The sequence below is a fragment of the Lytechinus pictus genome, chromosome 3, assembly GCF_037042905.1.
Source record: "Lytechinus pictus isolate F3 Inbred chromosome 3, Lp3.0, whole genome shotgun sequence".
Lineage (NCBI taxonomy): Eukaryota > Metazoa > Echinodermata > Echinoidea > Temnopleuroida > Toxopneustidae > Lytechinus > Lytechinus pictus.
This window is the reverse complement of record NC_087247.1, coordinates 3,504,276-3,648,454: the sequence shown is the minus strand read 5'-3', so window position 1 is coordinate 3,648,454 and position 144,179 is coordinate 3,504,276. Positions and strand designations below refer to the sequence as shown.

The window sequence follows — 144,179 nt, the reverse complement described above, 5'->3', positions numbered from 1 at the left end:
TGTTGTTGATGCCCATTGTTCAACACACTTGGAAGAACAGCAGTGCAGTGATGACATCGTCCAGATCGAAAAAATCGAAGTCGACAAAAGATTTGGCAAGGTAAGTTCTTGGCCACGTGTCTGCTTTAAAGAGGGGAATCAATTTACCTTGATAATGATATCTGTTTGAAAATTACATTAAATTAAAAACTTTGAATAATTGATGTAACACTGTAAGAGACAACTTTCACATTTACCCTTTTTATTGTTTTATTATAAAAGAGCCCCCTCCCCAATAGGGCAAGAAGCAAATAAAGAATATTTTGTAGGTTGTTATACAGGTGACACGACATTTGCTCCTGTCTTTTGGTTTATAATTAAAGATAAGGATTTATGTTTAGTTTTGAACTCAGGATAGGTTTTGTGTTTGGCTTAATTAGCGTGCATATTTTTCCGTCGGAGCAATTGTCGCCGGGAAAATGACATGGAACCGTTAATAACGTATTTTTTCTTAAAAGAAAAATAAATTCTGCAGAGTCTTAGAGCAGATATATAAAGGTTCCTTAACGCTTTACAGGTTTTTAATGAATAAGGTCCGACGTAACATAGAAAGGGTAAGACCTGACCCAGAAATTGTCGCATTGGTTACCAACAGCACTGGTTTCTGCGTCACACTGCCGCATGCTTTTTAGAGCGTTAAGGAAAATGCTCTCTGCTCCCTCCAAGACACTATATTATTAAGATTTAGAGTATATACCAACAGTACACCAACAATTACAATTTATTTTTACTAGACTCGTTCACTGGGTGCCATTTCGATGTCATCGTAAAATACATCAGAACAACAAAGTAACCATTGCCATTAAGAAAACACAAAAAACAGCAACAGCACAAGTGTTACCAGAGACTTTATTTAACATTTGTTAGTCTAATAATTTGATATGCACATCGTATGATCACAAGGCAAGATACTTAATGTGTGTATAATATACCTAGGTATGATTTAACAAATATAAAAACAGGTTCTTGTTGGAAAGCTGTTAGACCCGGTATCGGAGCATGTCATGGGTCCCTGTCGATTTTCAAAAGAAATGACATTTTCGTCATATACTACTATGGTCGAATCAGAATTTCAACGGCTTACACAACTGAAAACTCGCAGGTTTCCTCTGGTAAGTACCCTCCTCCGCCCACTAAATCTATTACCTGCTCTAACTGGGTGGTCCATGTACAGATGGCTCGGGAACTCTATGTGAATCAATCAATTGACACTATTAACGAATGTAAAAGTAACCTATAAACATGAAATGCAACCGTTGGAGGAAAAGAATACGAAACGTATGATTTTATAAATAATTAATGGTTATGAGTAGAATATGGAAACAAAATCTTTTAGTTAAAGAAAAGAAAATGGATATACACATGACAGAAATATCCTCTCTTTCATAAATACGAAGTAAGAAACACAATTAATTTGATCATGTATCCCCATAACTTGCTTGAAGTTCTCCATCGTTCACCTCGACATTTAACGTGCATTCTACACACATATTAATAATGAATATGTCTTTGATTTGAAATATATAGCGTGTCCGGATTCCAGACACGAGTCTTGGTCAGAGAAACAGGAAGGCCGAACAAGTCCTGCGACTTCTTGATTTCTCCGACGAGGAATGTGTCCTAGCAACAAGGAGCGGGGACAGCTATACCTACTGCTTACCCCTGTCCGCACCCTTCTCCCTGGAGAAAGCATCTTTGCCCGTCGAAGAGCAGATACCAGCTTTCGTATCACCTCTATACGCCAACATTAACAAGACATGGAATGTAGTCGATCCACTTCAAGCAGGGATGTCCTATCTTCTGGAAGAAATACCCCAACCTATAGAAGAAGTGCTGGAACACTGGCTTGCAAGTTGGGAAGGTATGATGCGTGAATTTATTAAAGTTACAAGAATTTTTCTTTAAAAATGTTACACTTCCATGGTTCGGGAAACAAAAGTAAAAGTCAGAGTTATGATTCCACATACAACATTTATGATATATGTTTTACTAGGCTCACTAATCATGCCAATACTTGGAAGACATATTATCCAACACTCTTTTCTTTACAGACACATCCATGTGTGTGTCAGATGTATGTTAATCAGCTCAAAAGCCGATTTTTTTTTCACTATAGAGAATACATATGATTGATATGAAGTATTATATTCATAAACGAAAAGCGGCAAACTAAGATAACAAATGAGACAGCGCTTTATGTACCCCCAAACGCCTGAAAAATGAAATTGTATATGTAAAGAAATAAACGCAGTTATATCTTATGAGTAATATGGCTACTAAGTTTGAATGAACCATGAATGTTACGAAAGAGGAAACATGCTGAAGACCGAATGGTCCATACAACATTTCACATGTTTTAATTTAAAAATAAACATGATATAACAATTTCGTAACTGTTCGCACGGATAAAATATAAAACGACTCTGTTTTTAATCCTTATACGCACCAACAGGGAAACACCGGATGAAATTGTTAGATAGAAAAAAGGATAAAGAGATCAAGCGACTGGGGTCGGCAGTTGAGTCCTACAAACGACAAGCGTGCCAAAAGGGCTCAATGGAAACTCTTCCACCTCGACCGCCTCGACCAGCTCGACGAAGTAGCGAGACAGTAGCACCAAGTATTCTAGACAGGCCGCTCAAAGATCCAGATATGATGCCAAAGGCAATCGACGTCCGGAAACGACTGTCCGAGCCGACATTTGATCACCAAACTAACCAATATGCTGATGACAACGGCAATAAGTAAATATCATGCAGAATGTCAAGATATGAACGATTATGAACGATTCAATAACTTATGGTCAAAATTATATAGTTTCCACCTTTTGATCAGAGCAATTGTTATCAACCTTGATCCTTCAGGAGTGTGCGAACTATACATACTGAGAAAACAAAATGTTAGGACTTAGTGCACAATAAAATCTACACTCTCATGCATTCAACACGTTCAAAATAATTAGATGGAGGCTCTGTCGGTTGCAAATTATATGTCTTATCATTAATCAGATTATATCATAGTCATTGATTTAAGCAAGTTCTCGTCAAATTCCGAGAACAAAATGTTTCAAATGACCAAAGAATATATTTGCACCCTGGGTTTTTTATCTATTTTTTTTCAACTAACTTCTATCGCTCACTTCCTCTAGTTCTAGTGACGAGGTATACATCGAAGTCTTCTCAGAGGACAAAGCTTCGAACAGCTGGGTATGTATTGAAGTTGAATATCATTAATATGATATTAAAAGCTACTTAATGTTCATCTTTATTTGACAATAACAAATATACATACCTTTACTCGCAATTTATGATAGTCCTGTAATTTTCTGATTTAAATACGCCTTTTCACAGTCCTGTATAATTTTCTTACCTTTTTTTTAATTCAAATAGTTTTTTTTTGAAGTACGTCAAGATTTAAGAATTTTTTCGAGCAAATGTTAGTTTCTGTCTTTTGAATCAAACCATTGTGCCAGAGTTGGAACATTGATTCTGCATGACATATTAATTATTCGAGATACCTCCAGGGCCTTGTTTCATAATGGTTACTATTATCATGATTATGGTAATTTTGCCATGCAATGGTAACTTCCATAGAATTCTTGATTCTTAATGGACATTGGAGTACTGTTCTCAATACCATTGGATGGCAAAGTTACCATAATAGTAACTTTTATGCAACGGGGCCCTGAAGTGGGGAGTATCTTTATGGTCGTTTGACAAAATGGCAATGACAGATGCGAACAAATTGTACTCATTTAAAGTACAATAACACCAAGAATGAAGTCATGCTTTATAAAGAGAAATATCGACATTACCTAAAAAAAAATATATATGCAACTTCAATTTCGTGTAGGATGTTCTTGTTACCTTTTAAAAAGGTCTGACTACCCCCTTTTCAACCCCCTCTCCCTCTTTCTCTCATTACAGACAGATGAAAAGAAAACTAAGTATGGCGAGCTCTTGAAAAAATACAATGTAAGTATAATAAATTGTATCTGCAATTTAAAAAAAAATTATTTATCGGGTGGGTGTAGTCTTTAAAGGTTGAACATGTATGTGGAAATTGTATGTTCTTGTCAAAATAGTACCTTCCTATAATTCTACTATTTTCTTTGGTCAGGAATTGATTAATTTGATTGAGATGAGTGAAATTGCGCCGGTCTTTCTGCTTGAACCTTAATTATTCTGTAACTATGAATCATACCTATTTTTTCCTTCAAGTATTAATGATACAAAATGAATAAAAACATGCAACGATTTTTAAGGCACTAATTCACGTTACCAATGCCTTAATAACAAACATCTTTTTTAATATTCAGGACATCAAAGAGGAAAACCTGATATTGAAAGATGAGAAGAAAAGACTACATGATAGAGTCCAGTGCCTTGAAGAAATTGTTGACGAAGGAGAAGAATATTCCATGATCGTCGATAGCTCGGAAATCCCAGCAAAACCCGATAATTACGCCAAAATCAAAGCAACGAAACACGTCCAGACCGAACTCGAAGTGTCCAACCAAGAGAAAGGGGCAGTCCCCGTCTCTCGTGCTGCATCCAACTCCTCCCCGCAGCCTGTTAAAGTAAAGAAGCCCCCGGTGCCAATTCGTACAGATTCGCGTAATTACATCCAATCGGCCAACCTTCCTGTCCCTTCTCCCAGAGTTTCACTGGACGACACGGCCAAACCTGCTCGTGTCGACAGCGACACCATCGTGTCCGATTCTCAAGGTAGCAAAGATGAGAATGCCACACCAACAATAACCCCGAAACCGCCAGCTCGCGTGCCGAAATTACCATCGCAACCGCCATCGGACCCCATCTCTCCAGCCTTAGACGCCAAACCAAACCTCGATGTGGGCCATTTACCGCCGATGGGGTTGCCTTTCGCTGTCCACAGTGGTCTCACGAAAGAAGAAGTAGTGTCCTTCTTGGAAGCGCGTAAACTTGGAAAGTATTCCGAATCCTTCATTCAAAATGACATCGATGGTGAGCTTCTCCTGGCATTAGATGAAGAGATAATGATCGATGAGTTAGGTCTGACGAAACTCGATGCTCGCAAACTCAGCCTCGTGTTGAAGAAGCATAAGAGTTCTGATTCAGTTTTTTTAGAAAGTTAAACCTGTAATGAAATATCATATTTCATGAAATTATGTATATACATATATATATATATATATATATATATATATATATATATATATATATATGGACCGTGACATCATGGAAAAAAAACTATTGTTTTGAAATATCTATTGTAAGACAAATCGTGCAGGTAAACAATGTTTATCAGTTAAAAAAAGTACTGATATAATCATTCATGCTACTTTTCTGCTGGGACAAGTTCATAAACTTTATTTCTCAGCTTATATCTAAAATAAAGTAAGAACAGCAAACAGGGGCAGGGTGCAGGTGATTATTCAGGCAATTCACAATGAGTATGCAACAAGCATCGATTAAATACATTAGATTCATGTGATCACGTTTGCCTACTCCGTCACTAGATAGTATATATAGATACCCATACAAGGTGTGGTCTTTAGATCTTGAACAGACATTATCTGGAAAATTCATATACCTGCAATGTTCATGATGTTGTGACCGAGTCATAACTACCAGTCCCGGCTTTCCAGAGTAAATTTGATTTTATTCCAATATGCAGTTCTGTTATACACTCAGTCCACTTACACACAATTTTTTTTGCCTGCTATATATTGTTTTAAAGGATCTTCTAGGTCTTATTCCATAAATTGAACCTTTCCATCATGGCAACTATATACCATGGTAAAAGGGCTCAGTAGCCAAACAAACAAATTTACATGGTATTTACCACGTACGCCGAAAGAGTTACGATCATAGTAGGACTTTGCCCAACTGCAAGAATCTGTATATCCATGCGTTCAGATCGAGTTTGGTGAGTTACTGAAAAAATATTTTGTAAGAATAGTTCATCGTGATACCAAATTTGTAGTCTACTATTTACGGATTATGTGATATTTCGGAGTGATATGTTCATCATTCTCTTCTTAATCTTATTTCGTCATCATTCCCTTCATCTTCCTCCTCCTACTCCTCCTTCTCCTCCTCCCTTCTTCTTCTCCCTTCATTTTTCTTCTTCTTCTCCCTTCCTTGTCTTCTACTACTCCCTTCCTTTTCTTCCTCTTTCTCCCTTCCTTTTCTCTTTTTCCTTTTTCTCTTCAACTTTTTAATATATATATTTCGCGTTTGTATTCGGGAAGTTGGTATATTTGCACTAATATCAATGGGTCAAGTAAATATGTGATATACTTCTCATGTAATTATTACCGATATCAGACACTGTACACCTCTTAAAATTATATTGTATATCCAATTCAGTATTTGTGATGCATGACCTAATAAATACCATACCATACCATACCATGAGTATCTATTATTATTTCCGCGTTGCTCATAGTCCTGTACAATCATGTTGTGCATTTCATGATTTTAGTAACTATGTTTATTATATTGATACCTCTTACCACCGTTGGTGTTTGCGGGATGCATTGTACTTTTTAATTGTCCGCCCCTTTTTAATTTGTTCTCATGATAACTAAAGAATCGTTTGAATGTTCGAATTTAACATGGTCCAAGTATGCATACGGCAGTAGAAGAGACGATTGTCCGATTACTTTTGAAGGGTATCAAGTTCAAAGATCGAAGTTCACTGAGCTGATTATATATCGACAGATATACGGTTCTCGCATTATTTTAAAAGCGCATTTTAACATCCACTTCGTAGTCGCTTTCTGCAACGTTCTGATCTATTGAAAATGCCCGTAAAATCACATTGGACAGATCAGAGGTCATTGTCGAAAGTTGGTGGACCGGGACAGCACATCATCATAACATTTGGACCGGACGAAAAATTGCGAATATGTCGTTTGTCTAGAGTCCAGGACGACACTGCTGTTTAGATTCACCGATTTTCTACAAATACTGCTTTGTTCTCTATGTTATAGAAAGCTTGTGCGAAGTGATTGCTAAAATGCCTTATTAACTGTGAATATATTGGGGTCATTAGGGCAAAGAGATCATTTTGAAATACCCTGTTATGTTAACAGAACAACCATTCTAAATATTGTATTAAATCATGGGTCATGCATGCATATCAAAGGGGTCAATGAAACTTTGTTTCACAGGACAACGGGGAGAAAATTTGAATATTTCATATTCTATATAATAAAATACAAAAATAAATAGAAAGTGAGTGAAGTCATCAGTACGCTCATTTGCATACCGATCTGGATGTGAATTTAACTGTTTCGTGAAAGTAAGCGAAACTTAAAAATATAATTTTGATGAAATTTTTTAGTGTTATGCTTGATAGATTTTTGTCTTTTTATTAAAATCTACTTTTTGTTGGGGTGGATTTATCCTTTAAGTTGTAAAATCAATATAGAGAATGAGATGAGCTTTGGATACAATTATCATTCAAGAAGGAAGTCACCGATTAATAAATCGACCTTTAAAATTGTAAGCTATGTTGCTATCTTATTCGAGTACTTTTGGGGAGAATGATATCTGATATTGAGAAAAAAGCATAACCGCAACTGTCACGGAAATACATCTAAATGAGTCATACAAACATTGCGCGAAGTATATTGATTTATATATATATATATAATAAAATACAAGTTCACACGGTTGACTGTAGGTTCATCAAATTTATTGCTACTCAGTTTCACGCAACCTACGCGAGGTGCGATGTTTAGGCAATCTTGCCAATTCGTCCAATTGCAAACTCGTCTCCTATCATCGGTCTACCATCAGTTCGTCCAATATACACATGGCAGGGGCGGATCCAGCTCCTGCCAATAGGGGGGGGGGCCGAAAATTTTTTCACCCATATTTTCCCCGAACGGTCGCTCAAAGTTAATTTTTGTTTGTTTCTTTGTAGGGGTTGTCTCAGTGGCGTATTGAGCCAAAAAAAATTGAGGGGGCTTGTTACGGCATTTCGTGTAAAATTGATAAGTTGCGAGCGAGCGAAGCGAGCGAGCAAAAATTTCGACATTTTAATTTAAAAAAATCAAAGTTTGTGATAGATTTTGACACAACATTTGAAAAATTATTAGGTCTATATATCAATTTCCTTTTAATTCTCCCCATTTTCTTGGTCGTGAAAAATTGGGGGGGGGGGGGGCATACACCGATGTCCTAACAGTCATTTCTCAGATTTATTTTTATAAAACAACATTAAAAAATTGTAATAATCTCATAAGCCCTATTTGAATAGTGCGAGCGCGAAGCGCGAGCTGAAATTTTTTGGAATTTCATGTATTTTGTCCTGAAAATTGAATATTCTGGGCAATGTTTGTGAACCTGAACAAGATGCGTATGTAACTAGATAATTACTGCGAGCGCAAAGCAGACATTTTTAATATGGGTTCTGGCTAGATCGAAAAGGGACCTGTTAAGGACGATTTGCAGTTAGCCATTAAGACGATACATATTTCAAGTTTTAGATAATGCGAGCGCGAACCGCGAGATGAAAATTTGTTGACATTCCGACCTATATGTAAAATTGACATTCTAAGCACTTTTTAAAATAAACGATATAGGTATAAAACTAAACAATTGATGCGAGCACGAAGCGCGAGCGGATAAAAAATGAGATTTGAGACCTAAAAATGGGACACTCTATTCATATTTTGTAAATTATGAAAAAGGATGGGTAATTTGGTATTTTCCTACATTAATAATGCGAGCGCAACTGGATAATTTTAGCCCGTTTTGAATAAAGATCAAGCTGCGTATATCTCAATAAACATGCCTGCGCGTGTTTTAGAGTTAGACAGAAACTGGGAATTCTGAATACATTTCATTATTTATTAAGAAAATTGATAATGCGAGCGCGAAGCGCGAGCGGAAAATATTTGATATTCCGGTATGAAAAGGGTGAATTTAAGCACTATCAAAATCACTGTGTAGGGAAATTGTGAAGTGTATGTGGATAACACTTAATGAATGACCCAGATAAATGATGCGATTGCGAAGCGCGCGCTGATATTTTTTTATCATTATTTTTACCTAGGATCTGGACATTCTAGGCCTAAGGACATTTTGTCACCATATGAAAAGGATGACTATCTTCCTATTCCTCTTCCTATTCACGATATGAAACTTGTCGATATTCCTTTCTGAAAAAGGGACAATTATAAGGAATTCATGAAAATTTTATTATCATATTTATTAATGTAATAAGCCTAATGAGTGAGTGAAATTTGTTGACATTTGAGGCCTGAAAACTGGATATTTAGGTAGACCATGTTAATGAGTGGACGAATTGGCAGAGGATGAATTAACAGTTAACATATCTATATGTGTGCATAGAGAGAGAGAGAGAGAGGGGGGGGGGGGGGCGAGAGTGAAATGTGATCTGCCATTCTCCGTTTTATTTTAAAATCTATCATTTTATTTGTCCATGGCATTCTTCTATACCAGTAATAATTTTTGTATAGCTAAGTATAGCTAAGTATATGGTTTTCCACCTCATCTCAAGAGCGTTGGTTAACTTGAACTTGGCATCACAATATAGCTTGACGAAGACTGGTATTGATCTTGCTACGGCCCTCTCCATACACTTAATATCAAATATAACTATGAAGGAGACCCATACACAAACACCACCAAGATAGATCACATTTTAATTACATAGGAATTAACACAAAATCATAATGCAAATTAGTGAACATGTACATTTCATATGATAAAAAGAATTAAGCCAAGTAAAGATAATAACAGAAATCTAGAGCAACAGGAAGGGAGGCTAGAAGTCAAGGTTGCTTGCTTGTCTAGCTTGGCTCTTAGCTGACCAGGTTCCCTTTGGGGATGACGACCCTAGCTTGCTTCCATACAGGCTGTGAAGGGGGAAGCCCTGTTTCAGTCCCAGGAGCAAGTGGCTTCGGCCCCTGGTTATATTTGGTTTGGGTTGACTGCCCATTCCATCTAATTACTTTTGTCACATTATTTAATTATAGTTTATTATGTGGCAGTCACGGGCCACTTTTCATCATTTCATGGCAACATCAAGCCCAAAGAACATTGTGAAATAAATGCAAAAAATTACAATTATTACTTTTAAAAAGTAGGGCAGGAAGAGATGTGTTTTCAGGAGAGATCTGAATAATTCAAGAGAGATGGACCGACGGATATGTAAGGGCAGATTATTCAAGAGAGTAGGAGCACTGACTGCGAAACACGTTGACCATAGCGAGTAAATGGACGAGGTGAAGGGGAAAGAGACGAGTGTGAAGAAGAAGATCTGAGATTTCGAGATTTAATTTTGGTAGGTTTACATTTCACGCAACGCATTTGATTATAGCTTTGGTTAATACCTTTGATGGTTTTGATAGATTTGGTGTAATAATTTGGATCACTCTATTCAGATATGTAACTGCCATTTACGGGGAGGGGTAGAAAAGGTGGGTCCATAATTATGCCAAGGGAGTGGAAGAGGTGCAGGAGAGAGAGGTATTTTTAACAATCTGAATGACTCATCACGTACAACTACGTTCTCCCCATTATTTCCATCCCTCTATCGGCATCTGTCTGTTTGTTTTTTTCCCCTTTTGTCTTCTTCTCGTAATCTACAAAATTCGATTATTGCCTACGAAGCCCTTAGAACCTTTTTACTCTACCGTTAATTCCATTACAAAATTATACTATTTCGACGGTTGGCGGGGATTCCCTTTTCTTTTCACATTACGTGATGTTGACATACACACTAGTCTGTGATACTGCTTTTGAATATTATTAACAATAGCAAATGAAAATAAGGAGGAAATAACCGGTGAGTTAGCAGAGATCGGCTCGCTTGGATGTAGGTTTCTCACCATTAAAGACCAATTCCACTCCAGTTAGATGTTGATTTGATCAATAGAGAAAAATAAAATGAGCATAATGCTAAAAACTTCATCAAAATCGGATAGGAGATAAGAAGGTTATGACATTTTAATGTTTCCCTCTTTTCACAAAAAAGTTACACCACAACTCAGTGGCATGCAGATGAGAGAATTCAGATGTACCTCACTCACTGTTTCCTTTGTATTTGTATTGTTTGAATCATACAATATTTCAATTTTACAGATTTGACAATAAAGACCAACATGACTAAACCATATAAAATATTAAAACAATAGTAATTCCACATGTTCCCAGGTTCCACAGTTGAAGAGATCATATGCTAAAACTCTCTGTACCGCAAGCAACGATTGATGTATACAACTTCTCATATCATCCCCGTACCATTCGTATTTTGAACCATCTACCAGCTACATCAGTTACTGCCCCATCAGTTGCTGTCTTCGAGGGGCTGCCCTTCCTGTCATCAGAGGGTTAAAGCCTCCTGTATAGGTTCCAGGATGCTGTAAGCTCTGGGAACATGATGTTTACTTGCACTTCACCTATTTTATTGTAAAGAAAGTTTGAATTAAAGTCTACCCAACCATGCCAACTGATCATGTTTGATCGAGTTGGTTGAAATCGTTGGTTTGAAATCACCCAGAGGTTGAAATATTTTTGACTAATTATTATATGTATAGTATGCTGCCCATCATTTTAAGAGAGAATAAAGTACATGATAACAATGAGAATGCTTTTTTGACATAATATTTTGAGGAAGGATTTTGAACATCTTTTCAAATATTGAAAAAGAACTCTTAAAGGGAAGATGATTTTCTGAGCTGGTGTATAAAATAAATAAGGCATTTGGAAAGAAGCGCCTGCCTCTTTATCATTGATGTTTTTTTGTTTTTTTGATTTATTTATTTTCACATTCCAAAAACAAAAGTATATACCAGTGAAATCATTTTTTTTCTTAGCATAACATAATACGCAAATGACATAATTAATAACATATGCATATATACAATCTAATTGAAATATATTTATACCTGATAAATTTATTTCTTTAATTATAAAAACAAATAGCAGATTTTTTATATATATATGCTTATATCGACATAATACATTTTGAAATGTGGGAGACCTTCATCTTAAGCTTAGAGCTTGAAATTGATAAAGGCTTCAAATGAAAGGGGAAGGAAAATCAGACAAACAGTGCAATAAAAGAGACTTATCTTTTATTGCACAAAATAGGAATATTACCAAAAAAGTAGATAGGGAAAGAAAAATTAAAATGAGGAAGTTATAATCATGTTGATAAAAGTGAAAGTGCAAGTGTGCGAGAGTGCAAGTGCGGGGGGGGGGGGTTGTAATATCGGTTGGTACGAAACACACAGCTATATTAGGTGTTATATTTTAGAGATGATTAAAACAAGAGAGTGGTACATTCCAGTTTTTGTATTTATGTTTCCGATATGGATGGAACTGAGGCAAATCATAGTTCTATACCTACAAAAGGAGACAAACATAACGCATCCATGCAATTTGAATATGAATATGACCGTTCAAGCATAGAGCTATTATGGTTCAAGTGTGGCCTAGCTTATGAAATGTTCAATGTAATCGCACACAGAGGATATTTGCACTTGTCTGCATTACAATACTGTCGACCCCTGAGAAGGTACTGAATTGCATTTATCCAACATAACAGTCACAAAGAGGTTAACATTATTAATTATCGGAATATTCGCTTCGTGAATATCACATTTCGCTATAGTTCTTTGTAAACATGGTGAAAAGGGTAATGGATTCTTCGATCACGTGTGCGGACCTTACACTTGATATTTGGATGAGCTGTAGATAATTACTTGAATACTGACGTAAGAGCTGAAGACAGGAAGAAGAGACCAGACCAGGAAATAGGTGAGATATTTTATATTTTAATCTTTGGGACGTGTTGATGCATTGCCATGGAAAAATCATTCTTAATGACTTTCGATCTTTAGCGCTGTCAGAATACTTGCGAATCGTCCAAATGACTGAGATATTAAAAGGTGCAGAGTCCTCGCGCGAGATATTTAAAATTGCTAAATAAAAAAAAATCTCCGAAATCGTTATTTTGAGCATCTTTTCTCTTAATTTAGCCTGGACAGCGAAAGCCTTCGATGGGTTCTGTAATACTAAGCACCTCATTCTCTTCACAATGTGCGTTTATATAATTAACCAATGCAAGAAATTGATTCGTTCTTTTTACGATAGTGGTAAGACCAAAATAATGATTGAGTTTATGATGCTGATGATGGTCTTATACTAATAATAATAATATCTTTATATTAAGTGGACATGAAAAAATGAAATAGATAATAGACATTTTACAAATTGACAAGATAATCAACACATTAAGTTATCTCTAAGTTGAAAGTCAAAGTAACAAGTAAGCCTGCTGCTGCTGCTACTACTACTACCACCAGTACTACTACTACTACTACTACTACTACTACTACTACTACTACTACTACTACTACTACTCCTACTACTACTACTCCTACTACTACTACTACTACTACTTCTACTACTACTACTACTACTACCACTACTACTACTACTACTACTACTACTACTACTGCTGCTGCTGCTGCTGCTACTGCTACCACCATTTCTACTAATATTACTACTACTATTACTACTACTACCAACACCACTACTACTACTACTCCTACCACTACATATATTATTTTCATTAATTAATTAGTTTTGGAGATTTGCTCATTCTTCCTTGAATATACATGTATTAGTCAAGAATTTTACAATTCTATTTCTAGACCTGACAGAAATAACCGCTTTCCTTCTTTTTCCATTTTGTGTTTGAGCTCGCCTTCCTCGAAGCAAATCGTAATGGTTGCACACAAGTCGCCTGCTGTTGCCATCTGAAACATTCTTCTAGGCATGTACATGTAGCTTTCAAGGACTGACTTTAAGGTCGACTCTTCAAGGAACTGCAAGAATGTCTGGAAACATCGGTTATCGAAAGCCCCTAGGTAAGTCGAAAGGGGAAAAGCCCTCGTATTTGAAGCTTTCTTCTGGAAATCCATCTAAAAATAAACCTCGTACTCCTCCTCGCCCTGGCCAACGTCCATCCTTATCGAATCTCGATGCAGAGCCCAAAACCTATCGCTGTCCGGAGGACTTCCCTCGGAAACTCACCTTGGACCTCCCTTCTGACCAAAGGAAAACTGACATGGAAATGCTGCTTGGTGATATGAAACTGCCCCAATGCGTCAAACTTACCGAGTCTTTTGCCGTCCCTGGATGCTGCACGGCACTCAATGAAGGAGATGTTTTCCTCTTGCATTTCTTCTATGACAACCCGACTGTTCATGCGACCATGGCAAGAGGGAAGAAGCTAAGACTGCCAATTTATGCCCAACAGAAATATGAACTACTGCCACTTGGTGAGTGTTTGAAGAAAAACATGAAGTTACTAATATAATAGTTTAACGTAAAACGTATTATGATGACTATGATGATGTTGAGAGTGATTGTATATAATAGTAATGATGGTAATAGTAAAATACAAACAACAGAAAAACATGATAATTATGATGAAGATGATTGCAGTGACTGTGTAAATAATAATTAACTGACAACAAATTTCGTTATTAGTATTTTAGTTTTTACTTGACTTTTATGTCATGTTAAGTGATGTTGCTTTAAGATTTATTGCTTAATGCTGATTATTATTCAATTATTTGCGCATACAGCAGATAAGCTCGAAGAAGGCCAGGTGCCAAGCTTGCAAGAGTGTATGATTTTGCTCATTCTCTCCATCTAACATGGTCAAACCATAGAGCTATACGGTCAAACCGTACACACATTCGCTATCCACACAAATGTTTTTTTTTCTTTACATATGTATATGTTATATATACATGCACACACACTCCATCACTTTTTTTTTTGCACACCTAGTTACCAATAATGCATATAGCATTTCCATTTATTTGAAAGCAGGATAAAAGAGCATCGTAGATTACATGCCTTGGTCACGGGCATAAGTGCCGCGGCCTGGGATCGAACCCCGGACTTTCCATGTATAGCCAGGCGCCTTAGACCACTCGGCCACGGCACCTCCACGGCATCACACACACACCTACCCTCACAAACACACACACCCACACCTCCTTCCCACACTTTTTTTTTTTTTTTTCAATATGTTTTTATTAAGGATTTCATTCAAATGAATTACATAAACTGCAGATGAATACAAAACAAAATACAAATCTTCATTTCATATCAACAAGGATATGCAAAAAAGTACATATATATTTACCAAGAACTGAAGCAAATAAGGACGGAATGAAACTCCTTAAAATTATACTTTTATATCTGAAAAAAAAAAATAACTCAACTGAGTCCCCAACCCTCTATGTATTTCAATAATAATTAATGTTAAATGGCTATATAAATGATTTGCAGGAAAACAGAAATCAACCTAAATGTATTATCATTGCATCCCATTTTAAATCAAGCTTCAACATAACTTTACATAATTATACACACATACACACCCACCTTAACACCCATACACACATGCACATACCACGCATACGTAAACAAATATAATATATACAAATCTGCATAATGAACGTTTAACATTTTGGCGCAATAGGATACAGAAAGAAAAAAAAAACCTGCAAATCATATTGATACAAGAGAAGGGGAAATTGAAAAGAACTAGTAAAAAGAAAAAAAAAAACACTGATACACACCAGGATTCACACTCGCACCACACTAGACACATCCCACCTGTTCACATTCAAATCCCTTTTCACCTTCAGTTCATCCCATTTCTGCAAATGTAAACTTAACTTGCCTGACTTCGTTGCCAGGCGTCTTTCTTCTTCTATACAACCCGTTATATATTTGTGTATTTTAATAAATGACGGTACCCGGCCTTCAGCTCTGGAATTAAAAATTGCATATTTAATAAAAAGAATAACAGAATTGACACATTTAATTCTACAAGAATTTCCAGGTAACCCTAAGAATATTTCCCTCCAATTCAAAGTTCTTAATTCAGCTAAACAAAAATGATCAATACAAAATTGCCAAAGAGGTTTAACTCTTATGCAATCCATGAGTATATGAAAGTACGATTCAGTTTTTGTACAACCAAACGAACAATAATTATCTCCCACGAAACCAAATCTCATCAAATGCTCTTTTGTATATATTGCTCCATGTAAAAGCATAAACTGAAATTCCCTTTGTTTTCTTATAAGAGTTGTACTCCTGATATATTCAAATAATTTACAAATTTCTACATCAGTAAAATCAAAATCACTGTGACCATCCTTAAGTGTTAACTTGTATAGCTCTTGTAGCTTAGTTATAAACAAGTTATAAATTGTTTTTGATTTAATTACTTCAAAAGCTGTTTCCTGTTTTCCAATATTCATACTTATCCCAAAGTCTACCAAATCAATTTTTTTAAACTTTATTAAACTATTAAAATTTTTCCAGCTTGCTGGTATAACGTGCACAATATCTATTATTTGGAGAAGTTGATTTGCGGTAATACCGAGATTTTGAAAAAAAGTCACAGGCTTCAAGTGGCCATTATCAAAGATTTGATCAACGCTAAATATTCCTTTATTAAAAAGATCATTGTCAAAAATTGTTTTACCTTTTATACAAATATGTTGATTATTGAATATAATAGGGTTAACCTCCTCTTCAGAATAACGAAATCTCCTTAAGTCTTGCCAAGCCTTCATCATTTCTGAATAAAATGGGGGCATTTTTATATTTAATTTTGAAGTGTCAAAGTCACATAGAAACAGAAATCTCCCCCCAACTGATCGAAAACAAAAATCAAAATACAATTTCCATCCTGCATCTCGTTCTCCGTAAATTAATCGCTTAAGCCACATTAAACGTTGAGACTTTACAAACAACTTAAAATTCATCATTTTTAAACCCCCTTGTGAGTAATCCTGGTACATTATAATTCTCTTTATCCGATCTTTTCCGGACCATAAAAATTCAAATGTGATCTTTTCAACCTCAGCATACAACCACTGAGGAACCACTATTAGTGACGAAACAAAGTTTAGCCTTGACAATGCATATGTTTTTAACAAGTGAATTTTCCCCATAAGTGTGAGATCCCTTTGTTTCCACCATCCCAACAGTCTTTTTATTTTACTAAGTATTTCTTTGTAATTCATGTCTTCTTTTATTATAACATTAAGAGAAAAGTAAACACCTAAAATTTTAATATGCTGAACAAAATTCCCAAACAACTGTGTCTGAGGTCTGTCATTATCCCGACCCATCCACAAAATATTAGTTTTTCCTTTGTTTATTTTTAGACCACTAATTTTCTCGAATTCTTCAAAAAGGTATTGAAGACGATCTAAAGAGTGTGTATTTTTAACAAACAATGATATATCATCAGCATACAAAATTTGCTTTATTTCACGGTTCTGAAATTGAATTCCTTCAACCTGTCTGTCTTTCCTTATTGCCAGAGCAAGTATTTCAATACAGAGCAGAAACAAATATGGGGAGAGGGGATCCCCCTGTCTTACCCCTCGCTTTATATTAAAATAACCGGAAGAAAACCCCCCATTCATAACACTACTAGTAATATCCGAGTATAAAACACGGACCCACGAACAGAATGAGTGCCCAAATCCAAATAGTTTAAGGATCTTAAAAAGAAAATCATGTGAAACAGAATCAAAGGCCTTTTCAAAATCAACAGTGATTAAATATCCAATATTTTTGAAATTAGATTGATATAACATATCATCTATTAATCTTACACCATCCCCAATGTTTCTATCGTTTACATAGCCAACTTGATCATTGTGAATTATCTCATTTAGTATACCTTTTAATCTTTTTGCTAAAACCTTTGACAATATTTTGTAATCCACATTTAAAAGTGTAATTGGTCTAAAATTTTGGACATATAATGGATCTTTATCTTTTTTTTCCAATAACGTTATCACACCTTGCTTTTGTGAGGTTGTCAGTTTTCCCCTTTCATATGTTTCATTTAAAACATCTACCAAAAGTCCCCCTAATAAATTCCAAAAAGTATAATAAAACTCTACCGTAAAACCATCGTTACCAGGGGATTTATTATATTTCATTTCTTTTAAAACATTTAAACATTCATGAATACTTATTCTACCTTCACATATATTACAACTTTCTTTACTTAATTGAGGAATATCCTTAAGGAACAAAGAATTTTCATTAACAATAGCTTCACTCAATGAGTATAAGTTTTCATAATACGTTCCAATCTTCTTCAATATTTCCTTTCTATCCTTAATGATGTGATCATCGTCATCATATAATTCTTTTATCACACTTTTCCGTTTATTAGACTTCAATAACTGTTCAAAATATTGTGTTTTTTGTTCTCCTTCCTCAAACCAAACTGCCCTTGACCGAATTTTTAAACCTTGTCGACTATAATCATATAACTTGTTCAAATTAGATTTTTTCTCATCAATGTCATCAATTATATTTCTCAATGGCTGAGACAAAAGTTTATTTTCTAATTCTTCTATTTCTTTCTCTATTTTTTTAATTTCATTTTTTCTGACCTTTGCCTTTTCTTTTGTATATGTATTAATAAACTGTCTCATTTTCATTTTCAAAAAATCCCATAACAGTAATTTGTCCTTTATTTTTGGAATCCATTCTGCTTTTAATGCAACTACTTTATCTTTAAACATCCTAACAAATTCTTGATCTACGCACAAACTGTTATTGAATTTCCAATAAGAATTTCCAAAGTCTGGAGCATTTACAAAGTTACGTAATTGAAGCAGTACACCTGAGTGATCTGGTGTAATTGATGTCAAAATATCACAACAGTTAACGGAATCCTGTAATGTAGAGGAAAGGAACCAATAATCCAACCGACTCTGAACGACCGGCCACTTTTGTCTAAATGTGAATTGTTTTTTTTCTGGATTCTTTTTTCTCCATATATCTACTAAAAATAATCTGTCCAGGAGGTCTTCGAACTTTTCGTTAAATTTGTTTTTTATAGACTTTCGAGGCCCCATATAATCCAAATCCCCATTCATTATCATATTAAAATCTCCTCCTAAAATTATTGTATCTCCGGAACTATAAAGCTTTGAAATACAATTTTCCAATTCATCTAAAAATTCAATTTGCATCTTTTCTTTATCCCTGGTGGGAAAGTAACAATTTACTAGTAAAAAAGTAGATTGCTGATATTCTAATTTCATTATAATATATCTTCCATTTTCGCCAATACTCACATTTTTTATTTTCATATTTATATTTGGAGAAATCAAAACTAAAACACCTTTACTATGATTTGTTCCGTGACTGAACAGTAATTGACCACTCCACTCTGATTTCCATTTTTCTTCCACCTCTACCGTACTATATGTTTCCTGTAAAAATACTATGTTACTGCCTTTATCTCTGCAAAATTCAAAAATGTTCTTCCTTTTAATTCTATCTCTTAGCCCTCTGACATTTAAAGTTAATAAAGTAAAATACGACCTACTATTGAAGCCTAAACACCCTTACAAACACCCTTACACACACCCTTACACACACACACACGCACACACACCCTCACATATATATATATATATATATCTATATGCAGCAATGGAGATACACACCTGAAAGTTGACCCTGAGTCAACCGACTTGAAGTCAATTTACTCAGAGTCATGTTCAGGACTTAGAATTTTTTTGAGCTCGGAGAGTGTACTACGGGCGGCAATGGAGTGCTTTCACGATGGGAAACACAGTTGGGGGGTGTGATCGCTTATTAGAACAGCCACTACGTACATTCATAGACCTGTTGTGTGTTCTGCGGAGCGAGAGCTGATTTTGTGAAATAGTGTAGTCTTATTCCAGGAACGAATAAATAACTAAAAAAAAAAGAGTACAATTTTGATTTTTTTTTTTTTTTGTAGTTGAATAATATGGTTCCAAGATTAATCACCAAAATATTTGTTCATTCAATTCAATTTGGATTGCATCCAATTAAGTGTACTGAGGCCTAGATTAGTAGGGTTTCCAGGGCTGCAGTTGGGGGGGGGGCAGTTGATATTTGAATTAACAATAAAAATGAAAACAAAGGTAGATCGACTTGATTTCGATGTATACATAACATACCATAGATCCTGTCCATGTCTCATTTTTTTTTTTTGGGGGGGGGATGCAGTTGATATATTAATATAGCATAATACTCAGTATTATGATTATATTTCTTGATATAATGGACTAAAAGTGATGGAATGTTTGTGTACGGTGACTGGAGGTCACTGTCTGTACTATTCACTTAACTTGATGTTGTTATGCCTCGCTTCATGGATTTGCATGTTGAGATAACATTACCTCATCCCATACCCTGTCTATGACTTTTTTTTCCAGCGGGGGGGATTGATATCATGATTTTGCATAAAACTGTTAATAAAACAACCTCAGTCGTGTGATTATATTCCTTCATGTAACTGACTAAAAGTGATGACATGTTTTTTTATTAGATGACTTGAGGGTTTTGTGGGTAGTATTAACTTTACTTGAAGTTTTGGGTCACTTTATGGTTTTCATGTATGTACATTGTCTAGAGACATTTAATTTATCCCGGCATGTCCGACATGCACGTATCATACCTACTCATACTATTTCTTCCCATTTATTCATTTATTTATTTATTATTTGGGGGGGGGGAGTTGATATTTAAAGACGCACATTCCTCGCCAGTAATTCTGCAGCATGGAGACTTAACGCAGCAATGCCCACGCGATTTCGTGCGAATGGGACTGTGTGTTGTTATGACTCTCTTTGTGGATTTTCAGGACTAGATAACATTACCTTATATCCCTTAATATAATCAACTCAAAGAGAATATATGTTTTAGTTTGCTGACTTGAGGTCAATAATGGTGGTATTCATCTTACCTGAAGTTGTTATGACTCTATTTGTGGATTTTCAGGAATAGATAACATTATCTTATATCCCTTAATATAATCGACTCAAAGTGATGATATATTTTACTTAGCTGACTTGAGGTCAATAATGGTGGTATTCATCTTACCTGAAGTTGTTATGACTCTCTTTGTGGATTTTCAGGACTAGATAACATTACCTTATATCCCTTAATATAATCAACTCAAAGAGAATATATGTTTTAGTTTGCTGACTTGAGGTCAATAATGGTGGTATTCATCTTACCTGAAGTTGTTATGACTCTATTTGTGGATTTTCAGGAATAGATAACATTATATTATATCCCTTAATATAATCGACTCAAAGTGATGATATATTTTACTTAGCTGACTTGAGGTCAATAATGGTGGTATTCATCTTACCTGAAGTTGTTATGACTCTCTTTTTGGATTTTCAGGAATAGATAACATTACGTTCTTCCCATATCCTGTCCATATCTTAATATAATGTTATTATTATTTTTTTTTTTTTTTGGTTGGGGGGGGGGGGATGGAGCAGTTGGTATCTTACTTTAGCGTGAAACTGACCTAAAATATATAAAGTATCTAAAGTAAGATATCCCTCATTAAAATCGACTCAAAGTGATGATATATTTTACTTAGCTGACTTGAGGTCATGGTGGTATTCATCTTACCTGAAGTTGTTATGACTCTCTTTGTGGATTTTCAGGAATAGATAACATTACGCTCTTCCCATATCCTCTCCATATCTTAATATAATAGGTTTTTTTTTTTTTTTTTTTTTTTTTGGGGGGGGGGGGTGGAGCAGTTGGTATCTTACTTTAGCGTGAAACTGACCTAAAATATATAAAGTATCTAAAGTAAGATATCCCTCATTAAAATCGACTCAAAGTGATGATATGTTTTAGTTTGCTGACTTGAGGGCAATAATGGTGGTATTCATCTTACCTGAAGTTGTTATGACTCTATTTGTGGATTTTCAGGAATAGATAACATTACCTTATATCCCTTAATATAATCGACTCAAAGTGATGATATATTTTACTTAGCTGATTTGAGGTCTATAATGGTGGTATTCATCTTACCTGAAGTTGTTATGACTCTATTTGTGGATTTTCAGCGCGCCCCACAAAGACACAAACCCTACCAGAAGTAGGCCTACGCCACTGTCAGTACACTTTATTGGATGTCAAAATTGACGAATCTTGGAAAATAAGCGTCGAACCATAATATCACACCACAGTTTGAACAACAAAAACAAAACCAAACAATTTAAGAGCATTGTTATAATTATTATTTTACTTATTTACCAATGCAATACAACTTCTTTTGAGATATGTATTGTTTTGACATATATGTATTATTTTGAAATATATGTATTGTTATACATTTTGAGATATAGGTATCATTATACATTTTGAGATATATGTATTATTATAAATTTTGAGATATATGTATTATACATAACCCAATATGTCTACGTACTTAAAAAAAATGTTTGTAATAGAAATCTGCGTAAACTTAATTGATTTTAATAGCTATTGGATAATCCTAATTAAACATTACCGATGTAAAAACATTTTCTTTTAAGATATACCTATGTTCAGTAAATTGATCCAAATATATGCATGGTACATGTAAAGCCATTATGTCTTTTACATCTTTAGATACCTGAAGAAGGCCGAACTAAATGGCCGAAAGCTTGTACTAATAAAAGTTGAAGAAATTCAGGCTACGTCTCTAGCTTCAATGCTTTTTGAGCTTCTTCGCCAATATATTACTCACTGAAGCACCCACGCAATGTTTAGGTCCTTGCTCATCACAATTATATATATATATATATATATATATATATATACATTCAGTATGGAGTACCCCTTTAAACGTGTTTAAATTTTAGAGTTTCAGATCAGCATGTCACAAATTTTCTGCTCGCGCTTCGCGCTCACATTATTAATGTAGGAAGATATCCAATTACCCATAATTTTCTTGATTTACAAAATATGTATATATATATATATATATATATGACAGTCACTTCTTAGCTTTATTCTTATTAAAGCACATAGATATATCATTAGATAATTCGAGTGCGAAGCGCGAGCTATTTTTTTGTTGGAAATTATCATGTATTTTGTCCTGAAAATTGAACATTTTGAGCAATGTTGCGTATGTAAGAAATAATAACTGCGAGCACGATCAGCGCGAGCAGATATTTTTTTATATACGCTCTGGCCTCATCGAAAGGGACGTGTTATAAGGACTGTTTGCAGTTACCCATGAATACGATACGTATATCAACAATCAAATAATGCGAGCGCGAAGCGCGAGCTGAAAAATTTGACATTCCAACCTAAATACTGGACATTCTAGGCACTTTTTGTAATCATGACCAGGATAGGTATATAACTATACAATTGATGCGAGCGCGAATCGTGAGCGAAAATAAAAATGAGATTTCAGACCTAAAAACGGGACATCTTAAGCACTTTTCTAATCATGAACAGGATAGGTATATAACTACATGTATACAATTATTGATGCGAGCGCAAAGCGCGAGCGGAAACAAAATTGAGATTTAAGACCTTAAAACGGGACATTCTTTTCTTATTTTGTAAATCAAGAAAATGATGGGTAATTGGATATCTTCCTACATTAATAATGTGAGCGCGAAGCGCCAGCAGAAATTTTTCGATATTCTGATCTGAAAGTCTATAATTTAAGCACGTTTAAAGGGGTACTCCATACTAAATGTAAGATGGTATGAACAGATAAAGAAAAATCAGACGAACAAAATGATAAAAATTTGTCAAAATCAGACAAGGAATATCAAAGTTATTGCATTTTAAAGATTAGCATTATTCCGTTGAAAGAGTTTTAGGCATGTTTTCATTAATATTCAATGAGCAAACTGATGATGTCATAACCCCATTTGTTCTTTTGTATTTTATTATGAAGAATTTAGGGTTATTCCATATTTTCCCTTCAAGAACCAAAATAGTTGAATTGACAACTCATTTAGTCCATATAGATATTCTTTGCTGAAACTTATTTCATTATAATGGAGACATATCATTCACACTGGTATGAAAAAAATGAAACAATTTTTATTCCATGTAAAAACATAAGAAAAAGGATAGTGCGAATGTGATATCATCAACCCAACTATCAAATATTCATGTCGACACGCATATCACCATTTTCCCAAAATGTTGTCAAACTTTAAAATTAAATAACTTAAATATTTGTTATCCGATTTTGATAAAATGTGTTTATTTTGATAAAATGTATTTTATATATTTTCAGCTCGGCCGGAGTACCCCCACCCCTGTAAAAAAACGTATCTGAATAAGGGTGAATTTAAACACTATTTCAAGTACTGTGTCGAAAAATTCTGAAGTTGGGGGGGGGGGGTTCTACAAAACGTCGTTCATTTTCATTACATTTCTGTCATTTATTATACCTACCAGATTTCCAGGAGGTGCTGCCTATGGAAAACAACACAAGCAGCACCCCCAAATTTTGGGGTGCTTTACCCCCAGCACCCCCGCTTCCCAGGGCCATGGGGCAGGGCGAAAAAGACTGTGAAATTAGATTTCTATTCTCTGACTTGTAATTGTTTATACAAAACATGGTCGGTCGGGCGCGCGCACACTCGCAGGGACATGGGAACGATTTTTTCAGTGGGGGTGCTGAAATCTCTCCTCGAAGGTGGGGGGACACAATTCAGTTTTCCATAATTACACACACACACACACACATCTAAGGGCACCACACACACACCCCCACACACACACCCTCACACACACAAACACACCCTCACACACAAATATATATATATATAAATATTTGACAGTCACTTCTTAGCTATCTTATAAAAGAAGATAGATATATAATTAGATAACTCGAGCGCGAAGCGCGAGCTTTTTTTTTTGGGGGGGGGGAATTTCATGTATTTTGTCCTGAAAATTGAACATTTTGAGCAATGTTTTGTGGTCCTGAACAAGATGCATATGTAACAAATAATAACTGCGAACGTGATCAGCGCGAGCAGATATTTTTTATATACGCTCTGGCCTGATCGAAAGGGACGTGTTATAAGGACTGTTTGCAGTTACCCATTTAGACGATACATATATCAATAATCAAATAATGCGAGCGCGAAGCGCGAGCTGAAAAAATTGACATTCAGACCTAAATACTGGACATTCTAAGCACTTTTTGTAATCATGAACAGGATAGGTATATAAATCATACAATTGATGCGAGCGCGAAGCGCGAGCGGAAAAAATATTGAGATTTCAGACCAAAAACGAGATATTCTAAGCACTTTTCTAATCATGAAGAGCATAGGTATATAACTATACAATTGATGCGAGCGCGAAGCGCGAGCTGAAACAAAATTGAGATTTCAGACCAAAAAACGAGACATTCTAAGCACTTTTCTAATCATTAAGAGGATAGGTATATAACTATATACAATTGATGCGAGCGCAAAGCGCGAGCGGAAACAAAATTGAGATTTCAGACCAAAAAACGAGACATTCTAAGCACTTTTCTAATCATGAAGAAGATAGTTATATAACTATACAATTGATGCGAGCGCGAAGCGCGAGCGGAAATAAAAATGAGATTTCAGACCTAAAAACAGGACATCTTAAGCACTTTTCTAATCATGAACAGGATAGGTATATAACTATACAATTGATGCGAGCGCAAAGCGCGAGCGGAAACAAAATTGAGATTCAGACCTATAAACGGGACATTCTATTCATGTTTTGTAAATCAAGAAAATGATGGGTAATTGGATATATTCTTACATTAATAATGTGAGCGCGAAGCGCGAGCAGAAATACTTGATATTCTGATCTGAAACTCCGCACTGAATGTAATATGGTTTGAATAGATAAAGAAAAATCAGACGAACATAAGAATAAAGATTTGATCAAAATCCGACAAAGAATATCAAAGTTATTGCATTTTAAAGATTAGCATTATTCCGGTGAAACAGTTTTAAGCATGTCTTCATTAATATTCAATGAGCAAACTGATGATGTCATATCCCCACTTGTTCTTTTGTATTTTATTATATATAATTAGGTTTATTCAATATTTTCCCTTCAAGAACCAAAAACAGTTGAATTGACAACTGATTTAGTCCATTAGATATTTTTTGCTGCATCTTATTTCATTATAAGGGAGACATATCATTCACACTGGTATGAAAAAAATGAAACAATTTTGATTCCATGTAATAACACAATAAACAGGATATAGTGGGATGTGACATCTTCAGCCCACATAGGCGGAAATCCCAGGGGGGACAGGGGGACGTGTCCCCCCTAACAAAAATAGTAGGGGGACACAATATCAAATGTCCCCCCTATTATTTTTGGTCTTTCGTGATGGAGAAAAATACATCAGTTCACAATCGAAATAATATACATGTATTTTGGACTAAATGGCCTTACATTTTGGGTGAAAACCTTCTTTTTTTTTTTTTTTTTGGGGGGGGGACTTGTCAAATTTTGTTAGGGTTAAAATGTAACCTTAAATTTAGGGTGATTACCTTTTTTTTTGCTTGTCAAATTTTACAGGCCCTGGTCCCCCTACCTTTGGGGAAAGATTTCCGCCCATTTTCATAAAACATTGCTAAACTTTAGAATTGAATAACTTAACTATTTGTTATCAGATTTTCATAAAATTTATTTATTTTGATAAAATGTATTTGATATATATATTTTCAGCCCGGAGTACCCCCAAAACAAGCTGCGTATCTGAATAAACATGCGTGCGCTTGTTTAGAGTTAGACCTAGTATCTGCATGGGCATTCTAAATACATTTTATTATTATAAAAGTCAAAAATGCGAGCGCGAAGCGCGAGCAGAAAATATTTGATATTCCGATCTGAAAAAGGGTGAAATTAAACCGGAAAATTCTGAAGGGGGTTTTTACAAAACGTCGTTCATTTTGATTACATTTCTGTCATTTACCATACCTACCACTAGCTTTCCAGGAGGTGCTGCCTATGAAAAAATAACACATGCAGCACCCCCAAATTTTGCGGTGCTTCACCCCCAGCACCCCCGCTACCCAGGGCCATGGGGCAGGGCGAAAAAGACTGTGAAATTTGATTTCTATTGTCTGACTTGTAATTGCTTATACAAAACATGGGCGGTCGGGCACGCGCACACTTGATTCGACATAAAACCTGGAAGTGTCATTGTGTCAAGTCCAACCACATCCTTATTATGTCCCTCCCTGCTATCGAGTAGTGTGTAAACTATGGTTATAACGTATCGCGTGCGACCATGTCTGTATCGGAATGCCGGAGCTTGATTGAGTCGCGTTATAGGAGGGATGTTATTGGAATATGTGAAAGACTATTATGTAAATGATTTGCGATTGTGTCGGATGTGCTAATTATGTACATTATAACATATTTTTAAAAATACAGGGGGGAACCTGATTTCGTGGGGGTGCTGCCTATGGAAAATAATACACGCAGCACCCCCAGGAAAATTTCTGGGGGTGCTTCAGCACCCCCAGCACCCCCGCTTCTCAGGTCCCTGCACACTCGATTCGACATAAAACTTGGAAGTTTCAAGTCACACCCATGTCCCTCCCTGTTATCATGTAGTCTGTATGGTTATCACGTATCGCGCGCGACCACGTCTGTATCGGAGTGTCGGAGCTTGATTGAGTCGCGTTAGGAGGGATATATATTATTGGAATAATGTGAAAGACAGTAGTAAATGATTTGTGATTGCCGGGTATGATGATTATGTACATTATAACATATTTAAAAAAAATACAGGGGGAACCTGATTTCGTGGGGGTGCTGCCTATGGAAAATAATACACACAGCAACCCCAGGAAAATATTAGGTTCACTACTCAAATACACCTTTCCATTGTATATTTTCCCTTATTACCGTAAAAGATTTTAAACCTTCTTCCTTCCAGTGTCTATCTATTCCTTTTGCAGCCCCTGCTTTCGGAATCATTCGTTTTTCCTGGTCATGTGTTACCTTAGTACATTCATTACGCTTAACGATACAATTGAATATTATCAAATGTCATTTCTATTCAATTGCGTCTAGACATGTAAATTCAAAAGACCACCAGCTGATTACGTGCAGCGTGCAGACTTGTTTGTATAGATTAACCTAGGTGAAATACGCGCTGCATAAAGAAATTAGGTAAACCAAAATGTGATTCACAAATAGTTCAACTGTAACTATTAATTTTTATCAGGAATTCATACGTCATTAATAATAATAATAATAATATAGGGTATTTATATTGCGCACATATCCACCTTGTTAGGTGCTCAAGGCGCTCCTATATTACCCGGCTAAGCTAGGCGTTCATAGCGCACACAGCTTTTTAAGGAATTACTTCCTACCGGTACTGAATAAATAAGTAAAATTACCTCTTACGAATATAGTTTGCAAAGACAAAAATCTCCTGTCAACTTAATGGGTAGTATTCTGATAATTAAACCTAGTTTTAGCCCTAGTCTAAACTCAAACTCTAAACGTCTATGGAATGCTCGGCTTTATAATATTTTTCCCATATTATGGCAATCATTATTTACCAATTAACTCATTAAAATTATAAATATTTTTGTATTTTCCTCTTCTTCCTATTTCACGGCTCAATTATTTTTGTTTAAAACTCTTTTGCAGCAGGATAAGAATAATGTTTAATTGATGAATGGGTTGACGACTGGCATTCCATAAACGTGTGATCTTTAACTAAACCATGGCTGTCAGAATACAACCAAAACTAGCAAATGTTCGTCATAATTATACATGCATCTTTTCTGGTTCCATGCCCTTTGTGTGTATTCATGAATGGCAGTGAGAAAATACCACAGAAAAAATGACGTTCCCTATTAACATTATTTGCACGTGTGTGTTTATGTCAAGGCCGTAAAGGGAGGGTGTGGGTGGAAGGGTGTGTATGTGTGTGTTGTTATGCAACTGATAGGACAAATCTTCAGGTGTCAAGCAGTAGTACCTAGATCAGATGTTCAACCATTAATTGGAGCCTGAGTTATAGAAGGGGGAAAGGTGTGCCCAAAAGACTGTAAAAATACGTCATCCGTGGGAGGATGAATAGCTAGCGTGTGGAAATATTTGTCTACCTGAGAATAATTAATGTATAATGATGGTACACTATTAAGACATAAATGATCTATCGGAAATATCTTGTTATGTGAATGGCCTTTTTAGCCCGTAAAACACAAACAGTTCTTGGCTGATCAACAGGGTTGTAATAATGATCGCAACAATACTGAACTGGAAAGGTGATTTACATTGTTTACATCATGGGCAAAATAACTTTAATCGAAGTTATAGAAAAAATGTACCAACATTTGATGCTTTGTTTCAGATCCAAGGCTAGACGATATGTCGTATTACGGAACACAAGAGCTGATGGACGCGGATCCACTTCCTGCGGCAGTCCGTGTTGTGGAAGCGCATTGCTCTATCAGGAAAGATGAAGATCAAGAAGCTGACGAAATCCTCGATCTTATTGGATTCGAGAAAGATGAAGAAAGAGGCAGGGTGTGTAACAAAATTCACTTCCATTGCGGCATCGCCCTTAGTAAGATTTCCAGTGGCGGATCCCGCCGGGGTGAACACAACATCATTTCAGGGGCTGTCAAGAAAATATTGTGTCCAATCCGGATCCGCACCTGATATCACACTTGATTTCCCCTCTTCCATGAGAAGCCGCGCTAAGAGTAACTTACAACTATGGATGGTTCGTGGTATTGTTAAAGAATATGTTAACCCAACGGATGATTGAGTCGGGGATGATTATCGATGTACTCCTAGGCCAAAATGCTCTACTTTTTATGAAATCGCCAATTCATATACATGAAATTCCTGCGGTAATGTTGAAATTAGATATTGATTGATTCACGTATATGTGCCTTGTGCTGTGGTATAAATAAGACTGCCAATGCTTTGCTTTCTATCAACTCAATATTGGCTCGAAAACAAATGATTAGGCCCTCATCAATTAAACATTTCCTATCGTTTCGTGTTGCTTGTGTTGGGGAAATTATATAAATGTTGCCATCTGGAATTGTGTGTGTGTTCCATTTAAAGACTAAGAATACACTGTCGTACGATGAGTGAGGAAAGGCACTTGTTGTTTCAGCAAACATTTGTTTCCTCCCACATTTACACAAATAACATAATGGCTGCAGGATATGTGTCACACCCCCAACAAATGTAGCTTCAACGTGGCGTTTTATATTTTCCCCTCTATAGCTTCTAGTTGGTATGTCTGGTTCATCACTGTTCAAGTACTCGACAGAATTGACAACAAGTAGGTACACTACGATGTTGTCTCCTGACTACCTTCGAATGTCTGAGATTGTTGAACGCAAGTTCCCTCAGGTAATGTGCCCATCGGATTCTGATCTGTATAAATTCAATGTGTACCAATGTCAACGATGAAAAGCACACCCTGACGCACACGCACATCCCACCTCACACACACACACACACACACACACACACACACACACACATTCTTTAAGACAAAAGGTTACCTTTCCACCCACACACCTTCACGCCATTCAACTCATCTAAATTCCTCCGCCTACCTCACGACTGGCCAACGAGCCGACTCTTTTTAACAAATTGAATTTAGCTTATATTTTCAGAATATGTGAATGAAAAGTATCCATTTATTTGAAATTCAAATTAACTCTTAAAATACAGATATAACAATTGTGTATGATTGCAAGTGTTTATTTTACAGTAAAGACCTAATTGGTTCATAGTCATAGCCAATCCTACGATTATTGTTACGTCATTATGACGATATATAAAATTCGCCTTTATTCTAAAAAGGATTCTAGCATAGTCACATATTTGAACATAAGTGTTCGGACGATGGATACTTTCAACAGTAAGATGTTCCATGTTTCAATATTCGCATCTATATTTTCTTTTACTACATTTTATTCCAAAATCGGATCGCAGACCAATCTTAAGGTGTGTCGTGGTCTTAACTGTCTTGGAGACGTATGTGCATGATGTGCAATATGTAGTACAATTGTTACTCAACATTCTCAATTTGTACAATTAACCCCAACAAGCATGAGCCTCGATAGCAACACAGTTCGACATTCTGTTGCACCTGAGGGTATAAGATATGCCAGTTTGCGTGTGCGCGTGTGGGTGGGTGTGTTTGTGTGAGAGGATGCATTATGTGTGAAAAGGCCTTGGTGTGTTTTGGGGAGGATACCCGTCCGATATTCATGAAGAAATGATTTTGGTCTACTTAGCTTCTATTTGTGGTCAGATAGCACGCAAAAGTAAATAATGAAAATGCCATGTCAAATGCGTAAATGATTAGTAACTATGTTACGCCTTGTATAGCGATGGTAGACATTATGACTCAACACACCCAGAAAAAAATCGTCGTTGTCAACGAATCACAACCACTCTTAACATAACCACCCCCCACAAAAAGAAATGCATGTAACTCTACTCGTTTTGTATTCTATAAAAAACACATTTCATCATTCCATTTATATCTTTGAAAAAAAAAAAAGCTTTCAAATGTTAATGATATTTTTACTTCCAGAGAGTAAGGATTCCGGATGAGAAGAAAGACTTCAGAGAAAGAAACTTCAAAGAGGAAAAGGTCTTACTCCTGGATAACTTCACCACTGATAATTGCGTGTTAGCAACCCGTGCTCTCGACAACCAGATCTACAGCATCCCCGTGTCGGCACCCATGAAGATGAAACATCTACCAATGGCTCCGAAGGACAATCACGCGTTAGATATTCTATCAGCTTTATACCCTCTTGTGAATACCACCTGGGGTTTAGTGGACCCAACTCAAGAAACCCTGACGTCATCAATGACGGCCATTCCACAACCAATACAGGCAATCATTGACGCCTGGTTTACCAGTGAAGAAGGTACAAACATTTATTTTGAAAGATTACTGCCACAGTCATACCTGCGTAACCGACTCCAGGGCTCCGTAACACAAAGGTTTGCGATGGATTGCAAATAAGAAAGAACCGCACTGATTGGTCCCTGGTCAGTATTTTTAAACCAAATGCGCGTGTAACATTGATATTGATCGGTCAGTTCATTTAGCGATTGATCGCTAACCTTTGTGTTACGGAGCCCAGACCTCCCAAATCTATTACGTTATTACCAATTATCTACCATCGGTCGGTTTGGAGTCGGTATCATTGGTGTGACTGTAGAATTAATTCCATGAATGATCACGAAACTCTGCCTTTAGAATAATGTTTTATGACTCCATTTCCCACATGGGGAGCAATGGGCAGGAGCGATTCGAGTCGCTGTAATCATGGAAGTGATTAAATGTTCACTTTTATCACTATATTCGTGTAGAATTGTTCACAAAAAAATCGACTTGAATTTTTTAGTTCCATTTTTGTTTTTTGTCTACAAAATCTTCCACATTTATATTTTAAGGCATTACTCATATTTTTTTTAAATATTCATCGTGTACCTTCACATTTCAGGGAAACGGAAGGCATGCGATGTAGCAGATCGGCGAGTTGATAACATGAAGGAAGAGCTCACTTCGGTGTACACCGAGATAAGAATACTCAAAGCAAATTTGGACTCCCATTCGAGCTCGCCCCTGGGCAGCCCTTCAGACCAACCTCCACCACCGCGCCCACCAAGAACTCCAACTCAAAATTCCCCCAAACAAGTCAAGCAATTGCCTTCCCTGCCCATGGAGTCGCTGAAGGGCGCGCCGCCCAGGTTACCTCCTCGACCTCCAAACGTTAGCTCTCCTGCAGAAGAGGAGTGAGTTTATTCCCATTTATTGTACCTTATATCAGCGAGATTAATAGTGTTCCAGATAGAAGTAGTGACGCAAAGAAGTGATTGAATTATAAAATTGTTTTCATCACCATTTGCCTTTACATTTCCAAAATATTTGGGTATCAGCTAACACTGCTTTGTTATCCCAATCAAATTTGTGATCAATATTAGATGTTTATTTTTATTGCTGAGTTAACAAGGAAGTTTTAAACGATTAATTCAGCTAATCTTTTTGATCTTTTGCTCACAACACATTAGACCTTAAGTGTACTTCATTATATACACTAAGAATACGCTTGGCCGGTACTGTGAGCTTTATTTATCTGTGGCGTTATTTAAATAATACATTTACATTGGTCAATGGTTTTCTTTCTTATTTCTTTTACCATGAAGAATTTAAAGTTTTGATGATGTTCTTTTGATATACATACCGGCTTTCTCTTCATCTTTTGAGAGTAACGTGGGAAAGTAGAAAGGTAAAGACTCTGAACGGGGTTCTTGACAGATGACGAAGCAAACTCGTGAGTCACAGCGTCGAAACCGACTTCACACCGACCAAATCCATAACCTTATTTCCATTGAAATGCCATGGATCAGTTTGCAGTTGGTTTCGTTGGTGTGACTGTACACCACAGAGGTGCCTTGATGCTCAGCTTTCCAATCGAATGTCTCTGTTTGTTTTGAGCAGGTACCAGACAGTGGAAGAAGCAACCAGTCCCATCTCTGCACAGTCGTCACAGAATATCAATGTAATGAACGAGGTTCGAGAGGTTTTGGCGAAGAAAGAGAGGGTAATATAAAATATATCAAGTATATCAACTTTTCAAATATACTTTTTCCATAAAAAATATGATCCCTCCCTTGGTTTTTATTTTTATTTTCCTCTCCTTCTTCTTCTTTTTTTTTTTTTTTCTTCTCCTTCTTCTTCTCCTATTCAACGAAATGATTTTTTCCCCTGTGAAGATGTGTCAGGGTGTGTGCATGAATGTCCCTCAATTCATTACAAAATGTTGTATTTTTCTCTTTTTTATACAATTTTCCGACCTCTTTCAACAACCAATAAATGATTGTGAAAATCCCCTCCTCCCTCAAATACAAAAAAAAGACACCTAACCCTCTTCCCTCCCTCTCCCAAACATGCCAAATATACCTACAGGAAAAGGTTAACATAAATTATGTTTGTCCAGTATGTAGTCTTTTGGCTAATTTCACTCTGTAGGTTTGTTCTCTTGTTTTGATATTCCTTACCATGCTTACAGGAGCTGCAGGAGAAAACCAACGAACTGAATCAATTGAAGAAACACTATAAGGTCAGAGCCAATTTCTGGCAAATTTAACATGTTTAAAGTGGCGCTGTTTCAATTCAATTTTTAGAGACTTCTGTGCATAATATAGTAGAATATTCTTTAAGTAAATATTTACATAATGACTTTGGTTATTGCACTACATGCATAATTTGCTCATAATATTTTCACATACTTGACTGAAGAATCTTTGAACTATTTTATTTTATTAAATGTTCATTTCCGTCATTAATACACTGTTTCATAAACTTTGAGGTGAATATAAAACCCGTCAATGACGATAATGATTATGTTAACATCATGTTTGGTTTGGATCAATATTTCATTGGCTTCACATGATGAGATCTAGCACTTCTGGGGATTTTCTTTTAGAGGTAATTTGTCTGGTTAAAGGGCTGTAAAATTGTGGCTCTATAGGGTAAACTTAAAAAAAATAATTTTCATGACTGATGAAGTTTCAAAACTGCTAAGGTAGAAAATAGATTTCCCTTACCCCCAAGAAATCACCCCTATAACATGCAGTGTCATATCGCAATGTTTTATCTTTTTCAGATATTGAAAGAGGAAAACGCGAGTTTGAAGGCGGCTTCCCCAATTCCGGTGTATGACGACATTCCAGACATTATTGTGCCAAAGACAGGCGTTAGCGATGGAGAATATCTGGAACCCAATCTACCGCCACGGTCGCGCAGTTTGAAAAAGTACTCCGTGGCGGAAGTGGGATTTTTTCTGCGGAAGCACGATCTTGGGAAATATGTCGATACCTTCCGAGTGAATTGCGTCGATGGGAGATTACTAGTGTCCCTAGAAGAAGAGCATTTGGTGGACTTACAAATGTCTCGACTTCACGCTCTCAAGTTGAAGCTTGAGATTGAAAACATGGAGTTACCTCCCTTGCCTCCATAAGAGGGATTTTTGTCAACGCCTTTTTTTTTATCATTAAACTTGCTTTTTAAAAATATTAATCAAAATTTTCTTTGATGTTTCATTTTCAAACCAAGTTGGTAAAAACACCCAGTCTGCCCTAGGTGTATTCACTGTGTGAAACACAATGTGAAACTATATTCACATTTACAAGTGCACATTGTAAATCCTATCCCAGCTAACAAATGGACGTTTATTGAACATTCTTGACACAGTCTAAGGTCGTTATTTAGACGTTTTAACAAAACGTTTTTAGGACGTCTATTTTGGGAAAGTTTTCGTACTTTTTAAAAAGTTTAAAATAGACGTTTAGCACATTTAAAATAAAAATACTAGAACAGCTATTATAATGTATTACTTAGAATTGTATGATATTAGGAAAACGAAAAGACTAAATCAACTATGTACACTCTAAAACATATTGGGTAAAAATGCTCCATGAGGGTAATTATGTGTCCAACCAACATTGGGGATTTCTTTGGGGCATTTTCGTTTATCCAGTGTGATGAAAATGTTGCACATTCTAAAGTAATTGCTGCTTATTTTTAACCTTACTAGACAATATACTTCCCGCATTGACCAAATTGGTTGGACACATAATTACCCCCGTGCTGGTTAAAATTCTACCAAATGTTTTTTTTACAGTGTACAGTGGAATTGAAAGGTAACTATTCCAGCCAAGATAGAGATATGGTTAAAATATTTGTGTATATAAATCATGCGATGTTTACATTGTCCTAGCAGGTCTAGTGCATCATGTAAAGTAGAATGTAACATAAAACTTCCAAGAACACTTAGATAAAAAAATCAAGAAATAACGAAATAAATGTAAGAAAAAAGGAGAGAGGATGGTTTCTAAAGAAGTGTAAAATCATATATACAATATTCTGTTGACGATTGCTCGAGATATTTTGTCACTTATTGATTCATTCATTATTGATGTAATAAGTGTTGATTATGTTGTCATTTTTACTATCATAATAATACTGATGGTCAATATTAATACCATCTTCTTCAATATTACAGTCATGATATTTGAACTTCCACTTGTTATACATATAGTATTGCATAATACTTCTGCTAATTCTAATATTATTTTTACTACTGATGCTGCTGCTGCTACTTCTACTACTACTACTACTACTACTACTACTACTACTACTACTACTACTACTACTACTATTACTAATACTACTACTACTACCACCACCACTTCTACTACCATTTCTGCCACTACTACTTCTACTACTACTGCTTATACTACGGCAACCAGTATCAGCACTACCACCAGCAATTTAAGATAAATACCAGTTGTGGTAATGATCTCAAAATGAGTTCGAACGTAATCGAATAAAATTACCACCCAAGTGTTTGTATATATGAATAACGAAAATATGTGAGAAGTGGCTCTGGAAGAAAATGCGTTATTGCTGAGAAATCAGCACAACAAAAGTAAAACACGGAATACCATCAAATGTCGGGTATTTTTCCGAGCAATATTAATAAATTGTCCCACATATGCTTATCTGTGTTAGTGATCATTTTGAGCTAAGATTTCATGATTTCCCAAATATAAGATTACTTTAATGTACCAGATCTAGATATATGATGATATTGTGACAATTAACCTTGATTTTAAAGACTTTCTCATGAAATAATTGTTTGCTGCAACTACTTACCTTTAAGACTATCACTAACAACACCACTTCCTCTGCTATTACTATTACTATTACTACTACTACTACTACTATTACTACTACTACTACTACTACTACTACTACTACTACTACTACTACTACCTCTACTACTTTCTATTTCCGATATATCAAATGTCATTCATATAAACATGCACATATGTATACACCCCCCACACACACACCGTATACAAAAACCGGCATGGAACCCCCCTTATCAAGATCTGTTAACGCCACGGACTCTTCTACTTTTCTACTACTTTTACTTTTACTACTACTACTACTACTACTACTTCTACTACTACCACTACCACTACAACTTCTTCTACTATTAATACGATTTTTTTTCGATTTTCAAGCACTACTCGTGTTTGCACCACTTCACATTAACACTAAAACGTTATCATCTTCCAATTTCTCTTGTGTACTTTATGCCAATAAAAACAATAATTACAATAGAAATGTGTCGGATTTTTTTTTCTATTTAAAGTGTGTGTTATGCATCAATCTCTTTCCAACAAGTTGAGTTATCTGCCGAAATAATGATTGATTTTGGTACATGATGTAAGCTGTACTAATTCAAATGCAGTCGATACCAGAAGGGTGTTTGAAAACAAACTGATGTACTCTTTGGAATCTTTGCCGCTGGCTATCAGCTAAGAGTACCCCGAAACGTTGCACTCGGGATATTGCTAGGAATATTAATGTCCCCATGAGTCCAAGAAGGATTGATCATTACTTTCTAATTACCTAATCCGAAGGAGTAATTATCCAATCTAATGTTCATTATGAACATTTTTTTATAGATGTGCGACAGTAGGATAACGGAGCAATGTGGAATCAATTTCTTGCTCACGGACATAGGTGCCGATGCCGGGATCGAACCCCAGACTTTCACGTGTCTATCAGGCGCCTTAGACCACTTGGCCACGGCACCTCCATTAAACAAATATGATTCAAAGATTCCCTAGTATACCGTAGCTATTGCACCGTTAACAAATACGTTATGTATGAATGATTGCCAACAGAACGGGGTATACATCTAGCCTGTGAAACATCTTCATTTTATGAAGTTATTAGAATTCAATTCAAATCAACATTTATTTAAAATTATTGTATTGTTAGTCAAGTTTCCATACATTTTCAAAAGCTTTTATCAAAAGATCATAGAACATAACTTGGAAATGATAGTGATATGCAATAACTATCAACATAATACAATGGTCATGATGGTATGGAAGAAACAAGACGGGGGGAATAAATCATCCACCATAATCCAGAATTAGTAGTACGGGGATCAGTGGTATTATTAATAATCATTACGAAACACCTTCTTTAATACATCATCATAGACATGACAGATCGATAAACATTGCCTTTAAAATTAGATGATTTACCCCGACCCCTCCCCCCGCAACATCAACATGGGGAAGAAGGGAGGGATACAACTATCCTAACGGGCAACGATTCGAAACAGAAACTAGGCTCTATTGTAACACCACAAGCATTCAAACTCATGCATTATTTTATCAATACTAATAATGATATTTCGTTTTTATAGTACGCTTTCCAAACGATGTCACGAAGCGCTTCACAGATATACTTTCGCCTCAGTCACATTTTCTCTACGGCGGCCAAACAGCGAGTCGAAAACAGCCGTTTTATTCATTTTCATTCAAACCACCTATTTGTAGCAATTACAAAAAAATGTTAAAACGGCTGTTTTCGACTCGCCGTTCGGCCGCCGTAGAGCAAATGTCACTGAGGTATGAATAATCAACTTGAAATTTTGAGGGCAAAGTGCGAATGTAGAAAAGATAAATAATGCCCCGTCTGAATATTGTGTTACGATATAAAATGTGATTCCAAGTCAACAGTTGAATCAACATGGTTCTCTTGGTTTATCATACATGTCGTGAAGGAAAATAAAGCCTGTTCAACAAAAGAATCTGGTAGGTATTCACAGTACAGGCGAGTATCCTATATTTTGAATTGTTCATAACTAATAGATGGCCATATTATTGATTATGAATATTCATCAGAAATATCCCATATCCTGTGATTACCCTGAATAATTGTCTTGCTTTTGGTAATCCGTTAATACTATAATTCACATCTGTATGTTGTAAATGTGCCGTATATCTATCTGGCCTTTAACCACTCTTCAAATGCACTCAATCTTTATTTAAGTTCCTGAATACTAATAACAATAAAAAACAAACTTGAGTACATTTGAAGAGTGGTTAAAGGACGAATAAACGGTACATTTACAACATACTGCGGTTTAGGAAAATATATTCATGAGTGTGTATACATGTACTCTGTTAAATGCTCTAGGTATCTTATTTTTTGTTTAGTTCTTGTTTTGTTTTTACATCCCATAATTGGGATAAATGTTCCGCATTACGATAGGCCCGAAGCTATTTTTATTTCAACACTTCAGATTTTCCGAATAAACCCTATTCCGTCAAGATAGGGTTTATTCCATCAAAATCTACACCTTTTATGAATATTCATAAACGTGAAATTGTAAAGCTATATGATGTATAAAAAATGACTCCAGCGACACGTCTGCATGGCGCAACGGGATAGGCCTGACCCTCGCCTTTGACTTACAATACAATGGTAAAGTTCTTGGTGCGCATTTGTCAAATATTTATACGTGTTTTTTAACACCTAGACCAGTATGGTTACAAATACCGTGTATGCAAATGTATATGTATATATTCCAAAAATACATTTTTCATCGGGTGTTTAAAGACAAATATTTTTCTTCAACGACACATGCATGCCTATTATCTTTTCTCCCTGTTTGGTAAATGCGCCATTACTAGAAACGCTACACCTTTAAAAGTTTTTATTTTTTATTTTAATTTCTGAGTTTTATTTATTGGTTTTAGAATCACAAACATAATCATAATATTTACCTATCATTGGTGTGATTAATGGGGGAAAACAAGGAAAAAAAGTAATAACAAGATAATAACAGCAGTAATAAAAAGCATGAAAAAAAAAAACACTAAGTGACAATGGTCACCCATCTGTACAGCGATGACAGGAGTGCTCTCCTTCGTGCCCTTTCTCTTTGACATTTATGGACCATTTACTTTCCATTGTTTGACCCTAATGTCTATTCCAGGCGAAAATCTTCGTGGTAGCCTACAAATAAGCAGGAAGATGTCGGGAACGATATCGTTTCAGAAAATAAATATTACAGGTACCAAAGATGTCCAGATGTCCGCCGTCCACAAAGATAAGAAGAAGCCACCATCTCCAATAGTGATCACACCCCGAGGACCGCCAAAACCAGAGGACTTTCCGCAGGCACTTACTCTTGACCTACCCCCTCACGAGAGAAAGAGTGACCTAGCGGCGTTCCTGTGTCGAGTGAAATTACCCCAACTGATCTCGATTACCGAATCTTTTATGGTACGAAACAGGCCAGTTGCTCACGGGCATTTTAGAAGAGGTGAAACTTTCTTGCTTCATTTCATCACCGATAACCCTACTGTGCATGCCACAACATCTGGGGGAAATGATGTCCGACTGCCAGTACACGCAGGACAGAAGTATGAAATTCTTCCTCTTGGTAAGTGGAACTGTTTTGGGAATACCCCCAGGGAGTGGAGAGAGAGTGTGTGTACTATGTGTTCAGGCTAGCCAGGATCCGGCAATATCTGTAAAGCGCTTAGTGGCGTCGTTCCGAAGTTTTAAGCCCTCTGTAAATCGTGTTGTTGTCAAATCATAGTTTTTCTTTTTTAGAAACGCGCCAACGTCGAACCATTCCACTTTTTAAAATGTTTCATGTGATTTCTAAAAAAACACACAGATCCTCGGTTTGATGATAAAGAGTATAACGGTACCGAGGAGCTCTTAGAGGCCAGCCCCCTTCCTCCTGCTGTTCGAGTCGTAGAAGCCTTCTACTCTGATGAAGATAGTGAAGATCAGGTGGTAGGAGACATCATAGAAATCAAAGGAATAGAACGTGATCCTGAGCGTGGTAAGGTGTGTATTCTATCAATTGCCTTTGTGGTTATCTCTACCCAAGCAATTGCCACTACTGGGATAAAGCAAAATACAAAGTATTTCAAAGATGCTCGAGCATTTGCATATATTGGAAGAGTTGGAGCGCTTTTCTGAGTTATCATCATTCGGGATGGATAGCTATCAATCACTGTGGCTGATCAGTAACATAGTATACATTTTGCAAGTTATCACCACTGCACTTACAATAGATTACAACAGGCGGTCAGTTGGGGGTCATCCAGACGGTCATCGTCACTACCGATAGGTAACATGTTGGTTCCTCATCGTTAGCATAGTTACCCATGATGCGTCACAATGCAAAATATTATCGCGCACTGTATACCATGGAGCTTAGCTCCATGGTATTACGCTACTTATGTTGCACCAGAAATTGTCGCCCCGCTTTAATTTGTTCAAAATTTGACACCACATATTGTCACCCTGTACAAACTGTCGCCTCATTTAGGCGACAATTTGTGGAGGAGGGGACACCACAAATTGCCGCCCCATTTCACTTAACACTCAACAAAAAATAGGTCATGTTGAGTTGCAAATGCAATGAGACCATTTGGCTATTAGACGAATTGGTCATTAGACCAAATGAGAATTAGACCAAATGTAAATTAGACCAAATGGGTAAAGCCCATATGTTATTAGACAAACGGAGAATTAGTCAAAACTGTTGTTAGACCATGTGGATAAAAACATAATTTTCCGCGGGCTCTGCTGCTGTTATCTATATTAGCCTCCCCAAAGGTAAATTGCCAGTTGGTCTAAACCTAATTTGACTCATGGCCGTTTAAAGCTTCATCCTATACATGGTCTAATTCCATTTCGTCTACAACCAGTTTACCTTTTTTCTATTTGTTATTTTGCCTATTTACCATTCCGTCTAATTTCGATTTGGTCTAATATATAATTGGTCTAATACTACTTTGTCAATTCCTGCAACAGACTGGAAATATTCATTTGGGATTTAGACGAAAATGCGATTAGACCATTCGGCTATTCGACGATTCGGCAATTATACCGACCAATTACATTCTACCAACTCCTATACATTAGACCAAATGGAAGTTAGACCAAACTGTTACTAGAGTAAATGGGTTTAGATCGTATGGTATTAGACGATCAGAGAGTTTGACCAACTGAAACTGCTAGACCTAGTGGATACTACCACTCAAATAAACTAATAATAATAAATAATAATAATAATACACATATACACACCCTCACACACCCACACCCCTGCCAACTCAACACTCACCTCTAACACAACGCACTCTACCTAACCACAAACAACGACATAGGACACCCTGACGCACATACACTACACACCAGACTGGTGGTTGAAGACAATTTGTGTAAGCTCCGCCCAGTTATATCCAACCGTGATAAGTAACATCTTTCAGCTCAGTTTAACACATAAAGCTAAGTAATTAATCGTGGGTCTGATTTCTTAAGATTGATCATACATTAGATTAATCGTAGAAATTAACCCCATGATTAATCGCAAAGCTTCTTGTATACACAGCCAATACGTGACTTGTTATCCATATCTCAATCGTGATCGAGAGGTAATAAGTTGCGATCGGAGATCAAAGACCACTTGCGATAACGAAACAATCAGACATGCACGTGGACTATCACAATTGGGCTTCATTTCATTAAAAAAAGTTGTTATGAAAGCAAGTCTTGTTAGAATGTGAACTACCATGAAAACAGTGAAAAACCTGCCTTTTGATTAGCGCTTCAAAATAATGAAAGGTGATAATAAAACAAGAATTTTTATCATATCAACTATTTATGATGGGGCCCTGGTGATCGAAACTGCTATCAATCGCGATTGGGTATAACGTATGAATAGGGGACGGTGGGGGGGGGGGGGGTCATAAAATCATTAGTACCTGTGTACGAGGATATTTTCAATCCTTGCATGTAATGGGTATAGATGATCAAGATTTACAAACAAAGCTTGTACATTCTGTTCAGATTCCAAATAAACAAATAGCATAATACATCTATTCATGGTCATGTCTGCTCTTTAATATTATTGCCCAAATAGGAAAATAGTAAAGGCTAATTTTCTCATAATATTTTTTTCTTTTAAGGAGATCATGTTAAAGATTTGTTTTTATTAATTCTATTTTATATCAGTTATTATTTTTTTATTATTATTCTCATATTGTTGTGTTATTCTGATAAATTTGTGGGGGGGGGGGTGTAACTGAATCTAAACATGATTCGTCTAGGTAGTATATGAAATGTATGTATTATTACATCGTATCTATACAGTTATGGATTTCTTAATCGCATTTTGTTTTTCAAGGCATACAAATATTAGGTTTGTTTAATGCTTGTTTATTGCTGAAGTATGTACAAACGTTTACAACACTTTATGAGGCATACATTGTATAGAGCGAGTTTCTATGTGCAGATGTACATGAACCTATACTGATTTATAGGATATAGAGATTGGGGTCTATACAAATATGATTTCAGCAATATTCTACTACTAAAAGGAATCATAATCCTTCATGTCTACTAAACGTCATAGCTTTGAACAAACATCGTTCAGTTCCGCATTACATTAGTGGTACACATACTGGAATTTCCTCTTTCATAATACATGTATATGTAGCCTGCAAGTTGATATGTATTATTGAATTAAGTTCCTTTTATCAGTCCTGTAGATGATGATACACATTGCATGAACGCGCTTCCCTGACCACGCTAAAGCTTTATATGACATTCATGAAAAATTATTCGAAGCTTCCCCAAATTATTATGGATCGTAGCATGCGTATAATCCCTACGTTTGGCCTGTAGATTGTATTTATCTCTAAACTGATGTCGAGAGGAGCACATCATTGATGCGCGATGTCCCCATCTCTGTTCAGTTTGTGCACAAGAGTGAAAGAGGAGAATTTTGTCAATTAACTCATTTCATTTATTTTCATTTATTTCGAAACGGTACACGTACATCAGCCACAGGCTGTTCTTCAGAACGTCCGTGTATAATAACAACTTATTACAGTATATACAATTCAGAAATACAAAATAATGTACAGGTAAGACATCGATACTACATAAAAAGAGAAAGTATTTTTAAAAAGTCCAAGATAATATATTCAGGTATTTTCTTTTAACAGCTCTTGGTCGGAACATGTGGATCAGCACAAATTAGGTACTCAAAGGCCATGAACTCTACCTTTACTACGATGTTGTTTCCAGAGCATCATCGCATGGCAGAACTCAAGGACCACAGGTTCCCTCAGGTAGACAAACAAAACTGTTATTTAGTCAACAGTTGGCTTTGTTAGTGGTCTGTTTCCCTCACCAACCATGACAATAATAGCGAGTTTTCGGAACGGTGACTCAAAAAGAATTCAAGAACACGGTAAATGTATTGAAAATACCCGTCAAATGTCAATGAACAGCTGGGAGGCCTTTGTCGAAAATTGGTCGAACACCGGAAGAGCAGTTTCGTTCTAAATTTCGTAGCTGACGGAAAAAAACAAATAAGTCTCTTGTCCACAGCCTAGGACGAAACTGCTGTTTTGATTCACCAAATGTTTATTGGTTGCTCCTTGTTATGCAGGACATTTTACAGTACATTTTCTATGTTCTTAGAGGCGTTCTTCATCGCTGTGCAAAAACTTCCTAATTGATTGGTTTCAGATCATCATGGACCTTATTATATATATATAAATACATATCTTACCACATACTGAACTCTTATAATATCGATTTGGTTTCGGATTACGATACTGCTTCTCAACAAACTTAAAGGACAAACCCCCAAAAAGTTGATTTGAATAAAAAAGAGAAAAATCCAAGAAGCATAACGCTGAAAATTTCATCAAAATCGGATGTAAAATAAGAGAGTTATGACATTTTAAAGTTTCGCTTAATTTCACAAAACAGTTGTATTCACATCCTGGTCGGTATGCACATGAGGAGACTGATGACATCATCCACTCACTATTTCTTTTGTACTTTATTACATGAAATATGAAATATTCTAATTTTCCCCTCATTGTCAAGTGAAACAGCGATTAATTCCTCCCTGAACATGGAATTAGTATTGTTTACGACTATATGGTTCAGTCAAGTTGGTCCTTGTTGTCAAATCTGTAAAAAATGAAATTTTGTATAATTCAAACAATAAAAAACAAAAGAAATAGTGAGTGAGGAACATCATTGTCTGTCTCATTTGCATGTCACTGAGTTGTGCATATCACTGTTTTGTGAAAAATAAGCGAAACTTTATAGTGTCATAATTTTCTTATTTTACATCCGATTTTGATAAAATTTTCAGTATTAAGCTAGCTTGATTTTACTCTATTTATTCATATCAACGTTTTTCTGGGGTGGACTTGGCCTTTAATCATTGCTCCTCCTTTATTTGTAATAAAAGCATTTCCCTCAAATTGTCTATAGAAAACGACTATTCAAACGAGAGAGATACCAAATATTTTGGGAGAGTCAACAAATATATTTGGTGCTATGGGTGCAAGGGAAAATTGTATGAAGAAAGATCATTATGGATTAAAACTTTTTATAGCTTTAATCAATCTGGGACCCGTAACACAAAGGTTAGCGATTAATCTCTAATTTGAAAGAGCAATTCTGATTGGTTCCTAGTTTAGTTTGCTGAGCAAAATGCGCATGCAACGATGATCCTGATAGGCCATTTCATGTAGCGATTAATCGCTAGCACTAGCGTACCTACGGGGGGGGGGGGCAGTCTGCCCTCCCTGACGAGTCACAACCCATGCAAAGGACGTATCCCTGCCCCACTGAAGACCTTTTTTGCCCCCCCCCCCCCCTGACGAGCGTGAAAACCTTTTTTTTTTTTTTTTTGCTTGTCAATTTTTTTTCTGGTTCGAAATCCTATACTTGTGGTTGAGGACTTTTTTTTTTTGCTTGTCAATTTTTGGCGGACGGTTTTGCCCCCCATGTGGAAAATCCTAGGTACGCTACTGATCGCTAACCTTTGAGTTACGGGGCCCTGGAATCCGTTCATGAAGTGCAATATCACTGAGTGTTCCAACTTTCACCTCTTATTACCTCACAAAGAGAGTCCGTTTACCAGATGATTCAGAAGATCTCTCTCCGCAAAGGTTAAAACCAAAGCAAGTATTCCAGCTGCGGAAGTTATCCCATGATAAACACGTCGTAGCGACTAGGCCCAATGATCCCACCATTTACTCCATACCTGTGACCACGCCCATCAAGTTCACCCACGAGCCATTAACAGATTCACAGAAACACATCTTGGACATGTTGCCAGTCATGTATCCCCTTGTGAACACCAGTTGGGGATTGGTAGATCCGACGCAGATGGAACTGCCGAAATCTATGAGGACTGCCCCGGAAGTACTCAAATTGGTGCAGGCAGCCTATATGGCAAGTGTGAAAGGTCAGGTTATGATACACTATGAAAAATATTAGGTAAAATTTTTACCAGCACGGGGGTAATTATATGACCAAACAATTTGGGGCAGTATTTTACCCAATGCGGGAAGCATATTGTCCAGTAAGGTTAAAAAATAAGCAGCAATTACTTTAGAATGGGCAAAATTTTCATCACACTGGATAAATAAAGATGCCCAAAAGAAATACCCAATGTTTGGTTGGACACAAACCTCATGGAGCATTTACCCAATATTTTTTTAGAGTGTAGTAGATACTGTACTTAACATGAAGTAGATTAATGCAAATATTTTGGATTAATTTCCTATTGTTTATGTAGTCGCTGCTCTCTAACATAGATATGAACATGTCAACTAACTGTACTGTCATTAATTTGAGAATGATTTACTTAGGCATGTACTAAATACTGAATAAACGATAAAATATGATCAATAGAAAAAAATGTTCATAAAATTACTTCGAAAAAAATATGTTTTCATAAGCAGTGTTCATAAACAACCACAGTTTGATGTCTTCGTAGTATCTCACCATTGGTATTTAAATCTCCCTTATTTAAATGATTGTTGATAGGTAGGCTTTGAAACAATGTCGGGTTATAAACTCGAATTTCAATCACCATGCTCAATAATCATGGTTCTATGTATTCTTATTTGTTTCATTGACTGAAATCAGAACATTGGGCCACTGAAGACGAGCCATTACTATCAGGTCTTAACACAACGGCAGCAGCAATATCTCCCGACCCACCGCCGGTATTTTCTCATATTCCGGAAAGACCTCGGCAATCTTCGGATGGCGCTCCTCGGTTACCTCCTCGCCCTCCGGGAGGACTGTCGCCGGTTTGTTCCGATTCCCGATCTTCGTTCGGTATCGATGCTGATTCGGACTCCGATGAGTAAGTTCGGACTTATCGAGGTAGAACAATGGTTTCATGGGGTCGTTTGCAAAAACTTCGTAATCGAATGGCTTTACGCACGACTGGTAACCAATTCCGATGCTGATATATCTATATCTAGCTGACTTAGCAACTAAGAATAATGTTTCAGTCGTGCATAACAATGAAATGTGGAGGAGCCGTGGTGTAGTGGTTCTGACTCTCGCCTTGTAAACAGAGGGTCGTGTGTTCGAATCCCACCGCGGTCTGGCGTCCTTTGGCAAGGCGTTAATCCACACTGCCACTCTCGACCCAGGTGCTTAATGGGTACCCGATAGGATGTGAAAGTCCAAGTAACTTGTCCAGTACTGTGTGGGCCCAGGGAGTGGAGGATGTGCATACATTGTGTGTGGGAATGACTAATTGAATCCGATGACCGGGGTAATAATATATATGTAAAGCGCTTAGACACGTCGTTCAGATGTATTAAGCGCTATTAAATGTGGTGTATAACTTTACAAACAGCTTATTAATTAAACAACAACCTGGCTCCCGTAACACAAATGTTAGTGATTAATCTAACGCTTGGTAGTCAATGCAATCAATCGTTAAAAAGTGTTGTACGTTGATTGCTCATCTTTGTGTTACAGGTCCCTGGTTCATTAACCTTCTCTTGAAAACTACATGGAGAAAATGATGTGGCCAGGGGCGGATCCGGGATTTTCCATTTTAAGGAGGGGAGTCTACACCAAAAAATATGCAGCATACGAAATTGGCACAGGAAACAGAATACTTATACATTATTACGACCATTAGCTGTTTAAAAACAGTTATGCCTTCATCAATGAAATTCACTTTGATGTACATAAATTTTTAATAATGTAAAGTAACTGATGATTCTGTATTTTTGTTTTGTTTTTATCTTAATAAAGTTATGAAACCGTACCCATCCCTTCTGACTCTATTCTTGAAGGCATATCTAAAGAAGCAATGATTGCCGTCAGAGACATACTCACCAAGAAAGAAAAGGTAATACAGAAGATCTTTTTTTAAAATTTTATTATGCCATCAATTTGCAAATCATATACACTTTGGAGATTTTTGTATATTTGATTCTGCTGCGTGTCTTGTAAAAGTGTTCATATGACGAGGAGAGTCTCAAGAAGCAATTTAACAACGATAATCTCTGATTCCATTAAAGCAATCACATGCAAGAATTTCAATAGCTTATACCATTTTCCATCAAAATAAGTATAATAAATAATGTAAAATAAGTCGTGTCATGAAACGTCGTAACGAAACCAATATAATTCAAGTACTGCATTAAAGGTTAAATAAGACTAAGTTCGATTGTGATTATTTTGGTAAAAACATGTACTTCAAGTCCACCCTCAACGAGTTGATGTGAAGAAAATATATCTAAAAATGAAAAAAATGTGACATCGAAAGTTTCAACAAATTTAAAACAAGAAAGCACAGTCCAAAAAATAGAACATAATTTTTATTGCAAAAAGCTGGTATACAGTGCGTATAAAACTAAAAGTTTACACTTTGAAAAAGCCCTGGGAATTAAAAAATATACAACATGTGGGTAATTTTTTCACATATAATCTTGGGTCTGTGTCTCATCTATCTAATGGAAGTAAAAGTTTTGACAGAATGTTACACTTGAGTGAGCACTGTCCATTTTTGTAAAGCTCGCAGAAATCTGTTTGCGCAGAAATGCTCGTTTTCACGCAGTGTAAAGGGGAAAGGGCGAAATCAAACTTACCCTGCGAAACATTTCTCGTCAATTTCCCTTGCACTTTTAATCAGTTGAAATAAAACGGATACATTCAAGCATTTTGACACAAATTTGCCACCCAAATTTAAATTTCAACACTTAGTAAGCACAACCTTAACCCTTTTTTGTGCCAGCTGGAACTGAGGATATAACTGAATCTGAACAAAAGTTTATATTACAGATCTCAAGCATTTTTTCACTAAGTTTGTATCATTTAAAGTGGGTTTACATTTCATTTTTCATTTAATACTTGTTTCTCCACACTTTTCCAGGCTTGACAATAATTAACAAAATGAAAATAAAGCCTAAGCCATTTCATGTAAATCACAGCTCAGTGTAAAGCAAATATCGTCACGATGGCCTCGGTGTGCGGGGGAGTGGGGTGGGGCGCAATGCACTCTTCGAAGTGTTTTGGGCAAGGAAACAACTTAAAAAGAGGTAAAAGATATCATCAAATCAATTTTACTAGCTAAATTCCACGTGTTCTTCATGAAGGTCTACTTTTATTCGCATAACTATTTCAAAGTTCTGCGCAAATAATTTTTCACTAACTTTTTAAAAGTAAGTGGTGCTCACTCAAGCGGAAATATTTTTCGACAGTTATATCGTCATTTGCTTAAATGGATCTGTACCAATGTTACAATATGGAAAAATCTTCAGGATATTACAAATATATAATTTTACAGGATTTTTTCTAAGTGTAAACTTTTTTTTGATACGCACTGTAGAACCATCATTGTGTTTTTGGAACAATGTCGATAAAATCATCAACGTTGGATCTACAATGGAAAGTGGTATGTATCACATATACCATGTATGCCCGTGTATTTGTTAATCAGAACATGTAATGTTTTTTACTGATCGTTTTGCTTTATCTTTTCCAATTTTCTAATTTTACAGGAATTGAAAAAACAGGAAGCAACTTCAAACGCATGGAAAACAAAATGCAAGGTATCATGAAATTTATCCTGTATTTTTAATACTTTTGACAAATTATTTACTAAGTCATTTTTATAAATCATATCTTAACGTCAAACATTAGTAAAATAAATACATGCAGTAGTTTTGTAAGAAACGTTATTTGCACTATCATACTCCAAACACATGAAGTAATGGAATGAGACTATGGGACTGCAATAATAAAAAAAAACCTCAGATAATATGAGAGCTAACTCAGTCCCTTCCACAGTCATCTGTTTTAGTCATAAAAATCGTCCAGATTTTCAGGATTAAAGAGCATCTAAACATAGAGCAGTTGTACATTTACCATATGTCTCCAATCATGACAAGGGTATAAAATGATTAAACTTATATAAGAATAGCTATTGCACAAAGCTAACTCGGATGATATTTTTATACTCTTCCAGAACCTTGAATATGAAGTCAGCAAATTGAAAAGCACTTTGGCTTCGACTTCACGAAGTGACAGCAAACCAAAGCTACCGCCATCGCGTCAGGGCTCACACCAGCATAACCTAATTGGCACATACTACACGGACACAGATGCTTATGACTACCAGATTCCTCCTCCACTCCCGCCTGTTAGGTCACCATCAGCATTGCCACCACCTACTGCCAGTAGAAACCAGCTTAGGGACCGCTCTGTTCAGGAAGTCGGGAAGTTCTTGATGCAGCACGGCTTGGGGAAGTACGTCGACACCTTTCGCGAGAATGGCGTCAACGGTGCGCTGCTAGTGGCTATGGAAGAGACCCACATGATCGAACTACAGATGACGCGCCTCCATGCCCTTAAACTGACGATAGAGGTCGAGAAAATGTGCGGACCTTCTTCAGTTTGTTGAAGACTGATTTTATTTTTGATGTGTGGGTGAGGGTGTGCGCGGGTGTGTGTGTGTGTATGTTTGATAAAATTCACCTTCATCAAACATTCTACAGCCACGCCTATTAGCGGTTTGGCTAAAAAAAGTAATTTAAAAAAATCATGAAGAATGATGCCGCGTCTCATCGTTGTCGAGATTTCATCATGCTGATCAGATGTAGCCCAATCTACAGATTGTTTTGGGATTAGGTATTTATGAATAATATAACAACATAATCATTCAACATACAATTACAAAGAAATTAAGAGAAATGAGACCATGTATAGCAATGAGCCTATTTACAGTGCATAAAGAGTATAGACAGATAATTTTTAAAAAGATAAAAGCTCCATTTACGAAAATGAGCAGAAAGTTTACCTTTTACATGTTTTATTTTAATAGCGATGTTGTATTCAATATCTTTGTTATAAAGATATAGAAAAATATGTTAAAGAAAAAATACAAATAACTTTGCATGAGATGCTTTCGCTTCCATCTCTTGGTAACGGTCCACATAAATTTTGAAAACAATGCAACTTCTTATAAATATGTATGTAGAGTATGCATTGAATCCCTCAACATTTAAGAGCAAAACAAATGTATTTGTGATTGGCTCTGTTACTTCGCTTCCTTGCTTCATCATGTTTTCGAGCAATTTACTTATTGTGCTCCCTTAGGAAAATTTCTACGCACGGACTTGGTCATTTGTCACTTCTAAAATTACTCCGGTAAGAAAGTGCTATCACTTATCATTGTTTTGTGGAGGGATGGGGTGATTTGTGCAAAGTTTTGATGAAGTATGTAATGGAAAAGTGATTGCTTAATATTGGATAAAAAATAAAAATACATAAATTAAATCCTGTGTAGTAATTGGTTCGGATAGCATCATGTGACGATACTTATTCTGGCAATGTTGTAAATAAGGTTGAAACAAAACGTCAACAAAGAACGATTGCAATGTTGTGTCATCACAAAAATACAGTACTCATTATATGTGAAAAAAAGAGCACAATACAATGTACAAATAAGTGATGATGGTAACATTAGAAATAATGATGATGATAATATTATAAATAATGATAATAAGATCAATAAAGATAATGATCATAAAAATAATAATAATAATAATAATGATAATAATGATAATAGTAAGAAGTATTCTGTCATGCCGATTCCGGTCTTCACAACTTCGATGCAATCCTACCCATTTGCCTTACCTGCGTCGAATGCAGCTCGAATTTGATGAATAGCTTGTGGGAGGAAATTAACGAAGTTGCTGGAATGTGATTTAATGAATATTTTTGTAATATTATATTGATATATATTCCGTTTAGCAATATTAATCAGGACCAATGGTCGATCCTCATATAGCAACGAATTCCTGAATATTTGTAATATTTACATATGACACATAATTTATATCACACACACACCCACATATATATATCACATATCATATTATTGCACATATTAAATATGAACATGTACATACACACAACCTTATAAGATTTAGCATTTAATCCAATGCAGACAATTACTTTTATTCATATCACTCAAATGCGACGGCGATCCTCCGGCTATACCATTTTTTAAAATATACATATACGAATTTAAAAATAATAATCTATTATAAAAATAGTTGTACTGTTATACTTTCCGATCACATTTTTTGGTTAGATCCGATGTTTGTAGTGCACTCTTTTTCTGAAATGTATGGATCATCTAATTGTTATACATATTTTCATATCGGCAATGATATTGTAGATGGCAGCATTCCATTAGAATTTAACAACCGGTCACATAGAATTGATGACACTTAGCATGGAAAATGAGATGAGATTACCAATTTTCTAAAGATCATTGACCGGAAATAACTATTTCATATTTCATTAAACCGTGGATACGCGTGAACACAGCTGTCCCATGGTCTAGTCAATCTGCTTTTGCACTTACAAACTGGCGTTTGTTAGGTGTTCGTACAACCATCTTGCCACGACAAAAATCGTGAGATTGGCAGTAAGTCTGACGAAGGAATATCTCAAGGCATACTCAAGGCATTCTTGCGAAAAACGTACGAATTCTATGGCCATTGTATAACCAAAAATAATTTTGTTTCTCAAGCTGGTCTTAAGTTGTTCTTCAGAAGATTGGAAGAACCTTCGAATCTCTAGAATCATGGACCCCATGGACCTATTCCATGGTAAAACGCATCCTTTGTACAAACCTTTGTAACCGTAGCTTTAATTGTTTCCGTTTGGTGTTTTTATGAAATACCCTCAACCCCCCAAAAAAAAAATATATATATCTAGAAAGCAAGGTAATATATTTCACTGTGGTCTCACAATGAGCTCGAGATTGAGGTATCTGTTGATCGTTGATTTTAATCGATTTATTGAAATAACTCTAGAACTACTACATTATGACAATATATTACTTAGCCCAAAATCAATAGTTTGTAGTCAATAAACTTGTTTTGAATGAAGTATAAATCATTCATACTGTACAAGTTCATTAATTGTCCAATGTATTTACAAGATTTTATATTATGCTTTCCGCTAATAAAATATACTCTCCTTCATCCTAATTAATTGCTATTGACTCACTTATGGCAATATTTTGATAGCACTTAGTGTGTTTGGCATTGCATACATGTGTATATTACTATTTCCTATAGACACGCACTGGCGTTCAGATGGGGGGGGGGGGGGGGGCTTGGGAGCTCTTGCCTCCCAATTTTTTTTTCACGATCAAGAAAAAAAAGAGAAAAGAAAAGGAAAAGGATAAGTGTGAAATGTGACATTATGTTCTGAATATTATGTCAAAATCTATTTTTACATAATATCCAGTTTTATTTTGTATTAAAAACTTTTTATCAATTTTACGTGATACGCCATATCGAGCCCCGTCAAAATTTTTGGCTCATTACGCCTCTGTATACACGTGTGTGTATTTCCAGTTAATTTTTTTATACTGCTAAGCTAGCTTAAAATAACACTGCGAGTGTGACTTTTGTTTTTTGTTTGGCTTGAAATGGATGGGAGATCATTTATGAAGAAATAAACTTTTCAATGATGAACTGAGTTGAAATTAACAGTTTTAGTGGTTAACATTTCTAGGAATATATCTTGTTCTAAAAGCTCTGATTCACACATTATTTTATTTGTATGGTAATTTCCTGGAAAATTGTATTTTGTACGAGTTAAAAGACTACGTCTCTATATATTTTTATGTTACTGATATTCTGTATTCAACATTATTCCTCCGGAGTAAAATTGTGAAATAATAGTGTAGTGTGGGTCAATTGGATTGCACTAATTTAGAAAACAAACGTGAGTTCGCTGATTCATATTTATATAGATGCATTGGCAAGTTATATGTATATGATTTTTTTTAAATACTTGTAGTATATATATATATGTAATACTCCAATAAAGAATGAATGTCCAATGTATGCGTTCAGTATTTGACACACTATTACTATGGAGCGTCGTGGCCCAGTAGATTAGTCTCCGGACTTTGAAACAGAGCAAGAAATTCATCCACAGTGTGCTGCACTCGACCCAGGTGAGGTAAATGGATACCGGCAGGAAATAATTCCTCAAAAAGCTGTGTGCACCTGAATAGGCAGCCTAGCTTAGCAGGGGTAATAATAATAGCAGGGCCTGCTGGGAGAACAGTTTCGGAACTGCAGTGGCTACCCTGGGTAAATATACCGTTATTATTATTAGTATATACAATGACCGTATACAAGATCTGCAGAGTTCTTTTACATTACCAAAATTATATTTTAGGTAGTTGATTGTACTTGACTTAATACTACCTGCATGACCTGGGGCGGCAGTAGGCAATCAGCGAAGAAAAAATGTAATTTTTAGTATAAAAAAGATAATCTATGATAGATTTTGACATAATATTACACTGTTAAAAGAACCCTCAGTGATTTTACAGAAAAAAGAATATTTTGCAGAAAGCAATAACAGAATCATTCTGTAAATTCATAAAATAGGAATTTTTCTGCAATTTAACATAAAAGGTATGTTTAAAAAGGGGAAAGGGTGTTTTATTCAAGGAAATTTGTAAGATTCCCTACACCAAATACCAAATTCCTGTAAGATTACGCAATCTGGTAAGATTACAGGTGTTCTCGAGACTCTGCTGCAGGAACTTCTTTTATTTTACGGTGTAGTGTAGAGAATTTGATCAGATTTCACCCCTTTCTATTCTTTTCTTTCCTTTTCTCCTTTTTTCTTTGCCGTGAACATTTCAGGGGTTACATGACCCCTCAGCCCTTCCCGATCTGTACGCCAATGTGGGGGCGATGCAGGAGTCGGCCTTTCACGATGAGTGAAATTGAAATAAAAAATCGTCTTGTCTCCCTCGATCAAAGTACCCTAGCTCCGCCCTGGATAGAAGAAGGAAAATAAAGAAGGAATATCCGCCTTTTCTCCACTTTCTAGGCTTAGTGATATCATGTTCATTGCCAAGGCTTGTATGCACGTTTTTTGCTTTTGGTGAGGCTGTCATGAGCAGACAGGGAAAGTCCCATGTAGAGCAAACATTGTGTTACTCGGTAGTAATAGAGGAAGAGACAAAGAGAGAGAGAGAGAGAGAGAAGGAGGGGGAGAGAGAGGGAGAGAGAGGGAGAGAGAGATCACGCACGTACTTTAATTTTTCCAAACAAGGACAAAAAGCGTACGCCCACGAGCCGTCCGGGAAACATGGACTTGAACGAGTTTATTGTCAAGCGATTTCGCCGGTCGAAACTTTGCTCATTCAGCTTTCCATGCACAGTGAATCTGGATTGAAAATTAAAGAGACACAAAACATGGCGCCACTCGACCAATAATGATGTTTATTATGGACATATCCCAGGCTGAAGGTGAGAGTTAGCTATGAATTGGACTGAGTTCAGGTAAGTTTGCTTATTGTCTTTATGACAAACAAATGCGGTATTCAAATTTTTTAAGGCAGGACATTTTTTTATTGAATGACAGTCATTCTCTTTTATTTGGAATTCATTCCATTTTCTTTCTGCTTATAATATCATTTTAGAACAATTACTTATCTGTATGATGAATAGATTTAATCATGATGCAGGTATAAGTGTAATATGTAATAGGTGCCACCTTCCTGAAATAACTAGTTCTGGTAAATTTACCACGGCACGTAAACAGTTATAAAGTGATATAGTCAGTTTCGAATATACAAAATTGTTGATGATTTTATGGAATGACCCTTATTTTGTTAACTAAACCTCATATCGGACCACACAGCAACACTCTTAGAGACACACCTTCAATAGCGGTGGTAGCAGTGGTGAGAGTGTGGGTAGTAAATGATACGCTTAAATTTTCATCTGATGTGTCTCATTTTCTTGCTACAGGATACCCAAAACGGTTATACATTCGAAGGAACCCCAGCAGGAGTCTAAGTGTCTAAGTGAGAATCACCTTTCTCTTGTTTTTCAGACTGTTCTATCTGAATAGCAATGAATGCCTATGTGGGAATCAAAAGACAGCCCAGTGACCCTCACCAGTACTCCAGCATGAAACCAAATTGTGGGATCCCCACTAATAAGCCCAAGGTACCACCTCGGCCTGAAAGACCGTTCATTGCACCTCCCATACCTCAACCTAAAGTCATCCAAAGACCAGAGGACTTCCCGAGGGCACTTAGCTTGGAACCCACACCTCACAAGCCGAACAGTGACCTAGCCGTATTCCTGGCTGAGACGAAACTGCCCCAGCACATCAGAATTACCGAATCGCTTGCGGTTTCTTACTCTAAGGCAGTAATTAATAAAGGTGATGCTTTCCTGCTTCACTTCATCTATGATAACCCTACAATTCATGCTTCTACATTAGCTGGAACCAAACTCCGCTTACCGGTACATGCCGAGCAGAAGTATGAGATGCTCCCACTTGGTAAATATATCTTTCGTTTGATCTATGCATTTTGTATTTGCATTTATTTAGACAAGTAAAGCATGTCATTGGATACAAAAAGGATTGATAAATCCGTACTAGTTTGTATCCAAACAAAAAATATATAAATTATTATAAAGTAGCATCAATATAAGATAAAAACACAAGTTTAGAAATCGAAAAGTAAATTACCATTAGAAAAGGATATAGATATAAATTTATGTAACAATTAAGAAAATATAAACGTGATATAAAAGCAAAATGATAGAACAGAGATAAGATAAAATGATATGACAAAATAATCAATTAATAAGGACAAGTCTGAGTTATGGTATGAGACAAAATTCTACATAATATGACGATATTATTATAAATTGATTGTGAGGCATTATTGTGGATATGAGAGGTTGTAAAATCATTTTATAATTGAAATTATATAAGAAGGTGGGCCTTGAGCAGGGCCCTGGGAACGATTTCTTTAGTGGGGGGTGCTGATGTAACTGTGAAAAAAAAAATTATATATATATATATATAAATAAACAAAGGCCCATGGCCTTGAGCAAGTTTTTGAAAGTAGAGATAGATAATCTGTCTCTTGATTATTTCTCATTCCCATTATATATATATATATATATATATATATTTATATATACATACCTATATAAATATATATATATATCATGTTAAGACAAGTTTAGTTGTACCAAACGCTCTTGAGGTGGGAGTATGAAACATATTGTGATGAGGCTAACTCAAAAGATGACGCAGGACACCATTTTCCTGCGTCATCTTTTGAGTTGGCCTCATCACAATATATATATATATATATATATATATATATATATATATATATATGCATCAATGGAAATGTACACCTAAGAGTTGACCTCAAGTCAGGACACTTCAAGTCGCTTGACCTGAAGTCATGTTCGTGAACATAGATTTTTTTTCGACCTCGGAGAGTACGGTACCTTATCGTCCAAAACGATTACGGTAGTGGAGGGTGGTCGCATATTAGAATGGCCACTTCCTGCCTACTGTACCGAGTTGTGCGCAGACAAAAAAGCAGTTCTTGTGAAACTTAAGATTCTGGCAGAAATCTTAATAAGGGCCTACCCATCTCATTCCGGCTAAAAAGTAACGAAAAAAACTGCTCAAAAAGTTAACAATTATTCTCGAAATTTAGTATCTTTCGATGCTTCGCTTGCGCTCGCCGCGTCACGTGACTTTCGCAAAAAAGTGAATTTCGATATTCGGAAATCGCCTCTGCCTGCTCGAACTTTGAGCGTGGACTAATTAATTGTAGTCCCATATACAGAATTTCGTGCAATGAACTGATTCAATGATCTATTTGTGCATTTTTAATGTTATAAGCGTAACGCTTATGACGCTGATGATGAATTGAAGTTACCTATGGAAACTTTAGTGTCTTTAAATTTTCTCTTTTCTCGTATTAAAAATGATTTATTGGACCATCAGATTTTCAGATAAGAGCAAGATCAGTCATTAGTGAAACTGAATCAATTTTAAGCCAAAACAAATTCCTCCTTTAGAGCAATGAAGAAGTAGGAAGTACTTTCAAAAGAGTACTCTTTGAGCCACGGTGATCTCGAGAACGCCAAAGGACTTCATTCATATCCAACACTTTTGATTTCGATAGAAACGTATTCGTTAAAGGAATGGTAGAATGGTAAATAAAATGGTAAAATAATATATATGTTCCAGAAATTGGCATTTAAAGGGGAATGCAAATGCAGTGGAAATTCCTTTTTAATGGGGGAGGGCTCTGGCGTTCCTGTTCACTGATCTTTTTATTTCCTTCGTTTGGAATCGACTCAAACATATTAAATAGAATAAGCAACGTGGCATTCCTGACAGCTGCATATAAAGCTCCATGCCCCGTTTAACTTCGTTTGAAAACGTCATTTGCCTCTGTATTTGTGATGTGTCTATGCGACGGAATTGAAATATTATTTGAACAATAAAATTCAATTGTGTTCTTAATTATTATTTTCTCCTTTTTGGGAGGGGGGATGAGGGGTAGAGGCTATGTCGAATCTGTTTGGTCCACAAACATCTGTTCGACCAAAGAGAAAGAAGACTTAGGAAAGGTTTATAACACATGATCGTTTATACTGTGGACTGCTTCGCCTTTCTCGAATATTTGACGGAAGTTCGACTACAAGGTTACTTGTAGAAATAATTATAATAATTGTATTATTATACAAATTTGTTATTGTATAATGCATATTGTAGAGAGAGTGGCATGGCAAGGATTAGCGTTCTGGTGGTGTATTCTAAAAGCTATTGCTTGGTGTATAGCATTTATTTCATTTTCATAAAATGACATACACAAAGTATTATGATATGCACAATATATGCAAATATATATACTGCATATAGGTGTATAATGTTGCCTCACGTTTCCATATCTGAAGTACAGACCCGGAAGTTAGGCACTTGTATCAGGTACTTCAGTTATGAGATGAAAGACTCGATCTTATAACGCACACCTCTCACGTATTCTAAGTGTGAAAATAAACAACTGAGATTATTTTGACAGCAATGTGCGTATTAATTCATCTATAAATCTGCCGTGGAAAAATCAAATAGCTATGGTTTTTGAAATGCAATTCTAAGTATAATGCGCGGCATCAATTCATGTTTTTATTTCTCTCTTCGTATTACAATAAGGTTAATTTATTTAGAAGTATGATTATAATTACATGTTTACATTTATTTCTATGTTACGTATAGGCACCAGCCAATGTAGAGAACCTCTCGACGGAATTTTTTATTTCTTTGAGGTGATCCCCAGGCATTGGCTGGTGCTCAACTGGATATTTCTCTTGTAATGTTTCTATTGTATCTGTCATTGTATTATTGTCTTGCCTGGAAATTAAATTAATCAATAAATCAATAAAATCAATAAACAAACAAATAATCATATCCTACCAAGCTTCATTAAAATTATGCCCACCTTGATCCTACATATTTCATTTATTCATTGCAGATTTCATAGAATAAAAAGCTCATGACATCACCAACTAATTTATTCCCACTGGCCTATATGCTTGTATAATAAAGTACTTTAAAATGTATTGAAAAAATACACTCTTTGATTGTATGTGTATCAATTCATGTCAAATTAATTTATGGTGAAAATACTCTTTTGAAATAGTTTGATATAATTTGATTTAAGGAAGTGTACAGTGTATTTACCCTGAGTGCCTATCGCTAAATCTTACTTCATGAAACTTCCTCGTAATAAATAATTGTCAAATGCCTATTTGCCTCACGATTGATAGAAAGTTATATTTCCAGATAAAAGCAAGGTAAACTTTGAAAAATATTTCTCAGTTTTCTTTGACATGCTGTTTGCTACAATGCCCAATATTTTTTATAGGGTATGCAATTTAATCAGTAAAGTTTTTCGAATCTCGAAATCTTTCTCTCAAAATATGATTTTTGTATTTTTTTTTTTAAAGTAATTTTGTAATTTTCTATTTATAATTTTCTATATTTGTTTCTTTCTCTACCAATTTATGTATGTATACATATTATATTCAACATTCATTTCTTTTGTTATTCATTTATGTATAGTTTAGTCCATTTAATATTTTTGGGGCTACTTTTTAAAGTTTGGTTTTATGCGTTATCGTGGATTACGCCATCTCATCTCATTTGTGCAGGGAATCGTGCGAGCGGTTTCACCCATCATCTATGAGGGGCCAAACAGGCCATTAATATGACAATCATGCAACATACATCTATTCGAGATTTGTCCTATATATGTATAGTTTTAACCATTCAGAAGGCAGAAAACTATACATCTATAATCTTTCCCACTGACCCAATCCAAGCACGTTTAGTTGTTTAGTAAGCGGGCCAAACTGCCATTATTCCGCGCAACTATACATCCTTGCATCCACGCCAGTCCAGGCAATATGTGTATAGTTTTATCTAATCAGATCACGAGAAACTATACATCTATGCCACTATTCCGCTCAACTATACATCCATGCATCCATGCCAGTCCAGCAAATACATTGTTACGATATTGAATACCGAACAAATAACAAAGAATATTTTGATTATATTATTTTTGCTTTTTAATTATTTACACAGAATAAACAAAAACAGAATATTAACATCTTACATCTCTTGAAGTGTCAGTTCTGATTAGTCCACAAACGTATTTTCCAAATGATATATATATCCAAATTGGCTGGCGAAGATTCCTGATATTAAAGTTCACAATGCTGGCGATGGTGAAATTGATGTTGAAACACCATGAATGAAAAGAGTCACTGTAACGAGTTGAAATGTGTGTGAAGACGACGTTGATGATGATTAACAGTAAATTTCAGCAATCCATGGGTTGAAAAGCGTTCATTAAAACAGGTTGACGATCTTGATAAGAACTGAGAATTCCTCTCTCAAACTGCAAACAGTTCACTGAAGATAAATGTTGTATTCCACTTGGAAATAAACTATGCTCTGACATAAAGTCTGGTGTGAAACTTTGAGTTCTGACCTCATATGATGAAGAAACGGCCAGCTTATATATATTAATTTCCACTATTCTGGAAGCTTCTCCTTCTTTCTAGAGCAGTTCAATTCTTGAATAACCTCAGTGAAATTAACAATGTAAACAACATAGCTTATCCAATTGTCATTTTCCACTGCTACTAGTCTCTATTGTGTAGCAGTCTATATTGTCTATCCTTGTACATTCCAGAAATAACAAAAATTACTCAGCCTCATTAAATAGGCATGTCTAACAAATCTTTACTGAGACATTCTGGAATATTCTCAATCATTATATGCTATGAATATCCTTAAAGATGAAATAACTAAATACATGACTGTATTTGCTCTTACAATTCTTATATATAACAACATGCATAGTTTTGTCCAATCAGATCACGAGAAACTGTACATCTATGATCTATGCCATTATTCAGTGTAACCACACATCCCTACCTACATCCATGCCAGTCCAGCAAACACGTGTAAAGTTTTAGCCAATGAGATCACGAGAAACTGTACATCTATGCCACAATTCAATTCATTCAATTATATTTTGTTAATTCGTAGGTATATAATTTAATGTATTTTCCCTTTTTTCTGTTAACTTTGTATGTGTCAGTCTTCGGACTGTTTTACAATGTCTTTCATAATAAACCGAATTGAATTGAATCTATGCCACAATTCAGTACAACCATACATCCCTCCAGACAAATCATGCTGTCCTCGGCTGGACTGGTATGGATGCCTGGTTACTTCTGATATAAGTTTTAGAAATGTAGAGGATAAGTCATCCTGTAATTCTATTTGTGTAGAGACACTAAAATGCTTTTTGATAGGAAAAGAACCTGTTTTACTTCTTGGTAACATTGTATTATTGCAATATGACGCAATATGACCGTATTGAGTAGCGAATTAGTTTGTTACAATTCAAGTGGGCCTATATTGCAAGACTACGCTGGTCAGAATTTTTCATTATGGGTAGTGAACCTGGCCAGATGTTCAGTAATGAAGGACTTGAGATGGCTTCTGGTTGGTATTCTACTTTAATAGACAGGATGTGTGTACGAACTAGATGAGAGGTGGTATATCCATGTATATCTGAAACAAAATATTATTAATCATCCGTGTCTCACATCACAAGCATGTATGGCTGTATATAATAACTGAATTCAAAGTAATAATATCACATGGATGTTAAGCACAAAGGACTGTGTTCTGCTGGTAACTAATAAATATAGTTTCACATGTAGTTTCCATCGATGTAATCCAGAAACCGAGATCTTGTGTACAGTCTACCAAGAGACATAAACGTGATAAATACAACACATGGGATATTTTCCCCGGTTATGATATCCGGACTTTTCGCATTTTCTACGGGGAAACTCTCTACAAAGCACCAATTCCTTTGATAATGCGCGTCAAATCACAATGGAGGACTGACAGGCTTTTGTCGAAAATTGGTGGACCAGGCAGCATCGGAATCTATTGACTCTGGACAACGACATATTTGAAATTGTTCGTCCGGTGGAAATCTTCGGATGATCTTCTGTCCCAATCCACCAACTTTCGACAAAAGCCTCTTAGCTCTCCATTTTCAAATGAATTGATACGTTGTAGAGAGTTTCCACGTTGTAAATTAACGGAGACTGCCCTGTCCTGTGATTGTTACCAAACTGAAATCTGACTATAAAGACAGACCGAGGGGTTTTTATTAGCAGGCGGTCTACGCGGGAAGCTTCCTTTTATACACGATTCAACGGGGAATTCTATTCAGTGGAACCACGTTTGTGGTCTTTGTAGACAGGTGGTCCTTCTGTATAGGTGGTCACTAAAGCAGGTTTGACTGTACTATTTTAAACGTAGCTCAAGTGTGCCCCTGTGATTTTTTTCCTCATAGTTAACCATGTTAACAGTGGGAGATGAAGAAGAGGAAGAAAAACATGTTTTTCAAAAATTCTGTCAAAATAGAGATTTCTGGTTCGTGTAAGTTTGTAATACCCCTATTATTGAGAACAAAATGGCGTTACTTAAATAATAGGTCGTTTTCCCATCGATATATAATCATGTAGAGAGAGAGGGAGAGAGAGGGGGGGGGGGGGGAGCTCCTTGTATGCTGCCGCACACACATCCATGACGCTATAAAAGGAACAGTACTCCTAGACACAATCAACAAGATGTGGGGCCATACCGACGCTTATAAAACAACACGCAAGACTGAGAAAGAAAAGTAGAAACTTTGTGAGCGCTGGACTGTCCTTTTTTAGTACTTTCTCTTTTTCCCTATCCAGTTTCTTAATATATATTATCATACATTAAAAGGCTATGTATCGATGTTTCCCCTTTCCTGCTCTGTCATTATTATCATGATCATTCAGGTCTTCTATTCATTCAGTCTTTATCGTTGAAGTATAAACCTACATTTCAAATTGAATCTTACATATATTGCATTACTTTTTTATGTTGCATGCTAAAATTTGTGCCAACAAAGTTTCCCTTCTTTATTTTATCCCAAACTTAATAAACCTATTTTCACTGAAACCTGGTATTGTTGATTTCTAGATACAGTACCCTCCTACGTACATTAATAGCTGAATATAGACACGGATGACAGAAAAACTGTCAATAAAATTTGGCCGATGTTCTAATTACTTGTTGACACTGAAGTGCTGAATTATGAAAACAAGTTCATTCAGTGTCATAGTTAATTGTACTATTTGAACAGAGTTATTTGGTATGAAAGATTTCCACTTGATCGCATTTATAGGCTGTTTAATTTCACGCTTAATCATCCAATACAACCGTAGGTGTACAGTATTATACAATTATCAAAATTTTAGTTAAAACAAATCTGCTTATAGATTACTAACCTGATTGGTCTTCTCTACTCACTAATGCCCATTTTGTCTCCTTGTTTCTAGTGTTGCTGTAGCTTGTTTGTGGTCTATATTATGGTTGTTCCACTTTATATGTTTGTCATTTTGCCTCCGACGAAGAATCTGCTATATAGGATCGAAAGCTTAGGCCCCTTTTTGACTTTCTAATTTACTCCATTGGCTCTCTTTTATCAGTTTATTAGATAAGCAGTTTTCAGCAGCTTCTTTTTGTCACAGATTACAATTGGCACACAAAAATTAAATGAGAAAATGACAGTTAGGAACCAGTTCAATTTATTTCATGTCAAACGAAATGATTGAAATGATTCCATTATGTCATTTTTCAACAAATATCAAATAATATGAATGAATAATTAAAAACAAATGAAAATATCAACTAACAAGGGATTACTATTGCCACATATACAACTCATGCGCCTAATACCATTCGAAATTGCACTGGCATATGAATTTTGTCATCTTTCTCATTCGACAACATTGCCCTGTTACTCTTGTCATTAATATGGGTTTAAGAAATAAAAAATAATCATTGTAAAGTATTAGATCGGTTCTTTGATATTTTGGGAATATGATCTTCAGAAAATGACACACCGCATAGGATTGCTCTTGAAATGCCGTCACGTTCAAAATAAAATACCTGATAGTGTCTGAACAATTCTCCGTTTCTTCCAATACATGAAGTAATTCCCGTTTTTCCTGTTTGTTTTACTTAGAAAGATGTCTTGCATATATAACAACATGCTATATTTTGACCAGCACCCTTACTAGGCTAAGGGTTCTTGAGGAAACCGCTAAAAGGGTCATGATCGTGATCACGGGCGGATCCAGGATTTCCCTAATTTTCCAACGAAAATTTAACAAGCAAAAAAAGGTCCTCACTTGTTTATAATAATAATAGTAATGATATAGGATTTGTATAGCGCACGTATCCACCTTGCTAGGTGCTCAAGGCGCTCCTATATTACCCCGGCTAAGCTAGTCTACCGATTCTGGTGCGCATAGCTTTTGAGGAATTACTTCCTGTCGGTACCCATTTATCTCACCTGGGTCGAGTGCAGCACAGTGTGGATAAATTTCTTGTTGAAGGAAAACACGCCATGGCTAGGATTCGTACTCACGACCCTTATGAGCGACATATTCCTATTCCAAATATTTATTGTTACTTTCAAAACGGGGTGGGCACATTTGTGTATGAACAGCATAGTTACATTAAAAATATTGGCAATGATTCACTGATCGTGATCATTTCCATCTACTGACTAGTGAGTACTGTCACATTAAAATTTACATTTGCATTTCATCAAAATGTTGCCGATGTTGGATTTCTCTGTTGCTATTCATTGTCAAACTTTCCCAAGTTGACCGATGCTGTTTGTTCTTGCCGTTTGTATGTTTTAGATCCACGTTTGGATGACATGGAGTACGAAGGGACTACAGCGCTGATGAACGCTGATCCTCTACCCGCCTCTGTCAGGGTGCTCGAAGCGCACTGTTCCACCATACAGGATGAATTCCAGGAGGTTGATGACATCATTGAAATAGAAGGTTTTGAGCATGACGAGGAACGAGGCAAGGTAAGCACACACAGGGGTGTGAGTGGTCATAAATAAAAAGATCTGAAAAAAGCTGAAGAGTGTTGAAAAAGTCTGAAATAGAAAGAGCTCCCATACTTTTTGTACAGATGAAGGCCAAAAATAAGCTGAAATTAAGCTGAAAATCAAAACAAAAAAATCTGAAATCAGATAAAAATCTGAACTCTCAGACCCCTGAGCACACATGACATTTAGCACTCCATGCATTTTATTTTATGTTCTGGGAAATAAGGAATCAAATTTTTGTGAGCCTTCAAAAGGATTTTTTTCATACATATATTTAAACAGTTAAATCTTCATCAGAATGACAATAACAACGCAAACAGTATACGAATTTCGCCATCCTTGAACTACGCATATCCGGTGTTACTACTGAAATTCTTCTTTGAAAAAGAAGGGAAACTACCCGGAAACTGTGTAAAGCACTGTCAAGTCCAGACAGAAAAATAACCGAACAATAAGAATTCCTTCTGATACGTCATTTTTAATCCGAAACAGCTCCTGGTCGGGAAATGCGGTAAAGCGCAAATCAAATATTCCGAGGAAATGGATTCGTGCGTATTTACTACCATGTTATCACCCACACCTCATCGAATGACTCAACTCAAGGACGAGAAATTCCCTCAGGTAAGATTTCTCTAATAACTCTGTTACATTTAAGAAAACAACTCAAATGTTCTACTAGTGACAGTTTAAATCAATATAATCAGAATATATTGATATAATCAGAATTTACGTTTATATAATCAGAATTATTAGTTACAACAGGTTGAACGTTAAAGGTGCCTGGTTTCATAAAATAGTGATATGCATATAATATTTGCTTGTAAATGGTGCTGCAGTCATATCAATGAAGCCGACTGCAGATCGATCGATGGTATGTCATTGGAAATTACGTAATAACATTTGTTGGTCTGGATTTGGTTATGCCTTTGTGACTGTGACATTAGTAAGTTGGTATTGAAAATAAATTTTCCCCTCCAAATAGAAAAATAAAAGATTGAATCGAGGAGCCAATGTCGTAATGACGGTATGGTTATCTACATAATATAGTACATTTGTACATATATCATAAAATATATAGACATTAAGATTCGTAATAATATAATATAAAGAAAGGGCGTTCTAGAAATCCTCAAAGGCTAAAAAAAAAGAATAATAATAATAATAATAAAATATAGAAAATGACACTTATGAAGCAGAGTACTGGAATGCGACGCAACAGTAACAGCCACACCAAGAGACCTGTTAAAAAGGAAGAAGTACGGCAGAGTAAATGAAGCATTTTTGATTTGGGGGGCGTCACGACCTTTTCTCTATTTTTTTTCCCAAATCATTTTAGAGAGTACGAATTCCTGATGATACGAAGGCATTTTCCCAAAGAACTTTCAAAGAAGAAATGGTACTTCACCTGAACTCGTATTCCATCGATAAATGCATCGTAGCCACTCGGGATGCTGATCCCCACATCTACTCCATTCCAGTGGACACACCCATCAAATTCACCCATGAGCCAATCACAGGGACGGAGAAACGCATCCTCGAAGCGCTACCATCCTTATATCCTCTGGTTAACACGAGCTGGGGGCTGGTAGATCCAACGCAGGGGGCGCTGATGCCACACATGGAGACCATTCCTCAACCTATTCCAGGTGTCCTACAAGCATGGCTTACATGTGAAGAAGGTACTGTGCATGTGGGTTTGGGGTATGTGTGAGGCTGGATTTGTGTGTGTGTTAACTATGACAAAACATGACCATATGTATTTCAGGTGGGGTATCCGGGCCCCCTTTTCAAAACCTCTCTTTACAGTAGGAACAATGCCCCTCCAGAAGAATAGCAGGTCCAATTTAACTGCTTTGGTGACATTCTAAAATTTTGAGATTTTTAATTGACATTCAAATGGAATAAATAAATATGTGAAAAAAATGTCTAAAAATTACATTCGGACAATCGCCAGATGAATAAGTGCATCTTGATTCTTATTTCCATTGTCACTTTGTTTTAGTTCTCTTAACGTGGTCAGTGTTGACCAGAAACAGTCTAAAATGTGAAAAAAACTAAATGATTCATTGCGCATTCATGCCCACTTGTTGAGATATTTTAGTCTTTTTCTATTTATCTAGTATGTAAAAATACGAGAAATCTCTCCCTCTTTACAATTTTTTCATTATAGTCGTGTTTGAACATATAGCCTATACAAGTATTCACGGAGGCTTACTTACTTTCCTTAAGTTAGTTTGGTTTCTTTTTCTAATTAACTTATTTAGATAGATCAATTCTCGTTTTCAGGGAAAGTTTACGCTTGTAATATGGCAGAGAGTCGATTGGACGATCTCCAAGAAGAAGTTGTGGTTGCACACAAAGAAATGAGAAGAATGAAGGCAGATTTGGATTCCTTAAAGAATAGGAGAACTGTCCAGGAGAGACCTACAGATCCATCAGCTCCGATAGTACCACCGAGACTGAAATGCGATGATGACAAGCCTCCAGACATCCCTAAAAGACCACCTGCTTCCGCTGAGGGGCCTCCTAGGTTACCCCCTCGACGGACTGACAACATTAAAGCACGTATCAATAGCGATATGGCATCCGACTCGGATGAGTAAGTTCTTTACGTCAGGCAAACGGTGCCATTGTAATTATCAACATAAGTACTGTGTGTCAAGATAAGGTTAAAATATCAAGTATATTAGACATCAATTTATATATTTGGCATCCGTGTGCTTTAATTTGGTCGAACGTATTACCTTAGTTTCGAGTTGGGCCAGCGTAGGCCTATATCAGTACGACTTGTTGCACGGTGCAACAAGTCGTACTGATATAGGCCTACGCTGGCCCAACTCCAACACGTAATTGCCATAGTTCAAGGTAAATAGTTTACCTGTAGGTTTACAACAAGTAGGATGATAGAAGCATTTTGATTTTGTGCTGAAATCGTGCCTTAGATTCACGGGTCATTCATTACATTTGACACTCAGAGGATAGAGCTGACTTCCAAAACGATCCTGAGACCACAGTTCTCTTGTTCTTTGTATGCTTTGTTCCCATTCATTGTTGAATTTTCATGAATATTCATGAGTATTCAAGGTATATGAAGGTCCAATAGGTGCTCACGTGATAAAATATTATTTCAGTATAGTGGAATAGTAAAAAATATTCAGAGCTCTCGCTAAGTCTTAAACTCACAGAACAGCCATTTTGGCTATATACCGAGCAATCCTAGTGAGGTAACGGCGCAGACACCTATCAGATTCTGTTGAGCACAGTGACAGAGCGGACTGTTGCAGAATTTGGATAAGATTATCGATATTAATCATTCAAAATTAGAGAGGGGATGTACAACAGATATACTATGCGTTTCTTTTTCCAAACTATTATTATGAAATATCCTCGGTTGGCCCGGTAACATTAATAATTTCCAATTAGCTTCGCCCATCGAAAAAAGTAATTGTCAATCCAGCATCGGATGAATGATTCCCCAATATGCATTCTCAAAGTCTGATATACTCGTATGTTTTTTTTTAATAATTATCATTATAACCACTACCTTTGTTATCACTACGATATCATTAGTGTTAGTATTGTTATTATCATTGTCGTTATTATTACGATTGTTCTTAATACGACTCATTTTTTCAGTTATGAAGACGTGGATATGACCACAACGACGTTACCTCCCGGTGCGTCACCGAATATTTTGAGGGCAATGAAAGATGCATTAGCCAAGAAAGAGAAGGTATGGATATAAATTTTAGTACTTTGTTACCTACCCCTCTTACACTGACACGTTTCAAAAGTCTATATTATATTCTTCATAGTCTAATGTAACATTTCGAATCATAATATGGTAAACTAGTTAATGCAATCATGAATATAAATGCCAACACCATGGTTAACCATTGTAGCCGATTACATGTATAACCATTGTGGCATATATTTATCAATGTTTTTTAAGCAAAATTAAGTGTCATTTTTGTAATAAAATTTCATCAATTATCACTTTTGATTGACCACTAATCAGGAACTTCAGGAGGAAAGACAACGGGTGGAGTTTTGGAAAGACAAATGCAAGGTACGTATTACTATGATTTTAATACCTTTTGTGGGTCATTTATATTCTCATAGTATCAGAAGATTTCAAATAATAGATGCAGCATCTAATGTCAACAGATTTCCCTCTATGATATTTTTGCTAATTTTTTTAAGTTTTGCGCAGATGAAGGGGAAGGGGGTGCAAGGGGAAAATGTGCCCCTCCCCACTCGACCCCAAATTGTACGCAAGTAGTATATACATGTACCCTGTAATGGGCAGTGCACCCTTGACCTCTCTTCTGCACCCTTGCGCCTTCAGAAGTGAGGACTCACATGGGTACTAAAAGCCTCTTTGGCAGCAGTCAGGTCTTTTCAGGCAGCAGCAACCTTTTTTACCCAGAAAATTAACAAACCAAATAAATAAATTTCCTATGCCCCCCAATTTCGAAATCCTGAGTCCACCGGGGTCCAGCCATTAACTTTACCATAGTTAAGTATTAAAAAAAAATATTTTAGTTGCTCTCATAAGCCCTAGCTATGACATTCATTTATGTGGTACATTTTTACGATGTTAATTTCATTAGAATAGGTCTTATGAATTCCATATTAAGGAGAGATAAAATAAAGAAATTTTTCTTTCCTTGCAGGCCTTGGAAAATCAAAAGATTTCAGCTACAGCAGTGTATGAAGAACTGCCCGATTTTCCTGATCAAGCAACGAACCATGACGAACTCGATGAGGACAACTACCTTACACCATGTACGCCTTCCTGCAGTGCATCGCCATCACATTACCAAGCTCCGACTCATAATCCACCACGGGTCGCTGCTCCTCGATCCCTTCACCAGTGGACAGTAGCAGAGGTGGGAGACTTTCTGCGACAGCATGGCATGGGACAATACCTGGAAGTTTTCCGGAAGAACGATGTCAATGGTTCTTTGCTTTCTGACCTCCAAGAATGTCACCTTTTGGACCTGACAATGACCAAGCAACATGCTTCGAAACTGAGAAAGGAACTAGATAAACTCCACGAACATGTTTTACCACTGCATCGATAGCAAAATATAAAAAATGTACATAACAAATCAAATAGATTATAAATAAAGATGACCATAGAATTGAGCTCCCCATGAATTACAATGACACAACTTTTTAGTATAAAAGTTTTGCACAAGAATTAAACTTACTCGTTCCTGAAGCGATTCGCCAAGTCATACACCAATGTGCAAGAAAACACAGGCTGCTATCACTAGTAGTTTGAAGTTTCGAAAAATGAAATCACCAAGACGATGTAAATCATAATTAGGCAACGTTCTGAGTAGGTGGTGCCATCTTGTAAGGATTGCTATCCCATTTACCATGTTCTTGATTATCAGATATTGGTGGTTTTCTTCTAAGAACGTAGCTTTTCTCTTGAGACGATAATCAAGATTAATACTTCATTGTTGTATGTCATCCAGCTGGCTTGCCATACCCCGTTCGCTTGTAAGGTTGGACGTGTTTGGTCACGGTTTGACAGCTTTATGAAACAGGCCCCTGATCAGATTGATCGTAACCATAAGCAGATTCGTTTTTTTTTTCTTAGAGGGCCAGAAGGCGTAATAGATTACATTTAAGCAAGGTAACGAAGCGATATAACTGATCCCGATGGTGTGTTCGTGTTTTTACATGCTTTGTATTGAAAATGGAATTTTATGAAAACTGATACTATTTTCCTGAGAGAAGGGGAAAGATGGAGAGGGGTAGGAAGAGGGGGTGAGAAGAGGGAAATCAAAAGAGTAAGTACTCTACCTTGTTAATACACTAAAACATGATAAGTTGATACCGGATATCTTTAAAAGACATAGCAAGTTTACAAGATTGGTTGTTATAAACATCATTTGGATGATAATAATTTTCCAATAAAAAAATCAAGAATGCGGAGGTAAATAATTTCCGCGCATCATTGAAAATGCACATTATTGCCTTGTGTTTCATTATGTAGAAAGAACAGTGCGGATCCAGGTAGGGCACATCCAGCCCGGCCGTGCCCCCCCCCCCCCCTGGAGAGCCATAACGAATATTTGTTATGGGAATATGTCATGTATTTCGTGCATGTGCAATACCGTATCCATCCTCAACTGTGACAAATAAATGTATTGGCCCATGCACGAGCAGATGTAGCGTCAATATTTGTCTCCAGATATATTGGGCCCATGAAATGCTTTGTAGGATCTGATGCTAATTTCTTTCTGTACAAAAATGCCCCACGCCATTTTTAGAAAAAAATCCTGGATCCGCCCCTAAAAAAGAAAGGTATATATGTACTCTTTCAAATATGTTTGCCAGAAAAATTGAATATACGAGTTATATTCCAATCACGCATAAAATCTTGAGGGAATTCAAGAATTGCTTTATGCCCCCCCCCCCCGTCCGGAATTCGAAACCCCACCTCTATCAGATTGGGAATCGACGAACATGTATACTCGGGATTAAAACTCACCGTTATGATTTGAATCAATATTTTTTCATTAGAAAAATCTAGTCTACCCACAGGTATGATATACATTTTTGAGAGGGAGAGAGGGGGGGGGGGGGGAGAGAAGAAATATAAAATTGAGAAATAGAATTTTAATCGAGCCCCTGTCCACTAATAGTGGACGCTAGTGGTTTAGGGGTGTTTGTCAATTAATTGTCTTTAAAAACTTGACAAAAATACGTCTACCATTTCTTATTATACCCCTCCTAATTTCTTGGCACATATTTTCATATCATTTATCGTGTCATTTCGATTAAAAATGGTCATGTTCCAAGGACGGGATGTAAAAAAAGGAACAAGGAACGATGATGGGGGGGGGGGGGAAGACGCCCTAAAGTTGACGCTATTTTTTTTTTCTTAATAAAAAAAAAACGGTAATACAGATTTCTCTTTCCTTTTCCTTGGTTTTAGATTTTTACTAATACCCTTTTTTCTCCTCACTTTTCCTTTATTTTTTTAATTTCTATTCAGTACTTGAAAATCATAGGGGCGTTTGTCCCTTGCCTCCGTCAGTGCCATCCCTGTGGCGATCATAGTAGATCGTTGAAGAATCTTATTCCACCATCACTTTCACAATGAACAAGATAATAATTGGACATTAATTTGTATCCAATTTTCAGCGCAGTATTTTTATTTTTATGCATCTGTGAATGATAATATTGCACTTTCATATACACTGTGTTTATGAAAAAGGAAGTAAAACAAATCGAAAAGATATTGTCAGATTTCACAACTTAATCACCCTTGAGTACTATTGACATGGCCGAAACTATAAATCCACTTTGCTGAGTGCCAAATGCGCGAACAAGTAGGAAGAGAGAGAGAGAGAAAGAACTTGAGAGTAGAACTTGAGTAGGAAGTATTGAACACACGCACACCCTCTGATTTTTCTACTGTATTGCATTCTCGGAAGATCGTGCCTTTATCGCTTTCATCTGATTATCTCTTAAAACCGAATTTCTATTTGATTTTAAATGGAAAATACACGAAAAACAGCCTAACAGTATTCCGAGTGAAGTTCATTACACGAAACGAACCGTCATCCATAATGTTCTCCCGAGTAATGAAGCCAATCATAAACGATTTCCAGCCCAAGGACATAATGGCTGATGTCAGGCTCAAATTCAGCGACCTTTCTCCTGATCTCTGTAGGACCGAACTTGCAAGATTCGTCCACCAGAAGACCCTCCCGGTGGCGATCAGGATGAAGAAAGCCTTTTCTGTGAGAGGATCACCTGTAGTTTTACACAGTGGAGAGTTGCTTATGCTTTGTTTTGGGGTCAAAGTTCCTTTGGCGCATGTGACACTTTCAGATAAATTGGAATATCGTCTTCCTCTTCATTCCAACCAACTTTACCAGCGTCTACCTCGTGGTAAGTGCTTGGACCTCGAAAACACATTGATAGATGCTTCGTGCGCCGAAGGCATTAGTTGTACCCTCTTAGAAATAAAAATAATCAAAGTTTACCCAGACCTTGAACCCGATAGTTGTAAGAGATCTTTCTCTTACCGAGCTGCCTCTGAATTCAACAGAATCCCTTTGTGCGTGCGTACTATCACCACTTTTAATTCTTTTAAAAATAAATTTTTGAAATAAATTCTGAAAAAATACAAGTCCAAGATTTGTTGTCTGACTCAGAGCCTCGAAAACAGTCTGGTGCACAAAAATCGCGCCCAGTCCAGGGAAGCGTTTTATGAAAGGACTTGTCAGACGTTTTATCCGACAATAGCCATACTAACAATGCTTCTCATCCAATAAAAATCAAGGAACAATGTCAGATCAAACAACTTGTCGGACAAAAATGTTGATGAAACGCTTCCCTGGAGAGGCTGCGCGTATGTGGTTTGTGCCTCTAAAAATCATTAGCGTGGCATGATTTTACGAACTGGCTCAAATCGTGGTTTGCGCCGCTAAAAAAATAGTGCGCGTGATTTTACGAACTGGCCCGTGTTGTGGGTAAAAATAAGCATCTTCTTAAATGCATACACGCGCTTCATTTCAAATGTTGGTAGAATGAATACGAATTTTGGGCAAAATTTTGTTAAGAAATATAATGCACGCTTTAAATTGGTATAAATAATAAATTATTGATTTGGTTTCTTTCAAAGTTAAGAGGGTCTGAAAAACATTCAAACTTTGAACGCGATTACATGTATCTTGAAATCATTGTTTGGAGAACAGCTGAGGTTTAAGCCAGTTCGTAAAATCACTGATGATATTATGGTATTGCTCTAAGACATTAACCATTCCCATTTTACAAAAAAAATACATATAGGCTCCCATATCAATAAAATATTGTTTCAAATGGACTTTGAGCCATCTAATAATTTATCACGATTTGTAGTTTCCAGCATGCGTATTTGGGAACATTAAACGGTTTATTGGCACATAAATTCGAACGTGTTACGAAATTCTAATTATCTCTTTTTTCTCTCTCTCTTCTCATGCAGTTTAAATAATCGTAATTGTCTTCATATAAATTGAAAAAAAAAATGATAAAGGTGTAGATATAATTATGTAGGCATACTGAATGGTTAGACATGATTTTTTGTCAGTAAGACGTCATCAGCAAAGGAAAGTCAATTTGACGTCATATCATTTGGTGACAATTATATAGAATATTAATATAGATTAGTGACCCATCCACCTATTATATTAGTAGATCCTACAAAATCACTGAATAACAATTTAATACATATGAATATATAATTAACAAAGAAAATAACGCGCGTGCTACATAATTGTTCTTTAAAAAGGGCATGCAAGCTAACCAAACGGCTGGTTGCTTTATGAAGAGCTTGATTCCAAAAGTGGCATAAATCCATTTTTGACCAACTTGATATTTTTTTAAATTCAGATATATGTATCTTAGACCTGAGAATCAAATGCACCATATCGCATTTGAATTTTTTTTTGGGGGGGCTTGGTAAAAATTGATTGCAAATTTCAGTTTTATTCCAAAAGCAGCTAAATCCAAAACATTTTTATTCCATTAAAAAAATTATTTTGTTTATCAAAAAACAAAATAAAAACATCGCCGACAGAGGGCCCTAGCTGTCTAAAAGTCTGTATGCAAAGTTTCCCCAAAAAATTACTGTCGGAAAAAAAATGAATAAACACTGATTCATAATTGGTATGTTGTGTGATACTCGAGTATTTAAATGGTGACATGACCTCTTTGTCATGTTAATCAAATAATTGCACAAACTCTATTGCGTGAGTAGTCATTTACTGTATATTAGCCAGCAGACAAATTTGCTAATGTAAAAAATGAATAGTTCTCACGACCGGCAATGCCTTTGGTCCGTATTCTGAAGTCAGGTTTAACTTAGACCATGGTCTAACTCTGTTCTAAAATTATGGGAAGCCAAAAGTGTCAACATTTTTAATAAGTTGTACATTTCTTATGTTTGATGTGCTCTTTCCTGATTCATCGATGGTGAAGACAATCATCTATTTATACTTCCTAGACAATTATGAATGATTTGAGAGCAAAATGAGTTGAAATATGATATCTCTACTGTTAGTGATTTATGTAACCATTGGCTATCCATACTTAAACCACAACTTTAAACCTGAGTTTAAGTTAAACCTGACTTCAGAATACGGGCCTTTGAGATGAGAATGGTTTATCAAATAACAAGAATACAATCAGTATTATAAAACATAATATACATCATTTTTACTCGGGTATAGAAATGATGAACTGTTAACCTGTGTAACTATTCAAGGGCCATATGGGCCATGCCATGGGCTTGTCTGAACTTTTTCAAAGGTACCTATCGTGTATTTATTTTTTTTTACTAATATCCTAGATAATTAAATGCAATTTCAATTCAAGGTTTCTTTAAAAAGGTTAGTCGCAGCCGCATGGCTGAATTGGTCGTGTATACAAACTACAAACAAAAGACTCATTACCGAGGAAGTGGTAAAATACGAACAATAAAAACAAGTTATGCAAGTTGTAAAAGGTCGTTAAAAATATATGGATATTAAATAAAAGTGATGCTTTCCTCACCCATTTGCAAATATGGAATTGTTTTTGAAGGAGTAATGGGTTTATTAATTGGGCATGTCTTTATTCAGGAGATCTATAAAATATGGTATGGGGCTATTGCGGAATCGATCTCTTTTACATGTATTGCTGATATGAGTATGTCGGAAATTGATGGTTAAGTTAAGATGGTCAAAGTCAGCACTGCTGCTATATCGAATCGCGTAATGCAGGCGAGACTGCCAGAGGCGTTCCACTTGATTTTTTTTTTATCCGACAATAGGGGGGCTCGGGCCCTTCGACCCCCTGGATCCGCCTATGTACATTGTATTGTAAGTCAGAGGGATACTTGTCTTAACGATATTCCAACCAAGTAATCGTCCACATATTTAGACGATTATCTGTATATTTCTGTATAATGACAGGCTTTTTAAGTTAGATATTTCTCTTCAAAATCAACTTACGAAACTGGGCGCCACATAAAAAAACGCATACAAAAACAATAACAAAAATTTTACTTATTTTGTTTTATTTATTTTTTATTGGAACATAATTCAGGATAAAGATAAAGCATGATCAGCCGAGGCTAATCAATACTTCTTGAATTAAAAAAGCGAATCTTTAATATTTAGAACTTAACCAACGTCGATTTTTTTTATATTACAAAATTATTTTCTCCACTGGACAAACGGGATTTTTTGACATCAAGGATAAAAATACATGTAAGAATAAAACAAATAATAATAATAATGATAATAACAAAACAATAATAGTAATGATAATAATAATGATAATAATATAGAGTATTTATCTTACTTGCAGTACTGAGCAATGTTTTATACATATGCCAAGATCTATGAACAGAAATGCAAAATGTGCATGAAGATTATACTTGAACAGAAAGCATGACAACAGAATATATTTCAAAATATACATGTATATGATGATTATTAACATCATCAGTAATCCAAGTCATGATAGTTTTTACCCATGTTTTAATAAATGAGTAACAGTAATAATGGAGGCGCCGACGTAGTGTAGCGGTGTGTTTGAATTAGTCCTGACACTTGACCTTTCAAAATGTGCATGAAGATTATACTTGAACAGAAAACATGACAATAGAACATATCTTTTATTTGCCGACTCCGTTTGAGTGTAAAGCCGGAAGTACTGGCAACAATTCATTCACTGGTTGCGATCCCGATTGCGTATCTTCTGGGATACTGTTTCCTACCATCTTCATATCATATACCCTTTTTGAAAGCAAAACAAAAAGGATAAATGCAAGATGAAAAAGGTAACCAGAACTTTGACTTTATCTGGAAAGAAAGAGCCGATGAAACGAACAAGGAATCGACCTACTGAGACGTCATATCCAAAGCCGGTGTGCTTGAATTTCTCTGACTTGCCCGTTGAGGAACGCAGATCGTACCTGTCACGTTTTATCAGCAAAACCACGTTACCAACATGCATACGGATCACCAAGAATTTCACATCAAGTAAAGATGCAGCGATTGCTTTTAAAAGTGATGAAATACTTTTGCTCTGCTTCGTAGTGAAGGTGGAAGTCGTGCACGCTACAGTTGGGAAGACTGAATATCGTCTCCCTCTCCACTGCACACAACTACTCGAACCATTGCCCATTGGTGAGTCTGTCTAATCGAAATCAGCAATATTAATATCAATAAATCATGAAATTACCCTTTCATATTTAAGGATGCATGAAGAAATTGAAATAATGTTTCAACACCAATGATAAATTTCACCATATAAATTTACTGACATATTATAGGCTGATGTTGCATTCCTCCTTTGCAAAGTTCCAAGATTAACATTGGCATGAAACTATAACCAATATCTATATAATTATTTTTTTTTTTTTAGGCGTCAAACATTAAAGTCTCCCTCCCCTGCTATATGTACACTGTATTGTATATTTTTCATAGATTTGGAATGCCACGGTTCAATGTCGAAATTGGCAAATCTCCTTGAAAAGTAACCGACATTTTAGGGAGTGACGTCACAGGCACCTATCGTGGAAGCTATTCTCGCCCCCACCCGTTCCCCCGCATTTGAGCTCAGGTTGAAAGATCAGGTGTCTTACAAACACCTTGACCAGGTATTGAAGGAAAACGACAGTTTGAAATATTTGCGTATTTTATGACTACCAAAGAAAATAAATTTATATTATTATATTTCATTATATATAGCAACCATTAAATTGCAGTAGCAAATGTTAATCCATTTCCTAACGATCGATCTCCGGTATCTGTTCTCGGCACTTTGCAAATGATTTTTTTTCAGATTTGTTTATAATAATCAAATATTCATCATACTGATAATGTTGGAAAGCAAATATTTGTAATGACAGTAATGATGGTATACAAAATGGCAACGATGATAATAATGTTACTGATAATAATTATAATGATGATAATATACTGTTAAGAGTAATAATAACAGTAATAATAATAATTACAACAATAATCATAACAATAATAGTAATAATAATGATTACGATGAGAACCATGATAATATCCATTATCTTACCTATATATTGCAGTTGTTGATTATGTACAGCTTTTTGTCAAGTATATGGGGCGACTTTAGGAACCATACAACGCTTATTAAAAACAACGATCCAACTCCGCCATGCTGGTTTATCTTCACAAATTTCAAAATTTTATTTTCTTATTCCAAAGCAGTAATACATTTAACCTTTTTTTAAATTATATTTGTCCATAGGCCATGCACCTGGATGATCTATAAAGCTGTCTTCTTACATTATTTTATGTCGTATATTAAACATTTTTTTAATATTCCAACGTCATTTAAATCTTATTATCAATTCAATTAAATCTTTATTGCAACTGCATATTTTATACGGTTTGATTATTTACAGATAAAATTTTTGACAATTATACATTTCATATTTTAAAGATTGATAATTAATTATTCAAAATGACGAAGCCTGGTAAAAAAGATCTAAAAGACGGATATTATTAAACGTAAAACACGAACACACACATACACAACCAAGTGATACTATATTATATGATTCATTATGTCATGAATGTTTTGTTATGTTGCTCTGGATGAAAAGGATCATTAAACCATGATTTACAAAAAATACATTTGACACGCACTGATTGTAATTTAAGTAGTAAATCTGTTCATCAGACAATTAAATTAGGCTACGCTTCTTGTTATTGAAAACGTCAATATTTTACAAGGCAACATGCACAAGGTCACAAGGACAATGGATCATGCTAAACACAGAGACGAATAAGAAAAGATGGCGTCCTTGCATGTATGTGCCTGAACAGCTTCTAGTGTGAGAAAAATATGATCTTCCCTCACATCTACACACAACAAAAAATATGTGCATTGAAATGTGTAGCTTTCAATAGAGTACTTATTCTTTGTCTGTGCATGGTTGTGGGTGGGTGAAGTGTATGTGCGCGTATGAGGATGTGTGTTTCGACTATTTAAACTTACAATGTAGTTGGTACGTGTGTATGTGCAGTGGCGTAACAGCCGGGGGGGGGGGGGGCAGTGGGGGGGGGGGGCAAGCTGCCCCCCTGGCGGATTTCACCGGGAAAATAAAAATGGGAAAAGAAAAAAGGGAGGTAGAAAGAAAGGGAAAGGGGGAGGAAAGGGGAAAAGGAAAGGAGGAAAAGGAAAGGGAAAGGTAAGAATGAAAAAGAAAACGAAGATTTTTTTTAATGGAAAAGGAAAAAAGCGGGAAAAGGTACGAAAGAAGAACATTAGACAAAGAACTAATCATTCCGAAATAGGCTTATGTAATGCAATAGCATGACATGAATTAAATAAATAAATTAAAGTATGACAAAATGGCAACAATAGCAGGAAACGAAGGTAGAATGGAATTAGTCAAAAGCTAAATTAGAAAACAAAGAAAAGGGACAAGAAAATAAATAATAACACGACCGGGCTGCCGAGGATTGAAAAAAAAGAGCGAGAAGAAAGGTGGACTGCACGCAACATTGTGCTATAAGCTTGCTAAATTTTATGCAAATAAGCTACCGGGGCTTTGCCCTGGACCCCACGCAGCAGTGGCTCTTCATCTATAACCATCAAATGGCTTTTTAACGCCCCCGTTCAATCACTAGCGTACAAGCGGCGGGGGGGGGGGGGGGGGGGTCTTGGTTCCACACCCAAGAGGAAATAAAAGAAATTATAGGAGACAACGTAAAATGGAATGAATGGAAACAATGATATATAATGGGAAAAATCTATCACATAATTATAATTTAATTTCAATAGGCAATTTTTTTTCCAGCTCGCTTTGCACGCTGGCGACTTATAACAAATTCAATTAACTTTTCTCACGTAAAGAGGTACAATATACAATATTATATAAACAATAAAAAGCAATACATAAAAAGTCAATATAATGACAAATAGAAAGAGTAGAACCAACATGCAGTGGATGTAGGATGTAAATTTTCCAACATTGCTATGTTTTGCCCCCTCAAATATATTTGGTTCAATACGCAACTGGGTTGAATAAATGTGTTGTGTAAAAGCTATATTCTGTATATACCCGCGATTTGATTAAAATAGCGGCAATCTGCGAGGTTTAAATGGCTTTGATATTAAGAAGTTCCGGGAGCTCCTCCCCAGACCCCAACCGCACAACATTGCCGTATATGAGTATGAAAGGGTTGGGCGATTGGCCCCAAAACGTTCTACAAACAAGAACAAAAAAAGAAGGAAAGAAAAGCAAAGGAAAGGTGTAGGATATCCTTTTATTTACTGATTATAATTTCAAAAATATCTCAAAGTTAGATTCTCATGAAAAAGGTGATTTTTTTCTCGCTCGCTTCGCTCGCTCGGGACTTATATTCAGCAGCTTTTTAGCACATGTGTCATACTGCGCCCCTCGTTTTTTTTACTCTCCACGCACCTGCCGCAAAGAATCCTGTTCAAAGTGGCGTACAGACCACAAAAAAGGAATGGACAGAGAGAAAAGTGAAATATATTATTTTTCTGGATATCATGTCAAATCTATCACAAAATTGGATTTTGTATTAAAAAGGTCAAAATTTTTGCTCGCTTCGCTCGCTCGCAACTTTTTTCAAAAAGATAAATTCTGCCCGATACGCAATATCTAGCCCTCTCAAAATGGTCGCCTCATTACACTATTACGCCTGTTCATACCATGGTATGACCGGGAATTTTTTAGCTCTTGCCCCCCCCCCCCCGACCACCGACCCCTGTTACGCCGCTGTGTACATGTATGTGTTTTGGCAAAGTTGTCTTAGGACCCTGACTAAGGTGTATAGGTCTGGGGATCGAGCCCCAGCTACGGCACTTTGATCGATGAATTCTTAAGATGTTAGATGAGCGCACACATGGCGCATGTCTTTGCATGATTGATAATCTAAGCAACAGTTCTTTTACTATGTTGTGTTTTATTGTTGGCAGTAGAGTACATGGCCATCGAGTCCACTAGGAAAAGAACATCTTTTGAAATCAGTGGGGTCTTTTTAGCAATTTAGCCATTACACTCTCTACTGGGCAATTCCAGAAAATATGTACGTCCGACCCCCAATATTTGGGACCTTCATGACATTTTCTGTCTCTGATTTTGTGTTCTTATGTTAGTCTGTGATGCTCTCAAATCACCATGACTTGGTCAGTTTATGAAGTGAAGTTCATCTTAAGAAAAATGGGGGTCGGACGTACAAAAGGTTGGTTATTTTATGGAATTGCCCTACTGTACTGCAGGTAGCGCCAAAACTCTGCATTGTTATTTTATGACTGCAAGGCTTCGACCTGCCTAGCATAGTGTTATGATAATGCGATGGATGATATACACGTTAGGTTCATTGTATCATAATTCGTATAATTCGTTGTTTTTCCTTGAACTCTGACACAATATAATGGTGCAAAATTTAAAACCTGCTTATTACTTGGCAATCGGATGGAAACATTTTGAGTATGGATAAACATGTTGTCTGGTGTCTTTGCTAGGGCTACTGTGAGTAGTGAGCTGACCAGGCTTGTTCCTCAGATTGTTGGTGAACGGAGCAGAGGGATGAGGGCTCCAGGTCCCCTCAGGATTTAGCTTTCTATTCCGATGTATTATTCAAAAAATATTATATACTCAAGTAAATATCTTTTGCAGTGTAAATTGTTACTTTTTAGCTTAATTTATAGAATTGTTAGAAGCTTTTTACAATATACAAGAGAATTGTTGCTGAGCTAGTGCCATGAGTGTCTTTGGAATGTGTGTGCGCTCTAAAAATCTTCACAATCATCATCATCATCATTTTATATTTATTGTCACTGCTCTTTTTATACTCAATGTGGTATTAAATGAAATGTTATAGACATTAGTGTTACCTTCGTGTGCATTGTTGCATATGCGTGTTTATTTTGTGTGACTGTATGTAATGTTATGGCGTGTGTTGTCGTGATTTGGGGATGTCTTTATTATCTGACGTTTGTATTATCTGAAATTTATATACTACAAATATATTTGTGGCAAACATATTTATCCTTTACAGATGCCTTTACAGAAATTGAAAAAAAATAAGCTGTATCAAATCTATGAAGGTGCACAATGTTTGCGCGCCTATAGCATTGGCCTATAACCTTGCATTCGCATTTTCATGAATAATTGGGACAGTTCTTCCAAACCAATTTTTTTCTTTTTTATATCTGCTGCCTTCTTTTTCCATCTATTGTGTCTCCTCTAATTTACCACTGTTTCTTCTTATATCTCCCATACTCACCCCTTTCCCTGTATTTCTGTTGTGATATTGATAACCTACTTTTGCCTATCCCAGCGCTTCTCAACCCTTTTTTTTACTCGAGGACCACTTTGACTCTCAGATTTTTTTTCGAGGCCCACCTACCAAAATTTTAAGTAAACGTCATTTTAATGAAAAAAAGTTTCGTGAAACATGTGAAATTTGAACACAAAGCTCTGAGGCACTTCCGAAACAATCAGTTTGAGAGCTATAATCTGCATGCGCAAAAGCTCGGTAAATTTGCGACAATAAACTACGTCAAATACACAATATCATGCACATGAGGTTCACATCAATGTTAGATCGAAACCATCATAGTGTGCATGTGCATGCTTTGCAGCATGCATGACACCTTAGGTGTCACGCGCGTAAAACATTCCCCATAGACTTGTGTGTTAAAATGTCACTTTTGAAAAGTTCATAAAAAATACATGTGAAATTAGAGGGTCGAATGTTTACTACCTTTGGATAGGAAATGCTGTTCGTTCATTGGTTCTGTCTCGTATCGATTATTGCAATGTGCTCCTTTGTACAATTCCCTCTAATCAATTAATCCGTATTCAACGACTTCAAAATTGGGCAGCACGATTAATTTTACAGGTTTCCCGAGATTATCCTTCCCAACCACTCTTTTCTCTTCACTGGCTTCCTTTTAAACAGAGAATTACGTTCAAATTACTCTTGATTGTCTACAAAACACTGAATAAACAGGCTCCACAATTTTTAAGTAACTGCTTGAATCTGTATACACCAACTAGAGCACTTAGGTCGGCCAGTGATCACATTCGCCTCACATATTCATTAACTCGTACATTAGCTGGTGACAGAACTTTTACGGTGTCGGCTTCAAAATCCTGGAACGACCTGCCACTAATAATTAGACAGTCTCCAACATTAGCGATTTTCAAATAGTCATTAAAAACTCATCTCTTTCGTACTTTGTAGTTTTTAAAATATTACATGTAATTAATTCATTGTAAGCGCTTTGGGCCTAATGGGAAAAGCGCAGTACAAATAATAAGTAATAATACATAAGTAATAATATATATCTGACATTCCATATCTGACCAGAAAAGGTATCGTAGCCAGCTCATTTTAAAAATAAATCGCCATTTATGAAGATAACTATGATGGGATCAAAATTCATCAACTGAAACAGAAAAATAGCCCAAATTCATCCGCCAGTCAAAAAATAGTTCCAAATCATTGATATATCTTCCCAATTTGGGCAAAGGAAGTTCAGTAGTTACCATTTCCAGAATCAGTGTTAGATTTTGAATCATATTCATACACTTTGTCAATCAGCAATATCAAATTGAAAAAAAAATCGAATGGGTTGGGTCGAACGAATATCTTTAGCCCTCCTGATGTAACCAGGCTCATGGCACCCTAGCATGCATGCTTTAGTTTCGTTTGACCTACGTAGACCGATCGGACATAACATATTCGGACAGGTCTACAATATACTATTTGTTTTCTTCTTCCTCTGGAGCTTCTCGGGGTCCACCGGTTGAGAAGCGCTGAGTCCTATCTCATTATTTGTTCCCTTCCTTCCTCGACCTCCTCATCAGTCCCACCCCAACCCCTAAATATCGTCAAATTCCTATTAATTCATCCATCTTATTGACCATTCTAGAGCCTCTGTTGGATGACAAATCATATAAAGGTACCAAGGCGCTCATCGAGGCAACTCCCCTTCCAGAAATGGTGCGAGTTGTGGATGCCGAATATTCTCCGGATCCCATGGCCGAACAGGATTCTGGTGATGTCATCAGAGTACGCCGCGTGGAGTTCCAAGATCACCCAGAAAGGGGACGAGAGAGGGTAATCCACAACCTATGTCGCTATTTTTTTTTATCTTTGCCTCTTGAGGATTTATTGTTTCAAAATATTTACATATATACATATTTACATAGGACTAACTTTTTTTCAAGAGTCAAATGATATGATATTTATAACAGGGATAATATATCAATAATTTTCTTGACCTCTAATACACTAAATTTTGTTTAGATCCGTAATGATTTAAATAAAACTTCAAATATGAATCAAATTCCGTGATAATCTCTTATTGCTATGATTTAGATTCTGAAGGTTGCATTTTACATGATTATAAACTAAAAACTGGGCAACATTGATCGTCAAATTGATAATATCAAATTTTGAGTTGTCTATTTCATACCAAATTAACAATGTTTTCATAGTTATCACCATTTCTTCTTTGAAAATAAAATAAATCATCCTCAATATGATTTTCCAATAAACTTTATTAATCTTTTTGCAAAAATACGGAAAATGGCCAATGGTCTCGATTTCATTACAGATCTCGCATTGATTTGTATTTACAACTTTCCACTTGAACAAATTGTCTCTAGAAGGTAATATTTTATGTAACAGTCTGACATTGAATTGTTTAATTCTGGTATCTTTTATCTTTTTGAATTTTAAATGAAGAATATCTTTCCAAACTAAATTTTCTGGCAATTTTAGTTGTTTTCCCAAGATGTCCAGAATATAAACATCAACCTTCTTTTGTTGTAAAAACAACACATGAAATTTGTTTGCTCTGGTGCAAGTTATATTAATACGTTCACCAAGAGATGTATCAATTTCTTCTTGTTCTGGAGACTCATTTTGTTTTTCTTTCATCGTACTTATTTTTCAAGCCAATGAGCATGAAATGCTTTTTTAATTTTAAAAATATAAAACTAAATACTAAACTATCAGCATCAAAAAAGTTTCTAAAAAATTATATATCTTTCCATTTACCTTTACATACAACTTGTTTAACATATAAAATACCAGCTTCTTTCCGTTCCTGAAAATTTAAAGGTTGTCCATTTATTGTAATATTACTATTATTCCATAATGTTTCACGATATATATTTTCAACATTCTGCTCATCTAAATAACGTAATTGAGCCCATGTATATAAAATTCAATAAATAAATTCATGTCGTATGTCGTTATAGTATTCACCCATTAAACGACTCTCGTGGTGTATCCGACAGTCAGATATTTCCATTGAAAATAAGAGGATGGAAAATCAATCGCACAACTGCAATTTTATATATTTCCTTAAATCACCTCTCGCTTAAACAAACTGTACTTGAAAGGAATTTGTTTAGAGTCTTCGAATGAAAATTGTACATTCTGTCAAATCAGTTTTAAGGCGCCTTCATGTTCTTAATCAGTGGCGTAACTACGGGGGGGGGGGCATGGGGGGGGGGCACCACTGAACTAGAAATACGTATTTCTAGTTCAGTGGGGGGCACGTGCCCTCCCCAATCGGTTGGCAAAAAAAAAACGGGGAAAAGGAGAAAAAGAGGGAGAAAGGGAGAGAAACGTAGTGGGAAAGAATTAACTATAGTTCATTATAATGTTATATTATATTTTAATCATGTTATGTTATATTACATTAAAAAAAATCATAACTTTATGGAACATAATTTGCTCAGGGCCTATATGTCTTCATTGTTCCTGGTGCTCTCATTGTCTGTTTAACGAGATATATAATCCTGTTGTACTAAAACCATCCGTTTTCAAGTCAATATATACCATATATATTTCCTTGCACTTCGAATTATTATTGGTTTATGTAGTGACATATGCTTCTTTTTCATGACTACTTAAACTGATTGCCCTATTTTAAGGTCTTAATATAAAACATTTCCTGTCCGTGCTTACGTTCGCATTAGTGGATTGGTGGGAAATGTCTGCTCTTCATGAATTCCTAAAATCAGTCCTTAAAATGTCCCTTTTTCTGATCTGAATATCAAAAGATTTCAGCTCGCGCTTCGCATCATTTGGTTGGTGAAATACGTATGGTCTTCGTGAATTCCTACAAACAAGCCTTAAAATGTCCCTCTTCAGGTCTGAATTTCCTAAATTTTCAGCTCGCGCTTCGCGCTCGCAATATTTGATTAGTGAGATGCTTATGTTAATCAAGATTACAATGACTACAAGTGCTTCATGTGTTTAGATGTAATACTAACAAAATCAGCAAGCGCTTGGCCTTCGCATTAGATGACTATGGTGAGAAATGTGCACTCTTAATGGATTCCTAAAATGTCTCTTCGCGCTCGCATTATTTGTTTAGCGAGACAGGTACGTATCATGATTACAAAAAATTGCTTATAATGTCCCTTTTTAGGTCTGAATATCAAAAAATTTCAGATGGCACTGTCCTTACAATGTCTCTATTAGGTCAGTATACCTGGCAACTGAGCGCGCTAAGTGACTCAAAATTTTTGCTGGTGCCCCCCCCCCCCCAATGCCGTGACCCACGGTACGCCACTGTTCTTAATCAAGCACTGCTGTCATTTTTATTTTAATAAACTATGTGACACTCAATTATATCGGATATTACTCGCCCATGTTAAGATGTTACACGTGTCATCATAATTACGTCAAACATTAGTGGTATATAGTCCATTAAGTCCGAACCCCCTAATGTTTGATGGATTTTGTCACTGTAGCACCAACGAACATACTTCAAACCGACCTATGGCATGTCATTGGATATAAAGTAGCAGATTTTGGTCGGTCTGCATGGAGTCAATTTTGCTGATGTGGCTGTGACTACAAAATAGTGGAAGAATTAAATTCCAGGATGGGGGGCATCGAGTGTTTTTGTGTGTGTTTGTATGTGTTATACATGTTATAGGTGAACTGCTGGCCATGAGTTAATGATGTTGTCTTGATGTTGATCTTGATCCTGTAGGTTCTGGTGGGTACCGACATGCGAGGCGAAGAGGTACGTTTCCCAGAGGCAATGGACATGGCTTCCTATACCACCATGATCTCTAAAGATCTTGTACCTCTTTCAGAGTTGGCCAAATATGACACACCTCAGGTATGTCTACGTATCATACTTGTGACTTCGCTCTTTTTAAAACAGAAATGTGTTTCGTGAAGCTGTTCGTACGTTACGAGTTACATACAAACGAGTGGTGATCCTTTTTAGGCGCTAAATCAATATCACTCTTTCAGAGTTGGCCAAACATGACACACCTCAGGTATGTCAACGTATCATACTTGTGACTTCTCTCTTTTTAAAACAGATATATGTTTCATGAAGCTGTTCGTACGTTACGAGTTACATACGAACGAGTGGTGATCCTTTTTAGGCGCTAAATCAGTATCAATGAAAATCTCTCAACTTCCGAACAGCTATGAAACTCTCACCTGGTAACCAATGGTAGACCTTGTTTGGCAGATGAAGCAACGAGGAGATGATTACTTGATTTTTGTTTAAGAGTTCACCACGTTATTATGTCAGTAGTTCTAATTCAGTTTATCTTTTTTTCAAAATATACCCTCTATTCTATCTTCAATGCATGAACTATGTTTCCAGAGGCTACTCATTTAAATTTCATTGTTTTTATGACCACTTTCTCTCAAATCCGAAGCGAGTTCGAATGCCAGAGGCTACTACACATGACGCTGACGAACCAAAGCGGAATAAGAACAAGGAGAAGATGATGAAGATTCACCGGTTTTATACTGATTATCACGTGATTGCAGCTCGGGCAATTGACGACGATCTGCTATCGATACCGATCAATTCCAATATCGCATTCGATATGACTAGCCCCACAATGGATGATATTGCTATGATCCTTCCCGCCGTTTTCAAGCGAACGAATTCGACCTGGTGCGTGAGTGACATTACGCAACCAAGGATGCCAGAGCCCCTGCGTCCTGTACCCCATCCCATTGATGGCATATTTGAGGAATGGGCCAAGAGTTACGAAGGTATCGTTCATTCTTCTTCCGCTTCTGTTTTCTGCATATGAATATATTTGGCACGAAGGAAACATCAATTTATAATGGTGTAGATCATTTTATATTGGATATGTTATTTGTTTTTGCTCGTAGGAGATGTTGTCCTCAAGAATATCATCACTGATGGGATTTTCCAAGGGCTAAAATTTTGTTTTGTATTTCTGTTTTCACAGGAAAAATCAAGATAAACCAAGCATATGAAGTCAACATCAGTGGCATGAAGAAAAAGATCGAGGAAAGAGACAGTGAGATCAGACTGTTGAAGCGGCAAATACCAAAACCCGGACCACCTTTGGCTAGTCATCGAGTATCTTTCCCAGCAGGCGTTGTACCTCCTAGACCTCCAAGAGAATACCACACGATGCAGCCACCAATTAGGGAAAATTTTACCACTGCTACATCTTCCACAAAACCACTAAAACCTATGCCTCTTCCTAAACCGAGTATCAAATCTAACACGTAAGTCTATCACTGCATGGGGTTCTGCGGTCTTCCGTGTGCTCTTTGCATTCTCTCGTTATCAGTTTGTTTTTATCATTCTTTTAATCATTGTTATTATATATTATAACAGACTCGTAACTATAGTTTTACGGCATGTATATTTTCCAAAATGCACTTTTGGTGGGAGCAAAGCTTCCGATCAGGGAAGGGTTCAGGGCCCGAGGGGTGTAACACCCAACGTATGGGTACAACCAATAGACTTTTCTTCAGCAGAACAAAGTGGTGGCTCTAGCCCAGCTGAAGCGAGCTTCGGATTTATTTGGCACAGGTTTGAGTTTTGGTTAAATGGGATCCAGACAACTTGAGGATAGTTCCAACTATAAAATCGATAGACAAAAAAAAAGAAAAAAAAAGAAAATGACGTCTCGTCATGTTAATAGTCTATGATTGAGCAACGTATTTGATATTCTTGCTTTTTTTCTTTTAACTTCTTAAGATATGACCAAATTCCCATCAAGCCGTTACGACCTGCCGGAGATGAAAAAACCAGGAAGGTGCAAGCTACCATTCAAGAACTCAAGAGCCGGACAGTACAACCTACCGAAGACGAGGAAAAGAAAAAGCTACAAGCCACCATCCAAGAACTCAAGAATGACCTCTTTGAGAAAGAATCGGTAAATTCAATCCGGTGGAATTCCTTATGTATTTTGGCTACCAGGGGCCCGTAACACAAAACTTAGCAGTCGTCGTGAACATTTTTAACGATTGATTTGCATTGAATACAATGTACAATCGATCGTGAGAATCAAAGGTACGATTAATTGCGAACCTTTATGTTGAGGGGATCAAACGTGTCTATTTGGACTAAATGACTCGGATCCTCAATCAAAGATTGACCGAGTTTACTGTAATGGTGGCTCGGGAGCTTGATGGAGTTATGCAAATGCATGTACAATTATATTTATTTGATTATGCCTATGATACATGCATGTAAATAATGTTGGTCAGTAGCATAGAATGGGTGACAACTGGGCATGCGTTCTGCTTGCCACTATAGAGGAGGGAAGCACCGAAATATAAACTGAAGTGTCGAAAGTTCAAAGGTGGGCTGTCTAAAAATTCTCAGATTTTCCAATCATTGTCGTCGATTGCGAAATGCAGGAGAGTTGATACATGTAACTGTAATAGGACTATTTTATCATTTATTTTTGTAGAAAATATTTGAACTCTTGGCCGCCGAAAAAACACAAAAGGAACGATATGAGGTAATTAAACGAGCGTGTTCGTATGTAATTCATATTTTTCTTTCAAATCATTTCGCGCGGTTGAAAAAGAAAAGTTTAAAAAGCCTGATGTGCATGAATTGTATAAATTCCTTCAAGTCTCATATAGCGTTATGAATAATCCAGAACCAGATTGAGAATTTACCCCCCCAAAAAATATGAAAAGGTGTTCAACATGAAATGTGATACAACAATTATGCATGTTAGTTTTTAATTACTTACACATCAGAATCAACACTGAGTTAAAAATATAATAGAACGAGTGATTGCATTTTACTCCCAACCAATACTACAAGGTCCCTTAAGATTTATGTAATTTTTGCGACTCGTTTATCTGACCAAACTTACTATTCCCATGCACAAGACAAGAAGTAATAGTTCTGCGCAGGTGCGTAACAATATTTTGCCGAATAATCATGTCTCGGGATTGCGTCCCAAATATGTGGTTATATTGCAGTTGACCTTATTATGCTCTTTAGATTATCGGGGGTGGGGGGGGGGGCTAGTGTCGTCCTATTCAATACCAAAGGTCGACAATTTTATCCACGAGTACCAAATTTGGACAAAGTTAACCCCACACCCCTCCAAAAAAATATATAGTATTAATAATAACAATTAAAAGATGACAATGAAATACAAAAATACACCATTAATGATAAATTTTAAAAAAATTAAAAAGATGAATAAAGATTAAAATTAACCAAAATAGAATCTTGTACAGGCTTTAAATTTTGCTTTTTAAATTTCAGAAGTAAACACATTAATTAAATATATAGATTTTTGCATAGTTAATAACGAACAAAAGCTGTGTAAACCATAAGTGATTGTTGTAAGTTATTCTAATGTCTTTAGACACTTCGGAAAGAGAGGGATGAACTGATAACAGCACAGGCAACTGATCGCCATCAGATTCTACAACTTCAGAGTATGATAGATCACATGCATAATGTACAGGAAGGTGGGATCTACGAAGAACTCGAAGATGTGGTGCATTCATCCAACTATGCAACGCCTTACTCGGGAAAGAAGGTCGACAAAAAGATGACAGTACAAGGTAAATTGATTATCATAATGAATGACGACAACGATGATAATGATTACGATGGTGTCGACAATGGATAGAGATAACGATGATGAAGTGATGAAGATGATGGCGATTACAATGAAAATGATTATGATGATGATATAATAACATATTATTAGTAGTAGTAGTATTATCATTACTAGTACTACTACTATTACTACTACTACTGCTACTACTACTATTACTACTACTACTACTACTACTACTGCTACTACTACTACTACTACTACTACTACTAATAATAATACTATTATTAGTATTACTATCATCATTATTATTATGATTATCGTCATAATCATCATCACCACCACCATCATTATAATTGCTGATATTATTATGGTAACGAAAATTGTGATAATAATAAGGATGATGTCGATGATATTAGTGATAATGATTCTGGTTATTATGATGATGATTATGATATTGATAATATTAATATCAATTTCAATAGGGCGGCGATGAAGATGGAAATCATAATGAAGATGATTATGAACATGATCGCGATGATGATTATAATGGTGCGCTCTCAATCGTATAGAATAGTAATTAGAATTTTGTGATTTGTACTTGATTAAGGCAAGGTCATGTTCTCCTACAGACCAACATAAGTGCCCATAATATATTATAATCCATCAATAACTCTCCGTATTTCCGCCTTTCCTAGATGTTGGCGACTTCCTGCGACACATAGGTCTCTCTGACTATGTGAAAACATTCTCCATGGAACAGATAGATGGTTTGATGCTTCAGCATCTGGATGAAGATATCATGATAGGTGATCTTGAGATGAGGAAGCTTGATGCTCGTCGACTTTTCACTAAGATGAAACAACTCAGATAGGGTTGTCTGATCCTTAAACAAGCCAGGGCCCCGTCTGACAAAGAGTTACGATTGATCCAATCGACCGTATCTCTATGGAAATCCATCAGTGTCATAATTTTTCTACAAGGAATTCGCACAATGTCCTTAAAACAAAGAGAATCACTCTGAATCTTCAAGAGAACGATACATGTATGAATGTACATCATATCTAGAAAATATTTTGAACAAATTTGCAGTTTTAGATGTTGATGTTGCTGGCCGTCCATAGTTGTGATTGATCGGATCGATCGTAACTATTTGTAAGACGGGGCCCAGATATGCAGCTGCTTCTTTGGTTTTATGATTATTATGGGGCGCCAAATAGCAATCTGGAAAGAACCACAGGTTCACAGAATGTGCCCACAGTGTGTTCACAGTGTGTTCAGTGTCCACAGTGTTTCACAGTGTGACAACAGTATGTTTACATTGTGTTCACAGTGAGTCCACAGTGTGTTCAGTGTCCACAGTGTTTCACAGTGTGACAACAGTATGTTTACATTGTGTTCACAGTGTTTTACAGTGAGTCCACAGTGTGTTCAGTATCCACAGTGTTTCACCGTGTGTGTCCACAGTGTGTTCACAGTGTGTTCGGTGTCCACAGTGTTTCACAGTGTGACAACAGTATGTTTACATTGTGTTCACAGTGTTTCACAGTGAATCCACAGTGTGTTCAGTGTCCACAGTGTTTCACAGTGCATTCACATATATGTGATTCACACTGTCAAAATGCTCAAATCTAACAGTGCAGGTAAGGCTGTAGACCCCCCCCCCCCCCCGACATTGTGAGCGTTCACAGAATTTTCATATAAATTACGTGAAGATGGGATTTCTTGCTGTTAATTGCTCAAATTTAACCGTCTAGATCATGGTCCCCTGGCATGGCCCCCCGGGGGTGCTAGGGGTGCTGAAGTAGGGCCTACCCTCAAGATTTGCCGGGGGAGGAGGGGTGTTGCGTGTGTTATTCAACATAGGAAGCACACCCTGGAAATCAAGTAGGAATGCTAAAAAGTAGAAATTGATCCCAGATTGCCTTCATTTTGTAGTGAAAACTTATCTTTTTTTTTGCCTGTCAAATTTGTCTTCAAAACCAGCACCCCCTATTAAAAAATCGTTCCCAAAGACCTTGTGTAAAAGTGATTTCACTTTGGCCCGTATTCTGAACTCGGGTTTAAATTAAACCCTGGTTTAAAGTTGTGGTTAAACTATGGAGAGCCAATTGGAGCACAAATCCCTAACAGAATTGTTCATAATTGTCTGGGAATGATTACTGAGTGTATTTTTCTTCATTATTAAAGCAAACGGGAACAAAATAGTAAACATAAGAAATATATAATATAAACATAATTTTTGAACTCTTGGCTCCCCATAATTTTAGCACAGAGTTAGACCGTGAGCTAAGTTAAACCTGACTTCAGAATACGGGCCATTGTGTTTTAATCTGCGAACACGCTGTGAGACATACCAACTAACACTGTGTTTAAAATAGAGTATGGTGTTGAAATTCATTTTAAAAAAGAAAACAGCTAGTTTATCCGAAAATTTTGTTATTTCTTTGGGTGTCTTACAGGGTCATTTGCACTATATTTTAAACTGACTTTCATCTAAGACTGCAACCTAGGGTTCCCCTGGAAATTCTATGTATTCAGCAGGGGCCGTTGAACCGGGGGGGGGGGGGGGCAGGGGGCTTCAGTCCGTGTTCAGCTTTTGGCTCACCCTCCCACTTACAGAGTAATTTGAAGGATGGAACGAAATACAATTTTATGTATAATTGTGAATTGAATTTGTATATAATTTGTAAGGAAGTGCTGGCGCTCATTTTACTTAAGTCTGTGACTTCAATTTTGTAAATATGCAATTCAATTATTTGATTATGTGAAGCGTTTTTCTGAGGAAAATAGTAAGTTATACTGGTATACTGGTCGTATTCTGAATGGATGGATCGTTTTTGCGCAAAAAGCACCTTTCCTTTCCCAAAAAGCACTGTATATAATTGCAATGATGTACTTAGCGTTATCTACTCTGTTCGTTACATGGAGTTTATTTATTTTATTTATTTATTGATATATTCATATTCCACAATCATCAAAGTACATTTATAATAAATCATTTTAACACTGAAAAAAAATGCATAACACACAGGATTGAAACGTAGCAATGAAATGAAAAAAGTGGAGGGGCCTACTAAAAAGCAAAGCTTGTAAAATGTAGACCCCCTGTCAAAATTTTATACAAGGGTAATATGATATAAGTAGAGTAAAATAATCAGCAAAATTCTATAAAATTATATATAAACACTGTAACACAAATGTATTTACACTATATACAAAATTAAATATTGACTTTAAAATAATCAATACTACCGTGGGTAAGTATGAGGTTCACAAAATATTTGATTGAATCAATAAGAGTTCAGAATAAATTTTTTGATGAGTAATTTAAATCGGTTTAGATTAGCTGCCTCTTTTATTACTCTGTCCAGAGAATTCCAGAGTTTTGGTCCTGTGAAAAATACAGTTTTGCTAGAAAATACTGTTCTACTTTTGGGTAAGTGATAGTCATTTGAATGTCTCGTATTATATGAATGTAAAGTATTGTTTCTCATAAATTTCTTTTGTAGGACATTAGGTACACTATACCAAAAAGAGGCACTAGAAAATATACAGACGGGGTTAAACTTCCAATATGAGCAGAAATAGGACGTCAGTATCAGGTATTTTTTTCTATGAAAAGTGGCAAAGAATAATTATTGATAGTTGCTATTTCATGATAATATTCTATCCCATACACAGAAAGATGACTTCTCATTTTTTAAAGCAGATATACAAGTTTTATATTTGTTTCTTATTAATAAAGGTTTACATAACTTTATTATGTTAGAACAATCGCATTTGTATTGTTCGCTTTTGTGCTCTGTACAATGTTTTTTTATGCGGTAAATCAAACCTATCCAGACAAATTGGTTATAAATAATTTTATGACCTACTTCCCGGTTGTACAGTGGTGTGTGTATCGGACTCTGGGTGAAAATAAAAAGTATCAACTTCACTTCTCAGGCTACTCTGTTTTTTTTTATTGAGGGTGTGTGTTGGCCGATTATTTCGATGGGTGCTTTTCTTCAGCGTAATATTGAATGCAGCTCTCTGATTATGGATCCGATAAAATTGTCGATTTGCGCTTGACAAAACCTCAATTATTCATAATTTCCATAATTTTGTTCAGAATCTGTGTCAAGTAATATATGATAAGTTCTCTTCGAAAAGAAAGTCATTGTAAGACGTACATTAATGTTATTTGAAAAAGAGAGAAAATGTTAAATCATTTTGAAGTTTTCATGGACGTGTACCGTTCGTTTGTGAATCGAAACGAAATTTATTATGAGAATACTAGAGAAAACTCCGTAGTGAAATTAACCAAAAATTGAGGGGCCAGACATAGCCGCATAATGCAAAATTTCTGAAAGGCTGCGACACTGTGAGAGGGCGGATCGAGAGGGCGAAGTGAGCGAGCAGGAAAACCCAACTTTTTAAATACAAAATCTAATTGTTGGATAAGGATTTAGATTTTAACATAACCTTCAGAAAATTATATCATCTTTCACTGTTTTTTCTTTCATTTCTCCCTTTTTTCTTGGTTATGAAAATCTTTTCGGCCCATGGCTCCCCAAGCCCCACCCCCATGGCCCTGGGATGCTGGGTATGTTTATATTTAGGCAGCAACCAGGTTGGTATGCTAATATGTATTTTTAAAAATAAAAAAAAAACCTTCATTTTGGGGCCATTATTTGTTGTCATTTTTTAAACCAGCACCCCCTCTTCAAAAATCGTCCCCTGTACGCCATGGCTCTAATTCTGTAAATATGAAATAAGTTCTAAAGCGACTCGGAGTGTTGCCGATGGGGGGGGGGGGGCATACCCAAATTCTGAGTTTTGCTGCTCCTCTCTCCATTTATTAACAATAAAATCAATTTTATTTTGTTTTTCCAACCTTCTCAGCCATCTTTATCTTTTATTTGGCACTTGCCATTTTTTCCATTACATATCAAATGTAACCTGATTGAATTTTGATGATATAATAAATTTTAGTGAAGAGCTTATTGTCAAAACTTTAAATCCAGTTTTGATTATTTCAAGCACATGATTTGAGAAAATTACTCAAATCATGTCCTAACTTTGAATTTAATTGAAGAAGGAATTTTCAATTACCTTTCGTAGAGACCTGTGCTAATTGTTATGAATAATGTTTTAGATATTTTCTTTTCATTTTAGCATGGTTTTGTCTCTCAAAAGTAAGTTTTTCATCTGAGAATGTTATTGGTCGAATTGAAAATTACAAATCACGACAAAGGGCATTTTAAAAGTTTGAATTGATTTTTAAAAACACAATAGAGAGCATATCATCCACGCTGAAATTTAGAAAAGAAATTTGATATTTTTTTTTAATCACCCTCTTGTTCTTTTTTAATCTAACTTTTAATAAACTTATATTTCTCTCACCAGTGGCGTAACTACGGGGGGGCATGGGGGGGCACGTGCCCCCCCAATCGGCTGACAAAAAAAAAAAAAAAAAAAAAAAAAAAAAAAAAAAACGGGGTAAAGGAGAAAAAGAGGGAGAAAGGAAGAGAAACTAAATGGGAAAGAAGACATTATTGTTCATTATAATGAAAACCTCCCGTTTTCAAGTCAATATACACCAAACTGCCAAATATATTTCCTCGCACTTCGAGTTATTATTGTTTTATGTACAATAGTATGCTTCTTTTTCATGACTACTTAAAGTGATTGCCCCATTTTAAGGTCTTAATATAAAACATTTCCTGTCCGTGCTTACGTTCGCAGTAGTGGATTGGTGAAATAATGTCTGCTCTCCATGAATTCCTAGAATCAGTCCTTAAAATGTCCCTTTTTCTAATCTGAATATCAAAAATTTTCAGCTCGCGCTTCGCGCTCGCATCATTTGGTTAGTTAACTACGTATTGTCTTCGTGAATTCCTACAAACAAGCCTTAACATGCCCCTCTTCAGGTCTGAATTTCCTAAATGTTCAGCTCAGGCTTCGCGCTCGCAAGATTTAATTAGCGAGATGGGTATGTTAATCATGATTACAAGTTCTTTATGTGCATGTTTAGATGGAATTCTAACAAAATCAGCAAGCGCTTATTGGCACTCGCATTATATGACTATGGTGAGATGTGTATACTCTTAATGGATTCCTAAAATATAGTCCTTAAAATCTTCCTGTTTTGGGGTCAATATTTACAAAAATTTCAGCTCGCGCTTCGCGCTCGCATTATGTAGCGAGACAGGTACGTATCATGATTACAAAAGATTGATTATAATATCCCTTTTTATGTCTGAATATCAAAAATTTTAAGCTCGCGCTTCGCGCTCGCATTATTTTACCAGTGAGAGACATATCCGTTTAATGGCACTGTCCTTAAAATGTCTATTAGGTCAGTATACCTGGCAACTGGGCGCGCTTTGCGCGCTCACTTAGTGACTCAAAATTTTTGCTGGTGCCCCCCCCAATGCCGTGATCCACGGTACGCCACTGTCTCTCACCAAACTGAAATGCGTCTTTCTTTCTCCCTTCCCTCTTTTTTATTTCCAAACACCTTGTCATTCTCTATCTGAATATCTTTCTGTCTCTCCTTCCTACTCCCCACCCCCTCTCTATCTCTCTCTCACACACACACACCCTCACACACAAACACATTTTTCTTCTTGCTTGCTTTTGGTCGCTTTACCTATTTTTTCTCTTTTTTTCTTTTACCTTTCTGAAACAAAAAGAAACAACTAAGTACAGCAATAATGACTTATCTCTTTTCGAAATATTTTTAATAAATTATTTGTATATTTCCCCTATAGCTCAAATATAAATAAAAAAGACAACCTTGCTTTTTATCTTCAGCAATATAAAAGATTCATTTTCGTAAAACATTTTGGATAACAAAATTACGATAAAAGTTATAAGCTCCTGAAAGCGTTTTATCATTATTGGTTGCTAGTAGATCCATCACAATAGAATTTCATTTGTTACTGATATACACTTTTATGAAACGGGACCTGTTTTGCATTTTGTTACAAAATATCCCACAGAGGATTCAAATTAACTACCGACACACACAATCGCGACAATAGCTGGCGCTATTACGCATTTTGACAAAGCTCTAGATACCTTGAACATGTTGAACGACATGCATAGCGTCATTCGCCCTGATATATGATTGTTTCGAAAGTTCTTTTTTTCTGTATACCCTGGGAGCTCCACCCCTATAGCCCACTTCATGTCCTTCTTTCTGTAATAGAAGGTCAAGTCTTGTACTCGTTTCCTAGGTTTTATTTTGACATCCTTGCCACTTTCTAATTGAGTTTGTCGAAGCCAACCTCTCGAACAGGATGCAAGAATTTTTGAGTGACGAGAGAGACCTGGGGAGCGTTTCATGAATATTTTTCGCCTATAAATGATATAAGCTACCGCGAATCCTTGCATCTGATTGGTCGAGGCCAAATTATTCAGTTAAAAGCAGTGAAAAAACACTTTATGAAATGCCACCCCTTACGGTATGCTCCCTATTGTGTTTCTATATACCTTTGAGCTGACCTCCAGACAGGGAACCATTTTACGAAGGGTCTTGTTTGTGATCTTCGCTGAAAAAAAATGCTTACAACCAATCAAATACAAGGATTTCAGGAGCTGATAACATTTGTCATTGAAAGATTCACAAACAAGACGCTTTTACCAAAGCTCCCCAGGTCGACCCATCCAACAACCTTCTCGACTGACCCATTATCAGTCAGTCAGAGACCATGAGCTTACCCGTTCAAGCTAGAAATACACCGAATATTCCACAGGGGTACGTATAAAGGAGGGGGCCTTGGGTGGGGTCCATCACGGAATGTCCCTAAAACGGATGATAGGTGTAAAGCAATGAGTAATATGAAGCCATGTAACCTATACACGCAAGCATGGTTGCATTCATTCATGCCTCTCATAGATGGTTTCAGACGTTGCCATTTTACGTGATATATCAACTTTGAAATGTTGGTTCCCATGCGAAAATAAATTAAAATCGGATATAGCAAATAAACGGGAGTAAGGTATATACATGACAATATCCAGTATCATATAAGTTTCTGAGAAGTGATAGTCGATATTTCCAGTTCTACTAATAAATATTTATGGCATGCAGAGACCGTAATCCTAATTTTAGTAATTCATTGATTGCAATTTTTTCTTACAGGCCTATGGCCTTTTACCTGGTCGAAGTGAAATTGGGTAAACTGCAGGCACCCGTTGAATTGTCATATACTGGGGTGTTAAACGATTCTGCTAACTCAATTTGCGGTTGAACAGAATATTATATCATCTCTTCGTCTCAATAACCTCGTATTAAACAACATACATGTACAGTATAATTGAAGTCTCATGTTCGTCTATAATACGTTTATGAACAGATAATTAACACAGGACGAAAGAAGTGAAAATACATTGTAGCACCGATCTCATCTTCCATTGCACGCTGAAGTGCTGAAATTTCGTCATAATACGATTAAAGTTTAAAAAGCTCAAGAAAAGTAAGGATAATAATTCTAAAGGCAAAAGTAGGAATATAATTATGCCTTCACCGTCACCGTCAAGTTTTGTAATTGATTCGTAGAATGTCATCAGAGTTCAATCGAGCTAAAATCATACTTCTATATCAGCCGGCCTCTTCACTTTCAGCTAAATCTATACATTTATTTTATATCATGGAGAGGAGAGGAGACGAAACAGATATTCACTTCTTGAGTTTGAATACCATAATTCATTAAAATAATACAATATCACGTTCATTTAGTACTGTGGCTGAATCATTGTGAATTACTACGGAAGTCGTTTCAAGTGGCATGGAATTCCCGTCTGACATGGAAACGATTCTAAGATAGGGTGGCACCACGGGGGGGGGGGGGGGGGGGTAAATGCCCGTTTTACTTTTTCAAGTGAATATGTGAACTAAAAAAAAACGATGGGGAAGGGGGAGTGAACGAAGAGAGAATATATGAAATTATCAAATAGAAAGTGGGAGAGGGAGACATATCTTAGAACTATAAATAATACCCCTATTCCATTTATTTCAAATTAAAGGGTCCTTTAGCCCCCCCCCCCCCAACCAAAAATGACCTGTCATCTTCCCTGCTTGAATATACTACTTTAAGGTCTCTAGATAATTTACCAAATACAGCAATAAACTTTAATAACATAATTCTACAGAAACCACTCAATTACTAATAACTTCAATTCCTCGTATATGCGATAAAAGATACAATTCATTAATAAAAACGCATCAGAATTTCAGAACATTATCATTTCAGCTATACAACAGCCCTGATTTTTTTTTGTAATTCGAACATAAACATTCAAAGTATGAACGTTCTGATTTATTTAATCATTCTCTTGATCGCAGTGCTTAAACAAAGGCAAATAGGCTGTTTCGGTTTTATTTTGGAAGTGCTCAGTAATATAATAATTCAATTTTTCTTTCTCGAAAGTAAAATATATATTCAGATATGAAAAAAATAATTTCTGAACAAGAAAGAAATGAAGCTGGATTTCTTGTTTTAAGGATGCACTACGCAAGGCACACGGAGGCCCTTCATATACCCTTTACAATACAACTAAAACTTATTTTTCAAAATAACGTTATATACATATTTGACTTCATGTAATCACATGAAGAATACGATTATTCACAAGAAGTGGTTAAAATCTTGAAAGGCTAACGAAATAAATAAGATTTTATGTACATAATTATGAATTAACTGGCATTTGTAAAACACAGAAAGGGGAAAAGCACCTAAGAACAATGAGATTGTTTTTTAAATATTCTGGAATATCACATTAGTTTTTCACATCCTTGCTTAATGATGTCGTCCAATGACAAGAACAATTCTACAGCAACTGTCTCAAGTTTCGTTCGTAATGCAACGTTCGAAGATGTATAATTACGATTTCTGTTTTTAATACCGTCCGAGGTAAAACGTACGCAGTATGCAAACCTCACGCATGAAATATTTCGGAACAGACTGCATGGGAAAATTCGGATGTTTGTTGATACCATGGTATTTTGGTAATTACAGTTCTGTGGAAAAGAAGAGTTTACCAGCTCCATCTTTCATGGTTGCCGCAAGGAAACATGGACTTCATCTGTTCCCATTCTGCATACAACTTGAAGCCTTGTTTTTCAGCCTGTGATGTCTACGTACATGAACAGTGAAAAATATTCCGCGGAGTCCGAATCGTTGAGTGAAATGGTTCTTCATTTTGACGTTCTTCCATTAAAACCTGCCTGTCATCACGGTCATGTCCACCACGAACAATGCGCAATGTACCAATCCAACACTGTCAAAAGAAAGATGCACACGATGTCTTTTTTCGTCCCTTTGCGAATGACGCATCCCCATGCTCACAAATCGAATTTTAATTTCTGTGGCGATCCGTGGTTGTCAAATAACAGAGCAAGTGGCAAAAATAAGGCAATTAACATTCACAATAAAAACAAATCTTCGATATGTGGTGTTTATAGTCTTTTTGGTCGAAAATATATACTCAGAAATTGATAAGTTTATAATGAGAGAAGGGGTATTGTTGTTTCAGTTAAATATCTTTCAACCTCCCCTCATTTCGTCTGCCGTTACTCAGTCCTTACTCTAGTGTGACGTTTTATCCAAGAGGTATACCTATGCAGTCTCGTGTAATAGCCATATTTATCCTGGTCGTCGCAGGCATCGCCCCAACTGACCGTACCAAGTATGTACCACCGACCGTTGGTGTGTTGCTTGCTGAAGGGTGCACCGCTGTCACCCTCGCATGCGTCGCCTCGGTTCGCCTCCCGAAAGCCTGCACAGAACATGTTGGAGGTGAAATCGTAGCTGGTCGCTCGCCGGCACGTTTTCCGCTCGACGACGGGGACGAAGACCTGATGGAGATACCGAGGGTAGTCCATGTTTTCTCCTTTGCGACCCCAACCTGCCACCGAGCCATAACTGCCACTCTGTAATGAGAGAGTAAAAATAATGTACCAGATTGGACTTGCACAAAAATATCGATCTAGGTAGCCTATACCGATTTTGCCGAAATGATCAAGCCAATCAAACCCGATGAAGATATTTTAGCCAGGTCGTCTAGGTCGGAAAGATAATCGATGTGAATCTCTTCTGATCGGTGTAAGTTTCGATCTTCTTATTTACAGGAGTATTTTGAACATACCAGAAATAATTTGAGATGGAGCCTAGAGAGCCAGAGCGTTGTCGATCACCAAGAATGAGGAAGGCTGACCCTGGTTACAATGACGAGCTAGATCTATCAGGTACAAATGGCTTGATCAAGCTGACTGTTAAAACCGCATGGGCTGAAGATGTAGGATATTTGTTAAGTAAGTACTAGTATGATTCGTCACGAAAAATTACTTAGATCGGAGGTTACACCTCATCTTCGATCTGCAAAATCAGCCAATTAGGACCTAGTCAGTCTAGATTGGCGAGAAAATCTTTGCCGATTCACCTTGATCGATACAGCTCTGGCTCTATACTCGAATATTTCCAGAGCATGTGTGTCGGGAGCCAGAGCCCAATCAAGGCAGACTGAAACAAATAATCGTGTCGAAGACCGTGACAGACTAAGTCCCAAATTAGATTGATTTTGGGTCTCACCGCACTGTAAAGTCGGCAGTGGGAACCAAGTAAGTAATTCATGTATTTTGAAAATGTTGTCAATTCTTGAGTTTTTGTATGAATTGGCTTTAGTATATTCTACCCGAATATTGAGTCAATCACTTTGAATAGTGGTGTTTAAGAGTTTAGATAAGCCAATGTACCGATAGTCATTTACAGGACAAGGTGGGTCAGTGGTAGAGCATCTGCCTCACGAACGGAAGATCGTGGATTCGATCCTGGTCGAGTCATACCAAATACTTTAAAAATAGGAGACTCTGCCTTCTCGCCTGGCGCTCAACATATTAGAATAGACATGATAGAGAAGGGTAATAATAACATTGTTACGCATAGGCCTACCTTGAGATATGACTTGGCAAGTTTGGTTGTGGGAAAACAGATCGGTCGGACGTAGTTGTTGAACTCGATGCGTTCACTCAGTTTAATGAGAGCGATGTCGTGGTCGAGCTGGACTTGCGAGTTGAAGCCCTCGTGGACGACGATCTCAGCGACATCGTACGCGCGTTGGTGTGTCTCGGGCATCAGCCTGTCGTAGTCGCCGAGCTGGATTTTGAGAGTCGAGGCCGAGTGCGATTGCGCCTAGAAAAGAAAGATAACAATAACTTTGAGAAGTCTTTCTCAATATGTGAGGTAAAACGGCAAATGTATTTTGAAGCTTCAACATGTCGATGAAGCATCACTGATGATGAGAATATCAGTACATGGTTTATAAATCGGTTTTGAACTTAAATGTTCATGAACCTTTAAGAACTTCGTTTAAAACATCGTTGTTCTGTCTAACAATAAAATATTTTCAGAGTTTCTATTTCTGAAAAATAGTTGAAAGCATCTAGTCTTCATTATCGTTTTTAGTGGTATGTACTTCCTTGCCTTCCGTCTTCGTTCTCAGGTTGTATCATGATGCATTTACACCCTCCCAACGAAAAAAATGGAGAAAATAAAAGAATTGCGGATCGTTCAAAAGTTAACACCCTACCTCGACACAGTGGGCTGCAGTTATTATCCAATATTCGTTGATGATGCTACCTGCGCAGAACATACGCCCAGATTGGACACTCCAGAGTTGTGCCATCCAAGGAGCCGCACCCCGCGGGGCTCGCATCCCTGTACTGATCCTAGCTATCCTTTCCTGAGCCCGTCCACATACTATATGGTACGAAAAACAAATACGAAAACCAATGAGAAAGGAAATGAAAGATTACATTTACATATAGAATAAAGACGAATGGGAAAAGACAGTTGAGTTATAACATTTAGAGTTTAATATAGTGTCTGTTTAAAATAAAATTGAATGTTATAATTGTGAATTTAACAGTGAAAATTTGCTAACGTAGAAATTCGAATTCTGTGACGCCATTTGGGTTTAATATTACCATCATGAATATTGGGTTTTTTCTTAACTTTGAAGGTCTTTTTTTTTTTCATCGGCCGGAATTGCAAAGTTTTAATTCAAGTTTCTCAGGTGTAGGTTGAATCAAGAGACATAAAATCAACAAGTTTGAAGCAGAAGATAAGGGGGTGAAAATAAAAGGGAGTTTCCGGGAAGAGATTTGTCACCAAATGTCGACGAAGCCTGGAACCTGGCCCAAGCGGAGACATATTTTCAACAAAAGTCGTCACAAATACAAAAGGCGCCAGATGCCCCTCTCCGTCAAACCTTGACGAGGCTTGCAGGCTTCTCGTTAAACCGACAATCGGATTGGAAAGGAGCGTTGTGAGTTTTCCAAATTAATTACGAACAGACTGTGGGAAATTTACAGAAGGGGTTTCGTGAAATAAATAAACTATTTTTTAACTGCAAGATTTATCATGTTCATTTCGTACCACCCATTTTATTTGCGGTACACCATCAACTTTGACAAAAATATTACATATTAGCCCAGGAATATTAGATATCTCTTATAATCTCTTATAATAGACTTGGTGACAATATACATTTGAAATCATTCGTTATAAATTTCAATAATTGAAATTAATGCTACATTCACGCCGGCGAAAGCGACCAAATCGATTAATTCATTATCCATAAAAATACGATCGGTCGGTTTGAATTCGGTATCGTTGGTGAGACTGCAGCATGGTGTTTCCGTCCAAGGATTTCACAAGGCAAAGCTTGCTCGTATTTGAATGATTTTAACCTTACTCTTTCCGGTCAGTCTAGTGTACATCTTTCCTTGACAGGATCCAATGACATCCCAAGCAATATCATGCGATGGATGCCATGTCAGGGGAAACTGAGGTTTAACCTTTTTCTCAACTCAACAAAATGTATAACCTTTGGCGTTAATCCGTATTAATCCCAAACCACATGAAATGGGATAACAAATATACCAAGTTACTAACGGGTTCCATACAGAAGTGTTGTCTCACGTGTATTGAAAATATGATTTGGCTCATTGATGCAAGAATGATTTTTATTCAAACAAGGGATTTTAAAGAAATTCCAATTCGAGAACGGCCACAGTACAGTCCCGAAGGGCTACTAATGATAGTATGTGCCGCGGTTGAGACCCCCCATTTTCAGCCTACTAAATTCCCGTTCCAGAGCATCGACAATATAGAAAACCATAGAAATTCCTATTTTTCCTCGTTCCAGAGACCCTCAAATTTGTGCTTTTCAAATTCGTTAAGTTCCGGAGACCCCCATTTTGATGTGGTCAGTTCCAGAGCATTGCATTTTTAGCAATCGCTGACCCAAGACCCGTTTTGGACACTCCCATTTCAATACCAAGATTTACTTCCAGTGAGAGCCCCCTATTTTCGACTTTGGTGTGGCACATATAGGTATCATGATGTAATTCGAGTTGCCCCCTCCCCCGGAGTACAGTACAGTTAATTCTTTTGGAAATAGTTAATGTGTTTTGAAATAATAGGATACCAAAATTAACACAAGCAACAATTGGCTTTCAATGATAAACATGGTATCGATATAACTTTCTTTGTTTAGTAGGCTCATTGCTCATCACAAAATGATCCTCAATGAGGTAATGGTATAAACTTGGAATACAAGCATTTCAATTAACCAAAAGAAATCATGACCAAGAGCGGTGCACGCAATCCTAAAACAAGACCATGATGTCACTCCCGTTGATGTTTTTAACCACAATTATGAATAAAATGAGATCATTAACGAGATCATTACATCTTCAAGGAATGTTTTGGTTTGTTTCATCATTCTTACCGTCGGCCTACTTTTCCTCTCATTAGATCATTTAAAGAGATTAGTAAACTACCGTTGCAGCCCTATACTGTGTGGGTGATTGCTGTGACGCAAGTCTAGTCTAGGGGCAACCAACTCTTATGAGTCATTCAAAAGGGGTAAAGTCTTGGGGGGGGGAAATGTAGCTCAAAAATAAGTTTTAAATGACAAGAGATTGGTGGGGAATTTCTAATGTTTTCATCAAATACCTTGAGAAATTCGGATACTCTCGTTTGAATAACATGCGAAATTGCGAAGGTATGGAATACCATAAAAACCGAATGCATGTTGATAGTTTATCAAATACTGTTGCCTTTTTTCATGTAATCCGGAGTTGATTTGGGATCGCAATCTAGAGATGAAGCCAACGAATTTCGTTTCCATCATATCCATAGAAAATATTCTCTAGAAGAATCGAGGTAAATTGAAGATAAAAAAAATCCGGCTGTCGAAAAAAAAAATCCCATTTGGGAGTTAAATCACAGTTACTGTTTCTGAAACATGGTACACTATACTAAATTCATCTAAAAATTGGGTTCTCAGACGTTTTGATCTCATCCGATGTGAGTGGGATATCTATTAAATCATGGACCTATGATTAAATCAACCGAAACCTCGCTGTTTCATCTCTCTCTCTCTCTCTCATTCCCTTGTTAAAGAAGTCATCCAAATGTTATCCTCTTAAAATTCTAAAAATCGATTATGTTGCATCTTCCCTTTTGTTAGGTTAGGTTGCATCAATCACCAACAAGTTGGATAAACATCGTTTGCGTATCTATCCCAGGGGGTACCAAAGGCATCTGTCTTTAAAAAGTTATAAAAAAAAACATTTCTCAACATTTTTACCCGTCGTTTAAGCTGCGCTGTTTTTATTTGTTTTCAATTGAAGAATTCAGGATTTTTAATTAATCAAATTTCAATTCATTTAAACGCATTAAAATAAGGACAAACTTTAACTCCATGGTTATTCCTTGCTCGAAACCATGGTAACCGTTAACAAGATGTCGGGCACAATGGGGAGTTTTAAAACGTGGGCCTGGTTAAGTAACGCAATCCCCTGAATGAACGACTTCAAGATGAAGGACAAGAATATTAATCTGTCTATGATACGAAAGTGTGGCTATAATGACCTCAATTAAAAAAATGTTTTTAAGAGGCAGAAGTGCCCATTACTCCCATCCGTCAGTGGTGACGTATAAAAAGAGCCAATGTGCCATTTTCTCTTTGTATTTTACATATGAAAACATTTAAATCTAAAAAATGGTTCACTGTATTAACTTTTCATAAACTGGTCAACAAGTCTCCCTCGCGTTGGCATTGGACAAACTTTCAAGGTTTGCCTATCAAATAAATTGAAACAAAAATATTTATAAATAGATATAATTCAAGAAGCTGTCTGGTTCATCAAAAGATGTCGTCGCGGAAAAGGGTGTCAGCTATTGCAAATCAAACGGAACGTCTGCCGTGACCTCTTTAATTTCCTTAGCTGTTCTATTTATTTTATTCTCAGGAAATCTTTCGATGCAAAGTTATGATCTCATGCCAGCCCAGTTGACATGTCCATCGGGAGCAGAACACGTGCTCGATAATGATAGGGAAATCTCCGATGCTAAGAGATGCTAAGACTTAATTTTTGTGCCAATTTCATATCAATCTAGAAAGAATTTTTACAATTTAAAACAGATACAATCGTAAAAGTTTCACATGAACGAAAAGGGTTTCACAAGAGAAATGTCAGGAGCTGAGTAGGCTTATTCTATCCTTTTCAATTTCTTCTTTACTTTTTATTGCATTTTAGTGCTGTATACATTTACATGTAGGTATATGGGCGTATCCCTCCACAAGCTTTTGCTTATATAGACTTCCGCATTCTTGTATAAACATAACTTGTATTTATATTCTTTACTACAAATTGATTTTTATATCAATTTATGTTTACAAACATGAAGAAATTTGTAAAATGGAAGACAATAAGCATTAATATGAAATGAAAGTTTCAAACGTTTTAAAGGTAAATTGTGACATTGGTTTATTTCAAAACTTTCTTTTAGATTTCACTCTTCGCTTTTCAAAATACTCATAATCTGTTCTGAGTCCATAAAATATATTGCATTGGCCAAAAGAACTGTTTTTATTCTCAAAAAAATATATAAAGAAGATAAATTTTGCCAAGTGAGCTTTCTTTTGATGCAGATTTTGAAATGGACATAAAAAATGAAGAGCGCCACCTTGAGACCAAATGACATCAATACCTGCTCATGAATATTCATATCCATCGCCTCTGCGCTTGTCTCACGTGCCGATCTGTATACCGGCTATACAGTACAGTATCGGATTGAACGGCGGAGTGTATTTGCGACTTTTTCATTCATTTCCTGTAGGAGCGTGTGCATTCGCGCAGTCCCTCGACGGCAAATTAAATAACTTGGAAACAACCAAGGAACTTTTTGAAATGACCATCATAATAATTGTGATGTTATGCACGTTGTTTTTCAAATCGCGGAGAATAGGTCCTACGTACATCTTGATATCTGGGCAGGGTACCAGGTACCGAGAGACGGCTTTCCTTCCCTTTCCTTGCTTTTCATCTTTGCTTCGTTTCTCTAGCTGTATTTTTTTTTCTTTACTTGTCCAGGGTATGAAGGGAGGGAGAATTATGGTTGCTTGTGAAAGGGCTATTCTTATTTTTTTCCCCGTTTTTTATTTCTATTTTATAATTATATTTACATACGCATTTTTGTTTCGATTCCGATTCACTGAATTGTTATCAATTTCTTCAAGTTCTGTATTTTTATTTGTTCATTATTATAATGTGTTGTAACATTTTTTTTAAAGGAAAAGGAAATCATTTTGTATTGAACTAGCTTGGCCGCCATTTTTCATTATTTTGCTTTGTGCGTTATATAGGGCGAAAGATGCTCTTTCTCTTCCAGTGATTATTAACTGCCTCAATGTATTTATCACTAAAAAATGACAAATACCGCGTGGCCTATGCCTTTTTTTTAAACAATATATTCTGGGGCGGATCCAGCTTTCACTAATAACGGGGCCGGGGTGAACAATATTTTCATCCACATTTTTCCCGATCGATCGGCAGCTCAAAGCTAGTTTTTGTTGGAATCTATAGTCGTAACAGTACTAAGCCCTATAAAAAATGCGAGCGTGAGGTATTATTTTCGGACTGTGTATTGTGTCCTGAAAATTGATCTGAGCAATATGATCATTAAATAAGATGCACACTGACGGATAAGGTGCCCAAAAATTTGAATAAGTAAAGGCCTATTTAGTTCCCTTGTTCGTTTTACTATAAGCCCTTCAACAATGTTTCCGTGTTTTGTATTACATTGATCAGTTAATATTTCTTTATGTCTCATACTATTTTGATATGAATTATACCTTGTTATTGTACTTGTTACTATGATTTTATATACTAATAACTCTGAACTTGTGTACCTGTTTAACCATGACTGAATGAATAAATTAATAAATGAATTGGTATAGATGAATAGATGTTCCATCGAACAGGCAATGCGAACACAAAGCGCGGGCTAAATTGTTTTTATACATGTGTAGTGACATGATTGGCTCCCACCCCTCCCCAAGTCTGAATTCCCCTCACCTTTTTTTATTAATTCTTCCTCTTATATTTTGTCCCCCCCCCCCTCTGCTTTCGTTCATATTACTTTGCGCCGCCAATATCGGGGGGGGGGGGCGTAACGTCGGCCTCCTGGATCCGCCTATGATACCGGTGCGTAGGTCTGTATGTTATAACAATGTATCATCGATCCCGCTCCAAGTTTCTCTTTGTATTTTTATTTTCAACTTGTTATGGTAGTATATACTGAACAAGAACAAGTATGACGTCTCCTATATAGGTGCCTCTTCCTCCACCCACTCCTCCTCGGTCCGCTGCATGGGCTCGGATAATAAAATTACGAACTTATCATGGTGATATATATATATAATAAAATTGCAAATTTTATTGCAAAAACTGCATTACTCTTGAATTTGTGTTTCGCATTTCTGATGTCTTATTAAATATATATATATATATATATATATATATATATATATATATATTCGATGACATACAGCTAGGCGGAACTATTTGGGGGAAGGGGTCTTCCATCTCTGTGTGATTCCGAAGTTCCGATGATGGTTCAGAGAATGTACTTCATGCAAAATCACGTTTTGGCATGACCTCTCAGCGCTAGGCATATCGACGGACAAAAAAATGCAAACATGTGATGGATCGAAATGGTAAAAAATATATATTTTAAAGAAAACCATCGTTATAAAATGCAGTCATACCAACATTTTTTTGTTAATACCAGTTTGAACTTAGATAAAAATTATAACCCGAGGCTATATTAGTAGCAGGGGCGGCGGAACCGGGGGGCGGCAGGGGCACTTAACCCCCTACATAAAAAATCCCAGTAGGAAAAAAATGCCTTTTTTAAATGGAGAGTGCACTTATTTCAAAATGATGTACATGTATGTCCCTTTTCAAAATAAAATACCTTTTTTGAAGTCAAACGATACATTTTAGGTTGGAAATCACAAATTTTTTGGCTCGCGCTTCGCGCCCACATCATTTATTTTTTAGGAAGGCACTGACTTTGTTTTGGTTACAACTTGTGCTTATAATGTTCAATTTTCAGGTTTAAATGTCACAAATCTTCAGCTCGCGCTTTCCGCTCGCATCAAAGGTACACATTATGTTCTCGGTTTCAAACTGCTTAGAATATCCAGTTTTCAGGTTGAAATATTACAAATTTTCGGCTCGCGCTTCGCATCAATATTATTTATTAAGACACACAATTAAGTTCTTGGGTAAAAAAAAAGTGCTTAGAATGTCCAGTTTTCTGGTTGGAATATCGCGCTCGCGTCCATTCTTCAATTAGATGCACATCTTTTTCATAACAAAATTGCTCGGAATGTTTGATTTTCATGTCTTATTAGTCATGTTAGTACAAGCAATGTCTAGAATTTATAGCTCGCGATTTGCGCTCTTAACACCTCGCAAGAATGCTCTTTTAACAATAATTTGCGCGATTTGACCAAAAAGCGGCGAGTTTCACAACTTCAGATTTGAAAATGTTCAAACTGCTTGCTTGCTACGCTCGCTCCCTGAAAAATAAAGCCTAAATAGATATTTTATCAATAAGAAAAGACTTTAAAAAGGTTTTGCTCAATTTAATTACTACAAAACGCACAACTACTTAACACAGATGATAATCTCATGGTGAAAATATCAGTTTGCATAAAAATGCAAATTTTTGCATATAAGTGCCTTTTTTGGCTTTGCCCCCCCCCCCCCCCAAAAAAAAAAAATGAAAATACGTTCCGTCGCCTATGATTAGCACCTATGGCACTCGCTGGTATTTTAATATATCATCATTTACACCCTCTCAAAGAAAGCAGACTTACTTTTGCCCTTTATTTTGCCCACAATGGAACTTACAGGAAAGCATATCAAACAGGATGCAAATGGAGGTCTATTCAGCCGGACGTTATTTATACGCTTTGGAGTTTGGATTCTTGTTTGCCTAGAAAACGTAAAGTATTTCAAGAGTTTTTATATTTTCATTACATCTTTGTCCTTATTTCTCTATATCCGTAGATCTACCATGCGCGTATTCGGGGTCGCCAAAATAGGGAGAAAAGGGAAGGAAAGAAAAGGGGAGGAAAAGGGAGGGGAGAGAAGAGAAAGGGGGCAAGAAAGAGAGGAGGGAAAAAAGAAGCGCCGCATTGGTGTTCGACCTAGGGGGGGGGGGCGAATCGATAATCGACCTAGGGGCGCCGAATTTAAGTCCAACATAGATAGGGGAGCCGAATTGTGGTTCGAAATAAGGGGCGTCGAGTTGATATCCGACCTAGGGGGCGCCGAATTGATGTTCGACCTAGGGGGCGCCAAATCGATGTTCGACCTAAGGGCTGCCAAATTGATGTTCAACCTAGGAAGGGGGGGGGGAGGAAATTGATGTTTTACCTCGGGGAGCCGTATAGATGTTCGACATAGGAGGGTGCCGAATCGAAGTTCGACATAGGGGCACCAAGGGGGCGCCGAATCGATATTTTTTTCGTAGGGTTGACGAATTGCTGTTTGACATGGGGGGGGGGGGGGGGGTGGATGCGCCGAATTGATGTTCAACCTAGAGCATGTATATAGCGGGTGCCGAATTTATGTTTTGCTTAGGGGCGCCGAATTGATGTTCGACCTAGGGTGTGCCAAATTGATCTTCATCCTAGGGGGGGGGGGCGAATTAATGTTTTACCTCGGGGCGCCGTATAGATGTTCGACATAGGGGCACCGAAATGATGTTTAACCTTGGGGATGGGGCGCCGAATAATTATTTTTCCTAAATAGGGTTGTCGAGTTGCTGTTTGACATATAGGGGCGCCGAATTGATGTTCAACCTAGGGGGTGCCGAATGGATATTCACCACACGCCAATTTGATATTTGTCTCGGTGCATCAAATTCAGGTTCAATTTACCTAGGGAGGGGAGGGGGTGCCAAACTCATGTTTGCTCCCATCAATTACCAATCCTGTTCATGATTACCAAAAGTGCCTAGAAAGTCCTAATTTTAGATCAGAATATAAAAACAAATTCATCCTACTCTTCGCATTAATTGTTTAGTAAGGTGGCGATCCTGTTCATGGTAAGATAAGTGCTTAGAATGTCTGACTTTGTATCAAAATATATAGATTTTTATTCAGCTCGCGCTTCGCGCTCGCATAAACTGTTTTGTTACTGATCATCCTTTTCATGATAACCGAAAATGCTTACTCAAATGTCCAAATTTTAGGTAAGAATATGAAAAAAATTTCATCTCGCTCTTTGCGGACGCATCAATGTTTAGTTAGATGACAATCCTGTTCATGATTACCAAAAGTGCTTAGAATGTCCAAATTTTAGGTCAAAATATCAATCACTTTTTAAGCTCGCGCTTCGCACTCGCACAAATTTACGAGGTCAGAATATCAAAAAATTTGAACTCGCGCTTAGCGCTCGCATTAATTATTTAGCTATATACCCATCCTGTTCATGGTTATAAAAAGTGCTTATGATGTCCAGTGTTGGATTGGGAATTCAAAAATTGTCAGTTCGCACTTCGTGATCGCATAAAATGTTGATAGATACCCATCCTGTTCTTGATTGCCAAAAGTGCTCATAGATTTCCCCCCCCCCCCCAAATTTTAGGTCAGAATATAAAAAAAATTCAGCTCACGTTTCGCGCTCGTATCAATAATAATTGTTTAAATAATTCATATACATATCATGTTCACGGTTGCAAAAAGCGTAGAATGTTTGATCGGAAAACAGATGAAAATATCCCCCTCCCCTATTGGCGAAAGCTGGATCTAGCCCCGGTTAAGAAATTACAGCTCCCGCACATAATTTTAGTATGGTCTACCACTCTGATGAAAAGTTGAACTAAATTGAAACCCCAAAACGCTTAAAAATTCTATGCTTTCTGGTCGCATTTATTCTTTTCAAGAAGTGGATACAACTTTGATCTTTTTTACATGGACACGTTACAAAAAATGGTCTTCGATTGCCTTTTTCACGTGGTTGTGGAATAAGACAATTCAAAATGCATTTAGGCACTTTGATTGCCTGAGTGGTCGGGTCGGGGTGCAATTTTCCGAAAAGTTCACAGGGGCGCAAAAATAGTGACCCCCTCGTGGTGCAAAATCCTGGATATGCGCATGTCCGTCGGGCATCGTTTCCACTTTTGTACCTCTTTATCTATACCGGTGTGATACTATATAAGTCCATGGATCAGATCAGTTTACTTCCATTTCGTCTGATGCCAAATCGTCAAATTGCCAACTCGCCTACTATCATTAAAGTCTACCATAATTATGTTCATCCACTATCGTCTAGTAACCAGTTGATCCAATAGCCATTTAGTCCATATACCATTTGGTCTAATTGGACGACGTGCTGTTGTGCAAAATGAATGAAAATGAATTGGATACTGGACCAAATAGTTGTTCGACGAAATATTGATGGACGGAATGGATATGGACTAAATTAAATCAGACCATGTGGTGAGTGCAAGTTGGCACTTGGCAGTCGACGACTTGGCAATTTACCAATGGACCTACTAGGCCACTAAATTGAACTTGTCCGAGTGTGCCATAACACCTAAACTGCATGCTTTCTCATATCCGATACCCCCCCCCCCCATCCCCCGCCGCCCCAAGAAAGGGAAGGGGGGCATGGAGGAGAGAGAAGAAAGAAAGAAAGAAGTAGATTGTTGAAAGGGAATCAAAAGAATATGAATCAGAGGGAATGTAAACGCAATATAATACTCTGTTTGAATCGCTTCTCTTTCATGGAATTTATATTTTGAATAGATCGTTTCATTTCAGTCTTTCTCATTATTTTACTTTCAACCCTGTATTTCATCAGCTTTACTATCAAAAGCCTGCGTAGCGAATTACAAAACGTCCCATCCTTGTTTCACCACCCATGACATTACGTAATTATCATTTTATTATTATCATGTAATGAAATTCATACTGTGTTTACACGCTGCATCTGCTGTCAGTTTGACTACCTTGTAAATATTTATTTACAAGGTAAAGCCTATTTCCCCACTGGAAAATAGCTTTAGAGCTTTCGTGGGTCATCCTGTGTAAGCCTGTTGTTTTTAATGCTACTGTATATATATTATGGTGACTTGCGAAATAAAATCAATCAATCAATATTTTTTGACGATATCCAGTTGAAATCAGTGGCGTTCAAAATAATGGGGAAGGATTGGGGCTATATGGATTCCCAAATTTGTCACGGCCAATACAAAAAGAAAGCGAGAAGGGGAACTAATATCTGAATATTATGTCAAAATCTATCACCGATAAAAAATGATTTGTGCCCGACACATCTGGCCCCTTAATTCATATTTTTTACGCCAATGGTTGTATTCATGAATAGTTCAAGCATGGTTCCTAACATCTTTCTGTATTTTTCACGTGATTATGAAATACGATAATTCAAACTGCATTTACGGCACCTATGATTCCCTGGCTGGGCGGGTCGGGGTGCCATTTTACGAAAAGTTCAGAGGGGCGCCAAAATAGTCAGGCTCAATCCTGGATACGCACATGTCCGTTGGGCATCGTTTCCAACATTGTACCTCCTTATCTATACCGGCGTGATAATAGGCGCTAAGTCCATGGATCGGATCGGTTTACTTTTATTTCGTCCGATGCCAAATTGTCCAATTGCCAACTCGTCTAATATCCTTTGGTCTACCATCAGTTCGTTCACTATCCACATGGCCTATGTACATACATGCCATTCCGTCTAATAACCAGTTGATCCAGTTGAATATATATCGTTTCAGCCTTTCTCATTATTTTACTGCATAGCGAATTACAAAGCGTCCTATCCTCGTTTCTGCTAACTGCACAAGACATTATTTATAATTTTATTATTATCATGCAATGAAATTTATACTGTTTTACACGCTGCGTCGGCTGCCCACTTGACTACCTTGTATTCAGTTGAAATCGGTGGCGTTCAAAATAAGGCTTAGGGCTATATGGATTCCCAAATTTGTCACGCCCCACCCCCCCCCCCAAAAAAAAAGGAAAGAGAGAAGGAAAACTATTATCTGAATACCGGGTCTGAATATCATGTCAAAATCTATCGTAGATTACAAAAAAAAATCAAGATTTGTGCCCTATATGCCCTTCATATTTATTTATGTTCATTATTTACGCCACTGGTTGAAATTGAATACAACTGAAAACATTTTCCCTTTTTATCATTGCATTATACATCATGAATAGTGAAAGCATGGAGCTATATGGTGAAAGCATGTTCATAACATCTTTCTGTATTTTTCGCTGTTTATACAATTCCTAAACTCAGGTTTTGTGTATTCCTTATGTTCGCATTCTCAATGTTATTTTTCTCTTTAGTTCAATATTATTCTCTCCAATTAACTTTATTATGGTATGCCTTTTCAGGAAAGTATTACTTGTTTGCTTGCCCCATGACCGCTTTACCTTTTGCAGATCGGCGTGTCTCTCAGTGAGTACTCTGAAATATCTCCTTGACCCCCCCCCCCTGGGCAAAAAAGGCAAAATATTATATTTTGTATCGTCAACATATTTGCATCACATCACCATAAAGTAAATACATCAGAATAAGCGTATACCCATTGAACCTCGCCAGAAGGGGCTTGCAAAAAATTTCATTTTTTTTCGAAAGTCATCACCACCACTATGCACGATTGGCCTTTCATACCAACTGATAGCCAAAATAGTTGAACCATATTCCAACACTTTCTATATACGATCAATACGATCGCCTTGACTGATTTGATACTTTCTGCCCCTTGGAAGCGGGGGTGCTGGGGATGCGGCGTGTATTATTTTCTACAGGCATGCAGCACCCCCTGGAATTATGGTAGGTGTCAAATTGGAGAAATGTATGGAATATGACCAACATTTCGTGTCAGAACCTTTCTTATGTTTTTATTTTGCTTTGTTAAATTTTCTTCAGCACGTAACCCCAGCAAAAATAAATCCTGAGTGTGAACTGAGCACATTTCTTTTCTCAACCATCAAAATGATTATCATATTATTTTCCCAATCAGTTGTAAAATGTCGAAACGCCGGAATCTCCTTGGTCCCGATCCCACGGGCAATCCCAATATGAAAAAAATACACTTCCTCTGCTATAAAACAACAGTTATCATTCCCTTTTTCCTTTATATATAACAGGGAAATGGGAGTTCCACTTCCCGGTTAATTCCACTTTCATTGCTAAATAAGTCAATCAAGATGCGAGTGATGTTTTTGTCCTGATCGTGTCGCCACGCTCCACAGTCATTCAGATTTTTTCAACAGTTGAACTGCTCGTGCACACACTGTATGCGTAGGCATATCTGCCTCTCATTTGTTGCAATAAAAGTTCATCTTTCCATCTGTATTTTTTTGTTTATTGTTTATTTAATAAGGGTTAGCTAATTCAACAAAAGCTCCCATGGGGCGCCCCTATCTATTACTTTGTCATTGGTATCCATGTCTATCCATTCTTGGGCCATCGGATGATCCATTCATATATGCCTATTCCTCCATCTTTTCATTCTTTCAGTCATCCATCCATCCACCGATGAATTGATTATAGGCTACCTCACCCCCCCCCCCCCCACTGGAGAAATGCTCTGCGACCAAATCTCTGGAAATCCTATTGATACACGTTGAAAGCCGACGTAAATTACTAGTACATGTGCAATCCCCTCGGACGTTGCTTCTCCAAGTTTGCTTAGTCTTCTTTTACGTACTTCGTTGCCCTGTTTCCCACTGCGTGACTTGTAAAGTTCTGTTGTAAAACATGCTGGTCGCCCCCTTGATCGGCTCTGCACTGAAATTCACCCCTCTGCATACGTATATAGAGTGGTTCTACCGTAGATCATAGCGCCGTGCAATATTGAATATACTCAACTTCTCCTTATTCCATATCTAGGTATCTTGGGTGGCTGCAAGAATAAGAGTTTTCCGAGAAATCTTGCCCATTACGTCTGCCCCCCGGTTTTTTTTTAAATTTTTAAATTTTTTTTTTTCTCATGACGCCTGTAAAGATTGACCAAATAACACTTTATTCGAAATTTGCAACTGCATTGGTCGCATACACACACTACAAAGGTCTACATGATGTAGACTACGCTACGTACATACTTTGCATCAACGGGTTTCTCCGCTCACCTTTTGACCTCGCAAGTTCAGTCTAAACAAACGAATAATAATCAAGTTGTGTTGCATTGCACCTACTTTCATGTCAATAATGTGTGTCCTCATTGTCCTATCAACTTGATTTATCTTCCTTTTATGTTTTATTATTCTGTTTCCCGCCCTGAAAATTGTTTTTCTCTTCGCCCTTCCCTTTCTTCATACTCGGCCCTAGACAGAATGGGGGTGGTCGTCTATTTAGAGTTTTAAACCACTTTTGTTTTAGCTTTTTATCAAACTTTTCCTCTGTAATTGGTGTGTGGAGCCAAATAATCTGAAACTGACTGAAACGCTATAGAATATATGATATCATGATTTTAGGAAAGATCAACGATTTAAAAATATACAAAAAATTAGGGTATGTTGTGTTCACATTCTCTTTTTGATCGTTCTCCCTATTCTCCTTCACCGATCCACTTCTTTCTTTCTTCTCTCTCCCCCCTCCCTCTTCCCTTTGGGGAGGGCCATGGAGTCAGTATAGTAAGCTATCGCCTCGCTCTGAGACCGATTTCCCGTACCTAGTACGCCAAGCTATGTGGAGGGAACTGAAAGGGTGCATAAAGAGCTACGATCCGACATTAAAAAAAATCAAACTCGGCCCTTGCCTTCTCCGGGATTCCTCGTATCTCTTTTAGTCTTTGGAGTACATTCAGATTCATGACATACAATCCCTACAATAAGCCGTATTGCGTAGTCATTCACGTCCGCTCATCAACGTGTCTGAAGTTTCATGTAGGGCATGCTCGTATGTCTTTGGTATATATACAGTGTGTATGTGCTGCAGGACGATTTTTATTGATTGGACAAACCAAAGGGGCAAACCCTATCGGACCGTACCCCCGCCCGCACACACAACGAATACACACACGCCCTCCACTGATTCACTTACCCCCAGTGATTCAACTAACACAGTGATTCACTTTACCCATTGATTTACTTTCCCCGGCTATTCAGGGGTGTGTGTATGCATGTTATGGGGATGTAGTGTGTTGTGTGTTCGGCAGTCCAGGAGGTGGACTTCAGTATCAGCAGCCAGTGGCCGCCTAACCATCGGCGCATTGTGCATGCAGCGTCCGGTGCATGACTTCCACCCTGCTCTCGCTACGCGTTAAGCATTCGTCGATAATGCGCATGCGCCATGACGTATTTATGAATATCCACGATGTTATAATGAATATGCATGAATCAAACGGCGTTCTAATATCAATTTATTTTCTAACTCGAGAGGGCGGAAACAAATTGAATAGGTTAACCGATCCCTATAATGTATATTTCACCCCTCAATATCACCAAAACAGAAGAGTTATACCAATTTCTGTTGAGTGCTAAAGTAGAGCATTGATATAGATATTTAATGAAAAAAATATATTCACAATCGATTCACTGCCCTTGTCTGAGATGAACCAATCATACACTATACCTTTAAGCTTCGTTAAATCTTCGGGTAAACCCATTTCATACTTCGTGCAGTGAAAGTCATTGTGACTTTTTTTTTTACTAATTCTTCAGCTTAACATTAACTTTTTCTTGCATCCCAATTTATACCGATACCCTCCTTTTCAGGAAACTCAAGTTCCTCCTGGATGTAATAAAGAGAGAAATGATTGAAACAGTTGCCTTGGTTACGTCATTTGAAATCGCGCTTGTCATGGTCGTGAGTCATGTTTTCGGGAGTTAGAATATTTCCAGATTCTAAGTCGAATTTGACATGTTTAAGGTCCGGGTTTATATTTTTAGGGCAGGTTTTAAGTCGGACATACAATAATGGCATGGTTTATCCCGTATTTTATCCCACAAAGAATGTTGAGTCTTTGATATTCCACGTGTTCTTTTTTTTAAGTTTTGACTCTGATATGGCTTCTGAGAAGAATGTTAATACTTTGCATGCGAAAAACTAGACGTCCCGCGTCTCTCTGGGAGTAGCCTCTTATCTTGCATATGTGTAGTTATTTGTTAGGATATCATGTGTCCTTCGTGTACAACAAATGGGATAAAACTGACAAAACTATTCAATTAAATTGGTCTCGATTTCCTCATTATATATTCAAATAAAAAGAGGGATTTTCTTTCTTATATTAAATACCATAACATTGCAAAGATAGTTAACTACAATGAATAATCTGTCTGTAATAAGGATTTACCGGTGTCTGTAACAAACGTCAAAGTAATCCTGTTCAAATCTATCCAAATAACAAACCAGACTATTCTTCAAATGTAATTTGAAGTCACATAGCATGGCAATTACTTAGGCTTAATGCTTATGTGAAGGTTAGCGACTCAATTAACGTTTTGTCAGCCAAGGTATCGGAAATATCGCTCCGTACGAGAAGAGGCTTACCGGAATATCATAATAATCATTCATTTATAAATCTCTCAGTCTCCAATTTGTTAAGAAAAGTTCGGGGGGAAAATTCCTAGGGTTCAGAGACTCGGTGTCTGCCAAATCCAGGTTATAAGAATTACACTTTTAACCAAAGAGGACAGTTATGAGTTTGGGCAAAGGATAGATCATGTCTCCTGATTCATTCTTAATCACCAGACAATTTCGTTGATGAAGACTAAAAAAGTGCAAGTTGGGGTCACCGCACGATCCTATTAACACAATCTTCCAAACATGTGTTGGTGTTGTTGTTCATAGACGCGTTGTTGATATTGTGTGACTCTTTCAATAAGAGGATATTTAAAATATGTAGTAGAACTTTTACTCAAAAATGTTTGTTTTGCCGACAGCCAAATGGATTGAATTAAAAGTATAACTACCGATATCAAAGATCAATACAGTCACTCAAACAAGTAAACTTCATGAAAAAAGCACATGATTTTGTAATGTATTACATTGAAAAGAATACAAAGTCAGTTTCGAATGTATATCCATTCAACCAATTATTTTTCATGTATATTGAAGGTCTATTAACATCATAAATTTATATCACATCCAACATGAAAAACACCGAGTCTGTTTATAGATAATTTTATGACGAATCACTTTAATATGAAAGCAATATCTTATGAAAAAAAAAGAACAATCTGTTTCAAATGTTTCCGCATTTCCCTGGTTTCATTCGAATGATTCATGTTGTGAAAGTTGTAGAGCAAAGTCATGTGTGTTTCAATTCTCCTGGGAAATGAATGATAAATTCAACCTGGCAATTGATGAAATCAAAACGACAAATGAGGTCTATAAAACAAACGAGACATTATTTCTGTCCATGGGAGAGCTGTCATATATAGAGCCGTGCATCGTTGGCTAGACTCTATCTTGGTCAGACCATTCATTGGGGGAAACTGCCCCCTCACGGTCGGTCAGACATCTTTTTTTTACCAAATCAAACCTATATTTTCATTTCCTCCAAGGACTTTGGGACGACGTCACACCGACGGATCCTACTCCAAACCGACCGATGGTATGCCTGTGGTATTAACGCCATAGCTTTGGTCGGTCTGGAGCCAGTTTCGTTGGTGTGACTGCGCTAATGCTAATAGTCGGATACGTTGAGACGAGGACACAGAGATGGAGTGGAAGTTCATTGCCCACCACCAGACAATAGGAGGAGACCAATACGAGATTGGGATTTCACTCCTTGGAAATAGGACATTTTAGTCAGTAAAAGGCCGTGTCCAGTCGAGATCAACGCGATATTTATTTATACGTCTCTCTTTACTGGATATTTCCTGCTATTGACCGTCGCGTTTCGAAGCAATGGGAAACGATAAATACAAAATAATTTTTGATGGATTGCAAATGAGAGGGTGCTCCGAAAAAATGCTGAATAGCTTAGCTTTAAACCCTTAACAAATAAAAGTATATCAGTTCACCGAATACGTAAGGTATGCCTATTCCGGGTGCCAATTATGGATGGATGTCTATTTTGTATTGATTTACAATACATTTTCCTTCATCTATCAAAACAAAACTCCCGCCGGTAGTCGCCCGTATGATTCTCTCTTAGTCCATGTGTCTGGTTAACAAAGAACCACCATACGTCACCTACAATCAAGGGATATCCAGATAGATTGACTTACTATGCAGGATGTTCGGCTCCACGGGAATATCAGAAACCGCGAACGGGCCTACGCCTCTCTGCGTGGAGGCCGCCACCAGGAACTTGTACCTCTGCAGCGAATCGACGTCGGGGAAGACGACGAACTCCCTCCGAGTACTGCCCCGGTGGATGACGCTGTCCGTGTTGATGTCGATCAGCATGTAGGCGTAGGTGACGATGTGACCGCCCCGCCATCCGCAGGAGGGTGGGTCCCATGTCAGCTTCAGAGAGTTTTGGCTCTGGAAGTTATGGCGAATGTTGATGGGTACATCGGAAGGCACTGAAAAACAAGGACAAGCATATTACATCCATTTCATTACATATCGATTGCATGACATAATTTGCAAAGATGTATGTATCTTCATTTACTATCATGGCCAGCGAGGAGACGAGCTATATGTCTAAATTAATTATTTACGAGCAATACTTGTACATTCTCATCCGTGACCTCTTCTTTTATGATATTTATAGATAAAAATAGTAAATAACACCTATTCAGCAGTCTCGCAAACAACCTATTATACAAATAGTTTTTTTTTTGTCTGTTAAATTACTACGTAAATAAATTGGTTGAACAATCTCATTCACTATTCTAAATAGACTCCGAGACTATAGACTATCAAAACAGTCCGGTCAAATTTGAATACAATATTGAATACAATAAATGGCAATATCATTCTTGCCAAATTTGACCCAATTTTGTGCTAAATCAACAGATTTGTACAATTATATTTTACCAGAATTGTTGTCATTTGTCATTGACATTCTATTCAGATTGACTAGAATGGTTTTATGCATTTTTTTCTCTCAAAATACTCTGCATTCACAGTGCTCATATAGGGTTAGGAATTGCAGTAAAGTCACTTCGTTTTTCCTTTCTATTTTTTTTTTTTTTTGGGGGGGGGGGAAGGAAATACCATGGCAACCAATTTTCGTGAGGTTCGTTTATCATCGGTCTAAGGAACTTGGTATGTGAAGGAAGATATCTCAATGTTGACTTGGTGACAGATTCTGACAATTCAAGGTATTTTTACAAAATATAATGACAGATGACTACATGGAGGTTTTTGAGGTGGGTGCCATCATCAGACAACCTTTCTATTCAATGTTTCGTCAAGGATATTTCATTTCGCTGCCTCCTGAAAATCCTGTCCCACGACTAAAAAGGAAGATCCTGCTACGAATTGGAAGTTGGCTAAAGATAGTACATAGCGTGAGACATTGCCCACTGGATGATTTGTTATATGTTTCGTTTAGAACGACCCCTTCGTATAAAGATGTCTACCTCGAAAATTAAATAGACCTATATATTTGGTTCAATATTAGATACTGAAACACTTATTTTCAAATCAATAACTGGGAGATGTAATCAATACCATATAAGCTTCAATGTCGAGCTTTCATCACGATTGTTTATAAAAAGGAGTCCTAAACATGATTCCTGATCTGTCCTCTCCAATGTATGAATATCTGAAATGATTGTTACAAATGACCCGTAAGCTGAAACCGCAAACAATGTAAGGTTTTACTTTCACCTTAAGCGATGACAAGATTTTGTCCTGTCCACTTTAAAAATCCTCAAGTTTCGACATCAAATAACTCCCACGCAATTTGTAATTCATAAGACTACATGTCACTTTAAGACATACATGTACTTGAGATAAATAATGATATGGAGACAGCCAAAGAATCATGTTAAGCCTAATGCAATTTCTTTTCAACAGTCTTGACCAAAATTGACCCATTTCGATCTGAACTGAAAAACTATCTTGGCGTGAATATGAAAGCATGATCTTCATAATGATTCAAAATCTTCTGTACCTTAATGACCCGACATGACTGCGGTCGATGGTAATGGATGGGGCTACTGCGGTTCAAATAAAAGAGCTTCTATACTTACAAAAAGTAAAAATACTTCAAATAAAAAAAAACGTATGAAGTTGTTTAATCTCTTCCTCATACCGTTTATCCACAATGCCAACTTATGTTCTAAATCACAGTTTTAATGGCATTAATTGATTACTTCAACTATGCTTTAAAAATGAGCAATCGATCCTTGAGAAGGTTTAAGGGTTCCTATAACGTTTCAAGTTTTCTTTTAACCTACCCATCTGGTTGTTGTTTCATATATGAGACAAATAGAACGACAGAAGTATATGAGAAACAACTTTGATCGTGTGCAAAGAACTTGTAATTTTAAACATGTAGATCTCAGGTGATCCCCGTTTTGTAGCGAAAATGAAAACAGCATACCTACGTCACGTGACCATTACGAGGGAAAACCCCGAATATATCACGTGATAGTCCTAATAATGTGCAGATTTATTTCATCGCAAGTCATTCCTTGACCCGGTTAGGTGATCCCCATCTGATTATCATGCAGGGGCGGGGTCAGGTTTTTTTTTTAATAGGAGGAGGTAGGCTAATCTTGCCAACCAATCTCGTGACTATATGTATGTGAATAATTGTTTTATGCATATTGGGTTCATTTCTAATGGTTTTTTATTTATAAATGTCATTGCATTCATACACTTCAACTATCATTTGTAAGGCTCCCCTTTTCAACGTCCATGAGGATTTTGATGAGCTATCACGCTCTGTTTACTGCGTATTGGTATTAATCGGGCTTTATGCCAATAAATGGTTTCGAATGCAGGGAACCATCCCCCATGATAGCATGATATTCGACCTTGAGTCATTGTGTTCGTATTCTATGTCATTTTAAATGCAGCGTTTAACATTTTCAAAATGCCGTTCCATGCCACATGAACCGGTTTCGTTTCTCAAACATTGTGAGACGCCAATCGATCCATTGCATTTTGTGTAGTACTGGATTTGACCAATTCAGAGGACACAATCGAGGAAGACATTCATATCTAGAGATGATGATGTGGTGGTGGTGGCGTTAAGGATGAGAATGTTGATGAATAGGATAACGGTGGTAGTGGACGAGTGGTGGTGATGGTGAATGCAATAGTGTTGTTGGTGGAAGTAGTGATGGCAACATTGATGATGTGGGGATATTGATTATGATGATGATGGTGGTGGTGGTGATGATGTTGGTATGGTATGGTGGTGGCGGTGGCAATGATAATGATGATGATAATGATGAACAGAAACTAAACCTGGAGCCGTTTCATAACGCTGTTAGTAAGTTAAGTGCGACTTTAAGAACGACTAGTGAACCTTTCTTACACGATGAATATCATTTAGCACAAGAAGGGATCACCAGTCGTACTTAAAGGGATGGTCCGAGCTGAAAGTATGTATAGCTTAATAAATAGAATAGAATTCACTGAGCAAAATGCCGAAAATTTCATCAAAATCGGATAACAAATAACAAAGTTACTGAAGTTTAAAGTTAAGCAATATTTTGTGAAAACAGTCGTCATGAATATTCATTAGGTGGGCTGATGATGTCACATCTCCACTTGTTCTTTTGTATTTTATTATATGAAATTAGGTTTATTCAATTTTTTTCCTCCAAGAACTAGAAAATTGGATTGACAACTGATTTAGTGCATTATATATTTATTGCTGCAACTTATTTCATTATAAGGGAGACATATTATTCACACAAGTATGAAATAATGAAAAATTATGATTTTATGTGATAACATAAGAAAACGGAAAGTGGAGATGTGACATCATCAGCCCACCTAATGAATATTCATGACGACTGTTTTCACAAAACATTGCTAAACTTTAAACTTCAATAACTTTATTATTTGTTATCTGATTTTGATGAAATTTTCGGCATTTTGCTCAGTGAATTCTACTCTATGTATTAAGATATAAATATTTTCAGCCCGGACCATCTCTTTAAAGTCGCTCTTAACTTACAAACAGCTTTATGAAACACCCACCTGACCATCATCGATCTCAACGTACCTGTTTCTGAAGTCCTCTTGGTGGCATTTACTTTCATGCTCCTTCCAAACTGATTTCTGGCTGATACAAAGACTGTATAACTCGAATACGGCTGTAAGCCTGCGACGACGAGATGCGTCTTCCCCGTTTCCCCGGCGACAGTTAGCCGCCTGCTTGGTAAAGGTGATATCTCGATCTCGCACTGATCGACGTTCTCTTGCCTGTATTCGACGACATAATCGTCGGACGAGCAACCGTTGTCGACGGGCATCGTCCAGTGGACATGGAGGACTGTAGCGTTGTTCGTTGGAGCTTCTAAGTGTAGATGTCTGATAGGTGGTGGACCTTTAATAATAATTGGTATAAACGAAGCAAAATCATATTTATTACGCGCTATCAATTTATAACAGTTTCGCGCTGGTATTACGCGTGATTATTTTTATTTCATGTCCGTATACATATATCTCTGCTTCATATACTGATACTGGTTTTTATTTTTTTGCATGCTGAAGAGATTTCCAACTTTGCCCATGCATCATCAACAATTACAATAATAATCATTCATGAATCATTGACTGGTTTTCCAACTATTCATAATTGAAAATATGAAGATTATAAAACTAAGAATAAGAGCAGAATGCATCTGTCAAAATGCATGATTGTTTTTAACATCTAAATCAAGTATGAATCATTTGAATAAAAAATGTCATGCTAACAAGGACATTTGGCAAGAGGAAACCTTATTCTTCTTTTGATCAATTACATGGTGATGCAATCGTTCGAAACATGCAAGACGTGAAATGTTGAATGCTTACCCCCGCAAACAGTCCTGACATAGACCGGTGCGCTGGGAGGTTCGATGACCTCCCCGCCAAACATGGACAGTCTTACGGACTCGACGATGAACTCGTAGGCGGTCCGTGGTTGAAGACCGGTGATCGTATGGTCTGTCCAGTAGGTCGGCACCTCAGCAGCTATTGTGTAATTTTCCGAGCTCTAGGAGACAGAAAAATGACGAAATTATCAGGGCAATGATTTCACTAATATGATATGACTTGAAATATCCCTTCTCTCTGAAAATTAGGGGGGGGGGGGTTGCCCCCGCCATGACAGTTTCGTATATTATGAACACTGCCTTCCCTTTGCCCCTTATGATTTATAAGTTATAATGACATAATTGCCAACTGTCGCGGATCCTCTCAACTGCAAAGTCTACAACAGATTATGGTTGACCTATTGTTTCATTGTTGGGCACTAAGATTTATATAATTATGATATGACAAACAATAAACACTTAAACTTCCAAATTGCTGATTTTCTCGAAAAGAAAATATGGTGGGATTTACACTCTCAAGATCACAAGAAGTTAGGCCCTAATACTAAAGAAACATACTCGCATTGAAATCTAAATCAATATCTTCATTGTTTTATCATTGTTTCCTTACTAAAATAATTTTGTAAAGATAAATTCATGATCGAAGTACCTCCACACCGGGTAGGTCCACCCTCCGGTATTTGATGATGATACGAACTCGATAGACCCGAGGATCACTTGCTCTCAGCCTGTCATACCAGTCTAACCAGCTTAGCGTCACACTATCATGTCCAACATGCTGGACTGATATAGCAGGGAATGTCTCCACTGATACAGCTAGAAGACGGGAATAGACAAAAATATACAATGGTGATGACAACGATGATGATATAGTAATGTTTTTAACCTATTCGACCACTCTTTATCATGTCTAATGTTGGATCAATATCGCAAGGAATGTTGCGACCGGTACAGCCAGAAGGCAAGAATATACAAAAATATACACTGATAATGACGACGATGAAATAGTACAATTAAAGAATTCTAACTAATTCCACGACACCCCATCGTCTTTATTATTTTGGACTGATATTATATAGGAAACATTTCTACCAACACTGAGAGGCGTGGTAGGAGAGGGAAATGGACAAAAATATACACTGATGATGCCGACGAAAAAGAAATCGTGTAATTCTTATTGCTCCGAACATACCATAAAATACCATGAATACAGGAGTGAGATATGTGAGCAGTTTTTACACGTACTGTTGCAGATACAAGAGAGAAATAGACAAATACATCAAGGATAGACAACGACAGTGATGGTAATCATAAATAGTGACTTGATAATGACCACTGGATGTATTTTCAATATGCATCTGATTCGAACAAAGACATATATACATTCATGATGGAAAATGTGCAGAGGAACGACAGGACAATATCTGTCGATAAACACGAAAGACATCAATCACCGGATCGCATAAATCAAATATTTCGGTCTTATTCAAATTCATTACAGCGTTTTATTTGGGTGTCACTTAAAAAAGAAAGGGTGCAAACTTCCCCAAACAGTAAAAATACATCAAATACTGACAATATTCGAATTGAGAAAAGAATGAAAATATATGTAGTTGACGTCGGAATTGAAGCAGGAATTACTGAGTGATTGTTTGAGTCTATGCGCTATTCACGCCGACTTAACGAAACATAATACATACGATATTATATTGATATTTCTTTCAATGTTCAATATTCTAGATTTATTAAAACGGGCATCGAGGAGCTGGATTTATAATTTTCACATAATAGTATACATAATCAATAAAAGCTGAATCACTGTTCAATAAACGTATGGTGTTTAAAAAGATCTTACACCCCTACGAATTTCAATGATATGAAAATACAGATGATGAATTATAGTTGTAATCCTATTAAAGAAAGTCACATACGACCAAACCTACTATTTCCCTTTAAGCAATTTTCCCGTCAAATCGAATAAAAATACTTCCAATTTTCTATACCGCCCACTGGGCACTCAGCAGTAGTACATGTACAACACTTTCCTTTAAACTGATTTCAATGAAAACGGAAATATAATGATGGATCCGGAATATTAATCGGAAACTTTCATATTTATCCATGATTGTCTGATGTGTCACATGATTAAGTCACAAGATTAAATCGAAACATGGGTAGTGTTTACAATATGAAAAGATGTTTCAGTGTTTTTCAGGATATCGTGGAGATGGTCTTGAATATTTTATCGGAGAGAATATATGAACAAATTCCAGCAGGCTATAACATTTTTTTCTTCAAAGCTTGTGGCATTAACAATATACATCGAGAAATGAAATAATTTTATAAACTGAATATTTGAAACAATTTTTTTTCATAAAAATACAAATGGGTGATATCTTAAGGTGATGCCATGGACATAAGTGTCGTTAATATTCTCAGGAGTCTTTTAAACTTTGTCAAATATATTCCAAACGAAAAAAAAAGTCGAAGAAAAAAAACCTTAAAGGAAAAGATGATGGAAAAGACGAAGAAGAAGAAAGGGAGGAGAAGGAAGATGAGAAGAAGAAGGAGGAGAAGGAGAAGGAGAAGAAGAAGTAAAGGAGAAAAATAAGAAGAAGAAAAGGGAGAAGGAGAAGGTGGAGTAGAAGAAGAAGGAGGAGGAGGAGAAAAATAAGAAGAATAAAAGGAATGATTGGGAGAAGAAAGAAGAAGAAGTTGAAGTAGGAGGATGGTAAGATGAAGAAGGAGAAGACATTTTATTGGATCAGATTTAACGATCTACAAAGTTACCCTCAAATTAAAGACGTCACATTGAGGAGTTACATTTTATAGCCCCATGGTCATACATGATAAGAACATGATAGCTTACTTGCTACAGGGGGTAATATCCTTCCAGACAGCACAGGTACGTGATTACTTGGATCAAGATCTAGCCCACCAACTGCATCCGTTACCTCTGGAATATCAGCACCAATACACGACACCCAGGGCAACATCATAGGTTGACACGACTCTGTGAAATTACCAAAGCCCGAATGTTCACAGTCTACCAGCCGGGACTCCGTGCCCTCACAGTTTGTACCGTTCAACACGAAGTCGACGTCGATACGGTCCTCGCGACCCGGCGTTACCCGCATGACCCGCGTGACGCCCTCGTACCCGAGTTGCCTGCAGGCGACATCGCCGTCGAAAAATGTCCATCGGCTAGCGCAGATGAGACCCCAATGATTCCGGTGTGTGATCTCGACGATGCCTTCACCATTGTTCATCCCCATTAATCTCAATTGACCGGGTTCTGTAGCATGGCATGATGAAATGAAATACATAATTATCATTAAGAGTGTTACCGTCTGTTTAGCTACTCTACTTTGTAACGATTTCGTCCTTGATACGTTATTTGTAGCATTCCGTACGCCTGCCATCCAACCACATCTGATAAAAATTGATTTCATTGTGTTCATTTTCTCATTAAGTAAGTAAATAAGAATATATAATTCCTCCAACGCACTATTTATTCTACAGCAGTACAGTGGAATGATGTATGAAGCTATTGCAAAGTAAATCGATCACGAACAATGATATTCCTTTTAATTCCAATAGACAGTGCGACAAGCCGACAAGCGATAAAATAAAGGTTGTCCTCCAAATAGAATGTAATTATTTAATATAATTCACCGATCAATAACTCGAGTATTATCTCTGCATAGATCGATGGAATGATAATCCCTCACGACATCATATCTTATATATCCTCGCCCGGTGCTGTCCGGCAAATTCTATTGCAACTCCCGGTGTCCTGTGTATGAAACTAAATTTCTGCGAAAAAAAAAGGTCAGAAACATCCAAGCCGGAAATATATACCAAACAAGGGCCTCTATTCCAAAATCTCGTAGCAGTACGTAAAAGATCCGATTTATGAAAATGAGTCAATCGCACCCCAAAACATGAGTAAAAAAGAACTGGAACAAAGTGATTTGTAAGAGACCGCGCGGCAGGTCTAAGCAGACGAACGACTCCTGCTGCAAATGACAGGTCTATAGCTGATGGGTCCCTCTCTCTTGGCAGACGACACTCGCTATCGTCATCTTTCCCGCGCGTTAATACGGGTTGATCGTGATAATCGGGACAGGCAGCGGCTTGGCAGTACGCCTTGACAAGTTTGGTGTCAGTGCATACAGTTCATGCATCGTTACTTCATCACATAGTACGCAGATGAACGTAATGTGCAATTATACAGTTTACCAGCCATCAGTGATCTATGAATGGCAAAGTATCCAACGGTTTTGGTCAAAATTAATTTGATTGCCACCATGACTTCATAGTATTTCTCCATCCAACGACAATATCATTGATCATGATGATAAAGAGAGGTCGCAAGAAGGAACAACTTTTTCGTATGGGAATGAAATATAAAATATTACATGAAACGCCACAACCGTTTTGTAAAACAATTGATACATTTGATACATTAAATAATTTTAATTCAATTTGGTCATTTTCGTTTATGGTTAACGTGGTTTTCGAGATATATCATACTCATGTCCTATACCATATAATACTAGTATGACGAAGGGGATATGTTAACCCCCTCCCCCTCCCCCATTGTCCGTTTTGATTTTTGACGTCTTCATTAACACTAATAAACAGATATGCATTACTGATTTAATGCATTCTTTTGAATATAAAGAACCGAAAAAGTATTTAAAAAATAATAGAGCCTCACAAATAAAAACCTAAAATGATCCACTGACTAAAAAATACACACTTGTCACTTCCAAGCCGCCACATTTAATTGAAGCCAATGCACTTTTTAACGTTCAAATATACAGTACAACTATAACGTAATCATGATAATGCACCAATAGTGCTATAGCTGCATGGGGTATGCAGCCCCCCCCCCCCCGCCCTCCCACTCACTCCCTAATGACAAATACATAAGTACATTTTAAAGCACTGAGAAGTGTTGAAAATCCTTTTCTGGTTATCATATATCAACCTTATTTGTCATTAAAACCTATGCTACCCTCCTCCCCAAACAACATGAAAGCACCCAGACCCAGCGTGTGCCGTTGCTGAAAATACTTGAATCATGAAAGTTTGGTTAAACATTATTATTTTTTTTTATTCCAGCTGAAACATTCAGGGTCAAGGCAGAATAACTATACGTTGACATAATAATACCTCCTGGTATGCCGATACAATTTTGGTAACCCATGCACAATGTTTGGTGATTAGGGGTGCACAATGGAATTCGAATTTTAACAAAAATTCTCCTTCATATATTTTTTTTCGATTTAGTGTTTCTTTCGGGCGGATTGATTCCCTTCCTTTTCTCGTTTTCGTAAACTCTCTTTGAAAATATCTCTTCAAACAAGTTAATCTCCTTTTCTTTCCCCATTCTCTCTCCCACTCTCTTTCTCTTTCTCTCTCTCTCTCTCTCTCTCTCTCTCTTCCTCTCCTATCTCTGTTATTCACATATACCCCCCCCCCTCTACGATCATCCCTCTGCCCAGATCATGTTCCGTGATTCTTGGAACATTGTACTGAAAGTACAATGACTCGTCAACATCATGAAATATAATGTGTTTTTCATTCTTGAAGAACCATGACAACTGATCGAATCAATTATATTCCATAGAGAGTGGTAAATCATATTTCTTTTCGGAATAAACAGTAAATGAACGAAATAAAGGCATATAAAATTATATGACCACATCAGTAGAATAAATGTATATAGGATATTGAATATAATCTTGTTTACATTATCAATCGTTATTCTGAAGGAGTGCAATTATATTTTTCGAGCTGACTTTTTTTTTTAAAGAATGATGTCATTACATGCATGCAAATTAAATGCACGATAATAGTTCATATTTCGACTAGAAAGACTATGTCGGATTTGTCACTTGATTCAAAATTGATCTCCGATTTATTCCTGTCATGTTGTGTCGAAGGTAATTTGCATAAACCTACATTCAAGTCTACTTATCTAAACCAAACCACAGTTAAGGGATTGCAGATATGTGCATAAGCTACTGCAAATTTTCGCATTGAGAATACATGTATGTCGTTGGGATATTTTAGAACATTCTACAATGCTTTCCGTAATAGGCCATTCTTAATGACACATTGAAATTAATTCCACTTTTGAAGCATTTAACATGGCGATATGTGGCTACCACGTCTTCTTGATCGACCAATAACCGTGCGTGTTTTGTTTCAAACAAGAAACAATGAGGATTTCAGTCAAGCCGGAGTTGTCACCGAGCATTACCGGAAGATCCTACCGGGATTGCTTGAACACCATCTCCTGTCTATCAGCAGTAGATAACACATGTACAGGATGACTAACGTGTTTATGACGGCTTATCATTTACACCTGTTGTCTATGTGCCTGCTTACATCGTTAAAAGTGGTTTATACCTTATTTTTGGCCCTCCCTCCCCGGAAACACGTAGAACATGAACGAAAAAAAAATATTCATGATAACATAGACTTATGCGTAAGCTAATCAATAATCAGTTTTATGATACATTTGATGAAGTTATTTTAAAGAGTGTTTGATACTTTTGAAGATATGTCGGTAGGCAGAGAGGGCGGTATGTCGATTCAAATACAACATAATCTGCGCCTGCGCAGTCTGAGTAAATTTAAGACTGAGCATGCGCAGATAGAATTCAATTCAAATCTATTCTGCCACCTTTGATTTCTGTTGTGTTAAAAAAGTATATCATATATATCATATATCCGCACTGAATATAAACTGTATATTTTTAGTATCTAGAAAATAAGTTAGAATTCACCTTTCTGGCAATAATAAGCAGTATGCTTTACCTATATATCATATGACAAAGTGAGTATTAATTGATAAGTAACTTTTGACATATTTGAAAGAAGGATTGTGAATGGGGACTGTTATAACATATATTTGCGATAATAAATGTGTATTCTCTTCCGAAAAAAAATCAACAAAGGCATTTTCGGCCATTTTGCAGAAGCTGCACAATAACTTTTAAAAACAATTAGTGAAAAGGGGGTTCTGTTAATTATTAATGATTCAGATGTAATTGTGGGAGGTTTGTTCTGCTATTTGCAATTCCATAAATTTCAGCAAAACACAATGCTAGTCAAACATATTCTATACAATATAGAAAAGTTCCGTCTCTTTCAAAGTAATTTTCAAGGAATTCTCACATGATAAGCATTATTTTTTTTTTTAAAGTAACCAAGTAAAAAAATTCAGTCGCATTAACATGATGACGTTCCAACCTTGATTACAATCTTTGACAGCTAATTATTGCTAAATCTTTACTTTTGATTTGAGGATTGATTGGTACTCTAACCCCAGATCCTTGAATTTCGAAATGTAAATATGAGAATCAAAATATTCCAGCGAAATTTCATGTTGGATTCGCGATTTCAAATACGCCGCAATGTCGTACACAGTATAGGGAAAAAATACAAACATAATCGCTGCTTGAGGACTTGATTTTTTTTCGAATTTCGGATTATGTGTAGACAAAACAGCAGATGGATTTCCCCGACAGAATATGTGTGTTTTGGTTTTAAAGTGTCAGATCTATGAAACTGCTGGATCCATCTTTCCCGTTTGGTGATCAGCCAGACATTTCCGTTCCTAGACATGAGACTTTACGTCTGGGACTACACAATCAGGCTAAGCTTCCTTCGGGGGTTCTTCACTCCCACAGACACCCTTTAGTGAGATCCGAATGATAGGCCGATGTGTATATATATTAATAAAGCAGAAGTATATCACTTAATTCAGTATGGTTACATTTTCCATTGATATTACATTATATCAATGTAAAAAAAAAATTGCAAAAGTATTTAGGGAATTGAGTGAAGTCTGTATTTCTTCAGTTAAACATGGTTTAATTATTTGTACATAATAAGTAAGTTGCAATAACATTTATTAGAAGTATTTGTTGAAGAATATCAACATTGTGTGTTCATATCTGACGGTGCATAGTGTAAACTGAAAATGAGTCCCAGGGCAGCGTAAGCAAAACGAGGCAGCAATGATTCAAGCTATTTTCAACACAGGAAAGCGGAAGATTAACGTCATGTACCAGCCGAATATTCGAATCTTCACACCTCCCGCCTATTACCCCCTCTTCTTTGCTCTCTCTATGTAGGCCTATATGCTGGTTTCTCATTTTCCAACCTATTCTTCTTTTCTTATCTTTGTGATCTTTCCTTTCTACAATATTTGTTCCTTTCCTGCCACTCCCACCTTTATTCACCCACGATCCAGATCTTAGGTAAAGATCACCTCAAAAGCCATGGGTGGATGTGGGGAGCGCCAAAATGTTGCTATTCGTAGCTCATCGGGAAGGGGGCGTCAAACTTAGCGGCTTCTCTTGTCTGCGGTATTGTTCTTTGATGATGACGTCAAGGAAATAAGTCGCATCCCGTCATGCCCCTGGGCATTTGAAGAAGAAAAAAAGGTGCCTGAAAACATTCATAGCACACTTGATAAAATAAATCGCTACGCTTGAACATGAAATATTATCATGTTCCAATATTGAAATGAAAATATTGTGAAGTGTAAAATCAGATTTACTTTCGATCTCCTTAATCAGCCGAGCAAGGCCGCAAGGGGACGGAAGTAATCGATTTTCATGCAACATGACATTTTGTCATGATTGTATCGAAATGATATGGCCGCACAGTGATCCAGTTCCTATTAAGGAATAACATATCAAGATACAGTGATTGATAACGAATAAATCAACTATTCAAAATAAGATCAGAGATAGGTTATTACCACACAGTCGACAAAATTGTTCCATGGAAACCCAATTTCCATTCTAAGAAGGGGGCTCCATATTGGTAAAACTGCTTCTGCCCTTCTCACCTTCTCTTTCTGAAGTCTCCTACCGAGATAGATATCACCGGAGTATGAATTGCAACCGATTGTTTACAGAACTGGGTTCAAATATTTTATTGTGATTTAGAATTGAAATCCCATTTATTTCCTACAGGTTATCGTTATCGATATTATAAAATCCAACAAAATTACTTATTCAATCTAACAGATTTAGAAAAAGGGTAATAATTGTTTGAAAATGCCCCTTAAAACGATGGCGTCATATCGTTAGCACTTATAAATCCGAATAATCTAACCTAGCAATGAACAACAAATGCAACGAGCCGCTTGAACATGAGGGGGAAAACAGTCACAAAATCTCCAATCAATTCGTGTTTGGGGCAATTATTGATGTTTTTAATCATTTTTTCTAATATTAATTACTCTGACCCCAATTTTGAGCGACAATCACTTGGTCCTGGTTACCGTTGCGTCTAATCGTCACTTCGTTGGGTTTCTACAATGCAAGCTAATCAACACCTATGCAGAGTTTAATACTTATTTGCTCATAAACATAAATAAAATCCAAATCTAAATAAAAATATAAGTATAGACCTATTTTAGAATCTACATTAGTTTTCCAAATTTCAATTATTTTATCACCAGTTCGTCTCATAAGATCCGTCCTTGATTGGACAAAGTTGGATTCACCCAAGTGACATATCACCACGATTATGTGACAGCTATAGACAGGGGACAGACTTTAAAGAGTGTTGGTCTTCAAAGAAGGTGAATATAGGACCAAAAGTAGACATATTTGATTTAATTCATACAATGCAATGGAATATAATATTACAGATATTTTTTCATTATTAGTGATCACCGCTAAGGTCTTCAAAAATTAGAGAGATTTTGATCATGCACGTCTATTTGCATTTACCGTCACACATGCCATTCTAGTCTATAAAATAATATTTCCCCCGTGATTTGGGTTATGTCAACACTCCATGTTTTGACGTCCAATACGATATTCCTAATTTCTTCCATGGGATTCATTTTCGTAGTAAAACATATAAAGAGGTCGCCCATTGAGTTAAAACTACTCGGGGCTAACGCGTAAGTAAATAAGCCCGAATGAAGGGAAGGCAAACTATCCTATGAAAACATTTTCGACGAATCCGTGACGATCTTTAGCCCTGAAGATGAAACTAGAAATGTAAAATCGTTTGAATATTTCTTCGTCCCCCCAGGTGGTTATCATATAGGTTAGTTTTGATCTGGATATTGTCGTGTGTCGGTCGGTTGTGCCAGGCGAACCGATGTATCCTTATCCCGGGGCTGATGTCACTTGTGACGTGTGTGAGTGTATATTCTACAGGTACCTAGAAAACTTGCCGTTTGAATACTGTGGCGACCAGTAAAACGAATTCGCTAGAAAATCAATATTATATTATTGTCGTTTAAGCAAGAGTGGAAATCCCCCTATTCCCATTTAGATGCCATTCTGAACACATGAATGACAGGGGTGGTGCTGGTTTGGGGTAGAATGCCAGGCCAAAAAGGGGATTTCACTCCAAAATGAAGGTGAATTTGTTCAGAAACAAAGATTACAACCCCCCCCCCCCCCCGGCTTCAAAATGAAGGTGATTTTGGTCACATTTCTACATTTTATGAACCCAACCTGATTTCCAGGGGTGCTGACTATGGTGTATAACATAAGCAGCACCCCCACAAGAGTTGGGGGGGGGGGGGGTACTTTAACACCTCCAGCACTCCTGCTTCCAAGGGCCACGATGAGTGTGTTACGAAATCAAAGCATGAGATCTTTAAGGTAAATTTCGTTTTTGAAGGTCTTATAATAAAACGTTGTTTTCAAACCATTATATTCCGTAACCGAACGAAGGCAAGTTAACGAAAGATATAAAAAAATTATCGATAATTATGTATTCATAGTTTTTCGGGAACTATATAGAACCGCAGTGCGATGAAATCTCAATGTCCTTTTCGACTAAATTGGTTACACGGGATAGACCTATATCGTGCAGTGTATGCAGAATGACCTGAAACCAGCCAACATCTTCTTATCATGTTGATCCACCCGTTTATCTTAAGCAGACAACGATAATCAAACTTTCATTGTCAGGAAAATGATTCATGAGATATCCCATGGTGATCGTTCCAATGAACATCAGCTGCTTCAAAGATTGACACACCGGTAACCAAGTCAACCTGCTTTCCTTGAAATATCATTCCCATTCGAATTGTTTTACATTTCCATGACTTTCCGGAGATGAGGCATGGCAAAATAATATCAATTAATGTAATTTGGTTTATGTTTCGATATTATGAAAAAAAAAATATAATTTAAATTGACATTTTGATGGCTTTGTCAAGTAAAGGAAGTGAACTGGATACATTATATGAGTAACTTATTGTTATTTTAAGCAATGGGTCACCGACCTATCACACGATATATTCGTTGCTAAAACGATCTCTATATATAATCTAACCGTTTTCCAAGTCGTCTTACCAAATTTTGCACTATTCGTCCACCTCATGTTTACCTTATGAGTCTATTTTGATCCCAGAATAAACATCAGCTCAACAGGCCAAAAATAAGCAAAAGACAAGGTTTAGTCGACAATTTTCAAATTTGCAAGATCCGCATTGTGGATATGTGGTTCGAGATATGACTTGTATCGGAAACATCATATACGTCACGACATATGAAGATATACATGGTACTATAATCATGATAATGAGATAAATAAATATAAATTCACACGATGAATAAGCGATTTTCTTGTTTGTAAGTGTTGTGTTCAATATCAAAGATGGAACTCTATAATCCATTATCTCTTCTTTCGCGTCAAAGAAAAAATGCTATGAAGTTATCTTAGTGATATTTTATCAATTTAAACACTTTAAAGGTGTTCAAGAAATCGTATTCAACCATGAAAGCTTACTCACATTATGTGGTAATTATATGTTGTACATAAAAAAGATAGTACCTAAGTTGAGGGGGCTGTGTGTGTGTGTTAAGTTGTGACAAAGAGATACAATGTGCTCTTTTGAGTGAAAATGTCACTTTAGATTCAGCAGGGGGTATATACCATCCATGATCCTATACCATCATGACCATGATCGATTCCTAGCTTAGTATACATTGAATGGGGGTATTTTGGTGTAGATGATTTACAGCATAGGAAATAGGGATCAAATGGGGGCACACATATTGTTATGATATGCGATGAATATGGATAGGGAAGTATGTAACAAGATATGACAGGGGTTTTCTTTACGATAATAGCTTCTAACTCCAGATGAGGCGAAAAGGCGATGACAAATTCTGGAAGAAGAATGAGCGAGCTAAGAATAACCCAGTGAATCCCTTTAAATTATAGGGTTTACTCCGAAAAGATGGCAATAGTATGGCGACTTGTTGCAAAGGAGCATCTATAGCGTTACCATTTTCGACCTAAACAATTTGTATGACAAATAATTATAATGATGATGATGGTAATAATAATAATGATGATGTTAGCAGTGTTCTCTGCGACTCGACCATCTACCACTTTGGAGAGTACGCAGTAAAGGTAAGGAGCAAGTATTAAAGTGAATTTCTCCAACCTTCAAGTTCCAGACCGACTTTGATTCGAGCCCTTATCGAGAACGAAGGACGAAGTAATGTTATACTGAATGGTATGTTATTCGTCGGAATGGAATCGATTCCATTGGTGTGACTGTTCCATTTGTGAAATCAATAAACTAAAACAAAGCAACAAGAAAAAGTCTTATTTAATCATGTCAGACAATCAATAGCGGTAATTGTTTGTTTGTTTTTTAAATCAAATGAAAATATGAAATGACAAGGGTGATGCATAAAAGATCAAATTAAATCATGCCCAGAAAATTATCGTTAATTGATATATAATCTCACTTAATATCTATATAACCGTATGTTGAGCTTCCCCCAGAATTATATTGAATGATAATCTCTGTACAAATATTTAATGCCATGTTTCAAGAGACTTTATTTCATCACTCACATGGTTCCTTAGCTTTTGGTCAACATTGGAAATGGAAATGAGCGGAATCACCATGGCCATAGTGAAAATCCACTTTCTGCATAATATGTTCAAGACGATTTCTGGCAATTCCACATAACATGCCTAAGTCGTGTCAGAATTGATGGGATAGAAACGTTAATGGTGATTTCCCCTTTGGTTCTTAGTATGTCCCATGTCGGAAGTTCATGCTCTCACTCTGTTCCGTTTTGATAGGATGAGAAAGAGTTCTTGAGGGAATCCCAAAGCCCAGGTACAGTCATGATTTTATTTCAAAGAGTTTTCGACTAAGAGCGTTTTTCAACTGTCCATTGCTCCTGGGCATAATGGGATTAATAGCGAAAGTGCGTCGAAGTTCCACCATCCAAAGTTCATTGAAAAAACATACTTTTTGTCATGTTTGTTAAGCTATTAAAAATTCCAACTGCTAAAATCGAGTGGAACTTCTAAGTTTGCTTCACTCCGAAAATATTACTCTTGATTCCCAAGGGATGAAATGAAAGGACGAAATACTGCCCTGGAGAGAAAGAAAACTGTCACCATGAATTTCTGTCCCGTGACTCCTGGGAAACGAACTTGATGCATGGTTTAGATCTATCCACTCCTAGATTCTCACCTACCCTGTTTTCTTCTTTCTTTCTTCTTCCTTTTTTTCTTCCAGGGGCCAAGAGATATGGCACGTACATGAATGAGACCCAGCAGTAGAGGTACAAAACATCTCACAATGTTACCTCTTTTTTCAACAAAACTCCTAAAACAAATAATCGTCTTGGTTATACAAAAACACCTGAATGTTTGCACGCGAAATGTTGATACAAACTTGAAATAGGTCCCATCCGGACCACACTCGCTTTATATATATTCATGCTGTTCTTTTATTTCGTTTTTTTTTTTCATGTTTGTCTTTATGTAAGTTGCAATCAGGTTAACGTCGTAAAGATTTCCAGCGATGGGAACTGTTTTATGTTTCACTCTGAATAAGATCCTTCTTGGATGTTTGTCTTTGATAACTTCGGTTCATTAGATCATTAGGCCTATTAATTTCAACAATCTCCTTAACCCAGATATCTAATCGAAAGTCTCTCTCTCTCTCCTCTCTTCTCTCTCTAACTTTTCCCTCTCTCCCTCACACATTGATATCCACATGAGCACCCACACCCACACTCGTTCACATCGTCATCTTCTGTCACCATCTACGTATACGCCATAGTCACACCGACGAAACCGACTCCAGACCGATCCAGAATATTACTTAATTTCGAATGGCATACCATTTATCGGTTTGTAGTCGGTTTCGTAGGTATGACTGTATTCTGTATGCCTACTTGGGGCCAATTACATGTTCAATTATCCTCTTTGTAACCTTTGCCTTCTTATCCCCTTTTCACTCTTCAAGTTCACAAGTTTGTACCATCAAACTTTCGTCAGTATGCCATGAACTCTGTTGCTGTTGCTAATGCCTCTACTTTTCCAGGATATCCCATGCATGCAGCCCGCTTCTCTAGGGGAAACACTTTTGCTCTAAACAGGGATTTTCCCCATAACTACGGTACATGACTCTGCTTTGTTTGAAGTTAGGAAACTGGCTGTGACAATAATTGATGGTAGTGTCGAAGAAACAAAAGGAAAGTACTTCAATCCCCTATGTGATTTACACTGAACTGTCCTATACTTCCTCAGCCTGGGGCCATTTCAAAGGGTATCCCATTTACGAAATGAATGATTCAAAGACTTGCACATGTGGTGTAAAAAAGATATTGGACATCTCAGTAAATAATCATATTGAATTCGTTGAAACTTTAGTACTTTGACATTCTCATCTTCATTTCCAAAATCACTCTAACTACCACTAATGATGTTTTTGATCGCATTAATTTGGTAACTCTTTTTTTTTCAACAAGGTTTAGTCATCTGTTTAGAGAATATGAGTTTTCTATTGCCTATTTTTTAAATTAAGAATGCTATCATATACAATATATTTTCAATGGGGGTGATGAGCTTCGGCACAGACTTGATTTCATTAAAAATAAATCTGTTCAATTTTTCATGATTTCTGATATCTTATCAAAGGAAGGTTGCCTCAAGAACACTTTCACCGGCTCAATCAGTGTAAAGCACTTGTTGCTCAATCAATTGAATCGCATTTTGATATGTTTGAAAGCCCCACCAAGATAAACCTATATTCGAGAGCTTTGAAATCTGTACAGGTATGGCTGCGTGCGAGTCACATTGACCCTTTAACTCAGGGTCAATTAAGGTGACTCCCCAGGTTACTGTTCTATCTTCTAAAACACCTGCAACAACCGCATCATAATCATGATGACACATTTTGGTTTATACGTTGAAACTGGGTGTATTCTTTGTTCTAGGTAAAAAAAACAAGGTAGATGAGTGCCAAATGGGAAGTCATTTGTTAAATTATGGAATTAGAACCTTAGACCCATGGTTGCAACAATGGATAAATGGTTTGGTAAACAGTAATTTACATTATACAAGGCATGTAAATGCTTAACACAAAAATTGAATAGCAGTGGTCGTTTGGAGTAAAGTCAAACATTAGACCAAATAACAAATATTTAATGTGCAATTTATTCAGTTTCGATACGTAGACTATCTATTTCACACGTTAATGTGTTGTCTATTCAAGTGTTACAAAAAGATGAGGTTCAATTTGAAATGACAAATGACCAGGTCAATATTTCATTATATGCCACCGTTCCTCTACCTCCTACTTTTCATTTATAGGTTAGAAATGATATCCATGCCCGGCATGGTGATCTCTTTATAAAACACTCGAGATAATGTCTATGTGGGTGTTCCAGCAACCCTCTATATATCAAATCGCCGAGACGGTTCAACAATATTTATTCATATTTGCCGGGAGTCTTAAGCCCAGTTTCAGGTATAGGCACAATATAAGGTAGCCTGAAACACGCACTGGGCATACCTCCTGACCATTATATTGACATATATCTCTTTTAACGAGGTGAAATAATCAAAATATTTGTATCTACGATGCCCTGATAGACACATCGCTCTGTTAGGTAATGGATCCTCGTGTTTACGCCTCGTCCCTTTCACACTTTACCGAAAATATCAGCTCTGATGAATCTCTACTCGTCTGCTCGTAGGTTTGGACGAAAACTATTATACCATTACAAGAAAATACGTAATGGTACTTGGTAGGATTCCTCCCAAAGACTCCAGTAAGTTGTTTAAACTGGAGGTATTATATACATATTAATTATATTGTAAACACGCCAAACAATTCACAAAAATTTACTGGCATCCTGTCATTAGCGGACACTAAGCATGATTGTAATTTTTTTTTAAGAACACTAGTTTTATATCTTCTGAAGACAAGACATATTAATGACAAACTTCCCTAGACGATGCTGTCTGTTGTAGACCCTATTGCGGTTCTTATGATTTACCCTCCCCTTCCCTCCTGAAGATGCAAACCGAAAAGTTGAGCCGGAGTAAAAAAAAATCCCCTTTGCTGATTAGTTTGATAGATAGTAAGAGTAAGATCACCGTGTTTCTTTTATGCATACAAATTTAAGTCAGTGTCTGACACTGCAGCCAGAAACGGAACCCGACAACCCCAGGAAAGCGGTATATCATTTCGCAGTTGTAGATACATGCTTTTCAATAGAACGATGGTGTCTACTAACTGGTTTTGCTAACCTAAAGTCACACCACAGTCACACCAACGAAACCGCCTCCAGAAACGACCGATTTCCAATGATATGTTTTTGATCGGTTTGAAATCCATTTCGTTGTTGTGACTTTACCATTACTGGATTAATTAGTGTATGTGAAATGCTCGGTATGTTAAGCGGCAATCATTGATTAATGTTGTGAAATGTTTTGACGCATGACCTTCGCAACACACCTTAACGAGACGCTTGTGTATTTACACATGTGATAACGAGGTCTACCATCTTAAGTTTCTTTGCTTATATCGTTAAAGGTAATGCATCCTTATTTGTTATACCTTACCCGATATGCACCTGAGCAACACACATGATGCCTCCTACCAGGATAAGTAAACTAATGGTCAGTGCATGTTCTTGTGGTGGTTAGTTGTGAGAGTACTATACTAAGCACTAGTACGGTGAATGTGTCGAAAACTGTGTATTTGTTTGAACCATTAAAATAGTAATCATTCAAGACAATGCTCAACTTGATGTAGAACAACTTGACAACTAAATAAGTATATCAATATTGCTCCATCATTACTCCTGTAGGGCCTATTCATTGGATAAAGTTACTAAGTGAGAAATTATATCCCACCATCTTTCCTGGTCTGGTATTGCATGTTTCACATCGACTGTCAAATGATTAATTAGTGTTAATGTGTACATCAGGATGTAGTTGAATTTTAATGATTAAAGATAACAGATATGAATAGGCAGTATGGTTCCAAATGTCTTTTATCAGTATTTCGGTGAGATAGCACTGTGATTAAAGTTGTTAACAACACGAGACCCCCGGAAAAGAAGAAGTTTGTGTATAAAAAATGTTAAGTTTGAT

General features: G+C 36.7%; 6 protein-coding genes across 6 annotated transcripts in view; 5 read left to right on the top strand and 1 right to left on the bottom strand.

Moving 5' to 3' along the window:
• LOC129256593 (uncharacterized) overlaps positions 1-5,155 on the top strand; it is a 6,767-nt gene extending 1,612 nt beyond the window's left edge. Inside the window, exons 2-8 of the mRNA XM_054894759.2 lie at positions 1-100; positions 1,002-1,151; positions 1,567-1,900; positions 2,492-2,783; positions 3,188-3,245; positions 3,966-4,013; positions 4,358-5,155. The exon at positions 1-100 is cut by the window's left edge and continues 76 nt beyond it. Of these exons, the coding sequence (XP_054750734.2) occupies positions 1-100; positions 1,002-1,151; positions 1,567-1,900; positions 2,492-2,783; positions 3,188-3,245; positions 3,966-4,013; positions 4,358-5,155 (1,780 nt within the window). The remainder of the gene's footprint in view (positions 101-1,001; positions 1,152-1,566; positions 1,901-2,491; positions 2,784-3,187; positions 3,246-3,965; positions 4,014-4,357) is intronic.
• A 23,497-nt stretch (positions 5,156-28,652) lies between these two features.
• On the top strand, positions 28,653-37,099 carry LOC129256026 (uncharacterized). The gene is made up of 7 exons (XM_054894336.2): positions 28,653-29,465; positions 30,180-30,308; positions 31,507-31,849; positions 32,432-32,723; positions 33,430-33,532; positions 34,001-34,051; positions 34,598-37,099. The coding sequence occupies exons 1-7, from the start codon at positions 29,307-29,309 to the stop codon at positions 34,949-34,951; spliced, it is 1,431 nt and encodes a 476-aa protein (XP_054750311.2). The 5' UTR covers positions 28,653-29,306; the 3' UTR covers positions 34,952-37,099.
• A 1,417-nt stretch (positions 37,100-38,516) lies between these two features.
• On the top strand, positions 38,517-51,602 carry LOC129256594 (uncharacterized). The gene is made up of 9 exons (XM_054894762.2): positions 38,517-38,615; positions 39,803-40,252; positions 40,493-40,668; positions 43,842-43,967; positions 45,772-46,114; positions 46,801-47,023; positions 47,935-48,031; positions 49,686-49,736; positions 50,153-51,602. Exons 2-9 carry the CDS (start codon positions 39,841-39,843, stop codon positions 50,585-50,587), a joined length of 1,863 nt encoding a protein of 620 aa, XP_054750737.2. The 5' UTR covers positions 38,517-38,615; positions 39,803-39,840; the 3' UTR covers positions 50,588-51,602.
• Positions 51,603-55,190: 3,588 nt separating this feature from the next.
• Positions 55,191-72,165, top strand: LOC129256595 (uncharacterized). The gene is made up of 9 exons (XM_054894763.2): positions 55,191-55,517; positions 55,989-56,529; positions 65,355-65,530; positions 66,047-66,175; positions 66,891-67,233; positions 67,841-68,153; positions 69,191-69,287; positions 69,573-69,623; positions 70,231-72,165. The coding sequence occupies exons 2-9, from the start codon at positions 56,094-56,096 to the stop codon at positions 70,639-70,641; spliced, it is 1,956 nt and encodes a 651-aa protein (XP_054750738.2). The 5' UTR covers positions 55,191-55,517; positions 55,989-56,093; the 3' UTR covers positions 70,642-72,165.
• Positions 72,166-77,275: 5,110 nt separating this feature from the next.
• On the top strand, positions 77,276-95,379 carry LOC129256027 (uncharacterized). Its single transcript, XM_064096157.1, has 9 exons — positions 77,276-77,742; positions 84,515-84,702; positions 87,602-87,733; positions 88,290-88,635; positions 88,839-89,124; positions 89,603-89,780; positions 90,321-90,371; positions 91,242-91,443; positions 92,138-95,379. Exons 1-9 carry the CDS (start codon positions 77,385-77,387, stop codon positions 92,311-92,313), a joined length of 1,917 nt encoding a protein of 638 aa, XP_063952227.1. The 5' UTR covers positions 77,276-77,384; the 3' UTR covers positions 92,314-95,379.
• A 2,763-nt stretch (positions 95,380-98,142) lies between these two features.
• On the bottom strand, positions 98,143-130,799 carry LOC129256030 (uncharacterized). The gene is made up of 8 exons (XM_064096156.1): positions 129,616-130,799; positions 127,396-127,562; positions 126,727-126,907; positions 125,933-126,256; positions 122,022-122,321; positions 104,019-104,188; positions 103,382-103,621; positions 98,143-102,363 (listed from the first exon to the last, which is right to left on the bottom strand). Exons 1-8 carry the CDS (start codon positions 130,205-130,207, stop codon positions 102,004-102,006), a joined length of 2,334 nt encoding a protein of 777 aa, XP_063952226.1. The 5' UTR covers positions 130,208-130,799; the 3' UTR covers positions 98,143-102,003.
• Between the last annotated feature and the right edge of the window lie 13,380 nt (positions 130,800-144,179).

Bases quoted from the DNA above. Each gene is read 5' to 3' on its own strand.
- LOC129256026 (XM_054894336.2), top strand. From the start codon at position 29,307: ATGTCGTATTACGGAACACAAGAGCTGATGGACGCGGATCCACTTCCT. The intron at 30,309-31,506 runs GTAATGTGCCCA...TTTTACTTCCAG, and splicing joins TTGAACGCAAGTTCCCTCAG to AGAGTAAGGATTCCGGATGA. The intron at 33,533-34,000 runs GTAATATAAAAT...CCATGCTTACAG, and splicing joins TTTTGGCGAAGAAAGAGAGG to GAGCTGCAGGAGAAAACCAA.
- LOC129256595 (XM_054894763.2), top strand. From the start codon at position 56,094: ATGAATGCCTATGTGGGAATCAAAAGACAGCCCAGTGACCCTCACCAG. The intron at 66,176-66,890 runs GTAAGATTTCTC...AAATCATTTTAG, and splicing joins AGGACGAGAAATTCCCTCAG to AGAGTACGAATTCCTGATGA. The intron at 69,288-69,572 runs GTATGGATATAA...ACCACTAATCAG, and splicing joins CATTAGCCAAGAAAGAGAAG to GAACTTCAGGAGGAAAGACA.
- LOC129256030 (XM_064096156.1), bottom strand. From the start codon at position 130,207: ATGAACACAATGAAATCAATTTTTATCAGATGTGGTTGGATGGCAGGC. The intron at 122,322-125,932 runs GTACGTTGAGAT...CTTGTTTTTCAG, and splicing joins CAAGAGGACTTCAGAAACAG to TGCCTTCCGATGTACCCATC. The intron at 103,622-104,018 runs GTAGGGTGTTAA...TTTCTTTTCTAG, and splicing joins CTGCAGCCCACTGTGTCGAG to GCGCAATCGCACTCGGCCTC.
- LOC129256027 (XM_064096157.1), top strand. From the start codon at position 77,385: ATGAAAAAGGTAACCAGAACTTTGACTTTATCTGGAAAGAAAGAGCCG. The intron at 89,125-89,602 runs GTAAGTCTATCA...TAACTTCTTAAG, and splicing joins CCGAGTATCAAATCTAACAC to ATATGACCAAATTCCCATCA. The intron at 91,444-92,137 runs GTAAATTGATTA...CGCCTTTCCTAG, and splicing joins CAAAAAGATGACAGTACAAG to ATGTTGGCGACTTCCTGCGA.
- LOC129256594 (XM_054894762.2), top strand. From the start codon at position 39,841: ATGTCGGGAACGATATCGTTTCAGAAAATAAATATTACAGGTACCAAA. The intron at 40,669-43,841 runs GTGTGTATTCTA...TTCTTTTAACAG, and splicing joins GTGATCCTGAGCGTGGTAAG to CTCTTGGTCGGAACATGTGG. The intron at 49,737-50,152 runs GTATCATGAAAT...ATACTCTTCCAG, and splicing joins CATGGAAAACAAAATGCAAG to AACCTTGAATATGAAGTCAG.